The 144,179-nt window shown below is 30.2% G+C and overlaps 16 protein-coding genes across 24 annotated transcripts; 7 read left to right on the forward strand and 9 right to left on the reverse strand.

Moving 5' to 3' along the window:
• Window positions 1-1,109: 1,109 nt before the first annotated feature.
• LOC113851185 (probable amino acid permease 7) lies at window positions 1,110-3,954 on the forward strand. Its single transcript, XM_027481660.1, has 7 exons — window positions 1,110-1,194; window positions 1,270-1,503; window positions 1,620-1,713; window positions 2,084-2,298; window positions 2,666-2,799; window positions 2,910-3,137; window positions 3,553-3,954. Exons 1-7 carry the CDS (start codon window positions 1,110-1,112, stop codon window positions 3,952-3,954), a joined length of 1,392 nt encoding a protein of 463 aa, XP_027337461.1.
• A 3,688-nt stretch (window positions 3,955-7,642) lies between these two features.
• Window positions 7,643-12,780, forward strand: LOC113849923 (probable amino acid permease 7). The gene is made up of 7 exons (XM_027480174.1): window positions 7,643-7,906; window positions 8,189-8,425; window positions 10,242-10,335; window positions 10,517-10,731; window positions 10,884-11,017; window positions 11,127-11,354; window positions 11,665-12,780. The coding sequence occupies exons 1-7, from the start codon at window positions 7,828-7,830 to the stop codon at window positions 12,064-12,066; spliced, it is 1,389 nt and encodes a 462-aa protein (XP_027335975.1). The 5' UTR covers window positions 7,643-7,827; the 3' UTR covers window positions 12,067-12,780.
• A 1,317-nt stretch (window positions 12,781-14,097) lies between these two features.
• Window positions 14,098-15,604, forward strand: LOC113851186 (transcription factor MYB80). The gene is made up of 3 exons (XM_027481661.1): window positions 14,098-14,521; window positions 14,616-14,745; window positions 14,868-15,604. Exons 1-3 carry the CDS (start codon window positions 14,389-14,391, stop codon window positions 15,577-15,579), a joined length of 975 nt encoding a protein of 324 aa, XP_027337462.1. The 5' UTR covers window positions 14,098-14,388; the 3' UTR covers window positions 15,580-15,604.
• LOC113849510 (proteasome activator subunit 4) lies at window positions 14,600-55,839 on the reverse strand. The gene is made up of 36 exons (XM_027479461.1): window positions 55,806-55,839; window positions 32,108-32,306; window positions 31,142-31,244; window positions 30,936-31,048; window positions 30,307-30,429; window positions 30,017-30,118; window positions 29,764-29,929; window positions 29,034-29,150; window positions 28,862-28,929; window positions 28,658-28,756; window positions 28,361-28,577; window positions 27,935-28,171; window positions 27,722-27,849; window positions 27,480-27,597; window positions 27,175-27,393; window positions 26,938-27,093; window positions 26,719-26,795; window positions 26,401-26,606; window positions 25,872-26,085; window positions 25,688-25,767; window positions 25,472-25,589; window positions 25,206-25,376; window positions 22,561-22,729; window positions 22,434-22,477; window positions 22,305-22,347; window positions 22,085-22,227; window positions 21,783-21,877; window positions 20,752-21,650; window positions 19,260-19,541; window positions 19,078-19,173; window positions 18,148-18,326; window positions 17,781-17,862; window positions 17,219-17,343; window positions 16,738-16,830; window positions 15,943-16,096; window positions 14,600-15,830 (listed from the first exon to the last, which is right to left on the reverse strand). The coding sequence occupies exons 1-36, from the start codon at window positions 55,837-55,839 to the stop codon at window positions 15,789-15,791; spliced, it is 5,511 nt and encodes a 1,836-aa protein (XP_027335262.1). The 3' UTR covers window positions 14,600-15,788.
• Window positions 45,171-46,256, forward strand: LOC113849513. Its single transcript, XM_027479465.1, has 2 exons — window positions 45,171-45,925; window positions 46,125-46,256. Exon 1 carries the CDS (start codon window positions 45,171-45,173, stop codon window positions 45,873-45,875), a length of 705 nt encoding a protein of 234 aa, XP_027335266.1. The 3' UTR covers window positions 45,876-45,925; window positions 46,125-46,256.
• On the reverse strand, window positions 48,042-51,642 carry LOC113849512 (THO complex subunit 3). Of its 2 annotated transcripts, none has more exons than XM_027479463.1 (11): window positions 51,456-51,642; window positions 51,197-51,292; window positions 50,828-50,957; window positions 50,565-50,656; window positions 50,282-50,350; window positions 49,338-49,395; window positions 49,123-49,222; window positions 48,902-48,988; window positions 48,722-48,800; window positions 48,437-48,569; window positions 48,042-48,354 (listed from the first exon to the last, which is right to left on the reverse strand). In XM_027479463.1, the coding sequence occupies exons 1-11, from the start codon at window positions 51,516-51,518 to the stop codon at window positions 48,320-48,322; spliced, it is 942 nt and encodes a 313-aa protein (XP_027335264.1). In that variant the 5' UTR covers window positions 51,519-51,642; the 3' UTR covers window positions 48,042-48,319. The 2 variants fall into 2 exon arrangements, with proteins under 2 accessions (XP_027335264.1, XP_027335265.1); XM_027479464.1 differs by having other exon boundaries at window positions 48,063-48,354; window positions 51,425-51,458.
• Window positions 53,308-54,379, reverse strand: LOC113849514. Its single transcript, XM_027479466.1, has 2 exons — window positions 54,025-54,379; window positions 53,308-53,489 (listed from the first exon to the last, which is right to left on the reverse strand). The coding sequence occupies exons 1-2, from the start codon at window positions 54,299-54,301 to the stop codon at window positions 53,326-53,328; spliced, it is 441 nt and encodes a 146-aa protein (XP_027335267.1). The 5' UTR covers window positions 54,302-54,379; the 3' UTR covers window positions 53,308-53,325.
• On the forward strand, window positions 55,824-61,053 carry LOC113849511. Its single transcript, XM_027479462.1, has 5 exons — window positions 55,824-55,967; window positions 56,535-56,849; window positions 57,949-58,150; window positions 60,092-60,320; window positions 60,499-61,053. The coding sequence occupies exons 1-5, from the start codon at window positions 55,875-55,877 to the stop codon at window positions 60,758-60,760; spliced, it is 1,101 nt and encodes a 366-aa protein (XP_027335263.1). The 5' UTR covers window positions 55,824-55,874; the 3' UTR covers window positions 60,761-61,053.
• Window positions 61,054-62,974: 1,921 nt separating this feature from the next.
• LOC113848985 (nuclear transcription factor Y subunit A-1) lies at window positions 62,975-67,821 on the reverse strand. Of its 5 annotated transcripts, XR_003502049.1 has the most exons (8): window positions 67,557-67,742; window positions 66,484-66,767; window positions 66,239-66,348; window positions 65,959-66,030; window positions 65,535-65,699; window positions 63,620-63,870; window positions 63,415-63,533; window positions 62,991-63,186 (listed from the first exon to the last, which is right to left on the reverse strand). XR_003502049.1 is itself a non-coding variant. In XM_027478474.1 (7 exons), exons 2-7 carry the CDS (start codon window positions 66,755-66,757, stop codon window positions 63,530-63,532), a joined length of 876 nt encoding a protein of 291 aa, XP_027334275.1. In that variant the 5' UTR covers window positions 66,758-66,767; window positions 67,557-67,742; the 3' UTR covers window positions 62,977-63,529. The 5 variants fall into 5 exon arrangements, 4 of the variants coding, with proteins under 4 accessions (XP_027334273.1, XP_027334272.1, XP_027334275.1 ...); XM_027478474.1 differs by having other exon boundaries at window positions 62,977-63,533; XM_027478472.1 differs by having other exon boundaries at window positions 62,975-63,870; window positions 67,553-67,819.
• Window positions 67,822-70,628: 2,807 nt separating this feature from the next.
• Window positions 70,629-73,385, reverse strand: LOC113849956 (uncharacterized protein ycf20). 3 transcript variants are annotated; one of them, XM_027480235.1, is made up of 2 exons: window positions 73,287-73,385; window positions 70,629-71,410 (listed from the first exon to the last, which is right to left on the reverse strand). In XM_027480235.1, exon 2 carries the CDS (start codon window positions 71,356-71,358, stop codon window positions 70,903-70,905), a length of 456 nt encoding a protein of 151 aa, XP_027336036.1. In that variant the 5' UTR covers window positions 71,359-71,410; window positions 73,287-73,385; the 3' UTR covers window positions 70,629-70,902. The 3 variants fall into 3 exon arrangements, with proteins under 3 accessions (XP_027336036.1, XP_027336035.1, XP_027336038.1); XM_027480234.1 differs by having other exon boundaries at window positions 70,660-71,448; window positions 73,287-73,341; XM_027480237.1 differs by lacking the exon at window positions 73,287-73,385 and adding an exon at window positions 72,705-73,120 and having other exon boundaries at window positions 70,660-71,448.
• Window positions 73,386-90,506: 17,121 nt separating this feature from the next.
• On the reverse strand, window positions 90,507-90,926 carry LOC113851502 (cyclin-dependent protein kinase inhibitor SMR9-like). The gene has a single exon (XM_027482004.1). The coding sequence runs from the start codon at window positions 90,924-90,926 to the stop codon at window positions 90,507-90,509; it is 420 nt and encodes a 139-aa protein (XP_027337805.1).
• Window positions 90,927-99,269: 8,343 nt separating this feature from the next.
• Window positions 99,270-105,216, reverse strand: LOC113849972 (heterogeneous nuclear ribonucleoprotein F). The gene is made up of 2 exons (XM_027480256.1): window positions 105,079-105,216; window positions 99,270-100,263 (listed from the first exon to the last, which is right to left on the reverse strand). Exons 1-2 carry the CDS (start codon window positions 105,090-105,092, stop codon window positions 99,492-99,494), a joined length of 786 nt encoding a protein of 261 aa, XP_027336057.1. The 5' UTR covers window positions 105,093-105,216; the 3' UTR covers window positions 99,270-99,491.
• A 2,532-nt stretch (window positions 105,217-107,748) lies between these two features.
• On the forward strand, window positions 107,749-111,069 carry LOC113849564 (chaperonin-like RbcX protein 2, chloroplastic). The gene is made up of 5 exons (XM_027479560.1): window positions 107,749-108,375; window positions 109,174-109,265; window positions 109,951-110,008; window positions 110,511-110,576; window positions 110,690-111,069. Exons 1-5 carry the CDS (start codon window positions 108,052-108,054, stop codon window positions 110,810-110,812), a joined length of 663 nt encoding a protein of 220 aa, XP_027335361.1. The 5' UTR covers window positions 107,749-108,051; the 3' UTR covers window positions 110,813-111,069.
• Window positions 111,070-113,271: 2,202 nt separating this feature from the next.
• LOC113849674 (armadillo repeat-containing protein 8-like) lies at window positions 113,272-119,069 on the reverse strand. 2 transcript variants are annotated; one of them, XM_027479747.1, is made up of 9 exons: window positions 118,585-119,069; window positions 117,130-117,849; window positions 116,004-116,099; window positions 115,835-115,918; window positions 114,980-115,214; window positions 114,739-114,899; window positions 114,342-114,614; window positions 114,079-114,260; window positions 113,272-113,892 (listed from the first exon to the last, which is right to left on the reverse strand). In XM_027479747.1, exons 1-8 carry the CDS (start codon window positions 118,918-118,920, stop codon window positions 114,213-114,215), a joined length of 1,953 nt encoding a protein of 650 aa, XP_027335548.1. In that variant the 5' UTR covers window positions 118,921-119,069; the 3' UTR covers window positions 113,272-113,892; window positions 114,079-114,212. The 2 variants fall into 2 exon arrangements, with proteins under 2 accessions (XP_027335548.1, XP_027335549.1); XM_027479748.1 differs by having other exon boundaries at window positions 113,384-113,892; window positions 114,348-114,614; window positions 118,585-119,033.
• Window positions 119,070-120,774: 1,705 nt separating this feature from the next.
• On the reverse strand, window positions 120,775-123,707 carry LOC113850036 (ruvB-like 2). The gene is made up of 2 exons (XM_027480348.1): window positions 122,884-123,707; window positions 120,775-122,006 (listed from the first exon to the last, which is right to left on the reverse strand). The coding sequence occupies exons 1-2, from the start codon at window positions 123,630-123,632 to the stop codon at window positions 121,358-121,360; spliced, it is 1,398 nt and encodes a 465-aa protein (XP_027336149.1). The 5' UTR covers window positions 123,633-123,707; the 3' UTR covers window positions 120,775-121,357.
• Window positions 123,708-125,485: 1,778 nt separating this feature from the next.
• LOC113849095 (neutral ceramidase 1-like) lies at window positions 125,486-132,875 on the forward strand. The gene is made up of 10 exons (XM_027478712.1): window positions 125,486-125,707; window positions 125,925-126,335; window positions 126,713-126,921; window positions 127,525-127,869; window positions 128,796-129,060; window positions 129,161-129,428; window positions 129,533-129,658; window positions 130,378-130,441; window positions 131,349-131,515; window positions 131,796-132,875. The coding sequence occupies exons 2-10, from the start codon at window positions 125,989-125,991 to the stop codon at window positions 132,342-132,344; spliced, it is 2,340 nt and encodes a 779-aa protein (XP_027334513.1). The 5' UTR covers window positions 125,486-125,707; window positions 125,925-125,988; the 3' UTR covers window positions 132,345-132,875.
• The last annotated feature ends 11,304 nt before the right edge of the window (window positions 132,876-144,179 follow it).

Here is a 144,179-nt window from a genome sequence, read left to right on the forward strand (position 1 = left end):
CAACGATTCATAGAATTGTAAATGGTTTTTTCTCCGTTTGTTCTATCGATAAAATATCTGTTAACGCGCTACGAGGCACTGGAAAAGTTTTCAATTTTTGATGAGTCGTCAACAAGAATGACGATAGAAGTCAAATGAATAAATACAATTGTTTTATCGATATGAATTGCATGAATTTATTAATTAATTTTTATCTTATTTTTAACATTTTTTATAAAAAATTTTTAAAGTTTTATAAATTGAAATCCTTATATGAAAAAGGACACTTCTTTTTAACTATAGATGCTTTATTTTCATTGTTTCAGAACTGGAATCTAATACCGTTAATTTCTTACTCTGTGTTTGACTATTCAGTTGCTCGATTTTGGAGCTTCCATGGTTTATAATTTTGTTTCACGAAACTAACAGTCATTTTTCTAGTTTAAAATTATTACAGAATTCTATACATAATTTATATGAAATCTTTCAAGTTGTTTTTATTGTATATTTGAATCTTAATGTTCAATATAATTCATGATTCAAAAATTAACTTCACGGATTCAACATTTTATTTTCAATTCAATAAGGTTTGTTTTGTTTAGGTTATAACCATAGAGGAGTATTGAAAGTAATAAAAAATTTCAGGGTGAGAATGACAGCTGAAATCTCCACTGTTAGGAAGGTCTGTTAATATAATAATCGGTTCATAATCTCTCATCTCGTGCAGCTTCGCATAGTAAAATCATATAATAATCGGTTCATAATTAACATTAGATCTACACTACTTCTCCTTACTTTGATTAGCAAAGAGATTTCATTGGAACTTTCAATTATCTCTTTGAGATAAAATAAATCTATAAATATAAAAATTTTATTAAAGAAAAAGAAAAGGGGGCGTATATCCAAAAAATTGGAGTTGCTCGTATATATACCAGTCACATTTAACATCGTTAGCAAATTTCAGATAGGATTCTACGTTAGCAAAAACAAATAAAAGGGCAACAGAGTATCAAATCCTACGTGTAACAAATAACAGAACGTTTGTTTATCTCGGAAGCTAGAGAAAAAGGGCATATTTCATTCAATAAAAAGATTCATTATTTCAATGCAGTTTTTAATGCTGGGATAAAATGGTTATCAATAACTCTCTCCCAAAGACTATAACTGCAACTGATTCCGGTGACTATGATGACGATGGGAAAGCGAAAAGGACTGGTAATATTCTCTTAACATCACAAGCGCTTCAATTTTTATATACTTGAATTTTAACTGTGTAATCCACTCTACCAGGAACTTTATTGAGTGGCGTGGCTCATATCATTACTGCTGTTATTGGTTCTGGTGTTCTCTCTCTTGCATGGAGCACTTCTCAATTAGGATGGATTGGAGGGCCATTTGCCTTGTTTTGTTTTGCAATTATCACATATATTTCTTCATGCCTCCTTTCTGATTGTTATAGAACTACTGATCCTGTCACTGGAAAAAGAAACTACTCATACATTGCTGCTGTTACAACCAATCTTGGTAATAAACTCTACCATTCCAATGTACAATCATTCTAGCCTAGCTAGACACTGCTATGATCTTCATGAACTAGCATTATTGTTATAACTTGTAATTCCTTTTTAATGTTTGTTCAGGTGAGAAAAGGGCATGGATGGCTGGTTTAATTCAATATTTGTCCTTGTATGGGACTGGTTGTGCTTATGTACTTACCACTGCAAATAGTCTTAGGTACTTCTCTAGTTAAACGCATCATGGATTGTGTCTTATAACAGTACTATTACTACAATTATTTTAACGTGTGCCTAATAACACCCATTAAAATGAATTCACCACTAAATTTCTATTGGAAATTAGATGAAATCACTGAATACAACGCATTGATAACATTAAATAATTTAATTTTCAATAAGAGCTTACTATTTATTGATTTCTTATTGTGCGCTCGAGCACAGGTTAGAAAAACTGGTTTTACTATTTGAGTGAACGTGTGATTCATCACTTGCAACTGTTGCTTTTCATTTTCTTGGGATATTAGAGAGGTTGCTTACTGATTTTTAGCTTTTGACCATAAGTTCACTTGTTTATTCTATCTATACAGAGCTATTCTGAAAGCAAAATGCTACCACCAAGAAGGGCATCAAGCTCCTTGTATTTACGGGGGTAATATGTATATGGTGGTGTTTGGACTTGTTCAGATTGTAATGTCATGCATCCCGGATCTCCACAACATGGTGTGGGTTTCAGTTGTTGCAGCAATTATGTCCTTTGCATACTCATTCATTGGACTAGGACTTGGCATAGCAAAAGTCATAGGTATGAGAATTGATTCTCCAACTATAAAATAAACAAGACCTTTGTTATAGGAATATTATTTGCAATGCATAATAGTGTTATTACATGATACTCATACACATTGAAATCATAATGGTAGGGATAAAAGTTATATGAATATTATTTGCAATGCATACTGGTGTGATAAAATAAGATATCATACAAATTGTATTACATGCTCTTTAACCAGATTCCTTGTATTTGTTCGCAGCAAGTGTGCAATTACTTAACAATGAAGGCCAAAAAGTTGGAATGCTAAATTATGCCTGAAAAAAAAAATTTATTATATTTACTTAGAATCAGAGAATCAAAGAGATAATGATTCATTGGACTTTGGTTGCACTTGCAGAAAATGGAAGAATTATGGGGAGCATAACAGGAATACCAGCTTCTAACATTCCTAACAAGTTATGGTTAGTCTTCCAAGCACTTGCTGATATTGCCTTTGCCTATCCATACTCAATGGTCCTTCTTGAGATACAGGTACCTCAACATTTCATATTCTTACTAGATGGATGACATAGGGTAGAAAATATACAAATTTATCTCTAAAATAAAGTATTGAATTATTTTTATTTTTTTTTTGAGCAAAGGATACTCTAGAGTCCCCTCCACCAGAAAATCAAACCATGAAGAAGGCCTCTATGCTTGCAATCTTTATTACAACATTCTTCTACTTATGTTGTGGATGCTTTGGATATGCAGCTTTTGGAAATGATTCACCAGGAAACCTCTTGACAGGGTTTGGGTTTTATGAGCCTTTTTGGCTTGTTGCCTTTGCTAATGCTTGCATTATAATTCATTTGGTGGGAGGATATCAGGTACTGATTGCGCTACTAATCACAATTGATTTATAATTTCTCATAAGAAGTTTTTTTTATTTGTCTAATGTCAATTGATGAAACATCATTATTTATCAAATGAGTAAACCAATATATCATAAGGGATTTAGATGGAAAATAGTTCTATTGTTATATGATTTAAAAGTGTTACACTAACCGTCTTTGAAGAAGCAACACAATCATGCCACTTTTGCATAATTGCTGCAAGTTGTAAACACTAAACATTTTGTCTTCTTTACAAACAGGAAAAATCCAAAAGGGAAAACCATGCAATTAGCCTATAATAAAAGCAACTTCTCTTAGATATGTTGTGTACCACTAAAATTTTCACTTTCTTTTTGTTACCTAACAAGCTATTCATACTTTTGCTTCTTATGTATGATCTTCTAATCAGATTTACAGTCAACCAATATTTAATGCTGCTGATAGATGGTGTTCAAGAAAATTCCCAAATAGTGGTTTTGTGAATAACTTCCACAAAGTGAAGCTACCTCTATTGCCTACTATTCAGATAAATCTATTCAGGTTGTGTTTTAGAACAGCCTATGTGATTTCAACAACTGGAGTTGCAATCTTGTTTCCCTACTTCAACCAAATTCTCGGATTGTTAGGAGCCATAAATTTCTGGCCATTGGCTATATATTTCCCAGTAGAGATGTACTTTATACAGAAGAAAGTTGCACCTTGGAGTAGAAACTGGATTATTTTCAGAATATTCAGTTTTGTTTGCTTTCTTGTGACAGTAATGGGCCTAGTTGGGTCACTGCAAGGAATTATAGCTAAGAAAATTAGCTGAAAGAGTGATTCAGTTTAATTTTAATTAGATAAGTAGGGAGAAAATATAAATTTCATTTGATTGGAAGGTATATTGGAAAATTATTTTCACTCGTTATTTGATGTGTTAGTTTCAGACGTAAGTTTATCGTATCAAACATTTCGAGATTCATATTGAAACTAAATTTAAAACAGCAATCAAACACCAAGAACTTGTTTGTTTTTATTCTTGTTTTTAATTTTTAAAAATTATATTTTTAAAACAATTTTAAAAATCGCTTTAAAGAAAAAATAAAAATAAAATTTGTTTATTAGTATAATTTTTGAAACAATTAAGTTCATATAAAACTTATTATTTATATTAAATATAAAAAATTACTTTTAAAAATAGTTTTAAGAACTTACGTTGAGAAACAAGTTTTTTGTTTTAGCTTTTAACAAAAAAAAAACTGTTTTTACAAACAAAAAACAAACAACTCTGACATACTATATCCTTTGTAAAAAACCTGGCAAAGTTTAATTTAAAACATGTTATTTCATTTTAAGAGTTTTAAGATTTGAATAGACGGGACTTTCTTAACTAGAATTTTCAATTTTTATGTATTTCAGTTTAGTTTATTATTTTTTTTAGCTTTATGAACCATTTTAAAATTCCAAAATACCACTCAAACAATTACTAGACTCATGATATAAAAATTAATTTAATTAAAATATATATTTGCATCTAATAATAAATTATCATTTAATCACGAAGCAGTGAAAATTGTTGACTTGATATTTTATCTAACATATTTTTTTAACATGTGACTTTAATATATAATACGAAGTTGATAAATAATAAATTTTTAATTAAAAATTATATTATTTAATATTATTAATATATTAAATTTATAATTTTAATAAAAAACTATTATACATGGATGCATATTTAAAAATTTATTTATGTAAATATTATTTATCATACAAAACTTTACCTCAATGACATAAAAATTAAATTCTTAAGAAGTTCTCTATTATGATTATTATTACATTGATGCTTTAATATTATTTTTTTTACTAACACACAAGACTAATATATACAGCTTTTATATATAAGCTAACGGATTTATAAAATTATCACGTTTTATTATTTTATGATTAAATGACAAAGAATTTAAATTCATAACACATTAGTACCAGCTGAATTTCAAGTGTTGAATGGAGTTCCATTTTTTGGTGATGATGTTTAAATTAAAACTGAAACAAGTATTAACAAATTTAAATAACGATTTTAATACACATTAAAATGTAGAAAAAAAATCATTATGTCGACTACTGATCAGGTCTAATTATTGACAGGACTATTTTATTGTTACATTTTATTTTTGCATGATTCTCATAGCTCCAATAGATTCCAATGGCGTGTCACATTGAAATACTCTGTTTGATTTCGATTTTTTCTGTGGGTACTATGTATTTGGTACCATGAATTATATACACGTGTAGCTGTACATTTCAGAAGCTACTAAAAAATCTCCTTTCAAATTCCAAAACTTATGATGTTACAAATAATTAAATATATTCAAGGAAAAGCAACCCCCAAAATCCCTTTTTCAGTAAAAAGCAATTTTTATTTTAATATTTCACGAAAAAAAATGTAAAGAATTTAAATCTGTGTTTCTCTGCTGTAAACAAATATGTGGTATTTTTTTTTTTCGTCGATATAAAGTCAGTTTTTATATCTGCAATAAACATATTTTTCAATAAAAACGTGTAATTAAACTTAATCTTTATATATGTTACAATTATACTTGACAGTTTAAAACTAATTTTGCTAAAATCAATTATATTTAACTATCCATTTAATTTAAACATTAAATATATCTAAATATGTACATAATTAATATAAACTACATATTTTTATTAAAATGTTATTTTTCAGTAAAAGAATAAAAACTAATTTTTCATCTTTAAATCAAACAAACCAATCTAAATTTCAGGCTTCTCAAGGCCATTTAAACAAGAAAAGCAAGTGCTTCATGTGACAACACCCCATTATGGTAAACTGCATGTGTTCTGTATATACAATTTATAAATAAGTATATTTGAACTACAATTGACTTAATTTTATATGTATCAATTATTCATTTGAATGTCTAAATTGAAAAATATCAAAGAATGTTGATATTAAAATTCCTCTCTAATCATAATGATAGGAAAATTGACAAGTGCCACATGTTAAAGTATGAGCCTCTTAGCAGACAAAAACAAAATGAAAAGGACCTTCAAACCAATGGGTATGATCCAGATGATGGCAACAAAAGATGCTTCTACATATTTCTACAATCATACAGAAGAAAAGAGAGCTTTCCTCAGTTTAGCAACCCTAAATTTTGAAGTGTTGGCACATTAATTTAACTTAACCAAGTTTTGGGAATAAAGCCTCTTTAGGGGCTTGTTTTCTTTTTCTGTTTAAAATTTTAATTCTTATATTTTTTTAATGAATTATTTGATTTAAATTAATTTTTTTGAACTTTAAAACCAAATGGATGCTTAAGTTTCTCACATCCTTTTCGTGGCTTTATGAAATTTCTAAATTCTACTAGCACCATTTATAACATGCAGCCTAAATTGCTTTTCTTGTAAGTAGTTGATATGTGGAAAATTTTCAATTTTAAATGTTGAAATTAAAAAAATCAGTGAAAGCAAAAACTAATTGCAAATTTTATGCTTAGCTAAAAAAAGTTTACTAATTGAATTAGCAAACACTTTCATCATTGTTTTTTTTTTTCTTGAAAAGTAGTTTTTTTCCCCGAAAAAAAATGATTACTTTTGTTCTTGACAAGATTTACGGATCATGGAGTCTTGGAAGAATAAAATAATAATAAAGTATATGAAAAGCTTATATGTGTGTCAATCATGTCATCACTAATATTTTATTCAATAAATAAATTACGTTACATATTTTATTAAATATTTTCAATGAAAGAAATTTTTTATTCTATATTTACGGATACATAATGAGAAGTGAAAAAATATTAAAAAATATTTATCATATTAAAATATCTTAAATATTTAATAAAAACGTATATTTAAAAGGTAAATAGAGCCCCAAGGAATTAATTTTTAAAAAATAAATTATCAAAACTATAAAAAAAAGGACATATATTTGATGTATTAAAATGTTTGAAAATTGTTTTTTTCTACAAATTAAATGGAAAATGTAAATAATATTTTGTAATTCCCCGGTTTAAAATCATTAAAGGTGAAGATAATTGTTAGATAAATAAGTTTATTGATCACGATTCTTAACTATGCTTACAAAAAAGATGTTATCAGCTATATAATATGAATGATTTGATAAGGAAGACAAATTAGTCATAGTCTCACAGTGATAGCTCAAACTACTAATAAAATAATGGCTTTAATACTTAATAGTAAATTTCTTGTTTTATTTTTTTAAAAATGATTTTTTGTATTTTATTTTTTATTTTTTATTTTTATAAATTTTTAGTGTTGATTTAGTCTATTTAAGTACTATTAAGTGTCATTTAAGGAGAATAAAAATAATCGGTAAAAAAAAAGGGTTCAAAATTCAAAATAAAAAGAAGTCACACGAAGAACCCAAAAAATTGTTAAAATATAAGAAAAAGTATATTTAAGTAAAAAAAATTGCAAAAAAAAAAATGAAATGAAAAATACTATAAATATACAGATAACACGACAAAACATTGTATTTTGTATTAACGGGGCTGATCTTACACAAACGCAAGCCAATTGAAGGAAAATCAAAATCTGAACGGTTCTTCAGTGAAAGAATCTGAGTTCTTCTAAATGAGGTGAGTGAGAGGTGAGAGGTAGAAGCAGGGAATCAGTTTCAACCAGCGTTTGAATTTTGGTAATCTGATCGTAAACCATGAAACAAGAAGGTTCCACAACTGACAGCACCCCTTTATTGGAGGCCCAATATGCAGATTTTGGGGTCAAAAGAACTGGTTTGTGTTTTTCTCATCTTAAATTTTCATTTTCTTTTTCAGTGAATCTTTTCCTTGCAAGAAAGAGAGAACAGATAGAAAATATGAATCGTAGTTCTGTTTCATCTGCATTATTATTCCTAATATCTTGATCATGTTAAGAAATTAAGAAATAATTTTTTTATTAAAAATCGGAATGTATTAAAAATTATGAAATATATTTGATCTGTTATGTAGAAAATTTTTTGGGTGGAATTGAGGAATGATTATGTGGGTGTTGTTGGAATGTGAATGATAAAACAGGCACAGTATGGACTGCAGTAGCACACATAGTGACAGGAGTGATAGGGTCAGGAGTGTTGTCTTTGGCATGGAGCATTGCACAGCTTGGATGGATTGGAGGCCCTCTCACTATTCTTCTCTTTGCTTCCATCACTCTTCTTTCTGCTTTTCTTCTTAGCAACACATATCGTGCACCTGACCCTGAATATGGCCCCCAAAGAAGCTCCTCCTACCTTGATGCTGTTAATTTGCATAAGGGTAAGATTCTATTTTTCATTTCAATTTCAATATACATCAACCTCACCCCTTGTAATTAATCAATGTGTATTTGAAAAAACGTTAAAAAATGTAAGTCTAAAAGTTACAATTGTTAGAATAAATGCAGATCTTAGATAGTTTGAAAGTAAATCCAAACATGATTCCTTGTTCATGTTATCTTTTTAGTAAATGTTCTTTGATAATGTTTATTTCGTTTATTAATTATATTTCAATGTGCATATTACCCGTTTTGATCTATTCAAGTGGTCGTTGATCTGATAAGATAAAGTGGAGTAAATAATGGATGAAGGTTTCTTTTGTTATTACTTTATGATAATAAAAATGTAAAGCGAAAATGTAGCTTTGACTTATAGAAATAGAAATGTGAGTGAGGGCCACTTTGAATTGGAATATGTGTGAGGTGTCCCATATCTAACCAACTAGTTTGGTTGTGTCACGGCAACTATAAAATCGCCTTCTGTTGTGTGGTAATCACAATGGACCCTCTTAAATGCTTCCACATGGATCTTGCTCATTACATTTTCATCACTCTCTTTGTCCATAATCCATACAGAACTTGGAAAAATTGATTCTAATGAACTTGGAATGATTGATCAGTGACTGTTGTTGGTTAATACGTATTAATAATTCACTAATTGGATGGCCTGATTTATTTGTGTATTCAGTATCGTTAATTTGTGATTTCTGAAGAATTCTCTTCACAATTTTTTTGTCTTAAAATTATTGATCTTGAAATTTATATTCGTTTTGTTGATAAAATATATTGTGAAGTTTTATTTAGTTCTTTGTCTCTTTTATATTTTATACCGTAATGCTTCATCTAAGAATTTATTTGGTGCATGACGTATATGAAACCAGAAATTTGACGTATTTGTTCAATAATTAATAATACATGAACAACGGATAGGCACGAAGTCCACGTTACAAGGGTATTGCGACTTTCTAGGGGTTATACTAAATCATATTTATTTTTTTTACTCTTTGAATAAGTTATTCTAAGAAGAATTTTTATTGATGTTACTCTATTTACTAATTTTTATAAATATTAAATTTTATCAATTTAATTATTGAATAATGTAATATTAGCATGTTAATTATATTATACATTAAAATAAAGTTGCTTGATGAAGTGTTCATCAATTTTTTATTTGCATAAATTTTTATATAGTTAATATACTCAATAAGATCTTTTAATTCAACTGTTAAATTGATGAAATTTAATGTTCATAAAAAGTTATTAAGTAGACAACATTGATAACAATTACTATTGAAATAACTTAATCCGCTTCCATTTTTTTCTTGGGCAGGGACCAAGTTACTCCCAAGTGTAACTTTTCTCAATATTGCTCCATTGAATAACACTTTATAAATATTAAAATATTCCGATGCTAAGTTAAAGAACAACTATGAGAATTATACAACTTTGCTAATTTAATACTGAGAAATGTCATCACTTTTACTAGATAGTGTTAACATGGTGGTTATGATTAACGAGTGGTCTGATGAAAGACATCATGATGAAACGATTATTATGAAAGCAATGGTGGATGAGCCATGGTGATATTGATAATGGAGCTTTGGTAGGTTATATCAGTGAACTTTCTTCTTTTGGCTGCTTTACTTTCATAGCATTAAGCTTAACATATGTTAGTGTAAGTTTATCAAGTGTTAAATGTTTCATCTAGCTAGTTTGTATATAAATTTTGATCAAATATGCTAGCACATTTAGAATGGAATCTAAATATGTTTCTATATGCAAGAGTGTTTTTACATGATCTTAATTGGGTGGTTACAGGAGCAGGTAACAGTCGCTTCTGTGGTGTTTTTGTGAACATTAGCTTATATGGTTTTGGAATTGCTTATATCATTACCGCATCTATCAGCTTAAGGTTTGTTCAGCAACTTAGCACTTTATTTTCTCTCTTGTTTTGCTATTTCCTTTTCTTTGCTCTACTTTCCCTGCATTTATCCATGGGATGCTACTTGTTATGAACAATATTTCTCACTGTACCAATGTTGCTAAATAATGATTTCATTTATTTGTACTGTTATGTGTGTTTGTGGCTGCAGAGCAATCCAAAAATCAAACTGTTACCATAGTAAAGGAAATGCAACAGCATGTGAATTTGAGGATTCATATTTCATGCTTATTTTTGGGGCTGTCCAAGTTGTTCTCTCACAGATACCAAACTTTCATAACATTCAATGGCTGTCGATTCTTGCAGCAGTTATGTCTTTTGCTTATGCTTTCATAGGAATGGGACTTTCCATTGACAAAGTTGTAGGTATGCCCTTCAAGATCAGATTATTGGGGTGTTTCCTCAGGCATAGAATGATTGATATGTGTATGGACTCTTGTTTGATAGTATATGATGATGTCACACTATATATTTTGACCAAATACATGTATATTATTTTATTGTAATCATTTGCTCAGAAAATGGGCATGCTGATGGTAGCATTGAGGGAATCCCTACGTCAAGTGGAACTGAAAAATTATGGCTGGTTGCTCAAGCACTTGGTGACATCGCATTCTCCTACCCATTCTCAGTAATTCTTATAGAAATACAGGTATGTGTATCCAGTGATCTCAAGTATGCAGAATGTAACTTTACCACATCCTTGAGGAAAAGCTTTGAACAATTATGAAGGCTAACATAACTTGCTGCAATTCTTGAAGGATACATTGAAGTCCCCTCCACCAGAAAACCAAACCATGAGAAGGGCCTCAACAATATCAGTCATTGTCACAACATTTTTCTACCTTTGTTGTGGGTGTTTTGGATATGCAGCCTTTGGTAATGATACACCAGGAAACCTTTTAACAGGGTTTACATCCTTTAAGCAACCATGGCTTGTAGACTTTGCCAATGCCTGTATAGTGATTCACCTTGTTGGTGCATATCAGGTACATATAATATCAACAATTTTGTTAACCCCAGACCTTAAGATTAATTTAACCATCTAAAAGTAGTAGGTTTCTATTAAAAAGGAAAGGATTTAGTGCACTTGTATAACTCCAGTGTACTGACTGTTTTTTTTTAATAAAAGCTAACTAGTTTTAGATGCTTAAACTTAGCCTTAAGAACTGAAGTTAACCAATTCTTAATTTTAACAATATCTTCCTCAAATTTTATTATGGCGCTTCCATTTTGTGCCTCTTCTATAACTTGTCTAGCAAAGTAATGTGTCATGTCATCTATCTTGTTGTGATGCAGGTGTATAGCCAGCCACTTTTTGCCAATGTTGAGAATTGGCTTCGTTTCAGGTTCCCAGACAGTGAATTTGTGAATCACACATACTCCTTGAAACTCCCATTACTGCCAGCTATTCCACTGAATCTTCTCAGGCTCTCTTTTAGAACTGCATATGTTGTGTCAACAACTGTGATTGCAATGGTCTTTCCCTATTTCAATCAGATATTGGGAGTTTTGGCTGGCATAATCTATTATCCCTTAACCATATATTTTCCCGTGGAAATGTACTTGAGTCAAGCCAATATTGAAGCATGGACTGGTAAGTGGGTGATGCTTAGGACATTTAGCGTTGTAGGCTTTGTGGTGGGATTGTTCACTCTTGTTGGATCCATTGAAGGAATAGTTACTGCAAAACTAAATTGAGATTATGGTTGTAATTGCGGAATTAGATTACGGTTGCCTTTTTATTTTTATTTTTTGCACTTTCTTTGAAAGCCAGTATTAAACATAGGATAGTGGCCTATTAGTGACCCTCTCATTTTGATAGCAAGCATTAAGAATTAAGCATGGAACATTGATGAATTCAAGGTTTAGCTGTTTTTCCTGTTAAGGTGTAGGCACTAAAGATGCGTGATTGAGTTTGCAAAAGCTTAAAATTGCATTTGTTTCTTGAAATAAACTTGAGAAGCTAGCTAGTTTCATCTGTAATACTTTGTTGAGACACAAATTGTAGTCTTGGTCATGGAAGAACAAAGTTGAGAAGGCCCGGTTATTGATCGTTTAACCACACCTTCATTGTACTCCAGAATAAATGAACTTCATTCTACTTTCAGTGTTTCAATTTTTGAGTTCCCCCCTCGTTTTAGAAGTTTCATTGACACAAGATGTTAGCTAAACTAATGGGAGAGGAAACTACAAAACAGGATCATTAATTCTATGAGTAGAATGTTAGAGACCAGGAGCATGTTTGATTTTCCTTTTAAAAGCAGTTTTCTGTTTTTAAAAATAAATTGTAGTATAAATTTATACTACATTTTATTTTTAAAAACAGAATAGAAGGAAAATCAAACATATTAGGATTCTTAAGTTCAGTAAGAAAGGAATTTTATATGATTTGGCGAATCTTAACGTTATTTTAACTACCTACAATGTTCTTATGTTTTCAATTATTCTTACAACAAACAAAATAGGAGAATGAACTACCACTCAAAGTGGTCCCTCTTGTAATTTTCTAAATTAACAGAAAAGCTAAGTGATTGTATTTGCAAGTAATAAACTAAAAATTTTAAGAGAGTAGATAAATTAATCACATATTGCGCTAGTGTATGACACCAAGTAATGTATAATAAGACATAAATTTAACTCTTTAAAAAGAAAAGGAAAAAAAAAATTAAATCGAACCAATAATTTGTAACAGAAGATTATAAATTCCACTTCCTTGTCATCTTGCCAAAATTTTAAAAATATGAAACAATTGTAGAAATAACGATTTTGAAATAAGGTATAATTTATATTAAAAAAATTATACAAATAATATCTTTAATAATATATCAAGCTCTCTAACAAATATCAATAACAAAAATTAAAACTAAGACATTAAAAGAAAAATGTTTAACATATATAAAAATATATATACAAAAAACTCATTTATTTTATTTTAAAATTTAAATTGACAGATTCAATTAAAATTACTACTAATAATTTTTCTAAAAAGGTTGAATCTAAGAATTGTACATGGAAATGACACATGATAACACTTTCCAAAGATATAATTCTATATATATATATATATAAAAAAAAAACTTGGATATATTCTTAATCTCTATATTTTAGTAATTTTTTATTTTATTCCTTCTCAAAAAAAAATTGTTTTAATTTTTATATTTTAGCAAATTATTGTTTTTAGCTTCTTTCACTAACAAGATCCCACCAAAAACTATTTGACTGTCTCTTAATAGAAAAATATCAGCAACAAGGACAAAAATAATAAAAAAATAAGAGACAAATTTGAAAAAACAAAAAAAAAAAATCGCTGTTAAATTAGATGGATCTGGTACTGATGTGTTCCGCCTCAGTTCTCTCTTCCTAGGTTCCCTATTGCTATAGCTTCTCATAGTAACAAGTGAAATCCATACGTAAAGAATTTGCTCAAAGACTGAAACCCCGCACGTGGACCTTGACATCGGTAACGTTATAGATAGAATCTAACCCTGCCACCCTTCCTCTGATGCAAGGTGAGGAAGTTTTGTGTGATCAAAGCAGAAACCTACCCAACATATGCATTAAGCACACAACCTATGAGCAAAACAGTCAACAAAGAGAGAGAAAGAGAAAGAGAGATGTTGACCAAGCATCTTGTGGGTGAGCTACCTGCCTCTCTCACACGCTCAATTGCGTTGAATTCTTTAATAAAATCATGCGCCTTTGATGCCTTTTGGCCTTCACCATGTACCCCATGCAATTCCAATTGGCACCCCTTATATATTAAGAATAGCAAGCTACTACCAGAAAAACAGAGAAAAGTAAAAAAAATACAAAAACCAATCCAAAGAAATATTCCACGTCTTCCCTTTTTGCCTCAAAGAATTGAAAGACTGGTAGAGTAGAACTCACAAGTTGTGAAAAAGAGGAGACAATTCTTATACTCAGTAGTTCCCTCCATTATTATAGTCCTCACTGGCCTCAAAATTGGAATTTCTTTCGGATAGAAGAATTAACATATTGAAAATATAAAGAATACAAAGAATGGGGCGGATTCCATGCTGTGAGAAGGACAACGTGAAAAAAGGACAGTGGACACCCGAGGAAGATAACAAGCTCTCTTCCTACATTGCTCAACATGGCACTCGCAACTGGCGTCTCATTCCCAAGAATGCTGGTTAGTCCTCCACTTCCTTATGTCTATATTGATATCATTCATATCAATGTCAATAAAAGACAAGCATTTATAGTCGATTTTGCTTACCAAATAGGCCTCCAGAGATGTGGAAAGAGCTGCAGACTAAGGTGGACTAATTACCTTCGTCCTGATCTCAAACATGGCCAATTCTCTGATTCAGAAGAGCAAACCATTGTGAAGCTTCATTCAGTTTTCGGTAACAGGTATATTGAGTATTAGCCATACATTGAAATTATTGTTGTTTGTAGCGTAGGTGAGTCTTTATTATATTATTCCCTTTTTCTTTTGGTCTTTTATCTTAATGTTCTCTTAAATGGATGTTCAGATGGTCACTGATAGCAGCTCAGCTGCCAGGACGCACTGACAATGATGTCAAAAACCACTGGAACACCAAGCTGAAAAAGAAACTGTCAGGTATGGGTATAGACCCTGTTACACACAAGCCATTCTCCCATCTAATGGCTGAAATTGCCACAACATTGGCACCCCCACAGGCAGCTCACCTAGCTGAAGCGGCTCTTGGCTGCTTCAAAGATGAGGTTCTCCACCTTCTTACTAAGAAGCCAATTAACTTCCAGGGCCAACACTCCTCTGCAGCATTGGGGAATAACATCACCGATTACATTAACTACAAGCCAGAAAAGGATGAAACTGCTGAGAAGATTAAGTTTGACATATCAAAGGCCATACAACAAGAACCTGAAATGATACCCTCAAATAAACCTTGGGACTCCACTGCAGCTACATCTGCAAGTTTTGCAATGCCATACAGTGTTTTCCCTACAATGCCTGTGTTTCAATTCTCTCCAGCATCATTTGGCAACAAAGGGGATGCATCTCCATGGAGCCAAAGTGTATGTACTGGAAGCACATGCACAGCCACCATGGATCAGCAAAGCCAGTTACATGAAAAGGTTGCAGAGGAAAATGGTGATTCCGAGGCTACAAAGGAAATTAGAAATCTATCCAATATATTCAATACAGACTGTGTCGTGTGGGATTTACCAGCAGATGATTTAATTAACCCCATTGTATAAAAAAATTACAGAAGAGAGGAAAGCTAAGCTCAACTTCTGAAACTGGATTAAGGAATAAACTTCTTATGAAGATTATCAATGGTACAAAATGTAAATAAGAGCTATTTTTACAAATTATGAATACAGTCAATACACCAAAAATGAAAAGCATACTTTCCCTAACCAATATTTTCAGTACTCTCGCCCAACAATGTCTTTGGAATATTTGATCAAGCAAAATATGACGATGAAGAGGATGTATCTGCCAGAATCTGTGAATATGAGAGTTTAATTAGGGGAAAAATATAAAGAAAGGAAAACAGAAGTAATAACCAAAATTTCTAAATTACAGGGCATAATATGTTTGGATTTTTAGAGAGCTACCTCAAGTTGCTCTTCTGTAAACAACTCTTTTTGAACATTCCATGTATCAGCATGGGTACGCCGGAACTCTGCAACTGCTTTTGTAACGGTAGATTTCACAGGGGATGGCTCTCCACTGAATCGAGCTAGTAGAGTAACATGCTCAGGCAACCAACTAAAAGATAGATAATGCTGTCAGATAAGGATAAGAGAAAAATACAGTGGAAAAGGAATCAATTGATGCATAATCAATCCCTTCAAGTGTCTGAAAAATAAAAACAATATCGTGCATCCTTGTAAATCTGGTATAGAGTATAAGACACCGAAGCTTATAGTTCTTTCAAGAGTTCAGCTAGACTAAAAATTGTGCCTGTGATTTCAGGAAAATATTTTGGATTTCTCTCTGCATCACTGAACTTCAGTCAAATTCAATTACCATCAAATTGGAAAAACTATGTTTGTGTAATTAGATTATAGTCATAGCAATACCACTTAAATCATTTATACTCTACTGAGATAGGTACATCTCATACTTCTGACATTTCATATTTCTTCTTCTATACTGAGAGATGAACTCACATTTCCAAGTGATTCAAAAATTGAAGATGGCAGTACCAATATTGAATCAGGTAGGAATTTCACAATATGTCAACCAAAGATAAATTTAATGTCTTTAATTAAATCAACTAAATGGAATGACCCAACGTATAACATTTTGCAACATCTCATGTGTTCATTTTACTGAGTCATTACATGCATACCAAATTATCAGTTCATAATCATATTGCATAGCATGGATATTACTGCTAAACAAACCTGGGCATGTCATATGGGGCTGATAAAACTGAAGCTGCCAAAGCTAGTACAGCACCATGAACAGATGCTACAGATGAGCCAGAACTTGCATTTCTGCATTAGAAAATTTCCACCCTTCATCAAACTTGGCATGTTGTAGCTAATAAAAATGAGAATTTACTCAATAACCATAGTTGAAAGGTGGCCGCATCCCAGTCCTTTAATTATATGTGTTAAACTTGGCTTGGCTTAGTTATTTATATTTAAGTTGAACTTCATTTTGATTCAGACTTACATACTATAAACTAAAATTTTATATATTTTGCTATATAATTTTGGGGTTCCCACAGGAGCCTATAGCCTGTGGGAATGGATATGGCGTGCCATCCCGAATAATGTTATTTAATTCAAAAAAATGAGCCAGCATTTTGGCTTTTTTTGAGGCCCACTTCTGTGCAAAAGTAACAACTAAACCTCCAAGAAACATGAGGAAAAGAATAACCTCATCTTTCTTCTCTTTTGTACAACGTTTGCCTCCACATAAGCTCTATCACGGAAATCTTTAGCTAAATCTTCATCTCCACCCTTCATTAAGCCTGCTAAAACTGCTGCAGCATGTTCTCTTACCTAAAGCAAAGATTAAGTGTTCTGTAATGAGATTATTTAAAATAAAATAGTCATATGAGACTAAATGTAAATCGAAACCGTCAATAATGGATGCAAGCGCAAAAAAACATGGCATATTTCAGAATGTGGTTTCCCTAAAATATATGTTCATATCTGCACGAGGAACAACAGCCATATATAGATACAGGCAAATATTTTAAAGTATGACATGTTTTTTTCTACAGCTACATGACACAAGCTCCCATTAAGTATATGATCTTAGTCCAGTCCACAACCCAGTTCTTAAACAGGAAAGAGGTGCCATGCTACTAGACAAGTAGAGTCCTCTAAGGTGAAACTTTTTGACAAGGTTACTGTGTTTGTTAAGTACAAGCATTTCATCCTAACCCAAGAATATTTTTTATTTATATTCAAATAACTTAGAAGAAAGAGCTTACCTCAACTTGGTTGTCTACTAGTAACTTCTCAACAGTTCTCCAAATTTCTTGTTTCTTAGAACTCGAGAGAATGAACGTGTGCCTGTTAAAGAAGGAACAAAACTTAATTTACAGCTGCTTCGTAACAGACAAAAATGTAAAATTTTTGAGCTACAAGCTGTAACAGAAAACCTCTAATAAATGAGAAAATGATTATCGGTGAAAAAATTATCTGTAAATACAAATTACTGACATTTTAAAACATGGATGAAAATACACTGACTTTGCTAAAAATAATTACCACATGAAGCTAGATGCTATAATTACTAAGCATGCAAACATTTATGGTACGGTACACCAAAGCAAACCTGTCACAAGATCATCATACCTGTACATGAATGTACGCAGATATGTCAATGTAGCAGATCTAGTTCGCCAGTTGGAATCATTGGCAGCAGAAAGAATGACAGATACAGCTTTTTGAAGGTGAGGCTCCCAAACAATCATCCATTTTAGTAATTCAAATGCTACCTTGGCTAATGTTGACAAATCCTTATTTGATGTTTCCTTCAAAAGCATATAAAATAATTCAGAATTGTGATAACTGATAACTGATACCCTCCCTACTTGATGATTTAAGAATCAAATCTAACAGACAAGGCTAGTTTTTTTTTTTTTTTCCTTTCTTTCTGGTAGAGCTCCTCTAAATGTATAAGAATGTGAAAAGAATCATTATAGCCTTCACTAAGTCTTGCATTAATAAGCAATCACAAATTGACACCTCCGTTTGTGTAACCACAAAATTTACATCTCAATTGAAGTAAGTTAAAATACTTATCCATTGCAAGAAAACCACCTAATACCTATCAATATCAATAATTAATGCAAGCACACCAACAAAGTACTCTTCAACTTCAATAGCCTCACAATATTAAGAGATTCAGAGATTTCAAGGGCTTATATTCTAGATTTAATTATAAGCTATTTGGCAGCCATATTACTGTTTTTACAACTTCGGTGGAACCACAACCTTGGAAGAAAGCTAAGGTTGATAGAAGACCAACTAAACATATATCATCCTATACTCAACTCCTGGAAGATGATATGACTCTCAAAATTAGTTGTGTTTTCATGAAACTCAGGTTGGACAAAAGCCAATAGAATCAAGACAATTAAAAGCATGCACAACAAACCAAAGAAATTATCAAAATGAAACATACATCAACGAAAATCACATAAAAAATCATATCAGATAACATTAATACAGTCAAACAAGAAGTAAAAAATTCAAATTATTATATAGTTGGATAGCCCAAACCTGCAAGGAGATCACAGGATATAGAAGCACCACAATCACATCGATTAGATAAGATGATCTTCCAGACTTCAATGATGAGATGATGAAGTAGAGTAGCTACATATGTTTGGAATAGTAAACAATTAGCAAATAATTTGGTATGTGAATGCAAAACCTATTAAGTTCTATGCTTTCATTAGTACCGTTTCCATCCATTTCATGTCATCTTGTGAATCACCATCTACATGCCCGTTTTGAGAACTTGTATCTACGGGATTCACCACTTTATCTGATTGGGTAGCAATCTGAATGTTCACAACTGCTTCAGCTGCTCGCTCCGTAAGAAACTGAACCCAGCTTTCATCTTTCATCATACCATCAACATTGCCATTTCTCTCATCACATGCATTATCATGATGACTTGAATGATATAGCCGAATGTTTGAGCACAAAACAGAAAGGGTAACTCCTAGAGACTCCCTCACCTGTTGCATTGACAAAATGAAACGAGGACAAAATCACTAACAAATAATAGAACTTGTAACCTCATGTATATTCATATTACTTAACCAATAAAAAAGATACCAGCTTTAGAGTCTACCACTTATTTAAACCACTACGGCATCAGCATTATCTCCAATTTAAACATTCTCCAAATTAAAACATGCGAAAAAATAGAGATCATATATATATGTAGCAGTACACATACAACCTGACCAAGCACTAGTTAATAAATTGCTTGATTATTTTGATAAAATTTCTTGCTAAGATTTCCCCTTCTTTCTTGTGAACTTTTTTCTTTTCCTTTTTTTTGGTCTGAAAGGCCTCACATTAGGCAGCCTAATATATAAAGACTTAAAATTCAAAATAATATATGTATTACTTCTCATAATTTACACCAACCCTATATATACATATAAAGAGATAAAGCAGAGCACAGTTTTATGTACAAGAATTAAACTCTTAAGAATGTAATCCACCAAATCAATGTAATAAAATAAGCCTGCAAAATATCAACTGTCCTCCATCCCTTTCCTCAAACAAATGCTAGGAAGAGATCCAGCTTAAGAATGTAATCCATCAACTAATGAGGTGTGTATATTGCCACTTTTAAGTGTATTGCCACACCTATTTAAGTGGTTATTGTTCAAAATACCATTTTTTCTCTCTTATAACCACATTAATTATGCATAAAAATTTCTTAAATAGGAGTGACAATATATGCTCCTTAACTAACAACATAATAAGAAGTGAGAAAACAAAATTAGAAGTCAAAGGAAGCAAAGAAATGGTCATTAAAACCATACATTCAATCCGCTGAACCAAAAAAATTGCAAGGATAACCAAGATCATGTGCTTCATTAAAGTATATAAATTGATATAATGAATCTAGGAAAAAGTAAGATAGAATAACATAAATGATAATCAAACTAGGCCATTGACAATGCAGTAACAGCAGTAAAAGTCTAAATTTCCAAAAATAATAAATGTTAAAAACTGATGCTGTAAATACTAAATAAAACTACAAGATGTCATTAGGGATTTGAACTACATCCAACTCGGTTTTGTGGTGCTATTACCTGTCACTCAAATTGGCTGGCAATAGGTAGGGTTAAAATAACTATAAAGGAACATAGGGAGGGAAAATTCAAATACAAGACTGATTAAACATACGGGATCAGACCAAATGCTTACTTGGGCTGACGAGTGGCACATATTACCAAGAACTTCCTTCAGAAGTGTATTGTGAAGCTGGATTTCAGCTACGGGCATTTTTTGTGGGGAAATTTCTATAAGTGCAGCAGCCAGAAAAGCATATCGCTTTGCTGTTACAGTGGTAGCAACTGTTGGAGGTAAAGGCATCATCAAAGAATCAAGAATTTTCTGTCTCAAAAGAGGAACTCTTGTTCCATACTTTCCTTTACCAGTAACTGCATATCGTATGCAAGATGCCCACTCTGATACTGATTCAACAGACTGAGCTAAAATAATATTCTTCAGCTGGGGCATCAGCCAACTTTCCCATGCTCCTGATATGCCATCAATGTCAGAATGTAACACACCCGCCAATGCTTCAGCAGCAACACATTGTTTAGACCTCTCCTTAGCAATTGTAAACTCATCTACTGCACCTTTAAGTGCTAATACTACAGGCATGCCACATTCTTGTGCTAGCCGCTTGAAAATACGTGCAAAACTAGAGTAGAATGTATCACTTCCTAAAAAGGAGATCCAACTTGGCGTACGTGGCCATGAAGCTGAAAATTCAAAATAAAAACGAGTAATGGATTTGTCTGCTAAGCTTTGGAAACTGGAATCTCCTTGATTTCCTCTTGAAGCAGTTTCAGTATCAGTTATTATATGAACATGAGAAAGACTAGTCAGTGTGTCATTGAAGAAACCCTCTTCCTGAAAAGTTTGAGTCAAAGTTCCTTCAAGGGATGACTTGACATGACCTTGCAAATCCTCAATTACAGCAGATTTCTCACCATGAGACAATTTATATGGTGATTCCTTTAACAGTGTATTCAGAGCTGAAATTGCAAGTATCCTTGTCTGAGGAAGTTGGCTTTTCAAATTCTTCAGAAAGTGTCCTAAATAAGCAACAGCACGAATAACATAAAGACATTGTATAGAATAAGTGCAGTAACACTGAATTTAATTTAAATATGCAAATGGCTAAAAACAGAAAGAGACAGGTCTAAAAGCAAACAAGCTATACAAACCAGCAGTTTCACTCAGGATTTTAGATGATGAATTTGGATGGTTCCGAGATGCCAAAGCCAGCAGAAGCAGCACCCTGTTAGCCATCAAATTATACCTGAAAAACAGAAACTATTAAATCATGTTTTATATGTGCAAGAATCATCAGACAGAAAGTTTAAATTAGTAAACAAATTGTGAGGAAGCATGTAAACTAAAACAAATAAACAAGCAAAAAGAAGTAGCAAAGAGACAGAATCCAAATATGCTTGAGCAACCATCATGAGTGTCAAACAACTTTCAAACCAAATGAAATGCCATTTACCTCCAATGCAAGCCAGTGGAATCAAAACTCATAGAACCAATCTGAGAGACCAAATCTGAAAAACCTAGTCCACTGTCTTTGTCTGATATCCTGAAAAAGCTTCTAGATACTCCAGAAAATTGAATGTTGTACTTTACAAAAAGCTGTTGAAAGTAAAGGAAAGTTAAACAGTATAAAGCATATAATAAAAGTGTAATAATGTGATGTGGCATATGCTTACCTCATTAATTGCTTTCTGAGCTTTCAAGGATTCATGATGAGAACTTCAAGAAGAAATCAGGAAAGTATTATTCTCCAATGTTACACATAATGCAAAAATTTTCATCTAATACAGAGAAAATGTAATTACCTTGAAAGTACTGCCAAGATAAATGAAGAGAATGATTTTGGATCCTAGAATCAAAGAAAATAATGTGAGACAAAAAAGTATAACCATCCAGAAAGACAATTATAAGAACATGATCCTCAACAATCACCGTTGTCAAATGCTTGAGAACTGTTTGTGAGGCAAGGACTGAACAAGAACCCAATACTGCATATTCCTCGGCACGTGAGTCCTGCAAGTTACTAGTAAGAGTGATAACACATTTTGAAATCATAGATGGCCATCTCTTAATCAGCTTCACTAGAGCTTTCCCTGCAAGCCTGAGTCATATAAAAAATCAATCAGGTATGAAAAGCACTGCAGCACTATTAAGTACAGCATATTAGATTATTGGATAAGATATCAAATCTTCCAGCTAACATCCGAAAGGAAAGAGAATCGAGATGAACATTTGTAAACTAATTTAAAGAAATAAGAGCATATGAACTTCTATTACATGTGACACCTGAATTTACACATGATGGCCGCTATTTTCAATATTATAATGCAAACTCAATGATTTTTACAACACATAAAAATAGTCCCAAAATTAAAGAAATCCATGGTAAATAATAAATCACGGTTTACACTTTAGACACAGTCACCATCGATCTAGGAGCAATAAGAACACAAGGAATGAAGTAAAAAAATTGAAATATGAAGGTGAAATTAATACGGGAAAAAAAGAACATATTAGATTAAAAAAATTAGATGAATGTGAACTCTGAAGTATGAAGGAAGAAAAATAAAACAGAACTGCAAATAGTGGCATGTAAAGAGAGACTGAACTCTAATGCACAAACAAAGAACTGAGACTGATGTGCAGTGGGTCTGTGACTGGACACATTGGGGGGCTGGCAAGAAAGAGATGCCAGCAAGCAGTGGGTCACTAGGTTAGACAACAGAACACAAAACAGAGGTAACTTTTTCTGTGAATGACCACAAAGGGTTTTAAAACAATGTTTTTCAAGCAAAAAAGGCACTGGAAAAAGGGGAATGCAATTTTACCCCCAAAAGAACCCCTAAATGACATAGATTCAGGGACAACAGAGTTTTTGAAGCCCATTAAGCACCATTTTGGCCACAATTGTGGCTGCATCAGCCACTACTGAACAGTGGTATCAAATAGCGGTTATTGCCCCATTATAACGTTTTTGAGGAGCGGAATTTGGACTTGCCGCTATGAAAAAAGCTATTGCTTTGCGGTTTCGCCATTTCCAAAACCGCAGAAGCTATTCATGTAGCGGAAAGCGGAAACAGCGGATTAACAATTTTAAAGAAGGTTTTGTTTTTGTTTTTTTGTTTAATAAGAGGTCTGAATAGTCACATCTTACCCCACGTGACTACTGTTAAATTTTTTTTTTTTACCCATCACTACTCACCTGCTTCTGAAGATGAACAGTGTTTTGTCTGTTCTTTTACCTATTCTATTTTCTGAACAAAAAACAAAGCAATATCCCAGTCCATTTCGTTCAACCCATTTAGTTCTTCTTGTCCGTCTCTTATCTCCAGCAACTATTGTTGCCTCTAGCAAGTTTCCTGTAAGTATTTTTTATTCTTGCTCTTCTCTCTTCCCTCAGATCAACACCTCTATTTTTTAATACAAAAACAGAGTATAACAGTGTCATCTATTTCACACCCCTTGTGCAGTGCTCTTACTCCAGCCATTATCTGTGACAACCAATATTGTCCCTGACGAGTCCCCAACGTGCATTGTTGTCTCTGCAAAGTTTCTGGCGAGTACTGTAGACAACAATTACTGCTGCAATTTTCTCTTTTTTTATTTTTCGTAGTATGGCAAGTGAAAAATCTTCAAATCCTTCAAGAGTTGGTGCTAGGATTGACTTCGGATGAAAATATTGTCATCCAGCACAAGGAAATGGTTTTGAAGATTTAAAAGAAGTTGAAGGATATGCCTCACTATCTAACAATGAGAATGATGATTATATAGGAACACAAGGGAATGAGAATGACTGAATGAATAAATTTGTTTTGTCTTTGTTCAATGTTTTCAGTACTTTATTTTGAAATTTGAACAATTGAACTTTTGACTTGAATCAATTCTACATCACCCTTTTTCTTTACCATCTTTTAAATTTTATGTAGCTTATTTATTCATATACTACGTTACTACTTAATTTTTTATATTTTAACCGCCGTGACTTCCGCTATTTGTCCGCATCGCTATCCACTATATGTCATTGCAGTTTTTTGTTTTTTCACAATTTTCCGCAATTCGCTATTGATAACACTGCTACTGAAAACCACTCGGCTATTTGAATTCTGTAGTTGCCAAGGGCCACTCTACTACTCCACTATAGCATGCTATTGACTATGGAATGAAATTTGACATAAGCAACTGTACCAATACCATATCTTGAAGATTAAAACTTTAGCTGTGACAGACATCACTTTTTTTTTTGTGACAGACATCACTTTTTTTTTTTCCTATTCAGTTTCTCTTTTCCATTCTGTTCCCTATAAACAATAGTCCATTTATTGTACACAGTTTCAAAGTCTTTGCCATGTTCTTAAACCATTAATGACATAACTTTCTAAATGCTAAATAAAGGCTAAGTCATTGAATTGATTTTATTCTGCAATTTTGCTCCTAAAGAAGTCTGAATTATTTGTTTGTTCATTGAATATAGCTAAACTACCTAGCTGAGATTCAACATGGAAAAGATAAATATGCTAAAAATAAATAAAATCATATAAAACATTTATGTTTCAATTAGCCAAGGATGTCTCACTTACAGGCGGACCGTTTCATAGCTATGCAAAGAGAGACTCAACAAATCATCCATCAAAATGTTCACATGCTCAGATGGACTGAAATTCCCACTCGTACGGTAAAGATGATAGGATGCTTGTGAAGACCTCCATGTATTGTGCATAAATGCCTTATCGATAAGAGCCCACCTGGGTCTGGAATGACCACAAACATCAGAGTTTTATGAAAAGGTCTTGACATACTGTTCCCGTGATCAAGAAAAATGAGTGAGTTCTCAAAGTATGTTAACCTTTTCTTTCCTTTAGAATGAGATGAAACAATGAAATTAACAGGGGGTTCTATTATGGCAGCAGATTCTAATTTCCAAGCCTGCCTGTGACTAGACCACTCATCATATTCCAAACTTCCTGCATAGAGAAAAGGGAATTGAATAAATTAGGCAGTGCATAAACTAACAGAATATGGAGTAATATGAGAAAACTAATTCAGATGGAGAATTCAATACCGTAGTTTCCTAAAGCATCAATAATGCGAATAATGAGTATCAACAGGATGCTGTCATCCGATTTTTTCTCCAGGACATATCTATTAAAGAGAGATTAACAGATTTATGAATGCCATACGAAAATAAGTTGAAGGAATGATGTACAGAGTTCAGACTACAGAGTAGCATTAAGTGTGATCCTTACTTGCAAGCTGTATGTACAATCTCAGCAGCTTTTTCTCGCAGAGCAGTGCTACCAACGGTATAACCTGTTTCCCCAGCAATTAGAAACAATTTGTTTGAATCTTCAACCATTCCATTCCTAGAGTCTGGGACAAAATCAGGCAAACAAGAAAAAAGTCCTTGCAATGATGATTCAATGCGCAGAAGAGTCACTTTTAAGTGCTCTTTCTCGTCTCCTGCATGGCAAATTACATTCACGCGTAACAGTTAAAAAAACATACATTTACATTAGCCTAGTAGAAACTTCCTCCATGGAACACTAGCATCCAAATATGTCCTCATGATCAACAAATCATTGTATCAGAAAAATTGAAGACAAAATTAATTCCAAGTTCCAACAAATCAGAATAATCAGTATTAACATAATTTCAAGAAATAAAAATCCATATTCAATACTATTCTTATAACATTGTCAAAAAGGAACTAAAATAAGAAAAATCTTGCTAATGATGACAGGCTAACTAATTGGGACAAATGCTTATTTGTTATACCTTGGTCTGCATGGATTTTAGTTTGGCATATTTTCAGCAGATCATCCAAAGCTGACTTAAAATGAATGTCTACAAGTTCATTCGCAAAATGAACTTCTTCATCAGTAGGAATGTGCCATTTTGGGATCAAACTTTCATCGGTTGAAATATCTTTTGTGCTAATCCATTCTTCTAGAGCAACAGCATTAGGGTGACTAAGAACACACCTAAAAAACCAAAATTTTAATGTTTGAACTACCAGACAAATATAAAACCACAGAATGAGGGGGAAAACAGGGTAAACATAGTCAAATGTATGCAACCATTCTATATACATACTTGTACTGATCTATTGGATAATAATGAATCTGACTCGCAAGAAGGGACCGGAGAAAATGATCAGCAGCTCCATTCACCTGTATTGAAAGTAACCCAAAAAAAAAAAAACAGATTTAGAACCTACAGACCACAGACCACTACTAACCAATTTGTGTATTTTGCAAGAGAACATAATCAACTTATTTGAAGAAACAAATCAAGCAAGTGAAGAATAAAAACCTTCCAAGAAGGTGAGTCAAAAGCCAAGAAGATAGCTTCTTTAAATTGATCCTTGTATTGGAGGAGTGCTGGACCTCCATATGTGATGCCAACTGATAATATCTTAAGTTGATAGTCAATTGCAGCCTCAAGAGCCGGAGAAATTGTGGACCTAACCTGAAAAATGTCTCAGCTTTCAAGAAAATCCAGAAGCAACAATGCAGTGAAAGGTAACCACAACTGACCAAAAAAAGTTACCTTTGTTGAAGCAGAAGCATCAAAAGTTCCTCTTCCTCCAAATCCAGTGCATGGTGTTCCTTTCAAAGAAGATATTACAGAAACTAATATTGGCTCAACAAGTTGACTAACTGCTTCTTCTGGGTTTGAGTGAACACATGCACAACAAAGCAGTCCAACCTCTGCAATAGCACCAGGAAGAATATTTGTCCTCACAAACTTGGAAATTTTCTTCAAAGCCTATTGACATGTCAGTGAAGTGTAAGACAATATCAGAGACAGAAATTGTAGAATCTATTAAGTATTTTTAAGTCATAAAATAATACCTGACTATACAATGATTTTGAAAGCCTGCCAAGCAGAATTTCAAGTACACAGAAATAGTATGGACCATCATCAACGAGGAAAGTTCCTGATGCTGCCGATGAGTGCAGACCTTCATTTCTAATATACCAGAAACCAGTTATCAAATTATGAAAGCATAATAAGAAACATATGAAATCCAGTTAAACAATATTGTTTCCAAATAAAGCAACATGCAAGCAGGGACCTTAGCACCATTACTTACATAACACTGCTGGGTTCCAAGTGTAGAAGTAAGGAAAACAGACGACATAAGAACTCATCCAGCCACTCAGAAAAGCGGATCATCGGCATAAATGATAGGTCATCAATTTTGTCATCTAATATAGCCAACTACATTTAAAGGGTATATCAGTTAAGATTTCTCTGCAGAAGAAAGAAGCTGTTTATTCAAAATATCAAAAAGTTGAAAGCTCACATTTGAAAAAATGGAACCAATCAATTGCATGGTAGCCAAGGTTTTTGGAGGGTCATTAGCATCCATGCCAAGTAATGCATTGGATAACGAAACCCCCACAAGATCAATGAATGTTTCATCACAACCACCAAGATCAACTTGTTTCATGGAGGAACCTGATACAGATGTATAAAATAACGAACGCCCAACAAACGCCACTGACATAACTGCAATTTTCAACTGGTGGGTGGCAGTCATCTGGCTAGGCAAAATGAATTTGGTCAGAAAGACAAACTAATCAATAAAATATACTATTTAATAGATTGACAAGAATATATCATATCCTTCAGTAGGCATTCTATCAACAAGAAAAACTACACTTTGGACATGCCATTGAATGCATAAACCACTGAAATTCTACCATAAAATTCATGCAGCACCACTAACCGTCTCAAGGGCCATACGAAACCGAGATGCCACAAATGGCAGAACCAATGAGGGTTCTACATAGGATAAAACAGAAGTTGCTGCAGCAACTGTTTCAGAGAGATGCTCATTCTTGCTGTATTGACCACGGTCAATTAACTTTAGCACTGAATTAACAAAGAAAACCCTCTCTGATCCCCCAAGATGCTGCTCAGCGGGTCTGCTATTATTTGTGCCCCTGTAATAAAAATTTCTTCAGTTGCATAAAACAGACAGAATAAACCCAAAAGATAACAAATTATAATCAATTCTTACAACTGTTCATTCTGTAGACGCTTCTGAAATTGGATCACCAAATGAAACAAAAACCGCTCCAATGAGTAGGTCCATCGACCCCCATTTGAGGGATGATAATATCTACAAGAACAAATGCCAGTAAAAAAAATTAAGGAAATAACTGAATTGAAGAGAAGGCAATCTTAGTTAAGTTAAATAATGAGAACAATAAATGAGTAAACTTACTGTTCCAAAATGTTGATCAACTTCTCAAAGTGCTGTTGTGATGAACTACTAGGTTTTAGTAAATATACCTGCAGTTGCAATTGCAAAAAATCACTCAATTAAAATTAAGAAACCATAACATGATTCCAATCTTAGAATCTCATAAAAGTAAGAAAATAGCATATCTGCTTACAATTGATTTGGCAATAGCCTTTGCAGGGGTGGAAGTTTTATTGGAAAACAAGAACCTTGTGTTTCTAGGGACATCCAGTGAAAAGGGATATGATCCACTTCCATTTGCAACAGGAACCTGTGATTCACAAGTACAAGCAAGGAACGAAGGATTGATCCAAACAATTAACCAAAATTGTGCATTTCTAAAGGTGTAAAATATGAAAATAAAGATCAATTAGCTTGTATGAATACGTAATAAAATTTATACAAAACATGGGTGTATTGGTTGATCAACTAATCATAAAATTCATAATAGTATAGCCAAAGGATGTATTATTTACTTCACACAAGAATTTGAAAATGCATTTGCTGGTTTTGCTAGCATGTTAATTGTTAAGGACTTTACGGCCAAAGCTAAAAGTTACACTTCATGCAGCTAAAATTTATAGCTCAGAGCTCTGAACTGTAGGTACTCATGCTGAAAGTGGCATTTAAACAACTCAGCAATCAGTGTGAAAATACTGTCATGCAATATGAGATTGAATCAGCAATCAGTATATGTTTCACATAAAAAAAATGTGGTACAAGTAGCAATTAAGAAAAAAGAATTAAGTTTCAGAATAAGATTTCTTTAGAGATATAACATGTACCTACTTTCTAATGATTTTGAAATAATCTGCTTCCAATGCCAAAATATATAATGAAAATGTGAATAAAACCAACATTGCTAGAAGATTTTACATGCTCACCTCAAACATATTCAAGTATCTAGCAAAAAGCAAAGGCAAGACGGATTCCCAGTCAACGTTGTGGTAATTTTTTACAACACGAGCTATAACATCTGCCCATTGATTGTTCCAGAATTGGCAATTTGGTATCGATTCCCACAAGTCTATGCACTCTGCTATCCAATCACTGCCAATCCAATTATAAAGCTTAATTCCACAGGAAGTCATGTCAGATACCACACAATAAAAATCCTTCAAAATTTATGCTTCATACTGTGTAAAAAAGGCCTGATTGTCCAGATTTGTTGGGAGAAACAGCCTTGCAAAGCCAGAACCTTCAAAGGATGAATTATGCCACGGGTTTTGCAATAAAGATCTACAAATTATCCAATGACCCAAGAAAAGGAATTATGCCACAGCTTCAGCATGATTCCACTAAATGGAACCGTAGACAATTCACTTCAATTTAGTTCAGCATCAATATCAATATAAAGCACACAATAAATGAAAGACAAACTCTCATAATAATTAGACATTATGGAGAAACAATGCCAGAGCACTCACTTAAACTCAGACCATATCTCAGAGGCAGAACCTGATGGAAAGAATCTTCGGCAGGACTGAACAAGGGAAGTTATGGTCTCAAAATGTCTTTGTCTTATTCTCCAACCTTCTGGACCTGTACTTCTGCAAAAATTATATAATTCAAAATCCCCAACCGAGAATTTTATTATCTCATGTACACCAAGGAAATAAATTGTTCGATATTTGTTCAATTCTGTATTTTGATTTTGAAATAGATTATTAAAGTTCAAAGGTAAATTAAAAAAGACCCCAAATTCAAAGAAAAATTAAAGTTTATATAACAAAGATAACTTGCACGTTTAGTGCCATATCAAGGATTAAATCTTTTTTTTCCTTTGTTTTTATTGAGCAAAAATAAATTAAGTACAGCAACAACAACAAAAGCATTATTTCACAGCATGAAGTTAGCTGTATGAATCAAGTGACACCATTGGATTCAATCAAAAACCAAATTAGCACAAAACTGTTGTGCTTAATCCTTGCATAGATTCAACAAGGTTTTATGCTGGCTAATGAGATCCTATCCAAATTAAGTACAGCACATCATAATTATAAATCAATTAAGGCTGGAGCAGGCAGCAAAAGCAACCTTACTGATACACACTTACCTAGTAAAATGTGTGCTAATCAATGTATCATACAGGGGCCTCCATTCAATAGTCAGTGCAATCTTTTTCCTATACTTGTTGAGTAGTCTGACTAATAAATTTCCCCACCTAACCTAATAAAAAAAATGACATAATAATTTAAGAGCATGCAGAGAGATAAAAAAACCAAGAAAACTTCATATCTCATCCGAGACAAAATACAGCACCTGTGCATAAAGCTTATTACGAGACATGTGAAATAATTCAAGGCCCATCTGAACAAGGGTGCGGACATCCTCCAAAGATACGTCACTCTTCGCCTTTATAAAACTGCACGACACACATAAAGGTTAGATTTCAACCCAGCAACAATCTTCATCCAGATACAAGCCACATAAGTGGAAGGAAAGCTCATGTCCACTATTATAATGCAGCTTTGGAAGCAATAAGGAGTCACTACTTATATCAAAAGCCTTCCAGTGGATAAAATACACCGAAACAACTACAAATAATAATAACAGTATTACATAATTACTGAACAAAAGTAACAGTTTATATATAACACAAAGTCAAAGTTAAGTAAGCATACCACTTTTGAACATACAGTGGAAGAGACTACTTAATCCTGTTTGGACTATCGATTAACTTACTTCGGAAAAAACAATTGTATTTTATTCATAAGTTTTCTGAACAACTTTCGTGGACAAAAAATTCATCATTTCCTCGTAATTAAGCAGAAAATCAAACACGTTAAACCAGTTAGTTATATACAAAGCCAATCCATCACTCTCTCGAGCTATTTTCCATCTACGTAATCTGCAAAAATGCTTACAAAACCATGAATCTCGCACTCCTAAACCTTTTTCTCTAACTTCCATCTCAAAACATTTCACAACCTTCGATCACAAGTACAACATTTATTTTTCGGTGCAACCACAAAAATCTCACACCACTAGCACAAAAACAGCAGCGTTAACTTAAGTTCTGAAAAAAAAAAAAAAAAGACGAAAAACCAATTGAAACGAAACTCGCTAATTATCCAAATTAAGCCGTACGGCAGAGACAAAAACCAAAAAAATAAGAAATAAAAAAGAGAGAGAGAGAGAGAGAGAATAGAACGAGAAAACTAGGAATGATCTAGGGAAAAGGCAAAGACAACGATTGAAAAACGAGAATAGGAAAACGGAACTGACAGGTCGAGAACGGAGACGAATTTGAGAGTGGAGAAGACGGATTCGGGATCGTCAGGGCGGAAGGATGACTTGACGGCGGCGACGATGCGAGCGAAGGAGTCTCTCTCGCCGGCGGTCTTAGCGGCCACCGGCGGCGGAAGCCATGCATTATGGAGATGCATTTTTTGTTTGTTTTTGTGTTTGAAGAAATGCGAAGCAGCAGTATTTGTTGTTTGTGTGCGTGTGAGAGAGTGAGTGAGTGTTATAGCGGTGAGGATTGGATATTGAGAGCAACTTTGCGAACAAGAAAGGAAAATTGAGTCGGAGAAAGAGGACAGAGAGAGAGTGTGTGGAAGTTAATATTATTGGTGCAAGGGAAGACTTGCTTAAGGGGCTTGCATTGCAATGACTTTCAGGGCCGCCTTCAGATTCAAGGTGCTTAAATACTTAATTACTTTTTAACTTTTTAGGAGTATATCCTTGCTACGACACTCCCAACACAAACCAATAAATACCATAGTGGTTTTTATAAGATTCCGTGAGGATTAATTCTCAACATTTCATTACTCGGCTATTTAAGTACGATAAATGTTCATCATTACATCACTAATTAAAGAATTACAAGTAAAAAAATTAATTATTAAACTTTTATTGGCTCTTGTTTTAGACTCACTAATTAAAGAATTGAAAATAAAAAATTTGCGTTACACTGTATTAAATTTTACAGGATGAGATACATACATTTGTTATTTTTTATATAAATTATATTTTAATTTTTTTAACAAGACACGTATTAGCATTTCTCAACTTTATTTGATTTAATGAAAATAAATGAAAATATAAAAGAACCTAATTGTGTAACTCTTGTAATATATTAATATTTTATTTTAATATATATATATATAAGTTAATAATTTAAAAATAAACTTTTATATTTTATCAAAAAAAAATTTAAATGATACTTTTAAAAAAATTTCTTTTAATTTCACTTTATAACTACTAATTAATAATATGCATCAAAATAATATAATTTTAATAAAATTAATTTAATTGAGTCACACGTTTAGATGTAATAGATAAATTCAATCTGAATCATGCAATTAAATATGATAGGTGAATTTATTATTAAAAAAAAATTATATACATAAAAATTTCAATTCAAAATTTTGTTTATATGTAACTGTTTATTACTTAAATCAACCTTCTTCCTGGGTATGTTTGTTTGCTTTTAACCCGATGGATGTCAGCATCTAACTTTTTTTTATTAAGTATCACGAGACATCCAATGTTATGTACAGTAATATAGTCTTTTTTGTTATATATCATTTTACTATTCAGTGAGATATAAAAAGTAACCAAAAAAGAAATTGACGCTGATACCTTAATGTCTTTACTTTTCTTAAAAAAAGTTGATACCTTAGCGTCGTTTCACGTTCTAAACTTGTGTACCTGATTTTGACGCTTGAAAATTTCTCCCTTAAAATTCAACGTGATAAAAGGCATCTTACTTAAGGGGAAAGATACGCCTAACTTGAGAAAGAAGATATTATTGTCATGTTTTTAAATTATAAATTCTTTTATTTATTTACAGATGACGAAAGAAACAGTTTAAAAATTAAATAAACAATTTGATAAAATATAAATTTAAAATTAAATATTTCTCAAAACAATTTAACGTCATTTTTTACGGACAATGCAAAGAATAGTGAACTACTTTTAGGACTTTCTAAATATGACCATCTCTTAAAAAAAAGTATTAATCCAGATGAAGACTTAATTTTTATTTTTAATTAATAAAATAAAAAATAGATAAAATATGATAATATAATATACCTATTTGTTATTTTAATGCATGTTAAATATAAAATAAGATAATACTTTATCTAACTCTTATTGTATCTTATTTTTATCGAATTTTAATTCATATTCTTTCACTTTTTTTCCCTATTCTGTATCCTTTCACTTATTATTCTCTTATATTGTTCACGTATTAATATCTTGTTGGCAAGCTTCAAATGAAAATTCTTGTAGAAAAGTTACTATAATTTTCAGCATACTTATTTTTTTATTTTATATTAAATAAATTTGATTACATTAAAAACAATTTAATTTGAATTAAAATTTGCCCATCTCTGAGTTAAACGGTTATTATTTGTATTATTGTTAGCGGATTAATGTAATTCAGTTTTTTATTAAGAGTTTACAATATTTTACTAAAGTTAACGTTATTAGTATTAATTTGTTAGTTCAAATGTCAAACTTTAAGTCAATGAATCTTTTAAGCATAACAGACTGATTCATTTAAGTAAATAATAATAATATAAATACTTGTAGTAATATAATTATTATTGCATTAAATATTATAATATTTTTATATTATATTATATTATATATTTTTGAAATTTTTACTATTAAATAACTTTTAGTGTAAGTCAAACTTTGAAAAATGTTATATTAGACTTTAAAAAAAATCTATATCTAATAAATAAATTAAATTTAAACTTTAAGAATCATTTGAAAGAGATTATAAATAATTTGTGATTTTTATTAATTTTTAAATTTATTTCAATAATTTTTTAAATATTATTGAAGTTAATTAAAATATATTTTAAAGTGAATTTCACATAACTCAATATTATAAAGAAAAAAAATATGAAATCTTACTGTATATTAACTTAAATCCTTTGTTCTAAATTGTATCAGTTAAACATTTTAAATTTGTATACAATTTTTTTTATACTCCTGTTCCATTGAGAATTATCAGTTCAATTTAAACAAAAAATATATATAAATTTAATATAAAAATAGTATATGATTCAATTTAAATATAATGTGGCATTCAATCAAACCAAACTCATCTTTTGCAGTTTGATTTAGATTGAAATTTTGTTATAATTTTTTATTTATCATATTAATTTTATTTATTTTTACATTAATTTAAATTTAAATAAAATAAATAATTTATTAAGGCTAAGAATAAAAATGAATCTGTTAAAAAATAAAGAGAAAAAAATTGAATTATTAGTAACAAAAGTATACTTAATTTAATAAGAGAATATTATAATATTTAATAAATTTAAATTGTCATATATATATAACTAACATATTAAGATTATTTAAATAACATGTCAACAAATTATTAAAAAGTAAAACTGAAAATTCATAGGGATGATACATTAAAATCAAATTCAGTATGCTATTTATTATCAATCAAAAAATAATTTTGCCAACAACCTTCTTAAAAATACTAAATAAGAAAATATCAAACATATTAAATTAAATAATTTTAATCGATTACCAATGTTAAATCATTCTGTCTTGGAATATAATAGCTATTTTATACCTTTATGTCTTTACCTGATATTCTTCTCAGTAGAGCATCCATTAATATATTAGAGAGAAAAGAAAGGAGATGGTGCTAAGTAACGGATGATAAAAAGTGACAAGGCAAGAAGAGAGAGGCATGCGTGGAGGGAGGTTGTGGCCATTAAAAGCTGGGGCAGTGGAGTCCCCACTTTACATTTTGATTTGAATAATAAAGAGGTCCATTAGGACCATAGTGTTTATTTCTCCAACTTTTTTCACTTTGAACGTCACATTGCATTGATACAGCTCAAGATCTTATATATTTTTCATACCTGCGACTGCAATGTGATATCTGATACTTTATACATGACGACTTACTTCCTGTCCACCAAACATGTACAGAGAAGATAACAATATTCCCATGCTTTTTACTATTAATATATGGTTATATAAATTCGAATATACTCTTTTATGCCCACTATAAACTTTTCCCTTCACTCTACTTTTTCAAGTTTCCATCAAATTCGGCAAGCTAAACTTAAATATAATTAAATTAAATGTATGTTTAAATATTCTTTAATTATTATCGAGCACATAAATAATCTGATATGAATTTATATGTTAGTTATTTTATAAATAAATATTTTTTATTGATATGATAATAATTTACAATTAGATAACAATGTAAAAAATATTTTTACTTTTAGTGTATTCAAATTAATTTTTTAAAAATTAATTTCATAAAACAATGAGATTTGAATGACGTGTTAATATTGCAGTATAAAAAAAATTGAAATTGAATGGAGGCACGTGCTGTGCAATGATGATCAATGTAGGTTTCAATGTAAAATCAAATGGACCTGATTGTTTTCGTCTGGGAAAAGGTAAGAGTACCACTTTCATGTTTGATAGTCATTTCTACAGACGATGATTTTGGAATAAAATATCAATTTAATTATTGAAATCGACACTATTAATTAATTAATTTTTGAATTTAATATCTATTATTAATGTAGTCCCTAAATTTTGTTTCATTACTCAATTTTGTTGTAACGTCAAAAGTTAAATTGAGTGATGCATACCCATTATTAAGAACCAGAATAATTAATATATATGTCGGTAAAGTTAGGACCATATTGACAAGTAATGATCTAAGATTTTAAAGACTTTTTTTTATAACTTCATGAACTGAAATATTTAACAATTATAATTTTAAGGACTAGTTTGATAATTTTTATTTTTCAAAATACTTTTCTAAGAAGGGAAAAATACCTATATTCTAAAACAAATGCACATGAAAATAATATATTGGTAAGGATTGTTATTTTTTGTTTTAGAGATTAAAATAATTGTTAATTATAATTTTAAAAATTATTTTAATGTTTTGTTTTGAAAACACTGTTATAGGAGGAAAGAGAGGGTGAAAGTATACCATAAGACCAACATATGTGAAAACAAAAGTCTCTTTCATACGTATGCCAAAAAAAAACAGATAGAATTTTGCATAAATATAAAATTAAAAAAAAAAAGATTAAGACACCTCTTTGCAAATAGAGATAAATATAAAAATCAATTTAAAAAATTGAAATTTAAATGTATATTTTAAAAAGAATAATACCCAAAATTTGATTAAAATATAATTTGTTCAAAATATTATTCATAGATAAGTATTATGTTCATAGTTTAAAGAAATTCTCTAACACATATTCTTTATTTTATTTTTTCATCATATCTTTAAACTCGAACCATGTCAGGAATGTCTGCAGTTGTATTTCAATTGTAAAAGACATTAATCACGAAAAATATCAATTTCATGAGTAAAAATAAATTATAGGCTTATTTAACTTTTTAATCTTTAAAAATTGCATTTTTTTTAAAATCCTTCATGATATATATATTTTTATCCATTTTTTATTTTTTTTATTTTGTCTCTCTAAATGTTGTAACATTTTTATTTAACTCTTTTAAATATCGTGAATTTTTTGTTTAATCCTAAAAAAAATTGAGAGACTAAATGAAAAGTTTGAAATAATTAGAAAGACCAAAATAATAAATAAATAATAATTTCAACTTTTAGAATTAAATTTAAATAATTAATTAAACTATTATTTTTTTGTATTTTTTATAATTTTAATATAATAAATATTTTTTTAATAAAAATGTACTATTTATAGATAGTTAAATTTAACCGTAAAAATTGAAGTTAACAAAATTTTTAAAATGAATTGAATAAATTATTAAAAATATTTTATATGACACTTATTTAAAAAAAAATAAAAGGAGGAAAAAATTATTTTTCACCATATATATATATATATATATATATATAAAATAGTTTTTTTATAGAAAAATAAAACTTAATCAAGCCTAAATTATAAATACATAAAAAAACAACCTTGGATTTCACTACATCCTCACACAATTCTTTAGTGGAAAACAGAGACGATGCATTTCCAAAATCTCCAAATAGATTCCCACTCTTTACTAAAAATTTCAAGCACCACATTAATTGGTTTCCAGCACAATAAAATAAAGTTAAGCTCATTCCTTCACCTTTTAGAATCATGTTCAATTCAATTATTTAACTCGTGGTAAATTACCAAAATTAGTAAAATGCTTATGACAGAATAAAAAACGTTATAAAACTAATGTTTGGTTCTTTTTTTTGTTAGATCTGAATCTGATCCTGTAAAGTTGTGGATTGAAAATCACTTGCAATGTCACTGCGCCGGGTTTTTCTGTCCCAAGAACAACTCTTTATTCGGTCAAAACAATGGATACAGCTATTATTGCTATTTTAATATAATATTAAGGCAACTATGTATGACATCTTATATGTAGTGAAAATGGCTCTAAATGTTTAAAAAACTATCATTACATGTGATATTTTACACAATTATCTTTATTTTATATTTTATAAACACACATCTAAAATATATTCTATAAAATAAAAAAATTATAGAAAATATCTCACTTTAGATATATAAAAGTATTATCCTAATTTAATTAATGTGCCGAGTAATTTGGATACAAGTGAACACACTTTGCATACTTGCATAAGTTTTTGTTGTAGTTTAAGGGATTTTTGATAGAATTTTTTTAACAGCAAATAATTTATTAAAAAAATATATAAAGGATACTCCAACCTAATATACAAACTTTTAAGAGAAACTTCTATAAATTTAACTACCTAAAATAATAAAACGTGTAAATTTAAAAAGTGAGAGTTGATTTACTATTGCTTTAAAGTTAGTTATTGTTATAAGATATTTTAATTTAAATTAATAGTAGATAAGTTTTCACTTTCTCGATATATATATATATATATATATATATATATATATATAGAAAAATTAAATTCCTACTTATTTATGTGAGTTATTGTTAAAAGCATTCTTAAGAAATTATCTTCAATGAAGTATTTTTACACATTACTTTTTTTTTTATTATATTATGTGACTTTTTATACATTCTACATTTATTTTTTAATTCAATTTTAGTTTTAATTTTTTTTATATAATTTATCTTTAGTTCAAAAAATATATTTAAAAATACTGATATAATATATCTCTATTTTAAAAAACTATATCTAAATTTAATAATACAACTAAATAAGCATAATCTTTCAAACAAAGAAAAGAATAAATACACCACTGAAAATGAAGAAGTCTCAATCTTTGAAGGCCAAAATGTCACATTGATTACTTTCACTACTTTATTGTGTTTATTTAAATCCAGCTGTTAGCCCTTAAAGATTAGATCCTTCATATGAAGTAAAATTGACCAAATAGCATATAATAATCGAGCAAGATAACATCCAAACCTTCTTTAATTCTCTACCCTTACTTAGGTCCAAATGATATATGCAAAGTGGGATTTACCATTTGAGAAGCTGCATACCTCAAAATCAAGTCAAGAGTAAATATAGATCATACATGTAATGAAAATTTGAAAAAGAAAAGTAATAAATGGGAGGATATTTTTACTGTTCATTACAAAACAGGCATAACGAAGAATAAATGTTATTATCTTCAATGAAAGTTATTAACATTGTTTACTAATTAAATTTAGATTTTTATTTTAATTAGTAAACTAACAACTAAATTGTCTTTCCTATAACTTTTAAATTGAATATGTGTACAGCCAATACATTTTGTGAGAAGAAGGACAAAACTTTAAGTGTAATACCTTAAGGAGTGTTAGTGTTAAATTAAAGTTTTATTTTAATTAATTACATACTAAATGTCGATATTAAAAGTCAGTATATTAACATTAAAAGTTGACAAAAGATCTTGATTTTTACTAATATTATATTTTATAATTGGATAATAGTGTAAAAATTAATAACTTCTACATTGTTAGCGTATTTTAATTAAATACATGTTAAAAAGAATAAATTATAAAAAAAATAATATTCTCTAAGTACAAATATAATTTTCTGTTATTATAGATAAATTTGTTTTTATTTTTTTCTTAAAAAATAAAGTTGTTTTAGATTACTTCTAAATTATACCACTAAGTTTGCACGCTAATGCTAAAATGACACATGATTTCACTTTAATTTAATTTTTCAATATTCTCTCTTTCAAATTTCAATAAGATGCGATAAATTAGAATAAAGATATTTCATTAAAGTTGTTTTAATCATTGAGTCAAACATATTATATAAAGTCATTAATTTAATTAATAAACTATTGGCTGATTTGATGTTATTTGGAGACATTTTATTAATAACTAAGTACTTTTATTTTAAAATATTATGAATTAGTTAAAATATTTTATATAAAGTTTGAAAAAAATTTAGTTAATTTATGTAAGTGACTTAGATATAATTTTTAATATAGTATGATAGTTTTTACTTTTAACGTTGAGTAAACCAATAAATATTCAATCTTAAAAATTTCACGTAACTTGTGTTTAACTAGAGATACTAGTTCATTAGCTTGGTATATTGGTTCACATGGTTGAATCCGATCTTAAAATAGTTCAAATCGCTTGCTTCATATCTGTTCAATTATATAACTAATCTAATCATCTATTCAAACAAAGATAATTTTTATAATATTTTTTTAAATTATAAAATTATTATGTACCTTATCACGTATTGAATAATTATTATCGTTAATTTTATATTAAGAGAGAAAAAAGTTGGTAATTTATTTAAAAAAAATATAATTTGATAATTAAAATATTAAAAAAAGTATTTAATATTTTCTCAAATTTATAGATATCACATTATAAAAAAAAATACACTATTTTCAAGATTTTGTTTAGTACTTTTTTTCTTTTTTGCAAAAAATACTCCGGTGCATTACTGATATAAGGAGAACCTCTGAATTTTGTAATTATGGAATAAAGTTATAAAAGTAAACGAATCAAATCAAACGAAAACAAAGGCAATATATGCCTCTATACAATTATGTACAAATAATCTTTAGAAACGTTTGTTTAATTATAATGACGAGCCTGTAACATTTTGGCATCCATCTTCTCCAAAGGCTGAGAAATCATGACATTTTCGTTGTTCAAAGAGGCTATCATGCACCTATTTGACTAATGTTAAAAATAATTCAATTTTGTTTTCTAATGCTTCTCTCCCTCTACACTTTTGATCAATCGAATTTTTTAAAATGTGCAATTGTATAATACATATAAACACCTATATATTACAAGTTAAGTTAATACAGAAATATGAAAAAAGATCTTCTTATAACTGTGTATACTTTGTAAAAATTTGTATACTTTTATTTAATTTATATTTAACAGGTTATAATTTATTATTTTATTAAATACTAATTATTTATATATAGTGTAGGTGACTCATTATTGGGATGTCCTCCGTTAACAAATGTGCTTAATTTAGTCGGAAAAGTAAAGGGTGATCCTGCTCCCTTCATTAATATAAATTAATGTGTGATAGAGATTTAAAGAAGAAGTTTCAATCAGCACCCAAACAATTATGAAAGAAAAAGAAGGCATGCAATAACATGTATTTTCTTTCCTTTTATTGTCATGGAACAAAATAAAGCAGCATGAATAGGCATATAGGGGGGCATACGTTCTCTCATTTATGGCACTTGTTCTGTCCTTTCATAAGGGTTACAAGATAAGCTTGGTTTTGTGCTTTACATGGACTCTAGAAGCATCCATCATCATAGTTGATGGCCAAGTTTTTGTTTAATAAAACTTTTGGATGGATCAATGATAATTAATCCAAATGCTTTGCTTCAAAAAACATATACCCATCACCCACAAGATTAGCTTTCTTTGACAAACTATGAAGATGTTCCAAACATTTCACTAGGATCTTATTAAAAAATATAGTTTATAAATCTCATAGTTTTTTTTTTTAATTATAAAATGTGTAATGGTAAATAATATGACATGATAAAAAGTAAAAAAGATAAAAATGAATTATAAAGTTTATTTATAAATGAGAATAATTTAAGAACATTTTGTTTATGTTATCATTACTGTTTACTAATTAGGGGAATAAAAGTAGGTTGAATCAATGGACTCACTCGCATAACTCATTAAAAATGAAAAGTTGGGATGAAGATTCTACATCCATTAGTCACTTAACGTGTCTCGTTTTAATCTACTGAAATGCAACTTAACGACAAGTTAAACATAATTTTTAATTAAAAATAAAATATAAATATTTATTAATCTACTTACCTATCAAACTATTTTTTATTTTCTTATTTTTAATTATTTAGTGAGTTTTAAGTGGGTTTTATTTGACAAAAATCAGAGTCTTTTAGAAAATGAATACACAATTTATCAAAGTTTTTATGATATAAAATTGAATAACTAAGAGTGATGAGAGACAGAGGAAGAAGATAGTTTGTAGCTGAAGAATTGAGTGGAGAAGAATAATTTGGATAATAATAATTGAGGAAAGGAGAGGGGATATTCGTTTAAGAAAGATTGAAAAACGACGTGAAAATTAGTGTCAATTCTGAAGATTGGGCAAAAAGGTGGGAGCATCTTCATCTCATTGATTCTGTACCATTTATACTTTTCAAACATTTTCATGTCATTCTTGTCTGTTGTTTCAGCTATTTCATGTTGCTTCCATTTTATGCTTAAATATATTCTTCATTATATTACATTTTCCTGTCATTTTTTTTCTTTATTATTTTTTATTTTAGTTCTTTTTTTTAAATTAACATTTTAACATGACTTAGTGACATACGACAATTTCTTAATTAGTCACATTAAAAATATTTTGAGAGATTAAAATTAAAATTTTACAAAAATAGAAAAATTATTCATATCTTAATTTTATTATTGTTATTTTAAAAAAAAAGTCACCTAACCGAGTACGAGTCTTCACTAGAAATATAAATTGAATTCAAACGTAATAAATATTCATAGAACTATTTATGATGAAAGTAAAATTGCTCATTAAATAAATTTAAATATGGATATATATAGTTACTTAAAAAATTTAAATAATTTGTAAAAATTTCAGAGTATCTTTCAATAGTCTAAAATTGCAACAAATTTACTTATGTGAAAAAAAACAAGGGCAAGTCATACTTATGAATATAATTTAGGGTTATTCGATAAATTATGAAAAAATAATTAAAATACCTTATAAATTGTAAAAGAAATTTTTTGCTTATTTTAAATTATTTCTAAAAAATATATAATTAAATTTTTAGTACAAGTCTTCATGCAACAAAAGTTTATTAAATAAGCATTTAATTAAACTGTATTTTAAACATACCCTATATAATATATATATATATATATATATATATATATATATATAAAGTTATACTAATTTAATAAATTTTGAAAGAAATTTCCTTCATTTAAGTGAAAAAGTACAAGTATGAGTCTAAGGCTGAGTCTATTTTAAAAATATAAATACTCAAACCTTAGCCCTTTTTTTTGTCATATCAAATACACAGTCCATAAACAAATAAAAATATCATAAAATCACAACCCAACCCAAAACAGAGCTAGCTTTCTGCAAAGCCTCCTTACCTTCGTGCTTTGGAGCCACAATTTTAACCAATCACACAACTTTTTCAAAAAAATAAATTTGCAAAAATAATCACTTCCAAATTGTTTTGTCACCCAAAAATTGATTTCTCAAAAACTAGTGTAAAAAGAAAAAGGCCCAACTAAATAGTCCATGCTTTCAAAGAGGGTAGAATCCTCTATTTTGTTGACCAAAAATAAAAAAAAACCACTGTTTTAGTTGGGTTTAAGTTGTTCTTTCTGCTTCTTCAAGTTTAGTGGGCGACGTCAAAATGGACTAAGGATTGGGTCTTTTTTAGTTAAAAATATATGAATACTTGAAGTGACAAAAATAGAATTAAGGAAATAATAAAAAAATGGGACTAGACAAGTAAGCAAGAATGAAATATAACAATAATAATGGTAAATAAAAAGTTGGAATTTTCGTTGGCTTAATTGAAGTAGTTTTCTTCTCATGTTTAAAAAGCTAACCAAAGATAAAAATAAAATAAAATTAGTAGTTTTATTTTTATAATTGCGTGATTTTGATTTAGTGACATGCATTTTTGCTATTATCTTTATTTAATCATTTTTATCAATTTTTAAATAAACTCTTTTTGTAAGGTTCAATAGAGGCTTTCATAGTTTTTTTTTATCTCTATAAAAATAATCTATCTATCTATTATTTTATATACTTATATAAAATTGAGTTAAATCAACATTTAATATTTTATATACTTATAATTAATTATATTAAAATAATCTTATTGTTTATAAATCTAATTTATAATTATTAAAATTTATAAAAAAAGCAACTTAAAAATAATAAGAATTGATTACCATCTTTAATTCTTGGAAACTATCCATAACCAGAAGTTAGTGATCATGGAATGTTACCTTGAATTTTAAATAAAATAATATATTAAAATAAAATAATTTAATAAAAAAGTAAGCAAATTGTATAAACTAAAATTTAATTGTATATTTCAGCGTTACCTTGAATTTAGTTTAAATTATAAGTGTTTATTATCTTGATGTTTATCTTGGATTTCATGTAAGCGTTTTTTTAAATTATTAAAATATTTTTTATTTATTAAATATATACATTAACAAGAAAATCAAATCTTTCATTTTGTAATTTTTTGCTTTTGTGAATTTTTGCATTAGTTAACTTTAAAAGAAAAAAAAATTATTATTAAATTGTTCAGGATTATCCTTATCAAGATTATTCTCCAAACTAATTTTATTTTCAAGTTTCTAATTTCCTTAGATTTTTTATCATGTGTATACGAATATAAGATAAGAAAAGAAATTAATAAAAAATGTTTATGAAAAAAAATGTTATTCTTAAATCCACATCTAAGGCAGAAGTCATTAAATACTTACAGTATCTAATAATTCAAAATATTTAATTGTGTTTAATGTTAATGTTATATATAAAAAATTCCCTTTCGGTAAATTGAAAATTATTATTGGCAACTCCTAATTTTCCATGACATGATGTGAAAATGAATCTAAAGAAGTGTCCGTTAAGATTAGGAGAGAGAGAGAGTACAGAGCAATGTTACCGTTGGAACCTTAAATGTATCCGTTGAGAATCAGAATGGTATATAACGTTACAAATGTCTTTCTCTCTCTCTCATTGACGTTCCTCTTTCTCTCTCTGCTATCTGTAACAACAAATTCTCAATCTTCTCTCACTGTGCAATCACACATTCTTCTTTGTTCAATTCATTTTTCAACAATCATTGTTCATTGTTTTAGTACTATTCGTTCTTAGTTATAGTGAACAAAGACAACAACAATGGGAGCATCAAAAGACACCCACATAGTAGAAATCCCTGTAGATCAAGAGCATCATCATCAAAATCACCACAAGAATCTCTTGTGTTCAATGACCAACAACATGATTGAGGCCATAGAGGACCACCCTTTAACTGAGATCTCAGAAAGCCCTGGTCACCTTTTGCTCCTCAAGCTATGGCAAAGAGAAGAAGATCTCTTTGCAAAACGCATTGCCCACAAAGAGACCAGAATGGATTCAATCAAAGCTGAACTCTTTCAATTGTCCTCATTCTTCTTCATCTTTCATGGGTTCTTCTTTATTCTCTTGTTCACTTCATGGGATAATACTAATAGTGACCAACACCACGACCAAAGTGTTTGTAAGAAGTGGTGGGTTCCTTCCATGGTGTCCCTTTGCACTTCCTTTGTGTTTGTGTTCTTGGTTCAAATGAAGGTGCATAGGTATTGGAAGGTGTGGGGGCAGTTGCAAAGGGAGAGGAATGATGGAAGGGCTTTGGCTAGGTGCATACAGGAGTTGAGGATGAAAGGGGCAAGCTTTGATTTGTCTAAGGAGCCTCAGAGTGGAAAGAGGATGAAGAGTTCAAGTGTTGAGATCAAGTGGAAGCCACTCACTTGGTGTTCTAAGAACTTACTCACCATTTGTCTTGTTTGCTTTACAGGTTTGGCCTTTCCTGCTTCCAAGTTTGTTCTTTGTGGCTTGTGATGATGGATGATGGAGCATGCATTTGGATGGATGTTGCTGAGGGACGTGTGGTAAAGTTTCTCAACTTTTTTTATTTATGTTATGTTACTGGTGTCAAGAAATACTCACAGCACACTCTAATATACTTTTTATTTTGATTAAAATTTATTGAAAATTATAAAAGTGTTTCTCTTGTAATTTGGAAATTCTCACTCATAATTTGTTGCCTGAATGAGTTTTGTTTTTATGGTTTCTCTTGCAATTTTTTAGCCTCTGCTGGGGAATGAAGCATTTTTGGTCCGATAGATTATGCAACCCTTTTGAATCATAACGTTAATAAGAGATGTGCTACCAAAAAAGCCCTCAGATTTCAATGCAAGCTTCAAGTTTTACAAGGAGGGGCTGGAGCATATATGCTATACTACTGGACCATATATGAGAGACAGGAGACACATGATGATGATTTTTGATACAAGGTTTCAGGTCCCAATTGAGAAGGTTTCCTTTGATGATTGTGTTGCTGATTTGCTGAGTTAGTTGATGGGGAGGGTCTCAAAGTACGTTATTGTGACTGGAGAGATCCTTCAAGAGCGTAATTCTATTTTGAAGTGAAGCAACACCTCTTGTGTGCTGTTTTGATATTATCTACAATTTTGGGAACTCTATCTAGAATGCAAACAACGTGCTGCTCCAATTTTGATTCTTTGTATGATGCTATTTGTTGGAATATCTTGCGGAATAAAAGGATACAATTCATTTTTGGAACTTGTATCACAAAGCAGCAGAACGATCTACTTGGTTATAGAAGTGTCATTAAGATATTTATTCTCTTACCAAGAAAATATAGCCAATGTTAAACCAATCAATGATATTTCTAATTCATATTCTCGTCACTAAAACATTTTTGGGGAAAATTATATTTCCTAACTGGATAAAAAATTTAGGAATAATTTGTTAGAATAGTATGCCATGTTATGGTTTTTTTTACATAAATTAAGAAAAGTTTTTAATCAAGAATGTAATATTATTAAAACATTCTTGGATCGTGAATGTAATATACCCTCTTTAATATAACTGAATAAAAAATAAGGAGTAATTTATGTAATCAAGAATAGAATGCCATGATATGCACACATATTATTAAAACATCCATGGATCGTGAATGTAATATACCCTCTTTAATATAACTGAATAAAAAATAAGGAGTAATTTATGTAATCAAGAATAGAATGCCATGATATGCACACATATTATTAAAACATCCATGGATCGTGAATGTAATATACCCTCTTTAATATAACTGAATAGAAAGTAAGGAGTAATTTATGTAATCAAGAAGGATATGCACACATATTATTACATGCAAATTATTAGATAAACTTAAATTTTTATAAATTTTTTAAAAAAATTCTGAGATAAAATTTTATTAAACTTTAGAATGTGTGAATTTCTTGTCCTTTTTTCATATCTAAGAGAAATGGTATTCTCACTGGATATTACTTTACTACAAATAACAATTAAGGGTGAAGCAGAATAAAAAATAATGAATCCCTTTTTGCGAGATTATACAGTACTTGAATTCTGCATCATATCTTAAGAGTCCCCTAAACAAAGAAATATCTGTATGAGAAAATTTTTTTATTAAACTTTAGAATGTGTGAATATAATTTGTCCTTTTTCATATCTCATATAGAAGTCGTTGCATAAATGTGACGCATAAATCCATTTTCCATGGAATTGTTTAAGAAAAATACGAATCCTTTATTCATTCCTTTAAGTAACCGATTTTCCATAGAATTGTTTAAATAAAAAACAAGACTCCTTAGGATTGATATAATCAATGCGAACTACGAAAGAAGACTAAAGAGTAAAAATGAATGGCAATCAAGTGCCACTCTACAATACTCGATGTCCTTACACATATAATAAAATATGTAAATTCTACAGGAATTTTTTACATTGCGATCAACCTAATCACTAATCACTACACCAATTCCATATAATAAGATATATGAAAGCATAATTTGGAAATCCAAACAATAAAGCTTCTTCCCTCTCACTACAGAATTTTATATAGTTTACATGGTTTGGAAATAAAACGAATGCCAGTTTGTGGGCCCTTAATAATTAATTTAGCTTCAGCCCTGTAAAAGAAGGAGCAGAAATATTGCTAAAAACCAAAGCATTGCAATAAGCAGCAACTGTTGAATGATTTTCATTTTTCCATAAAATTACTATTAAAAAAATCCTTTTCATCCTATTCATATCTGTGAATGTCTCGTTCTAAGGGCAAACAAAAAGTAGCAAGATTAATCTAAATCATCTAATTCAAATTACAAATCAACCTCCATTAGGCTCTCAGTCCGGCATTACAACCAGTACTAATTCTGTCAACAAACAAGAAGTATCCTCTTTTCCCTTTGTTTGCATTCTCAAATGCTAGTAAATGATGCCTCTGCCAAATACTAAGCACTTTCAAAACCAAATATTCGAAAAACACCTGCAAACAAAATGCACACAAGTTAACTGCAGCCTCATATGATATTTGTGTATCCATATGCAGGTACCCAAAAAGTTATTACCTTCATCAGCCTGATACTTATTTTTGTCATCACCAGCATATGCAAGCAAATTGTACTTGGGATTCCACTCAACACTGTTCATAGCAGCCCTACAAGGAATTTGATGCACTGTTCTTCCAGATTGAACATTTGACTGTTTCATAAAGTAGCAAACTTTTAATGCAAATTAGATTGATAGATGAATGAAACCAAGTTTTTCAAAATGACATTACCAAGTTTGCCAAAGAATGTGCTATAAAATGAAAAAAAATAAAGGAATTATTGAAAATGTCGTGAATAACTTACAATATCAATGAACAAGTCTTCACTTGCAGAAGCAATAAGATCGCCAGTATAATTGAAGCTAATTGTCCGGACAGGCCATCTGAGAAACATAGCATTGCACATTTGTCACAAGAAACACAATCGATTGAACCTGAACAACAAAAGCTGAATACACAAACATGAAAGCCAAGGAAAACTCACTCCAGCTTTGTGAAGGTACGCACACAGAGCATCTCTGAGATATCCCAAAGGCTGACAAGGGAATCAGCACTTCCAACAGCAAAATATCTGCCTCAACATGACAATATCTATTTGTTATGTTCAAATACATTAATAGATTCTATTTAGACCAAATATATGGTTGTGCATTTGCATCAAGTCCAATTATCAATACCAAAAATAACGAAAAATTGGAAAAATACCTTCCTATTGGGTCAATTGCAATACAATAACAACCAGCGGTATGAGCCATGAGAGTATCGTGAGGTTGAAGAGATGGGTAAGACAGTACTTCCACAGTCCCTAAGTGTGTAAGCGTGCAACAAAATATAGGATACTTTATGCGAGCCCAGCAAAACAAAATGTATTTATATGATATTCATATTATAGAAAGTACCCAGTCAAACAATGACCTCACCATTTCCTGTTGTTAGAAAGAACTTTTCACCCGTCATATTCCAAGCAATCTCATTGACCTAGTTAGAAAAAGGAGTTATTAGTATATAACAATTAATTCTTCTCAATAGAGCTAAACCAATGCCTCCGATTGTGCTAAACTGCAAGGCTTTACAGTTTTAAGTATTGAAACTATGTAATACATGGACAAGTATGAAACCCCAAAAATCAGGCATAAGTTTAGTGCAGTTGTGCAAAACAGTGAACTCCAGAACAATATAATAATTAATGATGCTGAAGGAATTGTAACTTCAGGTGAGATGAATGCCAAAAGAGAAGAAAACAAAAACTACGAACCAGAAAACACAGGCAGTTCAGGAAGTGAGAGTGAGTGTTAGGAAGCAAAAGCATTATGGTGACAATGTCAAAGAACTCGTGCAACCAAATGAGACAATACTTTAAGTCTTTGACAATTGGGGTATTATGCAGTAGTCCATAGTAATACTCTTCTCCATTTTAGGTGAATCCTTAAAACTTGCAATGGCATGGTGGTAAGTATAATAAACAACAGTTTTTTATATTTTTAACAAACACATTGGGTTTGAAGACATGGCAGTTACAACTTACAAGTCACTCAAATTTGACCAATATGGAAGTCAAACAAAGCAAAAGTAGGCAAAGTCATGGTTAATTCTGATGGTTTGATACTAGGGAATTTAGTTCTGTCGACTCCAATCCTGAACATAGCTGAGTTGTTTAAAAGAGAAGAAAAACAGACATATGTATTTTACCAATTAATTTGGCAAAGGCACTGCACATTCACAATTTATATCAAATGAGAATATGGAATAAAGACAAATCACTGAAAATTTTCAAGGTTCAGTATTATTTCTTAATCTCAAAATAAGCTTCAACAAACCGTCAAACAGACTAGACAGCAAGAATGAAGTATAAACTGGGTAATACCTCATAATTGAACTTGCGCCTATGAATTGGCTTAAACTTCCGAACATCCAGTATTGTTAATTCATCATCCTATGAAAAACAAAAACAACAAGGTATAATTTCATGTGCTGAAAAACAGTAAGAAAACATCAAGATTAATCTATTTATTAACTAGAAAGCTAATGATTCCATTCCAGAACAAGAAACAATACAAACATAAATAGATATAGTTGATATTGACATATCCAGTCACCATATCCTCACTTCAGAGCTTAAACAAAATGAAAGGGATTGCGACACATACCCTATTACCTACAGCTACATGAGTCCCATCAGGTTTGTAGGTGATGTTGATATTCTCCCCACTAAGTTCTGCCTGTTGAGAGCATTTTCCACCTGCACAAATCAAATATGGGCAACTCTTTTTTCAAACCCCCTATGGCCCAAAAAAAAATTATCTTATAGCTATAAAATGCATTACAAGTCTCCCAAAATACAGAAGTCCATAGTAATTCTATTTGCTTCTGATATAAAAAACTAAAATTCTACAACTGAATGATCACTTACTACGAGCATCCCACAATCGAACAGTCTTGTCGCCGGATGCAGTTGCAATCAGATCAGCATGTTTGGGGTCCCAGCATAGCTGATCAACACTATCAGTATGACCCTTCAATTCAATATCTTTGACCTTACCCTATAATAAGAACACCCCCCGCCAACACACACAAAACAGAATAATTAAATTTCAAACCACAAAATAATTAAATTTGAAAACAGAATGAAAATAAAGTGCCAACTTTGTAATTAAAAGTAAAAATGAAAACAATTTTTTTAAAACCAAACAGTCCCTAAGCTATTATTCTGAGATTTATCACGAGATACATCATTAATAGAAAATTTAGACAAAGTGAAACCAATTAGAAGTAAGCTTACATGCCCGTGTGGCTCAATATGCCAGATTCGAGCGGTTTGATCCACAGAACCAGAAGCAAGTTTTGTGCCAATGCAATTCCAGGCCACAGAATGCACCTTCAGGAAAGGAAACAAAAATAACCATTTCAAAATTCATACAGAAACATTGAGAAATGACTTGTTTTTCCCATAAACTGAACCATTCAAGCACAACAAGCACGAAAAGTTTCAAACTTTAAACGTGTTTACCATGAATGAGAAAGAGAGAGGAATAGGGTACCTTCTTCTTGTGACCCGAATACTCTCTGCTATGGAGATTCTTAAATGGGATTTGTTCGTCCATGTTGGAAGCAAAGAATCTGACCTCAGGCTTGAGTTGAAAGATTCACGAACTGTGATTGTTGTTAACAGTAGTAACCGAGGATGGCGGAATTGGAATAGAGAGATGACTATGATTTTACCTACTAAATTTTAGAGCAATCTTCTTACTGAGACTCAAAACCAAAACTTATATTCCAGAGGAAAACGTTTATTTTTAAGTGCTTCGTTTTACCAAGAGAAATTGAATTAACAGATACGGTAAGTAATATTATTAAAGATAAAAAAAAAAGTACTAAATGAGTATCGATATTACTAGAATAAGGATTTAGTGACTAAAAATATTATAATTGTTAATTTCAAATTTTATGAAAAATTTATTCATTTTATCACGTATTTTTTAAATATAAAAATTAAAATTGAATAAATTTTTATAAAAACTAAAATAATATATTTTTTAAAATTAATTACTTAATTAAGTCTTAAAATAATCATAATTCATATTTTCGTTACCCTCCCAGTGTACATTCTCCATTTTTTTTCCTTTTGGGTCCTTCACTGCCGTGCGATTGGAGCGAAATTTCTATTTTCTGTAATATTTAATCCTTTTGTTGTTAGTATTTTTAATTTTACAATTTTTATCCAAAAATTAAAATAGGAAAAAATCATACATATTAATGTGTCATGATTTAAATAAAAGTATAGTCTGTTTCAAAAATAAAAATATATATATTTTTTAGTGTTATATATATATACACTTTAATAAAAAAATATCATTGCAATTAATTTTAATAATTTGATTAATTATTGAACAAATAAAAAATTAGAATGGAGATTATTTAACCGATTTTCAGTTCAACCAGTCAATTTCTAAATTAATTAGCTTTTAAAGATTGAGTTGAAAAAACTTTATATTATTTTCTTAAAAAATGGTCGTATAAGCTCACTTATATGACAATAATTAGATGGGAAAGTTCAATTTGAGGCTTCGCTTCGAACGTGGGGTGTAACAATGTTGTAGCGTAGGGAATTTATAAGATTAGTGTTCGTTTGCAGAGTACATTAAATCGATGTTGAGAAAAGGCAAAAATAAATTGCTACCATCTAACGTGGTAGTCTATTAAGATTTTTTTTATTTAAAATTAGAAAATTAATTCATGTACTTTCAAATAAAAATTAATCTATACACACATTTTAATCATATTTAAAGATTTAAAATTAATTTTATATAACTTTAGACTAAAGATATATTTAAATTTTATTTAAAATTTTAAAAGAATATTTAAAAAAAATATTTAAGAGGTGAGATAATAAATGAAAAAAATTAAAAAAATGAGTTTAATTATTTCTTTTTAACTACTGAAAATTATTATGAATAACAAAATTATCTTTAAATACTAAACATAATTACACTAAATGAGATTAAAATTTAAGATACATATTGAATTGAAATAACTTTTTGCTAATTGATTCAAGTGTTTGGTAATTTTTTTATTGTTTGAATGTTAAAAAAATTTAAAATTTTAAGAAAGTCAATATATATATATATAAAAGAAATAAAAGATATCTACAAATTTTAAATCCTTTTTCATTATTTTAAAAAACTTCCACGCAGAAAAATTAATCTCCCACAAGTCTTTGTTCCTTCCTCCTTCACTCCAAAATTAAATTTACAAATGAAGGTAGTTTCTTTCAAAGTGACATCAAATTCAGAATATGAGAGTAAGTAGTGAGAAAACTGATAATATAGTCCAAATATTTTCTATTACATGTATATAGCATAGTTCTTATGCTATGAAGTTTATGCTTTCCCCATGTAGTTCTATGTAAAGTCATGCACCATCAATGGATGGCTTAATTACAGTATAAAATAGTATATTATAAAATATAGTAAAGAGGACGAGACCAGTAGTTAGACTTAGAAGAAACGAATCTGAAATTTCTAGCTTCCCATCAGTACCACTTACTTGTTCTTCAGTAAGCTTCACGTCCGAATCTGCAAAGGGTTCCATGAAAACATGCATCTCAGTAATCAATGAAATATTTATTATTAAATATGTTATTAATCAAATAAAACTAAACAATTTCTGTTAGATAACCATGTGTTTGATGATATTTATCATGACATTTATTAAATCAACCATATTTTATTTATGGTCAAGAAATTTAGAAAAAATACATATTAATGAGTCGTTTATAGTATTTTTCAAACGAACTATCAACATACACTGAAAATATGTAAGCCCAGGAGTAAATAATAGACAAAGGTTAAAAAAATGTAACCTAAATGTTAAGAATGGAAACAAATTATATTAGTAATTATAATTATGAGTTGAGAATGAAAAGAAAAATGCAACTAGTATAGCAGTACTAACTGGTTAAATTTTTCGAAAAAATGATATTAAAATAATACAGAAAACGCATTTCAATGTGTGTATATATATATATATATATAATTGGTATTCATTGGTGTCCTTAAAATATTGATTAATACTGATCTAGAAGAAAAAGTGATGAAAGAAAGAGAGTACCCCTGACTTTTGGAGAAGAGATTTGTTTGGTGGATTGAGACTGAATTTGCTCATCAAGTTTTTTGAGTGCTTCTCTGGCCTTTTCTGGGTCTATCTCATATTGCTGTGATTGTGAATCTTCCTTCACTGCATGAACTGTGCCAAAAGATGAAGGATTTGTGATCAACCTCTTGTCCTTGAAAATGCCTTCATTAATGGGTATTAATTGAGTAGAAAGTGGTGCAAACAGTGTTGGTGGCTGCTTGTAGAAGCAAAGAAGGTTCATAGAGAAGAACATTTGAATATGGGAATGAACTCTCTCTTCACTGTTCACACACCCAAATGCCCAAAACACAGCTCAAGCAAAGGAATTGAAGATAATGTTATGTCTTTAGTGCCATCATGATAATGACCTTTGATATTTTTCAATATTAGTGTTTGGTAGCATGGGCTTATACATAGGAATATCAAGGGCATTTTCGTCACAATATAAAATACATTTTAATTTTAGTCTTTATAAAATATTTCTTCATTTTTGTGTTTTAAAAAATAATAATTTTAATCATTGTTCACATTTTTGTATTACATGTCACATTTTTTAAAAAATATATCAATAAAAGAGACTAAAATTAAATATTTTTAAAATTTAAAAATAAAATAAAAAAACAAATATACAAAGAAGAAAATAAAAATACAATATATTTTTACTTTGGTATTAGATATATCTAAGAATTTAGAACTAGGATATTCACACGAATATTCTTTTACAACGTTATATGTAAATTTATGGAGCCTTACATTTTTAATTTTTTTCATTGCATCTACTTATTAACAATGAAAGCTTACATTCCTTCTAACAAGGAAAGGCAACAAGTTTATGACAAATTTACAAAATTTGAAGTAAGAATATATATATATATATAAAATAAAATTATCAAAAGTATTTTTTTAGTCGACAGTTAAAAATTATTTTCTTTTTTAAGCATAAAGATTATTTAGTGAATTTTGTCGTTTTTAATAAATTCATTTATATATATATAACTAATAATTAAAGTTCTATTAACTTGAAAAAAGAAAAGTAAGTATTATTATGTAAAATATGTAAAAATATAACAAATAATTTTATTTTTGTAATAAAAATTAGTTATTTTATACGCTTAAAATTTAACGTTGACAAGACTATAAAAAAAATTTGTTAGGTTAAATATTGATAATAACAAATTTGTTTTTTTTTTTGGTAAAAATTAAACAAGGTTAAATGCTAATGCAAGTATATTGGTTAAAAAATTTAAACTATTTTTATTAATAAATATCTTTTATTTTTCTGTGACTTTTGCTATATTTTATCATGGTTTCTAATTATTTTTTTATTTGAATTTTGTATCCATTACTTAACACATATAAATAAATAATTTTATTTATGTATATGTAAGGTTACATAAAAACATTAAAAATGTTTTTATTAAAAATTATAAAATATTAAATAATTTAAATATTAATAGCATTAAATATTATATTTAATAAAAAATATTTTTATAATATATTTTTAGACATATTAAATAAATAAACAAAATAAGTTTTTTAATATAGACTAAGTGTTATATTTTAACCTAATTTTGATTGTCTTTAATAAAAAATTATAAAATTGAATATATTAATGATATTCAATAAAATAATGTTAATATTTTTTAATTTGTTAATACATATCTATAAATACACGTTAAAAAAACAATAAATAAATTGTAACATTGGTTTTTTGAACTTGAATCTTAAGATTCAGTTGAGTTGTTATTAAAATGTTAGAGAAAGAGAAGAAGGAGAGAGAACATAGGCCATAGGGTAACAGAGAGAGACACAGAGAGATAGAGAGAATGAAGAAGACTTCAGGAGCCGCAGCTGACAAGAAGAGGGTGCGACGCTCCTCCGCACCCGATCCCTCCTCTGATGCCCCTCCCAGGTCTAAGGTTAGGGTTAGGTTTAGGGTTAGGGTTTTCCATTTCCCATTTCTTCATTCTCTCTACACTTTTCTCCTCATTCTCATTCTCTACTCAACGCGTTTTCTACTCCATTTTCTATATATCTCTTCAATTTTTCTATTTCAATTATCATTTCGGGCTTGGGTTTCAGTAATGTACTGATTGGAACTTCGCTACCTCGCAGCTATAAGCATATCTTAAATGAATTATGCCAAAACCTATTTTATCTGATTTTTTTCAGCTCAATTTTTGCATGGCATTTTGCCTTTCAAGATAAGATTCTTGATGTGATTGTAATTGTTCAAGGTAGGGTAACTCGAAACAGTAGTGTGGTCTTTATTGTTGGCATATGATCTCGTCTGTGTTTGTTTTTAGATTTGTTGATCAAGAGTTCATGTCAATCCGTGATTTTCTATGTTGTTTTGCTGGTCATGTTGATTTATGCTGTGTTTTTTTAATTTTGGTTTTGTTTTTTTTTTTGCACCATTTTAATTTGACGAGAAAGTGTTGTTTGTGTTATTTTGTGACTGTTTTTTGGGATTGATTTGTTCTCAGAAACAAGCTGCCAAGAAAGATGTGTTCCAGGTATTTGCTGAGAAGGTGAGAGACCATAAGGATTTGGTTTCCAGGTGGGCTGTGCTGCAGGAGACGCGTGTCGAGTATTTTCGAGGGAAGGATTTCGGGAACTTCTTGAAAAACCATCCAGAGCTCAAGGATGTCCTAGAATCAGATAGGAGTTTAGAAACAGAGGAGATTGCCAACATTCTACTTGCAAAAAGTCTTTTAGTGCGGTGTGATCGTGTTGTAAAAACAGTTCGTCCCGGGAAGAAAAAGTTGTCTACCTGGCCTGCACATTTGGAAATTTTCCCTGTGAGTGCTTTTTATTTTTTGGTTTGAGTCTTTCAATTATTGAGTTGCAATGGTTATATCCAAGGGTTTAACATGATGTGCTTGCATGGGGATTTGTCAATATTTCATAATTATTCTGGCATTACCATGCTGACCTGTTTGATGTTTATCTCCTTATCCTCACAAACTGTTAATCAAATCCTTATTTTCTTTTCTTGCTAATGGGTGGGGGATTCCCGCCTTATTTCTGCAGTTATGCTGTCAGGGATGAGAATTGGAACTGAGATAAATTGATTGAAGGATTTTAAGAGAAAATTACAATTGGCTAAAAATGATATTTTATCCCCTTTTCAGATCTTAAGTAAAAGTTAAGCTTTTACTAGTTTCCTACCCTCTGTTTGGAAACACCCACTCTTTTTGAATTCAGAAAGACTCCCACCCACTGTCATCGTAGATCTTCTCTGACAGATTTCCAGAGATTCCAATCCTTTTCCAGCAACTGCAACCTTTTCTTCTGGTGTTGGATGCATTTTGTTTCTGGCCACATTCCAGTGTTCATTTGACTTTTAATTGTTGATTATGAAGATATCATGAATTTTTAATAGTTTTTAAATAAAATTTTGCGCATTATAAATTATATAAATTGTATAACAAATATAACAATAGTGGCCTTCCCATTATACACTACACCGCTGTTGCAGTTTTGGGGTAAGCTGCTACGTGGTATTATCTGAGATTGATAAATAACGATGCTGATGATTCAATCAACCAATTTGTTGGCCATTTGTTTTTTTTCATTTTTTGGGGTGTGGTCATCTATTCTTTTCAGTTATATCTAGTATAGGTATGTTTAATGGGTGTCTGTTTTTTGAATTCTAATTAATCCTACGATGAATTATTTGGTATACTGAAACAATTATATTTTACCTTGTGTATTTTTGCAATCAAGGATGTTTTTAATCTTGAAAAAGAGTAAAGATAATAGCTTTTTAAAACTTTAGGAAAGATACATATGAGCATTGTAAGCTATTCATGTAGTTTAAATGCATATTCCATGCTTCAGGTTAAATGATTAGATTTCTTTCTTTTGAATCTAACAAAATTTGATTGTCTTTGGCAGGAACAAGTATTTTCTGAAAATGATGCCTTTTTTGCATGGACGTTTGTCAAACGTCATCCACTGTGGCAGACACTCCTCTCATTTTTCTGGCCTGTGTTAACGTTGGCTATTTGCTTATTTCCTGTGTACCCTCATCGCTGCAAGCTGTTAATACTTTACTCATGTGCCGGGATCCTTTTTCTCATTCTCTCTTTGCTTTTGAGTGAGTTTTTCTTTTCTGTAATATTTGATTGCTTTTGACTATTTTCTTCTCATATTTCAAATTACCTGTTTGGACTATTTCTAATTATCATGAATTCATGATGCAAGCCATTCCATTATATGTTGTTAGCGTTAGATCATGTGCACAATCACATTCTTGATTCATGTACTGATAACTATGTAATTATGAACAGAGGAGAATAAAAGCTTTCAATTAGGAGATTGGAAGTCAATCTCTGTTGACCATAATTTCAGATGTTTTGCCTTTGGATGAGGAAGAAAAATCTGAAGGCTTAGTTTGAACCATAGAATGGTTAAATTATTCATGTGTGTGAAAGAATATAATAGCATTATAATAAAAGATTCCTTAATCTTCATAACTTCCCTAGAGTATTCCGGTATGTCCCAAGTCTTCCCTGAACTGGAGAGGTTTGTGAAAAATCATGAAAACCCATGGGATGTTTGTGTAAACTGTAAGTTTTTGTGGTAGGTAGCTGTAGCTTTCAAGGGTTTTATGCTAGTTTTCAAAATTGTTGGGGTGTAAAAATAATGGCAAATGTAAGTGAGGTTGGATTTTTCTCCTAAATATAAATAGTCATGAAGGAAGAAAGAGAAAAATTAATTTTTTGTTTCTGAATGCTAGACTAATAGAAGATGTTATGAGTCCCGCATTGAGTAGAATAAAATGTTCAATGCAGTACTTAAACCTTGGGTTTTTGTAACCCGATGGACTAGTCTTTTGGATTTGCTCTTCTCATTTGCTTAAGTCATAACAGTTGGTGCTCTCGTTGAGTACAAAAAGGACTGTATATAGGTTGGATTAAAGTACAACATGCCGAATATTAGTGAGTGGAGTTGCCAAAAGAGCAAGGACAATCATCGAGTCAGTGCCACTAGAGTGAAAGTCAACCTGGATGTTGACTCTTAAAGGGATGATAATATTGACTCTCACATATAGAGAATAAGCTGCTCAATGTATTTTAAACTTTGAGAACCTCTTCACCCAATGAATTAGCTTGGGTTTGACTTTCCTCATGTGCTTTAGTCATAACACTTATACCAACTCATATAAACCTTGGGAGAATCACAACACAAAAGGTAGCCACTATACTAGGAAAACTCAAGGCCTTTTAAATCCTGTATTAGAATCTCATATTTTCAAATGGATCCTAACAGAGGATGAGTCAGTCAATTTTCAATAATAATGGAGATGTGTATGGAAATAGATACCACTGCTGTATTGAATTTTTTATTATCAAATAACTCTCACCCTATACGGAAAAATATATGCCTTCATGAACTATATTGCTTGAAAGCTGGTGGTTGAGATCTGTGAATTACAATATGGAATCTGCTAGCATGTGTTTATTATGTTTGCTTTTGGGTACATTCAAACCTGATACAAGTATACTGCTTGCAATCCCACTTGAATTGTTTAGTTATCGACAATATCTTTGCTGATCTCCTATAGTCCTATTAGCTATTCCTCTATCAAAAAGGAAAAGGCCCTTTCAAATTTTTTACTTGTATTTCCTTTGTTCTAACTTTTAAAAATTTTCACCTATTAACTTCCATATATATATATTAGCAGGAAGTTAGCCCAATTTACAACTATTTTGGATTATTATACCTTGTAGCATGTTTGGGAGTGATAATCTTTTTCTTTTCTTCTTCAAAAGCTCTCTCAAAAAGTTGCAAAAATAAACAATTATTTCTTTAAAATAAGCTGAACCAAGCTTGCACATTGTAACTCGTTGACTTCTAGAATGTATATTTTGTAATAGTTTTAAAATGCTCAAGGAATCAGATAGTTTTTAACATTTTGGGCATCTGGCAGAACTTTGTGATAAGAGTGATTGATCGTGTGAAATATGCTTGCTAGTTGCATCACATTCTACTTCAGTGGTTCCTTGCGCCTCATGAATTTTTTTTAATATTGTAGTAAGAGGTGCAATATTTGGCGCTTTATATATTATCCTTGGAAAGCGAATCTGGTTTTTCCCTAACATCCTTGCTGAGGAAGCAACCCTGCGAGAGCTATTCAGATTTTGGCCTAAGAAAGATGAAGAGGAAAAGCCTAAGTGGACAACAAGGCTTTTCTATGCTGTGGTAGCTGTGCTGGTGATATTATTGCTGAGGCATCATGCACCCGATGAAGCTGCCAGAGCTAGGTAAGTCCTAAACATTATGGATGAATTTGATCCTTTCACACTTTTGCAGAGAATAACCATGTTCCATCTCAGCTTAAATTCATTTCTGGTTGGCGATCTATGAACCCATGAGGGGAAAACTACTTGCAGCAGTTGTTCTTTCTAGCCATTATGGTGTGTTACTTTCGTTTTTCTGCAGGTACCAGAAGAGGGTATCTAACATCATTGATGATGTTCTTGAATGGTCTCCCAGTTTAGCCTTGTCTGGGATGATGGATAAGCAACAAAATGTGGCTAATGCCACAGGGTCGGCTGATGCGCCGTCACAAGCTAGCAAAACCGAACAGGAGCATGCAGCTCCAGCTGATGGTGATGAGGAAAAATCTTTCATGGAACAGTATAATAATACTGAAGAAGTAATTGATAACATAGAGGACGCAGGTGAAGATAAAACAGCATGAGTAAAGTTAAGTCTCATACACCTAAATGACATATATCTAGTGACTAGATCACAATTTTCCTTTTATTTGAGTGTAAAAGTACCGTGTATGAATAATAACAGTAAAGAGGTGCGCGTTCAATCGATGCTCTTAAAATTATACTTTTCTTCCTTAGTGTGCTTCTCCATGCGGTTGACGGGGCGCATCTCTCGCATTATATTGCTTTATACATAAGACGATTCTTACATATATGTATATATACACATCATATGCCTCTTGATACGCAGGGTGATGTCAAAATGACTTGAATTAGGTTAAAGAAGCATTTCAAGTTGACTGGTCCTTCGATTTTACAGCCGGAATTTGTTGAGCCTCGAGTGTTTAGGGGGGGAAAAAATAAAAATATAATAGTGTCTTAATAACCAGTACTCTTAAGATACTCCTTAAGGAGTCAATACATATATTTTTTTAATTGAAAATTATGTTAAAATGCATTTAAAAGTGTTGGTTAACATTTTTCATAAAAAAAAAAGAATTGAACACAAGCACTTTTATAAGCAACCCTATTAGAATAATTTCATTTAAGATTTGTTTTGCGCGCAGACACAATTAGAATATGAAGGGGGTGCTTATGGTCGTATTCGCAATCAACAATCCAACATGATGTGTCGAAACGCTTATGTAAACTAACGTGAAAATATATTTGTATAATAATTTAATTGGCTGATATTCGTGTGAGAACAAATCCGTATCAAATGAAGAAGAGATATTTCAAATAGACAGAGTAAGTTTGGTCAAGTTAAATAATTGTTTTCTTAATTCTTTTAGGAAGTTATGAAAAAGGAAGATATGCTCGCCAGTCCCAAAAGCGCTCAACTTGTGAGAGGAAAACAAATACTGGAGTGAGATAAAGATGAACACCATAACTCACATGCCTTAGTATGCTTGCCACAGATGTAGGAACCTTAGTGCTCCATTTTTTTTACTATAAAAATATAGTTACCTTTCTTTCTAATTAAAATAGTTGCTTGAAGAGAAAATGGGATTTTCCCGTGTCTTGTATATCAATAACCGATATAAACAATAGAAAAAATACATTATTAAACTTGCTCTAAACAAATTTATTACATGTTGTTTAACTTTGATGATGACCTAAGACCTGCATTTAACATTGTAATAGTTGCTTAACTCAATCAGTTGAAGTATGCCTAAAAATAATAAAAAAGTACATTTTTTTAAGGACTAACCCGCTCTCCACTATAACCACCTGGTTCCCACCTGGTTCTCCACGTAGGCACAACTTTTTAGAAAAAAATGAGTTAAACAATCCCTTTATTTATACATTACAAATAAGATATGGCTGCTTCACCAAGTAACGTTTTCTAAGTGAAAAAGTGGGGTTGGACAAAGGACAAATACTTCAGGACAAGAGAGAAGATTATTTCTCTTTTAGTGGGTCATGAAAGCCAGTAGTTGAAGTCGTGTTGACGCACTAACTACTTTTATATCTACACCAGTAATGAATTTTATTCTTAGTGCTTAATTTCATGAGTACTATAGGAATTTTAATTTAAATTCAAACTAAAAAGATGTAATATAATGTTGAATCCGTTTATACATTTTAAATGTTCTTTTCACAATTCTTGGTCTTATATTTATACGTTTTATCTACACTAATGCTTACAGAAAAACATATCAGAAATTACCAAAATATAAAAAGGAAAAAAAATGACACCGTGTGCATGTATGTATCCGATCATACCAAATAAAGAATGATAGACCCAACCATTAAACCAACCAGTAGAAATTTTAAACTCAGACGTGCGTATTACTTTAACACTTGAATGAAAAAACTAGAATATATTTGTGTTAAAAGGATACTTTATGGGCACAAAGTATCACTTTCTAAGCTGCAAGCATAAAAATCTTTCAAAAGAACTCAGGAAGGAATAAAATGAATTATTATATGTTCTGAAACTAGCACCTTTATTCCCCTTTTATACATACTCCCACTCATTATAATACAGAAAATATTCGAATATGTCCCTAGCCCACTTTTACAAGGCCATTCATTTTTTTTCCATTTTTAATTAAAAAATTATTACCATAATTTCATTGTTTCCTTTTTTTTTTCCCTTAAATTTTGTAAAAAACCTGTAAAAAAATACAAAAATGAACAAACGAGTAGTTGCGTAAGCAAAACTAAAAACAAGAAATAAAAAGAAAACATTTTCTAAGACCAGAATCTAGGAAATGCTAACAATTGAAATCATGAAGGCCAACAAATTACGTGGCTAAATGCACGTTCTTTCTCCTATGATGTCTAATGTTAACATTAACAACCGGTTGAATTACACAAGATAAACCAGTCAAGCGAGTGTTGGTACATCAAGAGTTTGATTCTCCATAGTCTTCTGATTGGTTGGAGTTGACTAACCGCTAAAACTCTGTACAAAATGCAAAAATGAGAAAAGAATGAACGATTGATTGACTTCAAGAGAAATCACATATACCACAATCATCAATCATTCTTTTCCCCCCATAAAATCCATCATTCACACCACAAACACAAGAACAAAGCCAAGAATGATTTGCCGCTTGGCACATATATTGCCAAGAATGGTTTACAGATAACCAAGGTATTCACCAAATATGTCACTAGGATACAAACCAACCTCGGCCTCTCACACCAATGCAGGGGTCTACTGAATAGCAAGGCGCCTCTGTGACGCATGGCTTGAAGCGAGGCTTCCCCGTTGCTGACCTGAACAGTCCCCCTCCTCCAATCTTTCACCTGAGGAAGAATGATACGTTGAAGATTGCAAACCATTATGATTATGGTAGGAGCCACTGCCATTTTCATAGTTGGGTGCTTCAAACCTGTCGTGAGCTTTTGATGTTCTTGCATCTTGTTGCACGTGAGGAGAATTCCAGGTTTCGGTGGAGTCAGAATGTAAAGGTTCAGAACCAGATGAACTAATTGACTGTGATGATAGGACAGGACCAGAACCATTATCCCTTTCCTTGCCTGAGTTGTTCGAGGCTTCAGCATCAGATTTCTTTGCAAAACGTCCACCGCTACCCCTTGCCCTCCTCATAGCATGCTGATGCCGAGATTCATGAAGATATGGCTGTGTAGAATAGATGTTAGTAAGCCCAGTTAAGGATCCCAAAAACCATAAACAAGACAGTAGTACTAGTAATCTAGCAGAACCAAATCCTTTTACGTTCAAAACATTATTTTCAACATGTATAAGTAAAATTTTATGGAAAATAAGCTACTTAATTCCTTATTTGCTTTTCTCATTTTCATTCATATTGTTTCTACAGAGGTAACTGCATATACGGGCAAAATTAGAGTGGAATCCACAGAAATCAATACATCAAAATCATTGTGGGAGACAATAGGTCATGACTAGTTTCTTGAAAATTGAGCACTGACACATTTTCCACTGCCTGCACCTTCATATTTATGTTTGACAACCTAATTTTTACAGATAGGGATACAGTACTGACTTCCTTGAGCCTGTAACATCAGATCCTTGTAAACACTATATTCAAAGCTGTTCCTTGTTCACATTTTATGATTTTCAGGATTGGATAATATATGTTCATGAAGGTTTTCCAAAGTTCCAACTTCCAATGGAATGAAGGAGAACCAAAATTTCCCATCATTAGTTCAGCATACTGACAGATTCAATAGACATTACTGCAAAGGTGGCAAAGGCTCAAAGATCAAAGGCTTTATTGTTGAGTCTTACATCTAAGGACCAGATTCCTTGTTTTCTCTTTGTAGAAAATAGGGAATAATTTGCAATGGTATTACACAGACTTCTCCAATTACATGCACACTGATATATTTTTAAAATAGTTTCTAGAATGAAGACAGAGCAACTATCAGACAACATCATATGGGTGAGAGAAGACTTTCAGAATATAAAAAAGGCTAAATCTCCCAAAAGAAGGGAAACAGTCAACTTCAAAATTCTAAGATGACAAAGCACTAATGAGACAGGATGCATTGCTAGAAAGCCAATACTCAAACATGTAAAAATCCTTCTGAGGATGATATTGATGTGCAAGCATCTTGGCCTACACACTAGCAAAATGCTTATGTTTGGTACATGGGTATGTATTACCAGGGGAATCTCTTTTTATCTAAAGATGTCCAATGTTTGTGGGTATGATATGCACTTTCAAACATAGAATAAATTTGTACTCATGATAAGTGAGAACAAAAATATAGTGATAACCAAATGACATATCAAGTGTATAACAGATCCCTGGCTTATTCATTGCTAAACAGACAACTACAAAACTGAGGATTTCGACAATTATCATTTTTTGAAGCAAGCAGAATATTGCCCAAAAATAGATTCATGGGGAGGGGACAGACTGGGGTATGAGGTGGAAGCCCGTCAGACTAACTCTTGCTCTTGTAGGGATTTTACTATCTTTTAATATCCAAAAAAGTTTTATGATGAGTTGAGGTTGAGGAGCATTTCTTGTTAAAAGATTCAGGAGATTACTAGGCTTCTTTGTTACTTGCATTGTATCCTTGGTAGAAAATCTTCACAGATAAGTTAATATTTACTCATGTACTTCCAAATATTTTTTTAAGCACAGCCAAGAGCAACGAGGTTTAGTACAGTAAAAGGAAACATAGCAGACAAATGGTTCACACGTGAAATGTGGCTAGATATCACTTGTCCAAATAATAAAGCAGCACCCAACTACAGTAGTTAAAAAAATAACAAATATGCATAAACACAAGTTAGCTCTGGTGCACTTTTACCTTTCTAGATTTTATTAGCTTCTTTTCAAGCTCTGCTTTAGCACGGGCCTGTCTTCGCCTCAGAATTCCTTGGTACTGTTTGGCATTCACATACACAGGCTCTTGAGCCATCTCAAGCGGCAAAGGCATTCTGGCATGAGGCATTCCTATAAAAGGAGCATATCCCTAATAGTAAAAATATCATATGGTTATTTATCTCACTGTTATCCAAATATCACTGTTGCTTTAATTGAGACAATAGAGAATAAATAAAGAATGAAATAAATTTACCATTATGACAAGAATATATCCTCCAGAATTAAGTTAACCACATTTCTTATCAGACTAATTTGGGAAATTGAGGAAATCAGCAATTCTGCTATGACTATGACTAATACACGCAATACACTTTAATCATATATTAACACAGATTAACGTCACATACCAACTGCTGGTGACCATAAGCTGCCATCATGCCCCCATAATACGGATCCTGATAAGGATTTGTAGCACATGCCTGCATCAAAAGAATGAAGAATGCTAGGATTCCCATCTATTACAAATGCATGCCACTAAAAGTTCTATTATAACATATTTTTCATCAAAATGATATGCATGTATCAGAAAGGATTTATGTTATTTGCAAAGCCATTGATATTTGGATTTTGGACCAAGTCATAAGTTAGGAAAATAACAAAAATATAGGCAAAGAGCCAAAAACTAACAATTGAATGACCAACAAGTTCCAGCTGTGGCGTCTGAGTAAGGCATTCATCATGCATGGGCGGCGCAGATGATGCAGTATGCTGCATTTGCTGTTCTTGCCCATAATTCCCTGCCAAAAAAGGAATATTATATTAATACTTGAGAGAACGAAAAAATACATAAAATAACATTTGAAGTGCCAATTCATCTGCTTATGCTCTCTTATTTAATCGTTTGTAAATAGTAACATGATACTCTAAAGCACCTGATTGATTCAGAGCAGCAGGCTGGGAATCTTTAGTGGCATCATCATCTTCCTCATTCATCCCACTATTGGACAAAGACTGGCCTTCTTCATTGGATTCAGAATCACCATTAGGGCATTCAAGAGACGAATTTGATGGATTTGTCCCAGCCATTGTTTGGGCAATGGGATTGTAACCAATACCGCGCCACCAAGGCTCAGAATAAACGCTGCTGGGTTGAACAGAATGAGGATCTGACCTCAGTCGGTTTGCAGTTTCAGACTTGGACTGCATCTTTAGATCCCTACAAAAGAAGTATACATAGTAATATACAAATCTTTTTCCTTATGCTAAGAACAAAGCCTGCTGATACTAAAAGAACACTGACAAGCTTCCTAAGGTTAAATCTAATCTTACCATAATAAATACATGATTAAAGAACCCAACAACCCCCAGTGTAACTGATCATCATTAATCATGAAAACAAACAATAAATATTCTTCACCAGCAATAAGTTACAAAACTGGTATTCATTCTGTGTCCACTTAACCATACTAGAGTTGTAACTCTTGAAAGACAACATCTTTCAAATGATAGCTACAGCTGTAGATATAAATCAGGGGAATAGAATTCAAACACTATGCTACAATTTTAGTCAAACAGACAACCAAACAAAATCACAGGACAGACCATCATATGCAGTCTAATTGTCGGCCAGACAACCAAACACAACCTACTAAGGTCAGTTTCACAAATTTTCACCAAAATTGTCAGTCAACACACCCTTAAAACCCCCAATTCTCCCCCCTCATCCCCCACATTCACAATCAACCCTAGCTCAGCTAAAATCCCCTTCCCTCTAAAAGAAAAGGTTTTTCATGATTCCATACAATAATTCCCACGGCACAAGCCATGCAGCCACCGAATTCTTCGACACATATTAAAAAAATTCAAAAACAAGAAACCCAAAATTCAGCCTTGAAGAATGAACCCAAAAACCCTAATCCCAACGTAGACTCAGAAAGAAAAGAATCACGCAATCAAACGAAATTCCCCCAAATCAATCAAGAGAAAAATCGAAGCACTCACTTACCCGGTGAAGAACAGAAAACCCTAGATTTTGGGTCCTCAGATTCTGATAGAAATTCAAAGGAACTAATCTGATTCCTCTCTCTCTCTCTCTCTCTCTCTCTCTGAGAGTTCTCTCAATTTAGCACCAGAAATTAATAGCAACAGCACCAATAATAACAGAGAAAATTAAAATAAAAAAATAGAAAAATATTTAAAAAAAAAAAAAGAAAAAGAGAGAGAGAAGAATAGTAACAGTGTGAAGAAAGTCTTGGTCTTTTTAAGTCTCGAGTCCTCAAAGTGCACTTTGCCTTATTTAATTTTATTTTTCCACTTCGAGAGAAAAGGGTAATGATGACGTCACCTACCTGTGGGTCCACGGGGACACGTGGAGGGGGAAACCGGGTGTTCCGGTGGCGGAAGCGGGTGTGGTGTGGGGCGAGAGGGTGTGAGAGCAACCGGGAACAGCGGGTTTCGGAGTGAAGGTTTGGGGGTGACAGGTGAGGTTATCATAGCCTCCGAGGGAACCAACCAAAGAAAAATGTGGCCCACGTGACACGCACTTGAGCAGCACAAATCCGCGAAACGCGTGGCCTCTTTGTGGGGACCACGTCGTTCCAGCGCTGACAGCAACCTTAGCCACGTGTCCCCCTTCTTGCTTTGCAAATACATCATCCTTTTTACTTTTCTTTTTTAGTTTACTTCCTTACAATCCCATCCCTACTTCAAAATACTTTTTAATATATTTTTATTATTAATTTAAATTTATTAAAAATAATTACAGATTTCACTTTTTATTTTCATATTAATTTTTTATTTTTTATTTTTTAATAAATTTTTAACTAATAATAAAAATATATATTAAAAAAATAGGTTGCTAACATTTTTCATGCTCAATGCAAAAAACTTTTATTGCACAGCGAGTAAATGAATTAACTTAACCATAATTGATTCAGTTTAAACTTTTGTATTAAATATTTAAAAATAAAGTTTTATAGTAAATAATAATTCTAATAAATTCAAAAAATATTTATAATTTAGACAATCTTTTTTTATTTTATGCCATCTAAAGTTGACTTATATATTTTGCGTTGGATACGGGGTTACCTTTTTCATTTTTAACGGAGTATTTTTGCAGGATAATTCTGAATTTTATTTTTTTAATATATTATAAAATTTAGTGTTTATTTTAAACAAAATATTAACTTTTATATATAACTTATAAATATTAATTTAATTTAATAATACTTGTGTAGTATGCAAATACATTATTAATTTTAATTTTATTTTGAATAAAAATTTAATATATTATATTAAATTAAAGAGATGTGTTTTAATTTTTACACTCACTCAGGCTCATTTAAAAGATTATTAACTAATTTTACAAAAAATATTACATCAGCACATTTTTTTATATTTTTAGAAATACGAATAAGGTAAGAGGCGATTTGACCAATATTAAAGCTCAATACAAAATGCTTTTATGTACATTTCATCTTTTCCTTGTGACGTAGTGCAGCTATTATGTTAGAAGATATTATTTTTTATAGTTTTTTATTGTTATTTTATTTTTAACTAAAATTTATAAAAAATCACAATGTTCAATAATTTAAATTTTAAAATTTAACATACTATGCAAACACAATTTAATATAAATATTTTAAATATATAATTATTTTTACACTTTCACATAATCATAAATTATCATATCAATAATAATTATTGACTTTTACAACAATTAATATAAAATTATATCTAATATACATTTCAATTAATTAATAACGTAAAATTTTTAAAGTAAATCAAAGTTAAACTTATATTAATAAATATATATATTTTTTTTATTCTAAAAAATTATCTCTTTAATTTACTATTATTTAATATGAAATAATTGTCATTACAAATTTAATAAAAAAAAAAGAGAAGAAATTGGTGGTTTTATTGGGTGAGGAAACGCGAGTGTGATTGCTGTTGCTGGTGAGGATAGCATCCTGACAGCGGATTAGCAGCCATTTTATTTTAATTTTGTTTGGACACCTCAATCACCAGTTAACGTGCTTCACTCCTTTCTAAATTAAATTAATCTTCATTGAAAACACACTGTTTCAAATTTACTAAAATTCATTTTTAAATATCAAATCTATTTTAAATACATTTAAATTAATTATACTTAAAAATTTGTATTGCAGTATGTGTATCAGTATATGGTATAAGAAACTAATTTCAAAATGTAAAATAAATAAGCCTTCAAATAAATTTTCTTCATATTTATTTATTTATTCACCATAAAGCAAACTTTGATTTAGGATTGCAAAATGCTAAACGTGGTAGAGGTATTACGATATTGTAATTTATATCTCTAATATTTTATAATTTATTGAACTATGGAAGAGAAGTTGAAGAAATCAGATTCTTTAATAAATATTACATCAACGAAGCACGCCCCTAATATTTATATTTTAGTTATTTTGTCATCACATCCAACCTTTTCTCCCGAGCCACCTAGATAATCAAATCAAACTTGTGTTTTCTTTTTTCCTTTTTTTTTTTTTTTTTTGGATCCTGATTCATGTTTAGAAGAATCTTTACATGACATTGATAAGGACCAAATATCCAGAGATTTAATACCATCACCTAACATTCATAAAGATGATATCAACAATGCAAGAAACATCATGCCCATTAAATCAAATATATATCTTTGCCGTAATCTGAGGTTGAGGTGTTTGATGACCAAACATTATCTGTCATGAGTTAATGCTGACAAACAATGTTGAATCCTAATGCTGGTCTCTACTCTATGCTTATTCACTAAAACTAATACATCTTTTTTTCTTAAACTTCTAAAATGTTTCAATAACTATTCAATTTGCAACTATTTGAGCAACAAAGTAGAGCCAGACATGCACCTTTTTGATAGATTGGTAGCAAGTAAATTCAGTTTTGATCCATCATATGAGAAAATCGTTTCTTCAGAGTTATCCTCCCTATGTAACCATTTACCCCTCCAGGTCCATATAAATAAAAAAATGTAATCAGATTATGGTCATAGGATCATACAAGGATGAAAAATTACCAAGAAAAAGAAATAGATGAAAAAAATGGAAAAATAATTGATATGTGTTATGGATTACATGAATTACGGTTGATATACAAGTCATACAAGGATGGTTCTAGAACATGTACAAGCTTGGTGATTAAACGCAACCAAACCAATTTCGGAGAGTGATCAGGTAAGGATGTATCTTGAAAAGTTGCATTTAGATGTTAACCAGTTTTGACATGTACAAGCATGGTGGTTAAACAAACCAAACCAATTTTGGAGTGACCACCTAAGAAGGAATCTTGAGAAGTTGCATTGATGTTAAAGATCAACTGGCAAGCTTAAAGGCATCAATGAAGAGTCCATAGGTAAAACCCATTTTAAAGTTGTTGAGAAGAGCAACTGGGAAAGTAACTTTCGGTCGGCTGTAATAGAACTTAGTCACATATTCTGTAAGAAGAACACATAACACTGCAGCAATAACATCATTTACTCCTAGAGCTCCAAAAGACAGAGAAATTGTTTGTGCAACATAAAATCCACCTAACAAGGAGATTCCACCAAACAAAGTCCTGCGAGAAGGACTTTTAAAGTAATTCCTTGAAAGCTCGGGCACAAGTCTAATAATGTCTACCAGTCTACGTGGTCCACCATTCTCTTGCACAGCCCGGATGCGAAGCCCTGGTGGAGATCTGGATATAAACCTTCCACACACACTGACTCTGGTTTTAGGAAGTGGACCAAATCTGAGGCCTACAGTGATCAAGCTTGTTGACTGTGCCATTAGCCTTTCTTCTATCAAGAATTATGAAGTTCACACGATAAAGAACGTCTCCCTAGGAAAGTTGGTAAATGTAAAATATTACATATCAGGCTATGAATAATTCATACCATCAAGAACAACAGATATACATGAAATATACAAAAGAAGAATTATTGAATTGTAGAATAATAATAGTAGTATCAAGAATTTAATATGGATTACATTGTTCATGTTCATGTTATAATTTCAATGAAAACTAGAAAAGTGGTATGTTTAAAAGAGAAAATAGAGTTAGTTCCATGATCAACCAACATAAAAACATATTTCCAAAGAAGCATAGAAAATGAAATACTTGGACGATGTTCTGAATAGTGTGCTTGAAAACTAGATCCGGAAGAAATAACTTTTGTTTTCAAGCTTGTAAAGCCAATGAAGGAGAGAAGTAGCATTAAACCAAGTGTGTATAAAAGCTGACTAATCTCAATATATATTTTATAATAAATCTGCCCAAGTTTCTACACATGCCAACTTCATATTAACATTTTTCCTTAACATGTGGCATCTTGGTTATTACTAGCAAATGTTGGACAATTTTTAACTAGTTGTACTAAAACCAGACTAGAATGTTTCTATTTTCTAATATCATATCTAAAATCATACAAGTTGTATAAATTGGAAATATCATAAACAAAAACAAGTAGTGAAACATAAGCAACGCGTAGCATCTCAAATGCATGAATGACAAATCAAATGAAGAAAAGAAGTAATAAACTTCAATTAACAAAATATGAACTGCTCCATAGATTCTCCGCAGAAGAACCTACAATCTGGAAAGCACATGTCTAAGACAGGTATAATAAAGGTTCCCAGTAATTTCTAGCATGCTGAGAACACTATCAGTAAGGATTTTCTTTAAAAGCGCAGTTCTATTTCGGCGAACACAATTGAATCAACAGTTCTATTTCTTTCCTAGAACTAGAAATGCCAAATACAGAGCAAAAGTTATGTTTTAGTAGAATCAATCTAGGGGAAATAACTGAATTATCTCCTCAATAGTAAGTCTCAAATGTGTTTTCACTATTAATCACAGAACATATGGTTGACCACTGGATTGCTTGAGTCAAGAATCACCAGAAAAGTATCTTATGTCAATCTAGCCCTCACATTTTAACTAAAGAAAAAAAGCAAACTAGATGCAAGGTAAATTGGTTGCATGAATAGGGTGGTAACATGATAAACAATCAAGCATTCAAACACTCATTTTTCTCACAGCAATACTGACATGAATAACATTATTTTACAAGCTAAGGTGAAACAACGGTAAATAATTTAAAAGGCAAGAATGCCTACTCTCAGATGAATTCTACCTCAGTCTCACATACAGATCATTCAAGAAAACAGGTACACATTTGTTGTAAATCTTTCAGACATTATATCAAACAACTTGCTGGCTTCCTCAATCACATTGCTCTTAAGATAACCAACAAGGTTTCTTTGGACCAATATATGAAGTAACAATTCTTGAGCACTACTTATTCTACCATTTTATCAATCACAAATATCATGGAGTTGTTTTTTCAGAAGCTTTTTATGTGGATTACATCAGAGGAAACTGCAATGCCTCCTTCAACTTCATCTTCATCTTCCCCAAATGAATAATATTTATATTTTGGTTGAAAAATACCTTCTTTTCTTGTTCACAAATATTCGATTACGCTTCTTCCATAAATTGAGCAAAGAAAAATATTTGCAAAGGAAAAATTATATATTTTTTAAGCTAAATAATATATTATCCTATTACCAAAAATAAAATCCAATATATTATATGCTGACAAAATTGCAATTAGAAGCAAAAATATTTAATTGGATAATAAAGCAACATAAAGATTACAAATATTTTAAATCATATGCAGAATACTAAAATGGTTGAAACTAGTTTGTGAGTTCACCTAATTGCCCGGAAGCTTGAGCCTCTTGTCAATAGCGAGAGATAGTGAACCACAATACAGAGGAAGTGGAGAAGCTTCAACTCGTGACGTGGGCCTTTTCCTACTATTTTTTAGCTCTATACTGTGTTGGGCTTCAAGTACCCATTTCAAGGTTTAAAAAATGTGAGTCCCTTTGGTTTCTTTAACAAAAAAAAAAAAAGAAGAAGCAAAATGCAAGGGATAGAGGATATAAGATACCTAATTTTGTTCACCAAAAAATTAAATAATCTGATTTTTGATAAAAATTTATTACATTTGGATTTTCTTATTTTTTATCCTAATATACACATTAAAAAATTGTTACATGTATTTAGCATTAGTTACAAAATTTAAAGTAGATTTTTATTTAAAAAAAATTCATAAATGTATACTCATTTTTGCAAATTTTATTGTATTTAATATAAATTTTGAATAGAATTTATCATTTATTATATTTTTAACCAATATCTCAAAGATACTAATTAATATAACCCATTGTTTAATTATATATAGATCTTGTGACCCATCTAATGGTTTCATTAACTTTGCTTCTAATTCCATTAATACACTGTGAAAACGATGGCTGGGTTGGATCACTCAATTACATTGTACCCTCCAAAAAATTTTAACAAATTGTTCTTCAATTATTCCCATTTTTCTCATATGCCACTCTGTTTCCATTAGAACTCAAATAATATTTTGAATACCTTATTTCACTACACTCAATTACCAATCACTCCAATCTATCAATTCAATTATTAATTAAATTGAAAGAGTTGCTCTGTGAGTTTGTGACATATCTCACAAATGGCAGAAGTATCCACTAACTATTTCAGATGACCCAATTTGTCTCAATAATTTGTGGAGTGAGTAGCATTTCTCTCACCACTAACCAGTAATCACTGTCCATATCCACTTTAGTAATTTGAGCCCCTAGTAGGATAGGACTGCTAAATCCAGTAAAAACTTAGACACAACGTTGCTATATATGCATCATATGCCTAAAGGAAGCCATAGAGTTTGACCAATAAAAAAGTGGGTCTCATAAGACTCTCTTTATTGAACAAACAAAACATATGCTTTGTTAGGGGGAATGGTTCTTTATCTTTATTTTCATCAGTTCATTAGAAAATCTTTAAAATAAAATAATCTAAAATAAATATACTATTTTTATAATAGTTTTTTAATGTGTGTCAAACAATATACAATAAAAGTTAAAAAGTGACAATTTTATTAAAAATTACAATATTTAATGTTATTAATGCATTTAATTTTGTAGTTTTTAATAAAAAAATGTTATATATAAATTTTTATTGTATATTCTTATAAACATGTTTAAAAAATATTTTTATAATTGTTAATAAAAATATGTTAAAAAAAAACTACAAAACGCTTAGTAATTTAAGATGGCTTGAGACTGAAATAATTTATCTGCATTTCTTGTCTTATTTGAGAAAACAATTTGCTTGGTGCTTTGGGTATAATGCTATTAATAGGGGAGATATTATGTAATTTAATGATGGGTGTATTTGCAAATTTAGTGGTGATTCCTTGAGAATTTGATTGTCGTTATGTGTTGATTTTGCTGATAGATTCTTAAAAAATTTCATGACTGTTATATTTAATGTGTGGATTAATTGCAAAATGAGTAGTGGCCGTACATGTAGATTGATGGTTTAAATTTGATTAATTTCGACTCATGTTCATTAAAATTATGTGATATTTGATGTGGTAATTAAACTAGTATCATCCATATAAATAAAAAATCATGTATTTTGCAGTATAAAATGTGATTAATTTTGTTGTATTCGGTATGATATAATTAAATTTCAAACTACAGTTAAATTCGCTATGATAAAATATATGGTTATTTACTTATATGAACTAATAAATGATTTATCACTTCAAATACTGTATGATTTTACTGTTGAGGGTATGAAACCTCTACTTTTCATCTGATTCAAAGCTAATTATTCAAAGGCAATAAGTTTTATATTGAAATTTACCCTTCCAATATAGAAGTTCCAACTTCCAATGTGGATTGTCATAGTATAATTAAAAGGAGACTTAGGTTGATTGAATTTTGGTCCAATACAAATATATATATACGAAGTACGTGCACTATAAGTTGAAAAATGTATAATACTCAGAAAAGATGGAACCCCTTCATTGAATATAAATGTGTGTGAGCGAATCTTCATACAATGGCTGAGTATGATGTTGTTGTCTAAAGTGCTAAAGCCTTCTTTTCTAAATAAGTAGGGAACGGGAATCTACTGACCAACTTGCTTTGCTTTAGAAATACACATACACCTGTCTTAAACATGGTTTAATATTGAAAGCAGCTATATGGCACTTATTTCTACAATTGATCTTTCTTTTGATTCATGTGAGTTCGTGCATGTTCTTTTTATTTTGCAATCATAAAAGCAGAAAAGATAATTGTTGGCATCTACATATATACATTGTAACCTGATGATTGGATCGATGCTTCCATTCATCAAAAGAAGTTGTGACTCGATCGGTACTAAGTTACTAACTAGTTTATTCAACTATAAGACAGCCTTGTAAAGTTCTTCCATTAATCAGATCATAATATAAACAATGACCCATTAATTTATGGCTAAAAATTTTCAATAAGGGATTAAAAATGATTATAACTTCAATTCCATGTGTTTTTATCGAGGTGAATTAAATTTAGTTTAAGCTGGCATAAAACCATGGATTTAGTTGGGAAATAAATAAAAACTTCAATAATTGCAATGCATTTAAGATTAAGTGTCTGAACGCTTTAAAGCATGGCCTTATCTAAAGAGGAAGCATTTGGCTATGGGGTAGGGTTTATTCATGCAACATATTTTGAAGAGATTCTTACAATTTGAGGGTTGCTGTTAGAGTCAACTAAAGTTAAGCTCTAAATTTAATGCTGCTCCAGTCTAAAGTTCCATGGTTAGCAGTACTTTCTTGATAGATCAGTGGTGTTCCTATGCACAAAAACTTTGCCTTTATATAGCATTATACATGAAGAAAAGTTAGGATAAAAGTTGGCACAATCTTTCGAGTAATTCTTTAGCTTGGTCTAAAATAAATGATATATGTACACGATGGATTCTTCTTGTCTATTTTGCTCCCTTTTTATTCTCCTTTTCTTTTTATTAAAATGCAAAGACATCTAGATACTATAGCCTTACCAGTGTAATTAACTAAGGAGAACGAACCCTAAGAATATACAGACAAATCCTATTCTTCAATCTTCATCCACGTGCAACGGTGAAATTGTATCATCATGACATTGATTGTGATTTTTTTAAAATATTTGTTTAAAGAAATATAATAATAAAATAAAAAATTATAACATTTAATGTTATTCATGGATTAAGTTTTTAATATCATTTAATTTTTAATAAAATCTTATTAATACACAGATTTTTATTGTTTATTCTTAAATTCACATTATAAAAATTGTTGAATATTTTTTAAATTTTGATCTGGAAAACACAATAAGAATTTATTAGTTCTTTAATTTAATTGGTTAAGTATCACAAATTAAATTTAAAAGTAAAACTATTTTTTAATTATTTTTGTTTCAATGACAAGTATATACATTGAAGAACAACATATATTAATGATCTAATTAGAGTAGTTTTTATTTATATAATTTTTATCTAATAAAAGTTAAATAATTTTTTGGTTTGTATTATTAGATATCTTTTGTTTGAAGCAGTTTTATTTGAGCTAAAATAGGATCTGTTTAAAGAAAAATAATTAAAAATATGCACCACTTAAACCAACACTCGTTAATTATTAAATGTCATCATATATTAATATATACTTACATATAAAAAGTATAGCTTGTTAGACAATTTCTTGTATCAATACAGATAGTTTTAACACTTAATTTTTCTGTTTGTCAATAAATAACATTTACTTTTATAATGATAATTTGGGAACAAATTTAGAAAGAAATATAAGAGCACACCAAAACTGAACATGAATTTTATTAAATACAATTTGCTTGTTTTTTGTCGACGAAGATACTGAAGACATACATGTAATTAAATCATTATAATTTTTGTGAAAAACATGGAAGTGAAAATGAAAAACAATGTGATTGATGTCATTAACATAAATTAATTTCCATTGAATTATTCAAATCTCATGATTGTGTTCCGGTCTTCTATTATGTTTTTGCTTTCTTCCATTTACACAGAAGGCAAGCTCTCCTTTTCTTAACTCCATTAGTTAGTCCTTTAATAAAAAACAAGATTCGATATTGGTCTTTACACATCATAAAAATTAAGCTTTATCAGGCCATGAAGACACAGATACTTTCTGCTATAATATGCCATTCAATTAGGAGAATATATACGTTAGGATATACCTTTGAATGTATCTTCTATTCTACATCCATCACATTACAGGATATACCTTTCAATTGTAAACCTTTTGGCTAAGATAGAGCCATAATATATGTTCTCACAACAAAAAATGTAAAGTCTAATTGCTTAGCCATGCATAAAGGATGTATGATTCTACCCATTTTAAAACGATTACGACTTTTGTATATTTTTCCTTTTCTGTCCATATAAACGCATCTTATCTATAACTTAAAGTAGAAGAACATGTATATTATTATAACCAACACGTTTAAAAATTATAAATTCTTAATGAGCAAGTGGATTTAACTAATAAGAGTTTATTTATCATCAATTTAAAAATTATTTTAATCCAAATTAAAATAGTAGATAATTTTTTTCTTTTTTATTTTGTACTTCTCATCATTTTAGAGAAATTAAATCTGAACAAGTGTATTGAATAAGAGTACTATAAGGAAAATCAACTTCACTATTTATGAATAATTGTATGATCAAGGTTTAACTCTAACTCTTGTCTCAGTTATTCTTTTAAATATAAACTAAATTTTAATCAAAGGTAAGGAAACTCATACATTACTCATAATTAAAATATCTATAACTGAACTTGAGCAAAAACCAATAATAATCAGAACATTACATTTACTCAAACTTCTATTTACAATAGAGATAGAGAAAAAATAAATCTCACAACTTTCTTACTCTACATAACGAAACATTAATAGATCACAGGTAAAAACAAGTGTAAACGAATGAAATTACTTTTGTTGGTTATGTAAAAAAAATAAAAATAAAATTTTATTTATATTGTGTTTGATGATTTTAGAAATATAACATAATTTTTTGTATTAAGCTTAAGATAAAGAAAATGATTATTTTAATGATTAATTATATATAATAATTTTATATTTAGATGTGTTTTAATTGAATTTTTTTAAAAATAATATATTATGTTTAAATTGTATAAAATAATCACATTCTTTTGGATAAAATTATAAAAAAAAGATATAAAGCTATTTACAATAGTTAATTTTATATGCAAAAAAATTAATAAAAATAAAAAATAATAATAAATTTTAATCAAAAACTTAAAAATTTTGCTTATGTGAAACAATCTTTAAAAGCTAATAAAAGATTATGAACTGGTTTTTTTAAATAAAATTAAATAACACTTTTTCATTATTTTTTCAAATAATCATCCAAAATAGTATAATTCAAACTAATCATATCAACTTATTTTTTATTAATCTTAATTTTATTTTTTTCCTCAATAATTAATTTTTATAATACATAACTAATTACTACATAACTTTATATCTTTTCTTAAAACTAAAGTTAAAAAAAGTAAGTATTTTATAAATTCACTCACGATAAAAAATTTTAAACAAGTTTTTATCTATCATATATTTAAACATAAAATTTAATTATTTTATATAATCAATTGTCACAGTAATTAATTAATCCAAACACACACTAGCTATAGCGAACGAATAAAGTGCACAATCGAGAATGCAAGAGTTTATACATGACTCAGTTCATCAAAGTCAAACTAAACGAAGACACATCAATATTCCATTTGCAAGTTTACACATGAACAAACCTTCGTGCCCAATTAATTTCGAAGTTTTAATCTTTAACCAGAAGATAAGGATGTGTGAAAAGAGCATTGTTTTCTTTTGAAAATGTGAGTCTCAACATATTCTTAATTATGACCTATAATTGTCGCCAAAGCACCCACAGCCATGCACATTAACTAGTGGAAAATAATGGAAAGGAGGAGGAAAAAAAGCACTATATATTCATGCCCTATTCTGGATTTAGTGATTCAACATACGAAAACCTTTTCTCTCTAACCCTTTGCATGTGTGAGTACGAAGAAAAGCAAAGGGTTAACACAAAATGCTAATAACCAAAACCATACTTTTTTGTCTCACTGATTTTAAACACAGCTCAGTTATATGTCGTTTCACACTAAATCAATTAGAACAACATCCAACATAGGATTCGCCTTTGATTCCGTTTTCTATGCCTTCCACGGCACAATCTGCTTATGTCAATTTCGATTCGTTTTTCCTCACTATTAATTCTTTAATTATTCACCACATGACTTCTTAAGACACTCGTTGAAATGTTTACTAATAGTATGCTTGGATCAAATGGAAATTGAGTAAAAAAGAAAATAATGAATACAATTTAAAAAAGAAAGTGAATTTTTTTATTTGGATAAATGAAAAGAGAGTAAATAAAAGGTAAATTATACTTTAAAAATAATTTTATAACAACATTAAAAAATTTATTTAACAAAAAATTTAAAATTATAATGTTGTATTTTCTTAATTATATAATCTTTTGATATTTTTATATTATTTTCACAAAAATAAAAAATCTCACATCCTTCTCCATCTAAAATCGTTTAATTTTGTGTAAAAAAATGATAGACTCTATATAGAATAATTTATTTTTACTCGTATAAGATCAAGCATCTAACATATAAAAAAATTATTTTTGTTTTTCCTTTTAATCTTTCTAAATATTTTCAATAAAAAAAAAAATCACATCCTTTTCCACCCAAAATTTTATCGTTTTGTGTTAAAAAAATTAAATAATGGACTATATAATTTCTTTTACTCGTATAAGATAAAGCATCTAACATGTACAAATATTTTTACTATTTTTTTATTTTCTTAAGCTTCTTCATCAAAACAATCGAAACGAAAACAAAAACACGTGTTTGAAAGCATGATAAAAAAAACTATATAAATATCAATTTAATATAAAATATAATAAATAATATTAAAATAAACATAAATATGAGACTGTTTAAATATAAATCTAAATATACACTAAATATTTCTCAATGAAAAAATGTGTTAATTACCATTAAGAGAATTAATTGGAACTTAGCTGGTTGCATGTCCCGAATGAGAAAATTATTTAGATTAAGATCACTACATGTTTTTGGTTCTACGTGTTTACAGTTCTGACTAATTCTGACTAATAATAAACAAAAAAACTCTTACATATTACAGAATAATAAATAAAATTTATAAATACACAGTGATTATAAATAATCTAATACTTAATTTATCTCCAAATTAATTATATTGATGACGTGATAAATCCAGTAATGATTGTTATATAAATGAAACTTAAAGTAAAATCGGTAATTACGCAATGTTAGTTAGTTGTGACTGTTAGGTCAGTTGGTTGTTTGACTCCAAAGATGATTTATCAAACGAGTTATGAATTTTCTTTGGTAAAAAGTTAGGATGATCGATCAACCTCGGATTCTAAAAAGGTTTTTTGGCATTTAATCAAATATAATAAGATCAAATCTCGTGTCTCTTAAGATAATTGCATCATTGTAATTGGAAAATCTTCACTCTCACCACTTTAAAACGTCAATGACACTGCAATCACTCAATTTTTAATTCATGTAAAAGTCTGAAACACACACACATGCACAGCCTTCACTTCGGTTTTTACCTTTCCCTCATTCCAAGGTGTCTCTGTTCATGTACACATCATTCATACGCACGTAGGGGCATGGCACTGCTATTTATGATGATCATAAACAATAGTTATATTTTTTTTATTGTTTTAGAAATATATATATATATATATATATATATATATATATTAAGTGAGAAAAGTTTGATATTATGAGAAGAATTAATAATAATTATTAAATTAAAATAAATAACTTACATTTGATGTTGTTACTCTATTATTCACTTTTTTATGTTTCTCATATTTTTTTTAAATATTTTTTTACTATTTTATATTAATATTTTTATAAGATAATTTAAAAACTTATAAACATAAAAGTAATTTTATGACTGTACTCTTCCTAGGTAGCTTAGATACCTACTCTTTTTCTCCCAAAAGATATGTTAGTTCTTTGTTTTTAAATATCATTTTTATTTATTAATTTTAAAACAAATATTTTTTCATTTATCTTTATAAAAATTTTGAATCATATTAATTACTATTTTTATTAATATTTTTCTGTAAAAAATATGAATACTTTTCCTATCTAAATAATTTGGAAAGTACGCAAGTCAATCTTTTAAGCAGAGTCCTCAGATTGAAAGGCATCCTTGAACCAAGGAATAATTAAGTATTATGGAGTCATAATTTCATTCTTCGATGCTTTTAGTCTTTAGACAATATTCTAAGGACTTCTTTAAATCTATATTAGGTGCACTTAAACATTTTACACACTTACTAAATTATCAAAATAATTAGCTCATATATATGGCATTATATTGATTTCAAATATGTTTGGATTTATTATAAATTTCTAAATTATTTAAAACTTAATAGAGATTAAAGGAATTGTATACTTTAAATATTCATTAAGAGAAAAATATTATTTATCTTAAATTAAAATGCAGATTAAAGTCTTAAGTACCTTTCTTTATCATATATACTAAAACATAAAGGAGATTTTGAGAGCTATATATAATTTCTTTATCATACTTACTGTGCTAACTTCTAGTTTAAAAAGTATATCAAGAGTTTACTCTTTTTTAATAATATATCAATACATTAAGTTAACATTTCTTGAAAAAATTGTTTATGATAATATTACAACACCAGTATGAGTTTGCATAGATGATTAAAAGATTATAAAAGAAAAACAAAATTCTCCCTTTTATGGGCATGAATACGAGTTATTTGAAGTCATTCGAAATCTCATTTAGTGATTATTCAATTTCCTGGAAAAATTTCCTGATATTTGGGGTTATATGGTTGAAAAGCTATTGGATAAAATTGTTTATTATATTTTCTTACAATTTATAAGGCTTGTACAGTGATTTCCTAAAATCGGGTTTTTATTAGTCATCTCCTAAACATACCATTTATGCCATGTTAAATAAGATTGAAGGTATCATTTCTTTTTTATAATATTTATTTACCAAAAAATGAATAACAACAATACATCAAACTCAAACTCAAACTCAAATAATAATAATAATAATATCAAAATAATAATAATAATAATCTATATGATGATTTATCATTCATGCACGTTCAGAATAGAATATCCTTCCATTTTAGCATCACAACCACGTGGTCTTGATGTTTGAACAAAGCTCAATATACGAAAGGATCATAAATGACGATGATGGTCCTTCGCGTTGCCCCAAACACCTACCACCGACGAAAAAGGGTCCCTTTAAAGCCAAACGTACCCAAGTAAAACCATCAAAATAATACTTGGAAGATTAAGCACATTAATTGATTAATTAAGGAAAGAAAAAACAAGTTTAACAGCATAAACATTCTTTATACTGTTATTTAATTATAAATTATTATATTAATAAAAACTATCATTTTTATAACTTAAAGTCACATCTACCTGTATTTTAATTAATTCACAGTATTAAACTTTGTATATTAATAATATACTAAAATTAAATTCTTATTTTTCAATCTTTTTATACTTTAATATTTTATAACGACGTATGTAATTAATATATTTTAACCTATGTACGTAATTTGATAATAATAATAATTAAAAAATCGACCGCCTGGGTATCTATTTCTGCAAATATGATCTTTATATTCATTTTATACATTGATGTTCTAGCTAACTGTATAAAAGTGTTATCGTAAAATAAAGTATACTTATTCAAAGTAATTAAAACAAGCATTCCCAACGAGCTTGGATCAATTCCAACTGATGGAATCAATCTTTTTGATAAGAAGGTTTTAAGTAATGTTTTACTAAATTTATTTTATTTTTTTTCTTGTAAGAAAATTATCTCGTACACAATTTTATAAAATTTGTAAAAATATAAAGGAGTTTCAACAAGAAAATGAAAAATAGTTAGCTAGCATTTTTTCTTCTTTACTCTTCCTTTTATCTTTCACTGTTCTAAAATCTAAGTCTAAAGAACATATCAAAATTAATTTAAAAAAATTAAATGAAAAATATTAATTATTAATTGTGTTTATTTTAAAAAATTGAAAAAAGAAAAAGTCAAATCCAGCTTTAAAGTTTGTATTTAAATAGAAGGGTGAAATAGAAATCAATAAAATAGAAAAAGAATATTAGTAAAATAATGTGATATTGAGATGAAATGAAATAAATATAAAAGAAATATAATTTTTTATTTTATTTTTGTGTTTAAATATGTTGGAATATAAGTAAAAATACATACATTTAATATCTGTTTAATTGGGCCGTTTTACCCCTGTAAGAGCAGATATATCATGCTCAGGAGGAAACAAATATCTTCATAGCTATTGTTTAATTTTAGTACATCTAATTAAATGAACCAAGTGGACTTAATTTTATTCCTTATCCCCACCATCTCAACGGAAACAAACAAAGTGCAAATGTTAGTAGTGGTCTTTTATTAAATTTTTATTTATAAATACATTAATTATAAGTCTATATAAACTTGATCTTAGACTAGGGCAGCATCCCTTAAAATTAGGGGCAAATGCTAGCATTATCTGAGGCCCAATCTGTACCCGAATTTTCTTTCGGAATGTGTTCTCTTTATACAAAAATAATAAAAAATTCATTGAACCGAAACATAGCTATAATTAAAATATTATGGTATTATTGCTAATAATAGTTTCCTTACACTTCAGTGCAAACATATGTATAACAAGAAAAAAGTACTATTATGAAAATAATATGAGAGGACAATAATTAGGCATATATATAACTTATGGAGTTGATTAAAGATAATATTATTTTCAATTATTCGCTTCATCCTTCATTAATTAAAGATATAATATTTCCACTTCAACTTATCTCCAAAAAATTTCATCCCCTCCCCAGAAAGAAAATTCATCTTGCTTTGCCCCACTTAAACTTTTCTTTACCAAAAACAATCAATCTTAACGAGTAATATAGCATGCACCTATGTCTCTAAAGTATTACTGAAAATTCAGAGAACTTACAGCATAAAGCAAATTAAATGATGAATGCAGAGTTTGTGTTTTCTTTGTATAGGTATATATGCATGTGTGTTGCAGTTAAATAGTTTGCATGGTGATGTACACATATGTATGAACAATTGAACATTATGTTCATGCATGCCCAACAAGCAAGGGACCACAGCCGTGTGAAGAAAAGAAAAGGTGGCCAAGGAAAAAAAGGAACAACACACCAAAATCCAACAATGGCTTCTAATGAGTGCAAAATGTCCTTCTCATATTCCCTTCTCAATTATATATATTATTAATTAGATGGCAAAAGATTGCAATATTCAAAGGTAGATGCTTTAGCCACTGATTTATCCTTTCCTTTATGTCATCGACCTCTCATCATCATATGTATAAGTTCTGTGATTCCTGCACCCTCTATGAGACAAATGGGGCACCTTGAACTGCTCTGATAACTTTATCACAAAAAGCTTTTATTTGGCAGTGGCCTTGATACTTAGTTTCTTATATCATCACAATTGATTGCAAATTTGCATCTAAGTGATACTATTTCACATATTTTTCCCCTCAAATTCACAAATGATTGATCAAATTATGATTTTGGTTATACTATGTTCGATTAAGCTTAATAAAACAAAACTGTGAATTTAACTTAGCAAGAAATAGTGTCATATATAGGAACCGTGCATGTAAGTTGAGAACATAAATTACGGCAACGTTTCTCATTTGCTTGAGAAGTTTGAAAGAAGTGATTGAATTCCAAAACCCCATTTTCTTTCCTCCCCCTTACTAGAATTTTAAGGCTTGAATTTTTGTAATATTCATTTTCGGGATTCTCTTTTGGAATACATAGATAAAGGGCATATTTTGATCATAACTCCTTCTTAAGGTTGTAATAAAAGACGTTGTTTGGTGTAAACATAGAAGAAAACTAAAGGTTCATTTGTTTCTTTATATCACAGCAAGATACGTTGAATACTCTATTTATTTTTAATGAATTGGAAGAATTTACTCTAAATTCTTTTATTACCCTAGCTATATATATATATATATATATATATATATATATATATATATATATATTCATTTTTAGCCCAACCAACAATTACCAGTTGTCTGCATTTAATTACATCCCTCAAGCAAATTTTTTTTCATCCAGATAAATAAGGATTTACTTTTAATCTATTATTTAAAATAATATTAGATAATAATATAAACATTTTTTTTACCTAAAAAAAATATCTCTTTTAATGGTTTTACCATATTCAAACAAAATAAAGTAAGTTAAACCTAATAAAAGAAAGAAAGAAAAGTCATTTGTTGAATAGAGTTCAACTGGTTGTTTCTTATCCTCCCATGTTCTTTTCTCATTGACTGGGTTCAATAAAGCCTTGCCAAAAAAGAAAGAAAAAGAAAGATTTAAACTCAATAAAAATATATTATATGATTGTAGCATACCATGCAAATCGTAAGTTTAATCCCCACAATTTTTGCATCATATACTACAAGATTCTATTTGAATTTTGGAAGGATGACATTGAACCTTAACATGTGTGAAGTCAACAATGGAGATGTTTGAAAGCGATTCAAACTTTGTTTTTAATCTAATTAGTATTGGATAAAGGAAATGAAGAATGAAATATTCCAAACTTTTAAATAAGAATTTATTCTCCAAGAACTTTTTCATTTTGCTATCTTTCTCCTAAACAAATTTTAAGATTCAAATGGAACATTCAATTTTGAACTGTCTTTTGGGATAAAGACAAAAGTGTATATTTTCATAGTTAATCCTTGATGGCACTAATAATATGAAAAAATAATTTTGATAGATGTATAATTACACGAAAGAGATTCTTGTTGTTATACTATAATTTTATATCATAAAATGAGTTATATAATTGCTAAATTTAGTTTTAATGGGTGATCAACTTGATTTAAGAACAACAAATGAATTTACACAAACCCTAGACATGATTCTATTCGAATATTACAAAAGTGGTGTCGCTTGAGTTCAATATATATGGATCATGGGTGTATATGATTATATACCATTGTATAGAGCACATCATTCAACAAGAGTTCAAATTACTAAGACACAAATTAGTATATATAACAACTATTTTTTAATAAAAATAATCTTGTTATAAAAAATTCTTTCGTTATATAAAATCATAAAAAAATAATACTGTATTGAACCGGTTAGAACTATTATGAATGATATTTTTTTAAAATATTTAATGTAATTACATTCATTTATATTTAAATTTAAAATTACAGTTCAAGTTAGAACACTAAATTTTATTTTATTTAATAATAATATGTTTTTCTTATTTATTTTTAAATTCTAAACTCTTTAAGATTAATTATGATTATTTCCTTTTTAATTTTAAATGTCTTCTTTATTTCAAAATATAATATGTTAGTTAATAATTCACATGTCACGAGACAATAACTAGTTAATTATAACTATACATAATTGCAGATAACATTGTTAAAGTAAACTCAAGTAAACTTTCGGGAACAGTTATTTCGATAATTATTTTAAAAAATTTAAGTTGAGATTGTAAAATTCATGCGTTTGATTTAGATATTTTTAAAAAATCCATTTTTTTATATTTTTTTGTAAAGTTTAATAATAATAATAAAATAATTATATAATGATTGTGAATCTAAATTTTCATATCGGCATTTTTTTATAATGTAAATTTATAATTTACTATTTCGTGTTCTAAAACTTAAACTATCTTTTTATTTTATAATTATCAATATAAAATTATATATACTTATTTCTTGTATTATAAATATTTTATTAATTTTTAAATAAGTATAAATTTAAATAATAATATAAATAAAATTTATCAATTAATATAAAGAATAAAAATATATATTAAAAATTATTGATGTTTTTATAAATAATTGAAGTTATATATAACATAAAAAATATGCTTAGCAATATTATTAATATTTTAAAAATATTTTAAATATAAATATATTTTTAACATTTTAAAAAAAAATGATATGTTTTTATCGATAATGAACAATGTAATTTCAACTATGCACAATTTATTCAGTGTGATTTGATCAGATTTTGCAATTGGAGCAAGTATTCATTCTGATCCTTTAAATTAAAAATATCAATTATTTTAATTTTATGAAATAATATTTATTTTAATCCTTTTTACAAAATAATAATAAAGATAAATAAATTTAAAAAATTTCAAATATTTTTATTATAAAATTAAGACTAAAATAACTAATAATTATAATTTAAAAATCAAAATAAATATTTATTTTCTTCAATTATGAAAGCGTAATACATTAAAAAAAAAAAATAGTTGTCGACAAATCAGCAGACATGACAGTGCCAGAATTGAGAGGATGATGATTATACCACAAAGGGTTACACATAAAGAAAAATAAAATAAATAACTAAAAATTTCATTAAAATCTATAAATTATATATTTTATTTATGAATTTAATTTTAATACAAAATTAATGAAAAAAATTGATACTATAAATTAATTAAAATAATAAGATAATACTTAATAGAATAATAATTATAAACAATTTAATTCATTTGTTCAGTCAACTCAATTAAACTCTTGCGCTTCATTTCTTTCACATTTATTCATTCTATTTTCCGCTTAATATGAATATTTTTCTAAAATTAAGAAAAAAAAGTTACGGTAATGTTAAAATTAAAAATAAAAACAAAAATCTTGAGAGTTCATTAGATTTCAAATTTATTTCATTTGTCAAGATGCGTTAACCTTTATTCATAATGAAAGACTATTGCTTCAAATTACTCTATCCCCTACATAAAAAAGAGGAACTCAGAAAATCAGCAGAGTTAAAGATTTATTTCTATTTTATTTTACATTTAAATATCTTCATTCATTCTTATGAAGCAGTTGAAAATTAAAAGATTCTTTGTAAAAATCAGTGTCTTATAATTTATTTATTAAATAAATATCTTTTTATTTCATTATTAAAGCATGCATATTTATTGGACATATATTTCATATAAAATATACTAGAGTTACATATTTGAATAATAAAATATGTATTAATATAAAAAAAGCGTGTACAGGTAGAGCCGTATAGCATTATTGGTCTAAAAATGAATACGGGTGATGATGAAGAAGGGAAAGTCTCAAAAGTAAGTGAAAAAAAATGATGAGAAATTTCTTGAGATTCTCTAATGTGACAGTGACAGACCCGCACGAGAGTCCCTTCATTGGATTCTCTTGCAATTGCTGGCCTCTGATCAGACACACAAAGAACCACCAATCTGACAAAATCATTTCATCTCCTTAATCCTACTTAGTTTTATGTTTAAGAAACTAATTTTAATATTAATTTTTTTTTACATCTTTATGTGTTTGTTTTTTTTTTTATTTCAAATATTTCATCATTAATATAATTACAAAAAATAATATTATTTAAACATTATTTAAATATAAATAATAATAAACTATCAGAGCTATTTTAGTTAGAATTCAAATAAATACAGATATGTTATAATAGTAGTAGTACACCACTCAAATATATTTAAAAAAAAAACAATTAAAAACACACCCACTTGACACAAAAAGTTAAATTGTCCACACCTTCACTACTTCCACTTGAATTAATCCCTATAATCAAATATCCCTTGTGGAATTAAATTTTATAGCCTCGTGTGATCAAATTAGGGGCAACATAGTTACAAGGGCCTTCCCACCAAAATGAGAGTATGCTTGTTTCTATAGCTTAAATAAGTTTTTTCTTTTCACTATATTTGATTTCAATTTTTTCATTACTGTTTTATTCTTAATAATAATGTGATTATGTAAAAATAGACACATAACAAATTTTTAATTAATTACATCATTATTAGAGAAAAAATGAAGTCAGATGAAACAGGGACTAAAATCAATTTTAAAAAAACTAAAATTAGAATCTCAAAAAAATACATAAATATTTAAATATTATTTTATTTTAAAACTTAACACTGTGTCATTTAATGTATACTTACATATGGTGGACCCTAAATTTGACCATAGTAGACACTATTTTAGCCTAAATTAATCAAATGTTGAAGACAAACAATAGTGCCACAGTATTATGATTAGTGGGGTTTAGGCAATTAGGCCTACCAACTACTACATAAAAATCAAAATCTTAATTACAGCCGTGTCTAATCATGCTAGATTTAAGATGATAATTTGAATTTGTTATACTAATTTGCGAGTATGGAACTGAGAGTACCAAGTACAGAGTACAGCTTCTGAAACAATTGATGCAGGGTATGGATTGTTCACCATTACGTAACAAGTTGTCGCCATGAAAATATCATCAAGACAAAAGTTTTTCCAAGTAGAAGTATAGAAACAGAAGTACCTAACTGTTAAAACTGAAATTATCACCATTCACTACCATCAAGTGTAGAAGTAGAAGAAGAGAACATAAAGAGAGATTTGAATACAAAAGGAAAGTGTATGACTCAACTTTTTTTCTCTAATTGACAACTGAAGCTTTGTAGAGTTGCAAGCTTGAACACTCACAAACCTTAAATCAAACCCATTACATTGCACTCAGCACACATAAAGGTCAGAGAACATATCTTCTTCTATATGAGGTAACAAAGAAAAGAAGAAAATAAAATGAAGTAAGCTTAAAATCTAAATTTAGTTGGAGAACCGCCCCAACTAAATTTAGTGACTAACAAACCCTACAAGTTGTTAAAATTAGAAGAAATTAAAGAAAGGGGCAAGTAACTATTTCCTAAGATGATGAACACACCAAAATCTAAAGTATACCCCTCTCATTTGCTAGAGGTATATTTTTAGAGAAAATATACTAAAACCACTTCAAAAGTCCATCTTCTAAAGTGTCATGATCTTATTATATGTATCTTTCTTCTATGAACACACAAAATCAAACTGAAACATCTCTAAGGGCCATGAAGAAGAAGAGCTCCAAGTCAGGGGGTGCAAAGAATGAAAGTGGTGACCTACGCAAAGTACAATTTGAGAGTACCCTTTGCTTCTTTGGTGCTGGAGGGCATGTTGAAATCTCTGGTATCCTAAATTTCTGACCTTTTGGCGTGGAACATGCACTGTTAGACACATCAATCACTTCAGAACCATCCATGTTCACTTCCTTTGAAGAGTCTTGTGAGGTTATTGAAGAACAGCTAGAGGGCAAAACAGTGGATATCTCTTGTTTTTTGCTCTTTGTATGTTGCTGCTGCTTCTTGAAGTGTGTTGTTTTTCTCTTCTGTCTTGTTCTTGTTGTTGTAGTCCTAGTCTTTGAGGTTGTCCTTGTTGTTGTTGTTGTCCTTCCAGAAGGGGCCATTTTCTTGAGACAATGAGTGAAAAGCTTATTCTGGTGGGTTTTGTTTTAAAAGAACTGGTAAAGGTTGCTATAAACTGGCATGTACAAAAGCTGGCAACAAGAAGATTGAACCTTTACCAGGGCCAGATAGCAGTGTTATATAACCAACCACTGGGATGACACAAACTTATCCTTATTGGAGAGTGCTTTGAAATGATAAATTTTGACTCAAAAGTTAAGGGGGGTGTTGCGTTTTTGTTTTGCAGAGAAGTTTGGTAATGATGATTCCACTGAGAACTATCCTCTTCACACCCTTGTATATATATAACTGACACCACCCCACAAGGCACAAAGTAACTCTCTCACCACTAACACACTAGAATGGCTAAACTCAAGAGAGTGGTGCAAGGAATCCCCAAGACAAGGTTTCTGAAAAGGGACATCAAGTGCTTTTTAAACACCCATTTTGGAATTGTGAAGAGGTGTGCTACAACTTTGAAACAAACCTAAGTACCTAACCAAATCATAATTACTGCCCTGCCATGATAATTACACTTAGGAGAAAGAATTATTAATGATATATGAGGAACCCCAAAATCACATTAACACTAGAAGACAAAGTTATGAAAGGAAAGGTACAAACTTAGCAACCCATGAGAAGAGATTAATTAACTCAGTGATGTGTTGGGATTTATAGTCCCAATTTTTAACCCTAGGGAGAGGAAAAATATAGTTCGAATTTGAGGAGGATGGTGATTTTTACAGTTGTGAACATCTTCTTTTGGGGTTATAATAAGGTTAGAATTATCACGGGCTGCCCCTTGCAGTCAAAGAGAGGGAGAGGGGCTCATTCAAATATTGGGGACCCTATTGAACTTTATTGATGGCTGTCTGATGACTTGAATTTCTGGGATTTCATCAATTACCAAAAGCGTTAAAGGGTTAGTAATTAAACCATTCAGAATCTTCTTTTCTTTCGAGTTTTAATCACACAGAATATTTTGAGTTATCTAACATTCAAAAGCACTATTCATGGGTTACCTTACATTCAAATTTCGGTGCTAGAAAATTAGGATCTATATTCACTATCGATGAAAACTTTATTGCTTTATTTATATAATAATAATGCCACCAAAAAGTAAACTTTTAATGATAATGTCATGTACCCAATTATACACAATTCATATACAACTTATACATTTTCATTTTATATTCTTTCTATTCAAATCACGAAAAAATACGTACTAATTGTGATTAATAAATAATATATTTTACTTCTTTCAATCAGCGGGTAGGATGATGATGACCAAGTACTTTAAAATGGCAAATTGCATTTCTAATTCTTGTTAATTGATCATAGTACATTGTTTTCTGTAGATGATGGAGAAGGTGCCCGCTGCCCGAGGAACAGTTAATAGTTAAGATTCTCATTTGCTTGTATTGATCCATCAAAAATATTTTAAGTGTGTACCCACTAATTGATATGTTTGTTTGGTGATATTTATATAATTTAGGGAGTTGAAATATAGGAGGGTACAGAGTTTTGTCTTCTTGCACCACTATTTTGTCTTTTAGCCCTAAATCATAGCTTCACCTTATCAGAATCAGACTCTTAAAATTGTTTTTCTATTGTTTCATCATAGGATCCTAGGAGGGGGGTTTGCTACACCTGTATGATTCTTTTGCTCCGTTTTTCACCCAGGTTCATTCATATAATGCAATAGACAAATTTCATGACACATTTACCACCAAAGAATTTTTTGAAGTTGGAATTGCATTATTTGGATAAACACAAGTCAAAAGAGTTTAATAAGAGTTTTAATTAATGACGATTATTTAGGTTAGAGAGGGGAAGAACAAGAATTTTGATTGAGGAGAATAAGCACACACATCTACTATAGGCTGCTACCTAGCCATGGTCACGAGCCACCATATTTTGACTTATAAAATGTTTGTGTATAAAGAGGAAGAATTTGAAGATAAGGACGTAGTATTAATTGATAAATATAGATAGTAATGGATTATACACAAAGTTCTAGGAAATTTTATTCGACTCTGAGGATAATAGCTAACAACATTGGAATGAAGAGTGGTTTAGGTGTTCTAAAAATACCAAATTGGTGAGCTCAAGGTTTATCCATCTATATTTAAATTTGGATGAGAGGAAACAAAATAAAATAAATATTTTTTATTTTTCTTTTCTTAATATTTTTTTAATCCTCTTTTTCTTTCCCGTGAAACAAATAGGGGTAAATGTCAAATGGGATATGAAAATATGTCCAAGAAAGATAACTTAATGTTAAAAATTGGTTTAAAACTTCGTGGGTAGGCAAAATCGATTTCATAAGTTGTCTAAAATTGTATATAACCCTTTTAGACATTGAGGGTAAATAGAAGAATTTAATTAGCTATTGTGAGAGTTGTTTATAATTTTTATGAAGTAGTTTTCATGTTATTATAATATTTTAGAAAATATTAAAATAATTATTTTGAACTAATTCATATGCGTCTTAATTATTAAGTCTATTAATTGAATAGATTAAATTAAATTAAATTTTAAAAAGTTAAGTTCTGCGAATCTCTATTAGACAATCTGATTTATTCCTATTTTTACGTAAGAAGCAATGGAAAGAAAAAGGTTATAAAAAGTATTGGATAGTTAGAGATTAAATATATTCTTGGTAGTTTCCTTAATTAATATTCTCAATGCACATAATAAACCTTCTAAGTTATGCTGATAGATCTTAGATATAGATCTCTTGTAAAATGAATGATAGAATCATATGAAATTTTTTATTTGATAATTGAAATCATGGATTGAAACTTACAGCAATTTGACATGAACTTTACGTTCACTGGACCAAAAGTTTATCATATTGATATCCAACATAATTGTGGGCATATTCAACTTTTAAGGTGATGGGAAAGTGTTACCTTATGAATCTTTTGAACTTAACAGTATGTTCCAATATTCATACTATGAAGGACACAGTTAGATTACACATTATGCGGCGTGTAAATTACATGATAAGAAATGTAGAGCTTATAAAATAAATTTTTTATTCTTTATTTATAAGTTTTACATAAATTTATTATAACTAATATTCCCAAGATATTTGACATTATAATGAACTTTACTTTTTTATCAATTTCTCTTTTATTTATATATATATACACACAATTTTTCTGGCCTATATAACATTACATAAAATAAAAATTTGTATATAATAATTTTTATTTAAAAATTACAGATTTTAGATGCATACACTCATCAGAATTTAGGATATGTTTGTTTCAAATTGTCTTAAAGCTTTTCATAAAGCTGTCAAGTTTGATTTCAAATTAAATTTATTCATCACAAATTTGAAAAAGAAAATGAAAGGTTGTTAGTACGTAAAATAAGATTGAAACATATTTTAAATTTTTATGAATTTTATTATTTACTCTTTTCAAATTTTTTTATGATTTTGATTCTTATATTATTCAATTTAAGTGTTTGGCCTTTTTATTTTCCTTCCAATGCAATTATACAAATAATCAATACATGAAAAATCATTATTTAATAATGATTATTAAAAATTAAAACAAATAAGTATAAAAATTATAAACTAAAAATAAATTTAAGTTGCAAAATATTATAGAACTTAAGATTTAAAATTCATCAAAGACATTACGTGTTTTTTTATTTGAACCTCGGGAGAATCCGATGTGCCAGTCCCACTAAATTGTTCGTACTCCTCTTAAAAGAATAGTTCTATTTTTTTTTTAATTCTTTCAATTATTGAATAAAAAAGTATCGAATTATATATATATATAATATTAAAATTTTGGTATACATAAAAAAATCGTATTTTTTATTAGTAAAGTAATTTTGCTTATTAAAAATATATTTAAATAAAAATTTAAATTTATTGACACTAATTATTAAATTTCAACACAAACTATTGAATTATTTTATTTTATCTTATATCAAATTTCAAGTAATTTAAACATTTGTACGTATATTATCTAAAATTTGATATTTATTATAATTTTAAAAATATAATATTATCCTTCAAAGATTAATAACCATGCTTATCCCCAAAACTCTAATGTGAAATTAGTGCATCATTTATTATAATCAGCATAAAGAAAAATGTTCTGCTGCAATAGTTTCACCATTCATCTATTCTTTGGGAATCGAAAGTATAATTCTCAATTCTTCTTATACTCTTTTCGTTTTTTTTTTTTTTTTAAATGAAGTTTAGATAGAGACCATAGGTTTTCCGTATTTTGTAAATTAAAATTAGAGTTTTATTTTAGTAATATTAATAAATTTTTATTGTATAAATTATTTAAATAAAATTTTAATTTCTGTTAAAAAATAATATAAAAATCATTTATCATATTGTATTAATTATTTCCCTTTTTTCTATGCTTTATTAACTTTGTTTTGTTCATTTGTTCATTTGTTCATTTTTATTTTATAAAATTAATGAATAACAACTATTTTTTTTATAATTTTTATTATGTATCTTTCAGTACGAACGTATTAAAAAAACCATCATTAATAAGTGCTCTTAAATTACTAGATTTAAATGATTGTGTTAACTTTTATCTTTTGGAGTTAATTTTAAATATTTAAAAATAATAAATTTTGTTAATAACATAAATTATTTATCACGTTAAAGATACACTTTACTAATACATATTTACTATTATTAATTGTTTAAATTAAATCTTATAAATTAAAGCTAATATTTTTACTAAAAAAAAGTTAAGATGCACAATACAAATTTATTAAAAATAAACATATATAAAATTATATTAAAATTACATTAATAATATTTTTAAAAAAATGTTTTTTTTCCTTATCCATTGTCTTAAGGACATCATTGGTTAACGTTCATCTATCTTCTTAAAGGGTATTCTTAAAGAATGTCTTAAAGAGTTAAAATATTAGTAAATAAAAAATAAAAAATTATTTTAAAAAATATTGAAAATTCAAGTGACCGTATACTAATAATATATTTTAATTTTTTTAATGGTTATACCTTATAACTACTATCTTATGGTCATTGGTTAACATTTATTTTTCAAAAGCTCTTTTATTCATCAAATAAAAAAAATAAATGTATTTTATAACACTAAAATATTAAATAGGTTAATTTTTACAATTAATACTTACTTTATAGAATAAAAAAAATACTAACAATGTGTTTGATAAAAATTAATAGATAAACTTTTTAAAAGTAAAGAAATCACTAAAAATAAATAAATAAATTATTTGAATTAAATTTATTTAATAAAAATATTTATTAAATATATAATGATATAAAATAATGTAAAAGAAAAAACTATGAAGCGTAAAAATAGAAAAAATTACGAGTTTATTAGTTCAAACATTTTATGAAGTAATATCTCAAAAAGTATTACTAAAATGCTACATGCTATCAAAATAAACTACTTAACCAATAAAGTTTAATTTAGTCAGATAACCTTTTAAGTTAGTTAAATACGTAGAAACTAGTTTAAAAGCCTTGTCAAAAATAAATCAAGTATCTTTGAGTACTAATTAATAAATCAAAAATAAAAATGATTTTCATTATCTTAACTTTTAATGCAAATTTTATTTATTAAATTTTGAACAAACATCCTTAATTAATAAGACCTCACAAAATATTAGAAAGATATAAGTAATTTCAAAGCAAACAATAGGTCATCGTATGCGAAGTTTTTACATGAAGATTGTGTGTAGAAATAAATAAACTTCAAGATATTAATTTAATTTAATTTAATTTACATTTTGGCTTATCTTTATTCTTTTATATTTTGATATCAGTTTATTTTTGCAAAATACTTAAATTATCAGTAATTAAATGTTTAAAATAAAATTATTTACTATTTTTTAATTATATCCTTATTTTATTTTTAATATTTTACATACTTATTATATACGATAGGAAGACAATAATAGAGGTCATATTAAGAAATTAATAATAATTTTAATATAGAAATATATTAATTATATTTTTGTAATTTTTGAAATATTTCCTTATGCCGGCAAAAAAAATGGAGTGTGATATTGTCATGTAAAAATTTATTTTATTTTTTGTCTTTTTTAATAAAAAATTTTAAAGTATAAAACTTTTTACAAAATTTTAAAGTATAAAACTTTTTACAAAATTTTAGATTTTTTTTACATATTTATCTTTTATTATTAAATCTTTCTAACCATTTAATAGTTAATATAATGATAAAATTAAAAAAAAAAAAAGCACCACCAAAGCCTATAAAAAAAAAAAAAAAAAAAACACCACCAAAGAAGTACAAGAAAAATTAAATCTTCTAGGAGAACAAAGAGTAATAGGTAGGTGAAATATGTTGAAATATGTGTGCAATTGGATGAAACAGTGGTGTTGGGATTCTGAAAATGTAATTATGGACATTTCATCAGTAATTAAATGCTTTTAACAGAACATTGATGAGGTTGCAAAGTTGACCCAGCAAGACATTCTTAGCTAATAGATTATGTTCACACTTCATAGTCCACTCCTGCAGATTGCATTTGGACCACAGGCCATGAACTGCATAATCCGTCCAAAAAATTTCCAATCCTGTCATGTCCCTTCTTCGGATACATATCATAAATTTCACACTTTTCTCAGAAGATTACTAGATTAGCATGATGACTGTGTACAGTGGGGAATCTTGAACTGAATTTTTAGGACCTATATATTCAATGTTTGGAGGGGTTATATGTAATTTGTGGCAATTTCTAGATGGTGGAAATGCTATTATTATTATTATTACATCGTCATTTACTTTTGCAATTCTTAAGATGAGACAATTAATAGCATCAGAGCTCAAGATGTTGGTTATTGAATTTTTCAGTGTGCTAGAATACAAAGAAACATATTTTTAGTTAAGTTAAGACTTTTTTATAAAAAATAAAAAATTAAATTATTAGGATAAAAAAAATAATCAAGTCACTTATATTTTTCATAAATATAAATTTTATTTCAAAAATACTCAAATTATTAAATAATATAGTTAATAATTTATATATTTAATATTATTAATAAAAGGAAGGTATAAAATAAATTTAACAATTAATACATCTTAAGTCTATCATTTATTTTTTATAATAAAGACTAAGAAAATATTCTATTTTATTTTTTATAAAAAAGACTGGAAGTAGTATTTATGATTACTTGCACTTGCACTTGAATTAAAAAATATAAAAAGATTTATTGTAAATTTAATTCCCTTAATTATTCAACTCGATTTTGCTTGGAAGTTTTAATATATATAGAGTTATTGTCATGCATTGAAGCATTTTTACAAAAGTTTGATATATATAATTATTCAACTCAATTTTACTAAAATTAAAAAAAGATAAACGTGCACTTAAATCACTGGGCAACGCCTCAAATGTGAAAATGAGGCAGAGCAACCAATAAACATCACATTACAACGTATCGTGCTTACTTCTCACCAACGTATTCTGCAAGCAATATGACGAAGAAAAGGGCACAAGATTATTAAAAGGGGTAAAAACATTTAAAGAACCTCTTTAAAATATAATAAAATCACGAAAAACTAAATTTCAACGTAAAAGTTATACATTAATATAATACTCACTTAATACATTTAATGTCAATACAAACACGTCACTTGAATTTCATTTCTTATTTTTTTATTTTTGGTCAACCCTAGATTTTAATTTTGTTCAGATCAATTTAGAATGACCAGCACAATTTGACATAATTATACCTAGAATTTTTTTCTTCTTCGGAAGACCAAGCTAGAATGACATTGCAACTTTTTTTGTAATGTACAGGTCAATCTCCAAGATCTTAACTATAATTAATTAACTCCACCCTTTTGACATTGTTATATCATCTTATCTTTAGAACTAACAATAATTTGAAAATAAAAGCATTCACTATCAGATTTAATAGCAAGGACAGTAGGGGTTAGAGACGGTGCTGCCTGTTATCAATTAATTGCTTTTTAATTTATTTCAGATTAAGCCTCATGAATCAGATTTGGAGGTACTTTTTGACCTTGTTCTACAGTTTCAAAAGGCATAACAAATTTGCAAATGTATAGAGAAACAAATTTTGACTCAAACTCAATAGAAATGACTAGTTTCTGCTGACCACATTCCGCAGCTAGAATAGAATACATAAAATGTGTTTCACAAAGAACAAAGTAAGCATTTGCTTAATCAACAAATATTCACCTACCCATTCTTAGATATTAGAACCGTGCTAACTGCTAAGTAAACCAAAGCTAGATCCACACTGCCACAGCTCATTGTACACAAGGCACCATAACATGATGGGGAAGGGGGAGGGGGGTGGATTACTCTCATCCTGAACAAAACCGGTCATAGAAGAAAATTTGATGCTGGATAATAAAAATAAATAAATCCACATAATTCAATCTTAACAACTGCTCATATTTCTTATCTGGGTATTAAAAAGCATACTGATCCTAAAACAAATACAGTAACAAAATATCTCCTTAAGCAAAATCTTAGTTATAATGTAAAGCTAACAATTATAACTACAGAAGAGTAAATGAGAGCCCAACAAGGAATCACCGTCCTCTTGAAATTGCTTCTTCCATCTCACTGTGAGATGAAGGAAATAACTCTATGTAGCGGCTGCCAAGCGTCATCCTATCCTTTGCCATTGCAGCTTTTGAATCTTCAGCATTTGCAAATTCCACGTAAGCCTCACCGGAAGGTCTTCCCTCTGAATTCATTATAATATGAATAGAATCCTCTGACAGAACAAAATCCTTGAAAAAATCCATTATGTCATCTTTGCTCGCAGAAAATGGCAATCCCCTTAATCGCAACACCCCTGTGTGCTCAGCTGAATCTTTTCCTTCATCATATGATTTAGCCCGGGGAGCGCTTCGCCGAGGTGAACCGCCTCGGGCATCAGAGACCTCATTTGCAATTGCCTTGTAGTATTCCTGCCTCTTACTTCTGAATACCTCAACGTATCTTCTACCCATGTTCTGCCTGTTTCTTTGAAGAGCAAAGTCAACTTGAAGAGGATACCCCAGAACACAGAAGCCTTCCCCAGTGAACTTGCCACCTTTGTGAACAAAGAGAACATCAACTATGTCCAAACCATGGAAGAATTCAGCCACATCAGTTTCAGTACAATCAAAGGGAAGGCCTCGGAGTCGAACAACAGGGAAAGGTGGAGGTGGAGGAGGTTGGCTGACATATCCATATGGAGATGGATTGTACATAAAACTGGAACCAGGGGAAGAACCATAGAATGAAGATCCTGGATCAACAGTTCGCTGCCGTTTTGCAGCCATTTCCCGCCCATCACCACCATCAGCAAATTTACTGTAATTGTCACCCATAATAAAGCAGAAATCAAGAATCTCCTTTTTTTAGTAAAAAAATATGTAAGTTTTACCTTTCTAAGTCTACTCCACACTTCAGAAATATGAAAGCTCAAGTCACAAGACAAACAATTAAGTACCCATAAAATAGTAGCAATGTGGGTGATATTAAATTAATTATATTATCCTCCATTCTGTAATTTTATGATAGAAACTTGGTATATTTATTAGAAAAAAAGCGAGCAAAGAACTCAGTAATTCACAGAACAGAAAACACACACTACAGAACTTTGAGGATCTGAACCTCCCAATGCCATAAAGGCCCTAATTTCCTCTAAAGAATCACATGATATTCCTCTCTAATTTATAGGCAACATGCCTTATTCAAACTAACTCACTTAACTGACTAACTTGCTAATGTAACAACTAATAGGTAACAAAGTAACTTACGTCAACTAACTACTAATGCAGGTTAAATAACATTTTATCTAACAAGTGACAACCATATAAAGAGGCAATGTCCAATTGAACTTGATGCAAAGAGGGGAATCAATAACAAGCCCAACCACTCGCCATTACAAAGAAGCTACGAAACCCACAGTCTCAAACAGAATGATGGAGCCAACATGACATGTGCTCCCTTGATACATCTCGTTGAATATTAACTAACCAATGGAAACTATACAGGTTCAAGAGGCATATGGCTATAAAATAAGTTACACACCTAAAGAAGTGTCAGAGTAAATCAGCAAGAATAAAAATTTGTAACAACAGCATACAACTTTTTCAGGTAAAGAAAGAATATAATGAAGATGAAGAAAGGATCCTTCTAAAGAAGAAGAAGATATCAAAAGAAGACAGATAATGCATTAAAAATAATAACAAAAAAAAGGGAATGAAAAAGGTGGCATAAATCATTACTTCATACAAATAAATAGCACAAGACAGAGCAGAGGACACAAATAATCTCCCATATAATTCAACAGTGACCTTGAGATTTGTCATCCGCTCAAATGTGGGTCTAATTTTATTCTAATTTATCAGGGATAGGAGACAGAAGGATGACTGCTATACCAAACATTTATGGACATCATATGAACAAGTTATACTACATAGATAAATGTTCAAAAACAGAAAAAATAACCCAAAATTAAAGACATCGCATTATTAAAAATCAAAGTCAAAGTTTAGACCTACAATCCATATCAATTTAAGGCATAATTAACAAGTAATCAAACAGAACAAAAAAAAAAAAGTAGGGAGGTGAGCATGACTGGAAATAGAACAGTGGAGGGAACTTGCTGAAACTCAACTAATAGAAGATAACAGAAAAATGAAATTGTCTCGCATGTTTTGAAAAATTTGTGCCCAAATAATAATTTAAAAAAGTACTGACCAATCTGCATGCCCAAATAATTTTAAAAAATATGTATATTAAAGAAAAATAATCAAGAGTTATGCAAAAGAGAGGCAATGAAACAGATCTCGGGCTGCCAGAAAAAAGGACAGATATGCCAGATAACATATGGCCAGATCATTAATAGCAAAGGGGAGCAGGGGAGATGATGAGAATCACCAGAATGTCCTAAAACACTAGACAGGGCACAAAAAGTGGCTGAGATGCCACAATAGGTACTGCAATTCAACATCATTTCAAGCAGCGATGGCCATTCTGATTATGTGCAATGTGATAATTATTCAACTATGCTACTTATTACTTAACTTGTTAGGACAGAAGGGTAGGAAATTAATTAGCAATAGTTAGAGTAGTATGTTAGTTAGAGAGAATTAGTTAAATAAATAGGGGAGAATAGGAAAATGGGGATTCAAAGAATTAGAATACTTTCTCGTTCCATTCAATTTCATTAAAATAATAAGAATCCTCTTTTTCTTTCATCCAACTCCAGAGGTTCCTATCAATTGGTCCATCTGGGGATCAAGTGGCCAAAATGGGATCCAGGAATTGATGCCTTGGAGAATTCAAAAGAATTTTTGAAGCAGATAACTGCAAAAGTGCATATACAGTTGTCAGTTTTTGAAGATCAAGAAAAGTGTGGAGGAAATCAACAGCATCAAATGGAAACGAGGAAAGTGTATTGCAGAAGCAATTGATTGTTGGGAGGATGAGGACCACCAAGATTAACCCACTCAAGAGGAGGTACGTCAGGAGGCAGAGAGGCAGTGTAAATGTGGAGGTCCAGAGGAGTGGTCTTGGACAAAACAAGTGAGCAGCCCACCTTTGCTGGTGAAGATCCTCTGGGATAGACAGCCCTCCACTCTGTTTTTTCAAAGTGCAACAAGTCTGTAAGGTCAGACCATCAGACCATCAGAAACATCCAGATGGCTTTCATCAGTATGAGGATGGTCATGTGGTCACATCCCATTCTTACACAAGAAAACACCAGAATTGACATTGGAAGGGCTTACTTAAGCCCTCATGGGAAATGTGTACGAATGACTTACAACTTTAAAAGGTAAACAGGCTCAGTGGGGGAACATTCAAGAATTTGAGGCATTGTTTGTGCAGGTTTTGACCTCATCAGAGGAACAGTTACTAGGGTATTCCTTGGGTATCTTGAGGCTAGAGATTAAGTGTAGAATCACACCCCGGTGCCCCAAGGACATATTCGAGGATATGGTTCTAAGGAGGCAGTTGAATAGGAGCTGCACAGTATATGGGAGGGAAAAATCAGTTATGACAGTTAGAGAACTTTGTTAATTAGAGGGGATTAGTTAACTAAATATGGGAGAATAAGGATGGAAGGGACATTCAGATTTCAGAGCATTAGAAGATTCGTGTGAAAAGGGAAACCCTTGGACGAAGATTCTTTCTCCTTGTTGTGCTTAGTTTTGTTCAATCAATAAGAACCCACTTGATATAGTCATTGAGGGTCTATTTGGTTCAACAGTTCTCTATTTTCACTAATAATTACAAAAAAGCCACATTGTTTTCACTTTTGTTACTGTTTTAAAAAAATTGTCTGAAAACAAGAGAGAGTGAAAACATGGTGGAAGTTTGTAATTATTAGTGAAAATAGAAAATGTAAACAAAGAAGATTTACCTAAACCAAACAGGCTGAAACATTAATATTGAAGTATTGACAAACACAAAGATTAACACCAAAGCTACACAAGAGTTTTACCTATAATACTTGTTTTCATTCAATATGCAGCATACAAACACAAGGATTAGCACCAAATTCAGACAGGTCCTTTACCCAACTGCCCTTAATTTCATTAATTATTCAGATAATGAAACAATTTAAATATAAAATAAATGCATGAATAAAATGTCTCCAGAAACATCACCTACTAAAACTCTGTCATAGATGACTAATTAACATGTAGCACCACTAGCAAGAAACCAACTGGTTCTATCCTCTCAACTTTGTTATATGAATCTGTCCTGACATACTCTTATTTATTCTAAATATTATGCAAGTGGGAGAGTAAACAACATAACACTTCGATCTGCTAAAGCAAGATATCACACAGCAGCAAAAGGCAACAGACCATAGTAGTTCTCATACTCTCACCTTAGGGCAAATCATCCCAAACAATCACAATAGATATCATATATCTTCGGCCTATCTCAATCCCACTAAAAAAGTTAAGAAGAAAACACCATTTGGTTAGCATGTTATTGATTGTATAAATCTCAAACTATGCTATACACTTATACAGGCTGTCCAAGTATAACATAATTTACATTTGAATGTAGCTAAAACTTCAATTATTGAACCCTTTTTATCCTCAATTATTTTGTTAAGTAATTTATGGTGATAAAGTTGCAGCAATTTGAAGAAACCTACCTTAATCCTAAATTGCCAACAGTGTCAAATATAATTGTGTATTTATGAAAATGGGAAATGGACATAATGACACTAATGTCACATACATTCATTTTCCCAAGCCTTGGAAGTTATTTTTACCAATCAAATATAATCTATGAACAAGTCAATATTATGGATTTGGTAGGAGGATGCATGCAAGCTGGGACATGCCTCTTTCCTAGAGAAACTAAAATTGTCCCTTTCCTAGATATATAATCATTGTAATAATAACACCAGTGATTCCGTTCACTCAATGACAGAAAGGGAAGACTTACACAATTAATTAGATCAAATAAATATAAGTACAAAAGAAAACCAAATGGGATAACAGAGAAACTACTAGGTTGCAAATAACTCTTAAAACATGTCTTGCCAACAATAACTTGTACCGCCAACATCACAACAAGACAACTATAAGGCTTGGGAAATAACAACAAAAAATTGAACAAAGATTCACTCTAAGGGAAAGAGATTAGTAACAATGAAGTGTGTACCCCTTTCCAGCTCTGAGTTATACACAGCAACTGATTTATCATCAAAACAAGGAACACATTACAGATATAGTTACTAACATACCATTTCTCTAAAAAACTATAACATCAACACTCCCTCTCATATTTAACTCTATTGACAGTACTTCTTACTGAATCATCACCCATCACTGGGCTTTTGAATTGCCCCCAATTTTTTTTTTCTTTTTCACTTTCTATGTATTTATTTTTTTCTGGGTTCTACTTCTAAAAATTTCAATCCAATTTTTTTAAAAAAGGGAAATATAGTTCAGATTTCGTAGAAGAAAAAATGGAAAGGGTCATGGGTCTCAATTTTGACAATTTAAAGGAAAAAAATCGCACATCATGCAAAGAATTAACGAGAACGGAAAACAAAAGAGAGATTATGAATTAAACCTAAGTTTTGAAATAAATAGAAAAGCCCCAAATTGGATTAGGCAAAAAAAAAGGTAAGAGAAAAGGAGAAGGTACCCTCTATAGAACATTGTAGAAGATTGAGCGAAGATTATAGCAATGATTTGTACCAAGTGCTAACACCAAGGAACTATGTCTTCTCTTCTCTATCGTTGCTTCTCTTTCCCTCTCCTTCGCCTTGCGCATATATATATATATATATATATAATGTTTTTTTTTTAAAAAAAAAAACACTTGTCCTTGTACTAAACATATTTTTAAACGGTACGAAAAATTTTGTGTGTACTCGAACCCTTTTATCTACTGAAAACATAATAATCCATAAACAGTATAAATTATTATAAATCATATTACATTTACATTAATCGTCTTACTTGTTAAATAGAAGATATATTAATTTTTTTTATGTTTTAATATGTAAAATACATTTTGATATCATTCTTTAACCATTCAAAATCCTCCCTTAATTAATAAGTAAATATAAGTTTTATCATTAGGTTTGGCACTAGGTGTTTTTTTTAAAAAAAAGCATAGCATACTCTTGCGTATATGTTTTTAATTCACTGTGTTTTATTCGCAATTTATACTATATTATCAAGATATTTCACAATTAAATTTTTTAATAAATATTAAAGTTCAAATTTAAAGAAATAAATTTTGAAAAATAAAGTATGTGTCATAAATTATAAATGTATGTTTATTCGACTAAATTAACTATTTTAAACGAATATTTTACAAAATTATTAAAAAACTAATTATTTCTTTAAGATAATTTAATAAAAACGAATAATTCATCTCATAGCAAAATAATTTACTTCTAAAATAATAAAGTAAAACACTAGATACGTGAATTAATTGGTAATGTTTTATCTTATAGTTTTAATATATCTGATAAAAGATACACATAATTTAAAAATAAATATATTATTTTTGTCCTTTGTAAAACAAAATTAATTTTTTCTGACAATAGAAAAAACAAGCAAATTTTTTTTTTTCAGGTCAAGAGAAAACATGTTTTTGGTCATCTAATATTTTTGTCAACATTTGGACATTAAGAGTTATGGACTAATATTTGGGCTAGTTTTATTGGGCCAAAACTTTTCATCAAAACAGGCCTGGGAAAGTTTAGCCTCAACTGAAACATGTTTTGGACAACCCGAAAATGTTTATGGGTTATTACTTTCGTATTACCTGTTTTTACTAATCAGGTCACATATTTTTTTTTCAAAATTGTTAGAAATTTAATTTTAGAATGTATTACAAAATTTTAAAAATAATTTAAAATACCTTCCTAAGATAATATTTAATATACTGTACAATTAATATTTAAAAAAATGTTAAACAAAGGTAATGCGACTAAAAAATGTACTTATATTTCCAATGTTTTGGGTAAAATAGATTGGGCTATCAAACCAGATCGAACTGCAACAGTAGATCTATAGTACCAAATCATCAACATATGAACTCGTTGTTTTATGCTGCCAATTACTAATTTTTTTAATCAATTTTATTTCACAAAACACAGTTCATCAATTCTTATATGATAACACTTGGCATAAAGTTGATAAAGTAAGTTAAATCTTGTAACTTAGCTTATTTAGATTAAGTTGATTATTTAAATGTATTTAACGTCTTTAACCTGTCGTACATTATCTGTGAGTTGAGGGGAGATGGGTTACCCTGTTAGATCTTTTTTTGCCAATCTTTTATTTTAAAATTTTAAGTTCTTAAATATTCTAACATTATTTATTTTTTTTTATTTTTAATTCCTACTCCCATTCACACTGTTCATTTCATTTTTCTCATTTTCTCTCTCTTTTTTTTAAATTTGTATTTTTTGTATTTTTTATTATTTAAATAAGTTAGCCTATCAACCTATTGTATAATATGATGGGTTGACATTCTCAGCTTACTTTAAAAATTGGTTTAACTCATCGTACTCTTCTTTTTAGGGTTGGCATTGAGATGAATGGACTCACTTTGTCACCTCTAACTTAAGAGACACTTCATAAGAAAAATATCTGTTTAAAAAAGTTATAATAATAATAATAATAATAAAAGCCAAGTCAGAATTGCACTTATCTTTTACAGTCAAGCTATATACATATGTCTGTTAACTATTTATTTATTTATTGGTAATCTGTTTAATATTTATTTTTTATACACATAAATTTTGGCCAAATGATAAATAATGATATATATTCATTTTTAACTCCGTTTTTAAAACGCATTTGCCGCACCTTACTAGCACCAGTAAAAAAATTTTAATAGTGAAAGAATATATTTATATCCTACGACTGAAGCTTATGTATATTATTTGTGGTTTAAATTTCGAAATGTAAGAAGTTCATATTTTCATTAAATAATAACGAAGAATGTGAATATGGTCCAACATTTGTGGTACGTTCAAATGGAATCCTCAACGCACAAGCACAGATGGATGCGTGTGGAGAGTGCGTTGAGTTTGGTTGGTAATGGAACAGTACTATTCATTTATGATACATGTAACATGTAACATGTGTTACGTAGTACAAGCCAAAGGCGTTGAAAAGCGACAAAGATTCACAACCACGTGGCTATACATTCACCAAACTCATAAAATCAATGCCTCCGCAGTTAACTTTTTGTTGACGAATTTAATCTAAAATACATGCCAATGTCAATTTGAATTCTTCACTTTTTTCTTTTTTTTGTTGGACAATTTTGGACCTCAAAAATTTGTCTGGTTAAGGTTCATTCACACCTTCAAAAATCTCACCCTTTCTATAGTTTTGGTTTACTTTTCCTTGCACCCAAAAGCCTTCTCCTTCTCTTGTTCAACCTTCACACAACCACTACATGCGTCTTTGACTACAATTGCTTCATCAAGTTCCAATTTTCTTGGATACCCACTATTGCTATAACTCCCTTGGTGTTGTTTGTTTTGGTGGGTATCTCTATTTATTTGGTTTCATTGTCTTTTGAGGCAATTTTCCATCTGGGGTGTGTTTTGTAGAATTGTTGTTGTTGAGTTTGGTTTTGTGAGAGAGAATGGTTGGTGCTTTATCTGTTGTGGGTTCATCAGTGATGGACTCTCACACTGGTCCATGTTTGTGTGTTGATGCGCTTCCCACAACAAGTCTCAATCTCAAGAGTGGTGGAGATGTTGTGTTGTGGAAGAACTTGATGGGAAGGAAGCACTTGACGAGGCATGGTGGTGGAACTATGAAGTTGAGTAGTTCATTCACTGATCCTGGAAGAGAGTGGAGGCTCGTTGTTAGCAAAAGTTGCAAGAAGCAGCGTAAGGATAGGAGAGTGACCATTGTCAATGAACTTGGAGGCCAGTATGAGGATACTTTTGATGATGTTAAGACGGTAACATAATCAATATTATGGTTTTTGTTTTGTTATGCTCACTTTCTCCTTTAGCAATTAGCATTGCTTTGTTTTACCCTTTGGACATGCGATAATTTGCTTTGTTCCTTAAGGAGTCTCTGCTTTATAAGATATTCTAGTCATAGGTAGAGCTTTTGAACATTGTATCATTATGGCAAAATGTCATTTAATAGATAATTATAGGTTGTAGCTTGCAATAGTTATCCTTAGAAGCTTTAAAATTATTGCCGCTTCAGTGAATATTTATCCCTCTACTTCAAATCTTCTGTTAATTAGTTTTCTTACTTACATCAGATGGAAAGATGCAAAATTATTTATCTCAACATTAAATATGTTAAGAAGGAATTATAGGTGTCTGAAAGAGTGCTAGATATATAACAATATTAAGGTTTCAAAATATGTGTCATAAGTATGACAGTTTCCTTTCGTAATTTCTCAAATTCAATCTTTACAGGTATGAACTTATTTTCTCAAAATGCTGCTTTGAAATTCTCTCTGTTATAAAGACAAGATCTGCTTCCTCTTAAGTATTCTTAGTAATGTTGACATTAGCTAAAATAATTTCTGAGCAATATCAAATGAACAACTCATGCAAGAAGTGCTACAAAACCAGCTTGCATTCTTAAATAAGAGGAGGATCACTTTCACAGATTATACGTGTTTTATTTTAAATGAGAATATGGATTTTTAACATATCTGTCACTATTCATCATCAATCCATCTGCTATTATATGAATACAAGTGTTGTATACTAACTAATCTCATATTTGGAAACAGCAAATGCTCAACTATTTCACGTACAAGGCTGTGAGGACTGTTCTTCAGCAGTTGTATGAGATGAATCCTCCACAATATACGTGGTTCTACAAGTACGTGAAGTCTTTATTAATTGTAGGAACAAAAACTTATATGTCCTTGTAATTATTTTAGTTTAAAAATGATATTTTCTATTTAGTCACATGTTTAGAGTGCATTTGGTTTTGTTTTCATTTTTATTTAGTATATTTTAATTTATAATTACCATAAGTCACCTTATTTTTTCTTTGTATTTTGTTTTTAAGATGTTGTGCACAAAGTGGTAAAAACAATGTTTTGTTAGCTTCGTTATTTCCTTACAAATTATTGAAAACATGAAATAAATAAAAACAATTTAACCTTTTGATAATTATTAGTAAAACCAAATCAACTGAAAATAAAATTAAAGAGTAAACCAAATGGACCATCAATCTGTTGTGCATATAACTTGAATTCACTGAATACTTTTCTTGCTAAAATAGCTAGTAACTAATGATTGTTGAAGAGATTTGAGCAATTACGTAGTTTCAGTATGATTATAAAACTAGAGCTTGATGATTCAATAGTTATCTCATAATTAGATTCTTGAACCTGAAGAGATTTAATGTTGTTTAAGATATACCAATCGACGGGTAAGCACACATGCATGGAAACCTTTTGTAATGTCGACAATATATATTTGCTTATTCCTGAAGTTTTACAATTTCACAGTAAAGCTACTGATTTAGATAATTGTTTATTACGTTTTCTTTTTGGCAGCTTTGTTGCATCAAACAAACCAGGAGATGGGAAACGTTTTATTCGATCACTTGGAAAGGTAGTCTTTTGTACGATAGTTGGTTGTTTCATTTGTTGAAAATTTTAATTAAAGATGTAAGGGTGTTATTGTGGCTTTTGTAAACGAATCACTATACTCAAAATTTCAAGTGCCTTTTCTCTTTAATCTATTTATACATGCCGCATTCATTTCCCAATACTGATTAGAAAATAAGTTAATCCTTGTAAGCATGTTGGTCTTTTCAATCAACATCTTTTACTTGATTTTATTTACTCTCTAATCCTTTTTATAAAACACCTTCAACTAGATTTAGGTTGTTAAATTTAGCCTTGTTAAATTTAATTTAGGTTCCTACCAATTTTATTTTTTATGCACCGATGAGAGAAACATAATAAATGCTGTATAGAAAATATAAAGTGTCTTATAAAAACGACCACTAAAACCATTGAGAAAGTGACTTATAAAAGGACCAGGAGAAGTATTTTACAATGTGTTACATGATGACAATGCGTATGATGTCATATTTTCAACCAATTGATAGGAGCAACAAGAGCTTGCTGAAAGAGTGATGGTAACACGGCTTCACCTTTATGGTAAATGGGTGAAGGTAAATTCAATAACTCTTTCTCTCTCTCTGATATCCAAGTCATGTAAAATCTTTTGGGAAGGGGTGATGTACATCACTTTATAACCTTTATCTATCTTTATCATTTTATGCAGAAATGTAACCATGCTGAGATATACAAAGAAATCTCTGATGAAAACTTGGAGTTAATGAGGGAACGGCTCATGGAAACAGTAATATGGCCCTCAGATGACACAAACACAGAAAAGATTGGCTGATAATTCAGGGGCCATTCATCTTACTTTTTCCTTTTCTGTTTTCAACCTCTTCCTAGTCTAGGTATAATTTTTGTTTCAATTCAATCTGTTTTGTTTCAAAATGTGTCATTTTCCCTTAATAGAATTCTCAGTTTTATGTAAATTATGTATATATCTGTACCTTGTTAAATACAAAATCCGTTATATATCTGTTAAAAAGTTTGGGCATTTGTTAAAAATGTTTAAACCGGGATCTAGATCATAAGCCATGTCAGCTTCCAAATTCTTTGCAAGTAGCATATATATAGTTTAGAACTAATTCCTTTACCTATGAATCCTGTTTAAAACTAGTTCAGAACCAGTTTTTGTCTGTGAACTTATATTTTTCAACCATTTTTTGAAATATGAACTGGTTTTACATAGGTTTTAAACAGGTTCTGCTAATAAGAGCAGCTTCAGAACTCCATTTACTATCTAATTCAAAAGATCATTAGATGGTTCATCATCATGGATGTAAACATAGCGCTTAATTGTTGAATTCTGAGCATATACTTGGGTATAGATATCTTCTACACCTTCATTGCAATTCTCAAATAGAAGAATTCTGAAAAAAAAAAAAATTAACACAAACAGTCATATTCTACAAGTAATAAGGAGGGGAAAAAAGATTTTCAAATAAAACTTGTTATCAATTAAAACAAACCAGGGAATGATATCACTGAGCAAAAGATGATAAGATTGAAGATCGAACCCAATATCAAAAAATAAATTCTATAATTCTCAAAAATAAAACGAGCATCTCAATGTGAGGAGCACATCAACATATTAAATATTATGCTATTCTTTAAAGTGCAAAATGCTATCGAAGTCTTTGGCATTCAAGTAATAGTAGTTAGTTTAGAAAGTATATGTTTATTTGTCTGTAGTAAAGTCTCAAGTTCAAGTCTTATATATAGAGGGAAAAATTCTTACTGTGAAAATAATCTCATCATATTATAGATATTGCTGATTCAAAAATTTTCTCTCATTGACCAAAATTCTCTCTCACAAATAATGCTGCTGCATAAATCTGTAAGCTAATTAGGCCGGAGCCCAACCAAATGATGGTTAGATTCATTGAAGACAGTCGGGCAATTTAGCCCACAAAAATAGTCTTAGTTAAAATCGCATACAAAAACCAATTTGGCCCACATTATAACCAGCAAAAACTAAATACTAGTTAAAAAATTAAAATGCCGTGGTGATTTGTATAAATATAAAAACTAGTAAAATTTTTGTACAATGTATGATTATTATTAATTTAAAATATATTTATAATCATTTCTAAATTTAATAAATTTTTAAAATATTTTATTATATTAAATGAGACTAAATTATAGAGATAAAATATTTTAAATTGAAAAATAAATTGTAAAAAATAAAAATTAAATTTAAATTGAATTGAAAAAATGAATTCTCAATGTATGACACTCATGTTATACAGAAAAACACCTAAAAATTTAATTTAAAATGATTCCTAAAAATACTCTCATTTAAGAAAAAAAACTAAAAATTATATATAGAGAGAGGAATATAATTAAAAACATAAAATTTATATTAAAAATAATTTTTATTATTAATTTATAATTTGTTATAACTTATTTATTGAAGATTATCGATGTCAACCCAATTTAAACTAGCATCATCATAAGCGTTAAACATTCTATCTGAGTAAATATTTGTATCTTCTCTGGAAACTGAGAGAATATATATATATATATATATATATAAAATAAACGTCAGTGATTTTTTAATATGATAATTTATAATTGTTTAAGATAAAAAATAAATAAATCTACTGTCAATACATTCTAATTAATTTTTTTTTATTTCCCCAATTCGGCCCGAGTCAATAATTGATCACAAACATCGTTCATGAAAAGAAACTCAATATTTAAAAGCAAAGAAAGAAAAACTCAACATACTACCCATTTTAGACATCTCTTTTTATAGCAGAAAGCTAAACTTGAGTATTTTACAGGCCTATCAATATTTGATATGAAATAAAAGTCATATCAATATGTATGCTATTGGGACAACATCAATATGATAAGAGAAAATGACGAATGAACAGAGTTGCTTCTTTTGCATTTTTGGCAGTGGTTGAAATGAGGCTTCATCCTCAATGTCAACGGCCAATTTGTTATCTACTCGTGTAAATGTCACGTACTTCCAGCTGAAGATATGTTAAACAGAACATAATGTACGAAAATTGCTTCTTATTCTTCTTTTTCGAGAAGGAAAAACGTTCTTATAGTGATCTTAGAGGGTGGGTGCCGGTTTTTTTATTCCAATTTCAAACAAAAACAGACTGTAAAAATAAAATAAATACTCGCCGTTCGTATCTAAAATGACATATTTTGAAAATAAAACTAAACTTTTGGAAAAAATTGTTTCTCCGTAAAATATTGGCCTACAATATTATTGAGAAACATTGTTGAAACTAAGTAGGTGAGCTTTACTCACCAGAGATCAATTAATTCATGCATCAGACTGAAAAAGAAATTACAAGGCATGCATCAATGCCAGAAGCATCCTCAATCACTACCCTTCAAATGTTTCTTAAATAGACAATTCTGACCAACATTAAATTGAAACTCGGTTCTAAAATTGACATTTACAAGTTACAACTCATATCTTACAAAACTAAAGCCTGTAATTCTACCGAGTCTATAATCATCTGATTTACAAAAAGTAATACATATATGGTACACAGTAAGAAAATGAGATTTTGATGGCCAAGAGTGCTTACAGAATCGAAAAGCTCTCACACTGCTCTGATTGGTTAAAAGGAGTAAAGCCCTAAATAGGCTCTCAAAAAGATTAGCTTGGCACCACATTAATCTTCCAAAGATTTTGGTCATCAAATTAGTCCATTCAAAAATACAAAACAGTTACCCAATTCATTCTCTTGTATCACCATTTTAGTCATGTTACATTTTAGAACTTTCGAGACTATTTTGTTGACAAATATCTTTGGAGGGCTTATGTGTTTACACCATAATCTTTGGAAGACCAACTTAGGAGTTTACTCAAAGAAACACTAAAGCAATTTGACCCACCTGCAAAGGAAACCAAAAAATAAAGGAAACAAATTGATACATTAGAACAAAATGCCACCTAGTCAAGAAAGTTCAGGGGAAACAAAATACTGGTAAACTAGTACCAGGAATAAGAAGACAATGCTAGGTGAAAGGAGAGAGAGAGAGAGAAAGAAAATACATTGAAGAACATGTGTTCAAACATACCATATTGAAAGCTGATGCAAAAGGCAGGAGACCACATTGTATGCATGAAGAGTGAACACGAGGAAATAAACTCTATCAATATCCCTTATCTTTTTCTGTAGCCAAAGGGCTTGGAACAGAGGAATTTATTGCATTTAACTATCACCAGAAGTAATCTGTTCAATTGCATGTTTGGCACGAAGCTGCATCAACAAAAGAACATTTACAAAACTAACCGTTTAACAGTACAAAATGGAAAAGATTCAGGATGAAGATTAAAGGACCTTCACATCCATGCAAGAATCATTGACCATCCTCTTTATTTGAGAAACAATGCCAAAACTACGCAGATTTACAATCCGACCAAATACACCAGGACCAGTAATGAGGTTTACTATGACCCAAACAGCAGCCGTGCGTAAGCGACTGTCATTGCTTTGCAAAAACTGGTTCAAGAAAGAGTGAGATTCATTCTCGTCTTGGGGGAATAGTACTTGCATTACTGCTTCCTTATGAAATTCATTTCCACTTGCAATATTGCAGAGAACATACATCCCCTGCATGGAAAATAAAACCCAAAGACATAATAAATAATCAGTTCAGAAAATGATATTTGTACAATGTAGAAATCTACATCATCGTTCTATACAAAAATAATTAATTCCAGAAGTTAATTCCAACCTGAATCGAAATTTCAATTTTTGAAGATTTTCGTAGTTGCCTTCCTACAGCATCTATTATGATACCATCTTCAGTAAAAGCATATTCAACAGAGTACACACATCCATCAACAAAATTGCGAACAAGGGCCAGAGCTTGTTCTTGAACAGAAGGTTCAGGATCTGCAGAGGTATACACAATCAAGACGACTTATTTGGTAATAGAGACCAATAAAACCAAAAAAATATGAAGTGTCAAATACCACAGATAAGGCTAGCCATTGAAGGCGCCGTTAACTCCAAGAAAATTCCTTCCTTGCTCATCTTATCTGCAAGGAATACCATGTTCCTCAACGCCCATACAGCATTTAACCTTAAAGACAAATCCATACACTTCGTCAATTGCACAAGCTCTTTAATGCCCCCACATTGTATGAATGTTGATTTATGCGGCATAAAGTCAACCACTATATTGCTGATGGCACCAAGAGCTGCAACCTGGAAGATAAAACAGAAAAAGGTCTGCCTTACTAAACTTCAACAAGATCTGTTTATCTATATAAAATTTTCTCAACACAAAATGTTGTAGGGAGAAGAGGACACTATGACGAGTCTAATCAACAGTAAGCTTCTCATTATGATTAATAATATGATAACGTGTCCTAACCTAGTTTCATCACTTGTGCAAGTTGATGACATAATATGGGTGAAATAACAGGTAAGTTTGTAATAGTGATCAACATTAGGTTAACATATAATCCCTTTGAGATAACCTTATTTCATGTGAAATATAACCCTTTAAGTGCTGAATAGTTTGATTTTGTTCATTAATATGCCAGCACTTTTTGTAACACAGCATTTTTATGTATGGGACAACACAAATGTTTCAAATTTAGCTCAATGGAGAATGTCAGAATTATCATTGCAAGTTTGCAACAGCTTACATAGTCACATATAAATTTATATGAGTAACATATACATGGAATTAATTTTGCTCTGTACCCCAGCAAACTCTAAAGTTTAGAAGCCCATCCTTTAGTATGATAGGAACAAATCTCAAAACTACTCAATGTAGCATAAATATCAGAAATTGAAATTTACAGATACAACCAAAATACCTGTACAGAAGTAGAAAGATCAGAGAGAAGATGAACCAAAGGAAAAACAACCCTTTCATTCATAAAACGACCTGCACTCAAATTCTGAATGTAGTTTTATGAGAATTAAGCTGTACATAGCAATAACACCAAAACACTTTAAGCGTCAATTTTGTATCATGTTACAGACCTTGATTGAACGTGACACACTTCTTAAGCAAATGCAAGCTGCAGTGCGTACACTGGCATCCTCATGTATTAAGGCATCAACTACTAGATTTAGGACCTGTATTCACAAAAGTGCATTAGAAGTTGAATGCAGACTTGGGATTTGAACACCTAGTTTACTGGGGTGAACCTTATTTTAACCTCATCCATTGTGAGAATAAGAAACACTAGAATTGGATCTAGTCATCTATCAGGACTGATTCAAACATGTTCATTAATGGGAACTTGGGATGGTATAAAACATTATGTCAACAATCAAATGTCCAAATTCACTAACAGCTATAAATGATTAAAGTCAGTACCACAACACTTTGTCAACAATCCATTTATAGGGGTGCAAATAATTCAATCATTATGGCAGACTTTGGGTACAATGTAACAATTAGTTGCACCTTGCAAGGTAATCAGTCAACTTAATGGTAATTGGTAGGTAAAAATGATACCCCATATAAGTTGTTTCTGCTGAAATACTTTTGCATCTGAAAATATCAGCAGAAGTTTACATGCAAAGTCCCATACACATAGCTTGAGCAAGTGTTTTTGCTAGTAAGAAAATAACATGACTAAATAAATTTAAAACTATTTTAGTTAAACTACATTGTTCTAGAAAACAAATGCAGCACATAAAGAGAAGCAAGAAACTGCATAAAACATATGGGTACCTAGACAACAAAAGAGAAATAGAGATGCTACTAACATGTGCTACAAAATAAAGAGAAATCACATTCACATATTCCTAAATGAAAAGATGCCACAAGGACAGGAGAGCAGAAAAAAAAAATCAGGAAAAGGTTACTGGCAGTCTGGCAAGCCTATTAGTTTCAGGATTCTTAATTTGCACCCTCCTCATTATCTATTACTATTACATTTTTTCCAATCATACACCTATTACCCTTCATCCTTGCAGCACCCTCACCTATGTTGCTATAAAAATGGTAAGAATGCCACAACTCTAAACAAACATAATGAATGACTACAGAAAAGACTGAGTAAAGATTTCATTTATAACTTTCATGTCTCAATTTGCACCAATGAAGATAATCATGCATGTATTCATAAAAATAAAAACACAGTTAAAAGCAACAGACCTGCAATGAAAGAAAACTAGACCTGCAGCACTCCAATTTTGAGCAAAGATCAGCCAATGCCAGAAATACCCCTTCAAGCCGTTTAGGATTTAAAGGACGTTTTTGCAAGACACAGTTGAACTTATTTATAGCATTTGCCTCAAACGCTAGCTTGTGTAAATCTTCTTTCTCAGCAATTAAACTCGAGAAAGCAAAAGAAGCTTCATCTCCAACTTGACCAGAATCATCAAGGAGCTCAAGCAAAATGTATACCAATTTGGTTTTGATTCTTATGTCCTGGAGATAACAAGAAGAAGAATTCTTCACAGAAATCAAGCACAAGCAGGCCAGTAACCTTGTGCGAGGATATCTGTCCTTAGTTAATTCAGTTACAGAACTTAAAGCTCTTCCACTATGAAGTTCCACAAATTTAGAGACAGCTTTTGAGTTGTTTTTAATAATTGCAACTAAGGACTCTAGACTAGCATCTCGCTGACTTAGAGAACCATCAAGAAGGCTAGTAAGCTTCTCTAAAACACCAGCATAGCATAATATATTTTGTTCTGCATTCGTCTCGCAAGAATGATTAATAATGCCTGCACCTAGCCCAGTAAGATTTTCATTCTCACTTATCAATAATGAAAGAAGAAATTGCATGTTTTCCTGTTGAAAAAAATCATACTTTGGAGCTAGTTTAGATTGATAAATCATTCGTAAAGAACGTGCAGCAGCATCCACAACCTGAAAAGGAGAGAAAGAGCAATTAAAGGAAGCCAGAATGAATAAAGCATTAAGCAAAGGGAAAAAATAAGAAACAATAACTCCGCTTTTCCTATGTATATCTTCCAACAATGTACTTTCGTCACTCCACGGCTTCAATTTTCACTTTGCCATTTCCACTCAAATTTTCCCTAATCCTCAGTCTCATAGTCACTGACCGAGAAATATAAAAATTCTTGAGAAGACCACACAAGTAACAAGTAGTACACCCAAACCCAATAAGCAATTCACCCACAAACACGATAGAATACATAAATATCAATAATTCATCACTAAACAAAAACAATCAATAATTCAAAGACTACATCCCTGCTTACAATTCATTAGGAAAAATAAAAAATAAATTTATAGCAGTGAACAAGAATTAGGAAGCATAAATCCTTACACCCCAGCCATAATTAAACTCTAGAAAGGAAATTGAATTTCAAAGAAGCACTTGGCAGAGAGATTGACTATCTTGAAATGAAACAAAAGAGTAAAATTACAGTTTCCAGTTTCATTGGATTATCACGAAGAACACCAAACCAATTGTGGATCAACCAATCAACATTTCATTTTTCTTCAAAATCTTAAACCAATAGCACCGATCGCAACTCAATTATTATTCTAATATTCTACTAGTTCAGAGCACGCATCAATTTTTCTGATAATAAATGAAAAGAAAACGGTTGCAAACAATTGGGCATTTGAATTCACCTTCTCGTCGGCAGCGGAGAGGAGTCTGATGAAATGGGGAAAAGCTCCGGCATCGAGGACGGCGCGGACACCGGAGTCGACGCCGCAGGCGAAGCTGCCAAGGGTGGCGGCGGACTGGACAATGAGGTTGGGGTCGGAATCGACGAGTGCGGCGGCGACGGCGGGGACGGCGCCGAGCTTGATGTAGGAGAGCTTCTTAGTCCGGTTACCGATGATGCGGTTCTTCACCTCTCGGATGGCTTTGAGCTTCACCTCGCAATCGGAGGAGGCGAGGCGGTCCAGGATTGGATCGGAGGAAGAGAGGCACACAGCGGAGGATGCGGACGTAGTTGGCATGGAGGCGGTGGTCTGCGGCGGCGATGACGGCGGCGGAAGCTCATGCAAGGCGGAGGAAGAGATGCTAACTGTGTATTTCACGAACTCACGATGGAATAGAGAGAAGAGAAAGGAGCAAATGCGAAAAGCCTTTTGATTTTGCCTTTTTTTTGTTTCTACTTATGCTTTTATTATTTGCTAATATATTAGTATTATTATATATATGGTGACTGTGAAAATGTGATTTTTCTTTTTTAATATTAGTATTGCTAAGCATGTTTAGGTAGATTTTTGACAAATCAACAATTTATTCCCAAATTAAAAACGATGCTGACACAAATTCTGATAAGTAACTTTTGAAAATATCCTTAAAACTTACATTGAGACTTATAATACCTAAATACATTTCTTATAAATAATTCATCCACTGTATTTTGTTTATAACATAAACAAGATTCATAAATTTTGTTAAACATCATTCCATCTGATGAGTTTGGGATTTAAATTTCGATTTTCAAGTAAAAAAATCGAATGGAGGTTTTTTCAAGTGAAAAAATTACTTTCAACCAATGGAGGTTTGAGAATGTAGGAAAAATAAACCATTATAAGATGCTCCTTGAACTTGATATTTTAGTTTTTTATAAACACAACTCTGCATTAAAGAAATAATACAATTGTAATTTAAGATAAACTAAATAACTTGATATTTCATATTTTTAACAATGATATAGCAATTTAGGAAAATTAAGTAAAATATCTTTTCTTCAATAGAAGTTCACGGTAATAATATGGTAAAGAAAATTGAGAACGTAGAAATTTTCAGCATAAATTTTTTGGTACAAAGGACCTAACACTTTAATATTCATAGAAAAGTAGGAAGAGAATAAGAACTCACCAGTTTCTTTTTTTATTGATTGCACTTTCAATTTTCCATACAATGTTTATGCTTCCCATTTCACTAACTACTTGAACATATCTGATAAGTAGGTTTATTCACATTTTGGGCTTTGTAAAGAGAAACACAGTGTCTAACAAAAAACTTGACCCTAAATGAAATAAAGGAGAAAAATCCAATACTTACATTTGTTGACCAAAAAACAAAATTTTACATATAATACTAAAAGAATCTTGAAGGAGGGGTAGCCATGGTCCATGCCCCCACTGCAAGATGGCCTTATGTTACATGAATTTGCTAATTTACAAATCATTTTTTAAAAAGTGGCCTAAAATTAGTTACAGTGCCAATAATGCGGATAACACTGTAATTTAATTAAGAAAAGAATAATTTTAGTTATAGATCAAATGCTTCTCAAACCCACTCTTGATATTAGGCAATGACTTGGCTTTCAATCAAATCAAATGATAACAACAAATTGGGGAAAAAGCATACCACGTGCCTCGCTTGCCGTATACTTCATCATTTTCGTAATTCCTCAGTTTCTTTGCAGTTCAGGTTCTTGTTTTTCATTCCATGATTCCGTTCAGTGACCGAAGCGTAATGAACAGCCTAACTCGAAGGTAGTTTGATAAATATAGAAATTACTTTTTACTAGACTTACTGTACAATTCAATTCACAAGTCACAACTTTTTTTTAATATTAACCAGTGTATTAAAAATTAAAACTTTTTATTGAAATATATAACTATGTTTATTCTTAAAATTTTAACCAATGTTCGAATTCTTTTTATATGAAAATATACAACTTGCCTCATTTTAATCTTTGAAAATGTGTCTATACCTCAAGTGTTGCAATGCTAACCAGTGCCCTCGAAAGTTTCTTCCAACTTGTCTAAGTCGTAAACAATTTCATCCCTCAAGTCCTAATCCACTTAATCCTAAAAATGTGAACAAAAACACAAGTACTGACTTTTGTGACCAAATTATACGCTCTCTCTATTATCTCAGTAAAGCACAAAGCTACGTTTCACTTGCTACATATCACAGACACATCCAACTACCATACACTTAGAAGGATCCTTCCCAAAAATTTCAGGGTACGGGGAAGAGGGGAAAAGCGGAGTTTTCTATAGCTAAATAAGTTATCATTTAAGACATGTAAAGACATCTTAAGGAATATTTCTAATATAAATCATACAACCTTGAACCTTCCACTAGGGTTTTCTAGGCAAATAATTTGACAGCCTATATATAACAAGCCATGTCTGACAATCTGTTTAAACTGCTATCCAATTACTAGGTGCAGGGACAAGAGCTTGATATGGTAGTGCATGCTTGATACAGCAAAAACAAAGGGGAAAGGTTCAGTAGTAACAGAAATACACTGCAGCCTCTTGCATAGCATTGATATTGCAGTTCAACCACGGAAAATTTCTGTTGATTTATATCAAACACAATTGAAGACCATTGACCCACCAGAACATGAAATAAATTGCTGCTACTTACACAAACTAAGACTAACCAGACAATTACAAACTCTCGTACTGAAGTTTCCAAATTTCAGGAGGCCATAGCATTGGCATCATCTTCATCAACTTCTCCTGTTTCATTGAACATGTACTGACTTTGATACTCCATCAAGTACTGTGTGGATCTTTTGACATCCAAAAATAGATTGTAAACCCGATTAATATCATCCAACTCAACTGTCTTTCCCTTTCGCTTTTGGCATGCCAATGCAGCTGCTGTGATCAGATGAATAGCATATCTTAAGGATGTTTCTACACCTATTTTGGTTAACAAATGCTTTCCACCTTCGCTCATTTCTACATCTTCCTCTTGGCATCTGATATCCAGAATTTGGCAAATTTCATCTTCTGCATAAGGTTGAGTAGATATGATGAGTAGGCGATCAAGCAGATCAATGGGAATCCCATGTGGTGATTTGTAATTTGTGCCTCTAATAGTTGTGATGCCTCTATTGGTAGCAACGACTAATATGGGAGCCATCTCATTCTCCAGAGCCCGATTAAGGAACGAAAAGCACTCTATGTCAAGCATGTGCACCTCGTCAATGAAAAGGACACCAGGCACAATCTCTGCCTTTCCTTCTTCTCTCCACTCTGCTACTTTTGTGTCTATTTGTTCCCTAACTTCTGCACGAATTTCACCTGTATCACCAGTGAAAAGAGCAAGAAATCCCTGTGTCCTGAAAATTAACATAACAGAATTAGATTGACACAAAGAACAGAGAACCAACCCATAAGTGATAAGGCAATTTATAAACTCAATCAACAAGTTAATAATGGATCATCTTCATTAAAAAAAGAACTCAATGGCCAAATAATGTCAAACAGATAGGTCATAAATCTTAATAGAAAACCTCATTTGTTTAAAAGTTAAAACCATTGAATTAATCAAAATTGGGGGGAGAAAAAAAGTCACGTCATCAAATCAATAGCCGCAAAGGACACAACAATCATATACCAAAGCTTTTATAATAAATTTTGTTAAACAGGAATCCCAGGTAAGACAATAGCACACATGCTACTCCCCCTCCGGACTTCAATGATATTAATGTTACCCATATCTTCCCTCAGTAACTCTAAATTCCACTTCCACACAATGCACATCAGAAGCATCAATTTAAACGTAAATCCTCATACAATTTCAAGAACATTCCAATCCTACTCAAGGACCATATTATAGGAATAATAATAATAAAAAGAACAACCCAATTTTTTTCTCCACCGTGTCAAGTTTAGTGGCAGATAGCAATAATGTGAAATTGGATCAGCTTATTCTATATCCAAAAGAGCTACTTCTAATAATAAAACTAATTCAAAACATGTCATTAGTTCCCCAGCTCCATGATAATGTCACGTGCTAGATTATTCGTATTTACTCAAAACTATAACTTCCACTACGAAATATTAGACAGAGAACATGAAAATCCCTTCCTCTAAAACCAGTATTACCTGATAACAAATTAATTAACAGGTTAACCAAATAACGATAATCCAAGTCACTGAAATAATCACTAAATTCTGAAAAAAGAGAACAAAAAATTAAAAAAAGTTAACAACCTGCTATTAATAACATCAATCTCATGAAGAGTAACGCAATGCACAACCTCCTTCCTTTTCTGCAACTCTCCGTCGGGGCACTGCACGAACTTCACCTGCGGTCCCATGGCGTCGAAATCCCTAGACCGCGAAAACGACCTTCCGAGCTTCGTGATCTTCCCGGAGGCCTTATCGATAGCGATAACGTCGCCGCTACTCACCTTCTCTTTCCCTAATGCTTCGATCATCTTCGCGCCGAGGTCGTACACCGTCTCCATTTCCGTCGTCTTCAGCGTCAGTTTTCCGGTCTTCGCGGCGGCGCCGGTAACCGCCGGACGGTCGATCTGGACTTCGACGACCTCGCCTTCGATGACCTCCGTCTCTTCCTTGATGCGAACGCCGATGGCCTTGCGAAAGGCCTGAGTGAGTGCTTCGGTCTTTGACATCTCTAGGGAAAAGAGTTCGCTGCCGGCGATCATGGCGAACGGCGTTTCGAGGCCGAGGGACTTCGCCATCCCCATGGCGATGGCGGTTTTGCCGGTACCAGGCTGACCGGCAATGAGGACGGCTCGGCCGGCGATTTTTCCATCTTTGATCATCTGGAGGATGACACCGGCAGCCTTCCGGGCGGCGACTTGGCCAACCATGCCCTCAGAAACAGCGCGTGGCTCTAACGAGGAGTCAAGGCCGAGGCCGCGAATGTGGGAGTGCGCGCCCACGCGCTCAATGCGCGTAAGGTCGCGGCTCTCGGACAGTTTGAGCTCCGCCATCGTTCCGGCGGTGACGGAGGGTTTCGGAAAATTGAGGGGGCTTTAGGGTTTTGAGGGTTTGGACTTTGGTGTGGGGTTTCTGCTTCCGTGGTTGAGAACATATAAACTTAACCTATTGACAAGTTGCGGCTTCAAGCCACTTTCGAAATATTCAGCATTTATGAGTTATTTAGTTTTAACAAAACTTTTTCAATTCATTTTCAATTTAAATTATACAAATTATATTTCACTTTTTTTAATTTTTAAAGATTTATAAAAATATATATATACACATAGAAACATATAAAAAATAGTAAAAATAATAAAAGATATTTATGTTATTTTTATATAAATTTTTAAAATAAAAATTTAAAATACAATTTTGTTAATCTAAACGAGAAGAGTATCCGGTTATCAAGTTATATAACATTTAAAAAATTTAAATTTATGAGAAAATATTCCTAAAAAGTTAACACTGATTAAAAATATAGTATCATTATATATTTAAACATAAAATTTATTTTAAAAAATTTAAATACTTATTTTAATACAACTTATTTAAAAATATTAAATAAATTAAAAATAATAATTTTTTTATATGTTGAAATGAATTTCATATGACTTTTTAAAAAATTCTCTTAAGTCTACAAAAAAAAAAAAATACTAATGTAAACATTAGAAATATTCTTAACTATTAGTGTACAGTATTTGATATAATTAATTAGTTATTATATTTGTGCAGGTTAATTATTAATAAAAAAATTATTTTTTTTATGAATTTTAATTTAAGATTCTTAACATTTATTGGTTGCTCACAACTTATTATCAAAACTAGGCCTAAAGGCTAAAAGGTAGCATGTAGCTGCACATTCAACAACACTTTTATATACTCCTAGCATGAGATCACAGTAAGAGTGATGTCTATCATCACAATACATCCAAAATTTTTTCCAATTAGATCACATTAATTTTCTATCATTGGTATTCAAGTCTTATATACTCAGAAAAAATATCTCATCATACACAGATAAAATATGTGATTTATTCTTTATTATAGAGTGTTGAAGTATATAGAGATTATATTTTATTAAAAAAAATTATATACAAGAAATAGCAAATCAAAGTAAAAAATTAAATAACAATTAAGTAACCATAACTATTAACTAACTAGCATTAAGATTAAAAGATTTAAACCCGATATCCAATTACATACATAAACATAATAGAGTCAGTCCAAATAACTCATCGTAGTTTCCACCATTTTTTACTATCCACACGCACCTTAAAGCTCTTTTTTTTCAGTTCCATTGCCCAAAATATTAAAATGCTCAACACACACAACTTTATTGTGTCATCTACTTATAATTACAAATCTGTCAAACATTCAAATATAATTACATCTACTTTTACTCAAACACGGCATTCCCTTTAACTCAAGCATAAGTGCATAATCATCTTTTAATTAAAATATTTGATACATAGTTAACTACACAATTACTAGGTCAGTAGCATCTGGTTTATCGTAAACACTATGCAAGTAACCTTGTTCCTTAAAAAAAATAAATTCATCGTAGTTAGTCCAAATTTTACCAAAGATAAAATTTAAATGTAATTTTTAAATACTTTTAATGTTATTATTCAATTAATATTATTGTAAGTTATGTTATTAAAATTTAATATTAAAAACATTTTTAAAAACTGGAACCTAAAATTTCTCCGACAAAGCTGCTGTGTTATCATACGTTGGATTGCAGCGAATCCTAGGCTGAATGAAATCGCAAAATATTCATATTTAGGACAGAGAAAAATAATGTTTTATTTGATTTTGCAAGTTGCTTATTTTGTTTATTTATTGGTTTGACGATAATAATAATAAGCCAAATTGGGAAGCTTCAAATATCAGAGGGAAATTGCCCTTCCTGTCTTCCTAAGGTAGTTGGCACTTGACAGTTGGTTCATACAAGAGTCGCTCTCTCTCTCTGATTTTCTGGGTCGTTCTCTCTGTAACTGATAGATTCAAGAGTGGACTGAATACAGCTTATACTACTTCCCCTTCTTTATCTTCATGTAAAGTCCGCAGCTTTTTTATCTGGGTGGTAAGAAAATTTTGATCTTTTTTTTTTTTTAAGAAATTAACATATATAAAATTGAGATATTATTTTTCTGGTTGATTGTGAAACTGTAACCGATTGCTGAATTCTGATCATGCACGCAGCATAGTCAGTAATTCCGGAATTCTAATTGTGGTTCATTTTTTTTATTATTATTGTTAAAATGACTGAAAACTTCGTTTGTGGGTGTGTTTTGGTGAAGGGAAATGAGAAGAACTTGCTAAGCTTGAAAAATTGGCTTTTTGTGCTGTGAACTTGGGTGTGTGATGGAGATTCCTTCCTTTCATCATTTGAATGTGTGGAGGGTATGTGCAAATATGCGAGTCTGGACCTTTTACTTGCTTCTGTTGCTGCTGAAGAGTGATGTTGTGTATTCTGGTTCTGAATACTTGATTGGTCTTGGAAGCTATGATATTACGGGTCCTGCTGCTGATGTTAACATGATGGGGTATGCTAACACAGGACAAATTGCATCTGGAATTCACTTCAGGCTGCGTGCTCGTGCTTTCATCGTTGCAGAGCCAAAGGGTAAACGGGTAGTGTTTGTGAACCTTGATGCTTGTATGGCTTCACAGATTGTGACCATCAAAGTAATTGAGAGGCTTAAGGCAAGGTACTAGCAGTGACTAGTCTCAGTTATCCGTGGTTACTGTGATAAAGAAATTGTGGTAGCTTGACCATTACCAAAAGACAAATGTTAGCCTTAGCAATACCCTCTTTTGATCATGCTCTATAATTCGGTTCCTGTGATAAGTTCATTTTTTAAAAGTCAAAACTTTTGCCTAGTATATTGATCACTTTTTAAAATTTTCTTTGACTTTTTTAATAAAAAGAACCAATGTTGGAGAGTATTCAAAAGAGTGTATTGCTAGCTTAGGAAAAATTAACTTTGATTTCCTGTAGTAGTAACTGTGGTTTCCCCTTAAATATTTTGGTTTCAATAATTGCATGTTTGAAGTCATAGTGTCATACTTCCAATGTGTTTGACAGATATGGTGACCTATATACTGAAAAGAATGTAGCCATCAGTGGGATTCACACTCATGCTGGTCCTGGGGGTTATCTTCAATATGTTGTGTATATTGTAACATCTTTTGGATTTGTGCGCCAGTCCTTTGATGTCATTGTTGATGGCATTGAGAAATGCATTATTCAGGCCCATGAAAATCTCCGCCCAGGATCAATATTTGTCAATAAGGGTAAGAAAAAAAAAAGTTACTTACTTTGCTTCCTTTCTTCCTTGGGTTCTTATACACAGGTGCAAGCATGCAATACAACATACATATCAATTTATGTCAGAAATGATAAAAAAACTACAAGAATCAATTCTTTTTGTTATGTTTTGGAAAGTTTGAAGACCCATGACCCTAAGTTGGAAGGGGTAAATTGGAGTTTTCCCTAACTTTTATTTTGAAATTAGTAAAGCGTTTCTATTATATTGTCAACTTGTCTTTCAGACCTCTTCAAAGCTTTTAATTCTTATTTATGAACTTTAGATAGTGTTTCTTTCTACATAGTGCCATGTATGTATGTTTGGCTTGGTTCATAAAATACCCAACTTGGAAAAATATCATATAAGAAATAGAAAATAAATGAAAAATGCATCAGGGATCAATTAGCACCATATAAAGTTTTTTCCCTCTAAATAGTAGGGATTTGTTAAAGTTTAATAATATCTGCGCTGGGTTTTTTAGTATGAAATCACTGGATAAAATGATTGCTACTGATTTTCCTCCCTCCCTTGAGGTGAAATTGGATGGTAATAACTTATGACTAATTAGAAGGTTATCTTCAACTTGCAGGACAGCTCTTAGATGCTGGTGTAAATCGCAGTCCCAGTGCTTATCTCAATAACCCTGCTAAAGAGAGAAGCAAATACAAGTATAATGTTGATAAAGAAATGACGCTTTTAAAATTTGTTGATGATGAATGGGGACCTGTTGGAAGCTTCAGTTGGTTTGCTACTCATGGGACTTCAATGAGTCGTACAAACTCGTTAATTAGTGGGGATAACAAAGGTGCTGCTGCACGATTTATGGAAGACTGGTTTGAGCTAAAGGGTTCAGGAAGAATGGATTCTGATGTATTTGAAAACAATGGTTTGCCCCAAGGAATCTCAAATATAATTCCTACCCTTCGTGATAATCGTAAGTTGCTTATCCTTTACTTTTGGATGCAATGCATCCATTGATGAAATTATTAGCTTCTTTTTCAATACAGATTTTAGAGACGAGATAAATATCCTAATTAAATAGAATCTATATTTTTAGTTCTATATGCCTGGTGGATCCTTCATTTGGAATGCATCACGCTTTGTAACTCTTGATGGTGTGTAGCTAGTACAGACTGTCCGAAAATAGTTTGCATAAACATATATATATATATATATATTATAGCATCAGTTTTTGAAGAACAAAAGGAAATTTTGCAATTTAAGTAACCAAGTGTATTTTATTTTTTTTATTTGACTTTCTGATTGACAAGATTTATGAAAATTTAGTTTTTTACTCAATGGTGATTCATATAGTTAACCCTCACTTACTTAATGGGAAAAAGGTTCAGTGTTGTCATTGTATTTGACTTTAATCTGTTCCTATTTGATAGTTGGGAAGTAGCAAGTAGTCAGTGCTGGAGCATATGCATATATGGACCAGCATTTGTGTGTATGTCTTTAACCATAGCTCAAATTATGTAATTGCTCCATTGACGTTTTTGATCTAGTTCTCTTGGCTGCTTCTGGTATGTGTAATTGCTTGTACTGCCAATTTTCTTTGTACTTTTGTAATATGGGTTCAATTGCATCGTCAAGCTATACAAATTTGAGGAAGATCTGTTGCGTTTAATGTTGCCTGTCTTTTCTGCTTGAAAGTCCTGACATTGGTTCGGTATTGTCCGCATACAAGAAAGAGAAGGATGTAAATGTACAAGCTACGGCTGAGAGAATTCTACTGAATGAATGACACCTTTGCTTGTGTAATTGATGTAACTAGGTTAGAAGTAGGAAAATATCTGACAAAAGAAAAAAAAAACAAATGATTGTATTTATATTATCATTTAAAATTCATTGGTGCAGATCATGAATTACTGGAACTTGCTGCCTCCTTCCAATCGCCTCCTGGTAGACCAGCAACCAGAATTTCAAGTGTTGCTAGACGCGTGAGAGGAGCTCTTAGGCAAGTTGACAAGCCTAGGTTTGTGTCTGCATTTTGTCAATCAAATTGTGGAGATGTTAGTCCAAATGTGCTTGGAGCTTTTTGTATAGACACTGGATTACCTTGTGACTTCAATCATAGTACATGTGAAGGGAAGAATGAATTATGCTATAGCCGAGGACCTGGGTAATTATTTTTTGCACACTATTGTTTGTTTTCCCAATTGATGGAAATGTCACCTAAGCCTTTGGAATTACTAAATTGCATCCCATAACTTACATGGCAGTTACCCAGATGAATTTGAAAGTACTTGCATTATTGGGGAAAGACAATTTAGAAAAGCAGTGGATCTTTTCAATGCAGCAGATGAAGAGATTGAAGGGGAGGTTGATTTTCGACACGCCTATATAGATTTCTCCCAACTTGAGGTAACAATTTCGAATCAGGGAGCTTCTGAAGTTGTAAAGACATGCCCTGCTGCAATGGGATTTGCATTTGCCGCTGGAACAACAGATGGACCTGGAGCTTTTGATTTTAAGCAAGGTGATGACAAGGTAATTGTTTTTTTATACCTTATGCTTGTCCATTATACTAGGCTTGTAGTCTTAAATATATCTGTCATGGTGTATGCTTAATATTTGTTTTGATTGTATGTCAGGGTAATCCTTTCTGGAAGCTGGTTCGCAACTTACTCAAGACACCAAGCAAGGAACAAATAGATTGTCAGCACCCAAAGCCCATTTTGCTAGACACTGGTGAAATGAAGAAACCATATGATTGGGCTGTAAGTTACCGCGTGTCCTGTATATAATGATTTTGTAGTCCTTTGGTTCAATTCAATTATCTTCTGTGTGTTGATCAATTAGGTGATTCTCTTTAGCACTCAGCAGATATTACACTATCACATCTTGCTTCTTCTGTTTCTTTATTTTCTATTTTTGAGCCATTTTGGTTCCAACAAATGTGTCAACTTTGACATAAAAGTTGAAATTGTATGGAGTATGGACGTATATGTCCAACTATGATCACTCGATATCAACAATTGTTGTTCTCTCATTCATTAACCCAATGTAAACTGTTTTCAACCCCGAGGGGGGTCTTCCATTTCCAGTGTGGGTCTCATTGTGCTAGTAACTTCATTTTGTCCTAAATTCAATTATCTGAAAATGGTCTGTTTAAAATATAAATTTCATAGAAGCACAATATATTGATGTTGGAAATATAACAAGATATATTTCACAAACCAACCAAAAGAAGGGTGTTGTCCAGTTAGTAGATTCAATAGAGTTTTCAAGTTGTTTCAGATAAGATTTTATATTAATGGGGATCTATTATTAATCATATATTGATCTAATTTTAAATTTTTTCCTAATCACGTCCTTTGCCAACAGAAGTTCTGCATACATTATTGTATCCCTTTTTCAGTCATGCAGATATAGTATGTGCTAATAAATAGATAAATTCTACTTGTATAAAGCTTTCCTATTCCTTTTAATTTTGCAGCCTTCAATACTTCCAATTCAGATCCTTCAAATCGGGCAGTTTTTCATTCTTAGCGTACCAGGAGGTACCAGTTTGTCTCCTGCTCTTATTTTGCTGTAATATGTTATTGTTGGAATCTCCACCCTACACATCCTGAATTGTTGTTTCAATTATGAGAGAAACCATTATATATTTGTACATCTTAATGAAAAATAAACATGGCTAGATCTAGTTATTGGATGTATTTTAGCTTTAAAAACTAATTTTATGGAATAACTATTGTTGATATCATGATGTTATGATGAATTGGATTCTGCTACTACTGGGCACAGCTCAAAGTCTAACTGAACCTTAATTAGTTTTCTCTTTCCCTTTCATATTATATGTATAAATATTTTGAGACAAGATGAGATCCTAATATGTTTCTTAATATGTTATTGTTTTATTATATTAAGTAAATTACACTTCCCTCCCTTTAGAGATTAATATCTTCTACAATTTGAACGCATACTATTGACTTTGAACTTCAAAAGATGAAATGAAAATTATAAATGATGTTCCAAAGGTGATTACAAGATTATTTAAAACATTATTTCATTTTCTAAATTACTAATATTTATAATATGATATTTAAAATTACTTGCCACTTGTCAGTGATCGTAAAAGGTACCAAGAAAATAAAAAGACGCATGGGAAGCTCATTCATAATTACTGATTACATCAGCAGACTCGTTCACGTTAAAAATGGATTAGAGTGTAGCACTTACTGTCTCTCACGGAAAGGGGATTGTTAAAATAATAGGGTAGAGCAGTGTAATTTAACTTTATCTCAAGGGAGGAGAGAGTAATTTATTGTGTTAATTTTCTGGTTATTTTTTTTTATCTGGAAATTGATGGTTATTTATGCAATTATTCAAGTGTTTGTGAAACAACTTATTCTGGCCCACTCTTTGGTGCTTCATGCTAGTTTGTAATTGTTGTAATTTTGACAGAATTCACAACAATGGCTGGGAGGCGTCTTCGTGATGCAGTGAAGATGGTGCTAAGTAATGATGAAGATTTTGAATATGAAGACATTCATGTTGTTATAGCAGGGTTGACTAATACATATTCACAGTACGTCACTACATATGAAGAGTATCAAGTGCAAAGATACGAGGTAAGTTTAAGAGACATGAAGCTCAGACAAACATTTCACATGTCTTAGATTGCCATAGCAAGAACAAATACAACATCCATGAAAGCTTATTTTTAGTGATTTAAATTCTTAATCCGATCATATTACTTTGTATCAACTGTTTTGACTGTCATATGCTAGAGTAATCATGTTGCACACTTGTGCTCATAGATGCCAACATGCACAGGCATATGAAGAATGATACAATAGCATTTCCTGTGTAGCTGTCATAAGTAGCTGACTTCAATTTTCATGTTGTCAGGGTGCTTCCACACTATACGGTCCGCACACACTGAGTGCATACATTCAAGAGTTTAAGAAACTGGCAGAGGGACTGATGAACAACGAACCGGTTGAAGCTGGTCCTCAACCCCCTGATCTCCTAGATATGCAAATAAGCTTGCTTCCACCAGTTGTGGTGGATGGAACTCCCCTTGGTGTAAATTTTGGGGATGTTTGCTCTGATGTGTCTCAGAACTCAACCTTCAAGAGTGGTGACACGGTGACAGTTACATTCTGGTCAGCGTGCCCTCGTAATGACCTTATGACTGAAGGCACCTTTGCACTGGTGGAGTTTCTCCAACAAAAGGATACTTGGATTCCTGCTTACGATGATGATGATTTCTGTCTGCGCTTTAAGTGGTCACGGCCTTCAAAACTCAGTTCTAGAAGTAAAGCAACCTTGGAGTGGAGGATACCACAGGGCGTGACTCCTGGTGTGTATAGAATAAAACATTTTGGTGCTGCTAAGGGCTTATTTGGATCAATTAATCACTTTACAGGTTCATCCAGTGCTTTTGTAGTAGCATAAAGGGTGTCATATTTTGTGCTGTATTTGTGATTTGTTGTGCTCAACTTGAGCAGAATCCATTCAATCCTGATGAAGGATGGTTCCCATGTGGATCATCTTTCATCATCTCTTTTCTTTTTTATCTATATATAAAAACTAATCTAAAACACTAAAAATAAATATTGATTTTTTCTGATTCGGTATTCCGCACTTACAATTGACGATAAAAGAAAAATAAATTGTACATGATAAGCATACAAGAAAAGAAAAAGGAGGAGGAATACCTTGGGGGCTGGGAAGGGTAAGGGGAAAATTTCGTTCGGAACTGGAACTGGTGATCTTGAGTAAGGGCGTTGAATCGTTTTATGTATCTGTATTTCGTATTTTGTCAATTTGTGGTGGTGGTTGGGTTGAAGCATTTTTTCAAAATTTTGTTAATTAATTTTGAAAGCAGACTTTCATTCATTGTTTCTTTTGATGTAACCTAAAGTGATTGTTTATATACTTCTTGATAAGTTGCATATTGAAAAACGTGAGAGTTTATTCTTACTTTAACACTTTTCTTTATTTTCGTCTTCAAATGATGTTGTTCAATTAAGTTCTGTTTTCCTTGTTGCATTATCTGCAATTGATTGACACCTTTGCATGTATAGAGAATTTTGTGTAATCATCAAGCATAAAACAGAGTCAATCACCCATCAAAATATACAATATATATAACAGATAATTAAATTACTTGGTTTAATATATTTTACTAACTCAAGTAAAGTTCAACAATGACGAAATATGGCAGTGAAGAATATCAAGGTGGTTCGGCTTAATTGTTTATGGGCCTTGTACTTATCAACAGAAGCTAACGCCAAGGCCCATAAATATTGTGACATAAAATTCAATTATTTTTAATTTTTTATAATCTTTATAAAACAACCAACTATTAAAAAAAATTTATAAAATATTTTTATTATGAAATATTATAAAATAATTCCAAACCAACTAGTTTTTTTTATTTTTTTATTAAAAAAAGTGAAATTTTCTGTTACCCATAAGTTCTTATTACTCAGCAGACATAGATTCAGCCCTAATTATTTTAGCAACAAAATAGAATTATATCTTTTAATATAAAAAAAACACATGTTCTAAAAATACATATTGAAAGATGGTCCTTTTGAAAGAAAAAAAAGTTTGTTTTGGTCTTTGATAGCTTTCTGGTATGCTACTGTTCCTTTTTATTTTTCTTATAATTTATGTTCTTAAACCCTGAATTTTTATTTTCTTTATAATCCTATGAAGATTATTATTTTTAATAATAAAAAATATACCTACTACTATTTTTTTTTTTTACATTTCTCTTTTTAATTTTTAATTTATTTTCCTTAATAATATAAATAAATAAATAAAATGTCTTATCTCCTACTCCATTTGTCTGTTTCTTTTACCATATCTTAATTATTATTTTTATCTCTTTACTTTAAAAAATATATCAGTAAGAGAGAAAAAAAACGATAAGAAATAAAAAGTAAGTATAATAAATATATATATATATATATATATAATATTTGATTAAATTAAAGTAAAAAATAATTTAAAAAAAAGTTATATATATATATATATATATATTAAAATAATATAAGTTAAATATCTACAACTCTTTAACCTTACTTTATTTTACTAGTTATATCATAGAACTGTATAAACTAACTTTTTTATTGTTGAAGATGAAGAAAACAAAATGACAAATACTAACAAAAATAGGAAAAAAACATCAAAAAATTATTAATGTATCCTTTAATAAATTTAACTTGAATATATGATATTCTATAATTTATTTTAAATTATTTGATTAAAATAAACGGTCTATAGTATTTAATTATTTTTACAAAAAAAAAAATTTCTCTTAACTTTTTTTTTTTTTTTTAAAAAAAAGAGGATATTAGATCTGCCCTTGGCATTCGCTTGATAATCCACTTTTGGTCAATGACAATGAACTACTTTTTGGTCCCACTTCTTTTCGAGCATTTTGTTGAATTTTTCGCCGTGATACTCTTGACATCGATGGATAACAGACTCTAATTTTTGTTGTGCAAAAAAGAGTAATCTTATTTATACACTTCTTCATAAATTGCTTATTTAAAGATGTGAGACTTTATTTATATTACTAAAAATAATTTTTAATTTTTTTTATTATTAAAAATAAGTGAAGTTTTCTATTACATACGAGTTCTTGTTATAATTAACGTAAGACATAAATATTTTAGCAACAAAATAGAATTATAAATTTTATTTTTATTATTAAAAATAAGTAAATTTTTAATTTTGTTAATTAAATTTGAAAGCAGGCTTTGATTAAAAATATGTGTTGTAGAGCGTGTGCGGTTGGAAACTATCCTGGAAACATTTTGGCCCACAATATTATTTACTTATTCTATCACATCATTGATTAAAATTTTTTAATTTATTGACACTTGTTAAATGGATATAAAATGAATAGTGAAAGAGAAAGATAAAAATAAAAATCATGATATATAAAAAGATAAATAAAAATAATAAGAGAATAAATAATAGATGAAAAAAAAATTAGCATCACTGCTAGGCACGTTTAATTCAGTTTTTTTTAAAATAATTTTAAGAATATATAAAGATTAATATTTTATTATAGGTTTGTTATATAAACTTGAGCGTTAAAGGATATGTCCCATGGGGATCATCTTTCATCAGCTCTTTTCTATTTTATCTATATATATAGAAACTAAATCTAAAACCCAAAAAATAAATATTTATGTTTTCTGATTCGGTATTCTTGGTAGCAATTACAAGTGATCATAAAAGAAAAATAAATTGTACATGATGAGCATACAAGAAAAGAAAAAGGAGGGGGAATACTACATAATAAACTAGCAACATTGAAAAGTGGAACAAGAAAAGAAAGGAATCGAAAGTAAGAGCATATTTGAGTTCTGTCGTGTACTGAATGTTCTCGCTCTATTTTTGGTTGAGGGAAAATCAGGGAGAGGATGGGGGCGGGGGAAGGAGGAGTTGGGGGAGCGTGGAGGAGGCCCTGGGGCGGAGCGGCGGATCCGCATTCTTGGGCATCCGGAGAGGAGGAAACAATATAATCTTTGAAGCACAGGGACGCTACTAGTAAAACCAGGAAATTGACAAGGCCATAGCACCAAACCTTAGAGAAGAACATGAACAGGAGTGCCTCGGATCCAATTATCCCACTAACGTGATATATCATTGTTGTTGTGGAGGAGGTTTCAGCTATTGTTGCAATAAGGTGACAACCCATAGCTGTGGCAAAAATTAATTTCCATACGATAAATTCATTGAGAGGATCAATGAATTGTAGCAGTATGGAATAGAAATGAAGGTAGGGCATGTCCATGGTTGATGGATGTGCTCTTGTAATATAGTTGAGGGGTGCTATCTTGTACGAGGTTTATACAGTTGAGAGGGTGCTACTCTTATAATCTTGTTTGCAAGGAATCTTCATGTGGTGAGACATTATGTAAGTAAAGCCCGCTATCGAGACTTACGTTTCAAAGTGGTGAGACATTCTGTAAGTAAAGCCCGCTATAACATTATGTAAGTCGTGGATTTCTACATGGATTTCTACATGACTTCTACTTTTGCGTGCTATTTGGAGACACTTCTGTTCATGTTGACATTCATGTTGGGTGCTACTCTTTCGCAGTTGGGCTACTCTTGTAATCAAAGGGGGTGCTACTCTTGTAATCAAGAGGGTGCTACTCTTGTAATCTACCTATTCTAGTTTTTTTTAACGTGAAAAAAGAGTAATCTTATTTATATATTTCTTAATAAGTTACTTATTCAATGAGTAACTTTAAATATTTTACTTTTATTATTAAAAACAAGTGAAATCTTCTGTTACACATGAGTTCTCGTTACAATCAACACAAAATGTAGACATTTTAACAAAATAAAATTATAAATTTTATTTTTATTAATAAGAATAATGAAATCTTATGTTAAACATGAGTTTTTGTCACTTTATAAGAATTCCAAATTGAAAGGTTAAATGTCTTTCATGTCCTAACAGCAAGAAGAAATGTCATGCATCCAACAAATTGGTTCTGCCAGTTGGCATGGAGCTGAAGTTTATTAACATATGTAATATCTATTCCTATTAACTGTAATGCATTTTAAAAATTATTAGTTTTAATTCATAATTACTATTAAATAATAACTAATTAATTTAGACATTATTATATATTAAATTTAGGATCACATGATATATTTTTTAAAATAATGTTAATAAAAAATTAAAATCAATAGCTTTTAAAAATATAAAATAAAATAATTATAAAAATAAAAATAAAGTTTTGTTATATTTTGTGAGAAAAAAATATATTTAAATTGTTTTTTATTATCTAGAAACGTGTAAAATCGTTTGTTTTTGACATTTTTCAACGTACAAGTGCCTAATTCTTATTCTCAATTGTGGAATTAACTATTAGATATTTTTCAACTTTACAATCCTTCCATTGCTTTTCTTCATTTTAGAAGAAGTGTAATTTTCATTGTCATGTCATTCTCATTCTCCGTGTAGCAAGCTCTAATAGTAAAATAATATTGTATACCTCTTCATATAAATTGTTTATTCATTGTTGTGGGACTTTATTTATACCTTAATATTTTTCATATTATATGGTATAATTTTAAATTTTATCATATTTTTGCTAAATTTTTTACGTTTAAATTTATTTAACTTTCAATTTTATTATGAATCCTCTAAAAATCTGGATAAAAATAAAATTGGGAGTTGATCGTAATTATTATCCTAAGAATAAATTTATTAAAAAAATATAATGATTACATATATAATGTTATAGTTAAGACATGTAAGTATTATTGTTGCTGAATAAAGTTTTCCACAATTAGATATTGTTTAAATTTTATTCGAGATTGATTTTGTTGTAAGATAAATTAAATGAATGAGTCATAAGAGTAAAGTTTTAGAACTAATTAATTTAAAAAAATTGATGGATAACTATGCAACTTAAAAAGGTTTAAAGATGATTGATATTTAAGTACACTACATTATTTAGATAATACTTATAATTTCATTATTATCTAAATTTTTAGAGGATTCATAATAAAACTAGAATATAAATAAATTTAAACATAAAAAATTTAGCAAAAATATGATAAAATTTAAAATTACACTATATAATTAGAAAATACTAAGGTATAAATAAAGTCTCACATCAATCAATAAGCTGCTTATAAAGAGGTATATAAACAAGATTATTTTAGCCTTAAATTATACTAAAATTCAACCAGAACTTACTACACGAAGAATAAAAATTGAATTCACTTTTTTAATAATAATAATAAAACTTACAGCTAGTCTTGCTCATAAATTCTTTTGTTTGGAATTATTTCATAAAAAAAGTATTTTGTAAAATTAAAATTTAATAGTTATTTGTTTGATAAAGATTATAAAAATAAAAAATAATTTAATTTATCATTTTTAAAAAATTATAAATAATTTATGAAAAATATAATTATTTTTCAAAAAAATAATTTTATAATTATAATTGAAAATTAAACTTTATATTTTATAAGATATATATATATATATATATATATATATATATATATATATATTTTTTATACATTCGTAAAATTATTTTTAAAAAATGAAATAAACGTATCTAGTAGTGATGCTAAATATTTTTATATTTTTACATCTATTTTTATAATAACATCGTAAATAATTTTGTTTATTAAAAAGTATAAAACGGTAGAGAGTATGGCATGTGAAGTGTTGTCTTCAGCTTTGAGTGTGAACTGGAAATAAGTCCAAAGGTATCTTTAGGATGGGGAAAATCCAAAGAGGAAAAAAAGAATAAATGAATGAATATTCACCTTTATTCTCTTTGATGAATATTTTTTGGCCGTCAAAACGACGACAAGTTTGGCTCGATTGTGATTGCACTAAATAGTGGTTTTATGTAGCTTGTTTGTTAATGGAAATAGATAATCTTTTCAAACACCATGTTTTGGGTTGTTGTGAATGGAAAATATAAAATTTATTAATTTCAGCTTTTAAATTTGAGTTTAAACATCAAAATATATATTTTTTATTAAAAAATATTTTTTACATTAGATACACAAAAAATATAATAAATGCTTTTCAATAAAATATTGTTATTATTAAATGTTTAGATACAATTCTCAAAATATAGCAAAAAATAATAAATTAAAATAATAGAAAAATATTAATATCATACAATATAAAATACTCATATTTTTTTACGAACATAATTATCTATTAAATAAAAGTTACTTTCTTTCTCTTCACAATTATTTTTTTTTTATATTTCTTCACAATTATTTTTTATATTTCTTCACTATTTTCTTTCTATTTAAATTTTTTCTCCTTTTTTTGTTTTTTCTCTTAAACCATACAGAATATTACATATTAAATTAACCCTTTTGTTATAGTAGTAGTTTATTTCTTTTTTTGGATACTCTCTTACTATTATTTGTCTCTAAAAATCTATTGATGGTTTTGCCTAGTTCTTTTATTGGTTTCCACTGCTTTCAATGATATAATCACTTGTCATTTGGTATACTCTTTATCAAGTCTTTTATACATTTTCTTTCCACATATTCAAACTATCTAAAATGCAATTCTATACCATATTTTTCAATAATAAAGTATTATTCAAACTTTCTCTCCGATGCATCTATTCTAAATATTGTCTTGGAATGTCAAATCATCTAAGACAATGTAACACCTCCCTTGCTACTGTCATTGCCTTGATCGTAGCATCCCTATATAAAAAATCTTTTAGTTTTTTAAAAAAGTTATCTTAAGTGTCTCTCTCTCTATATATATATATATTGCATTTTAATTTTTTATTTTTTATTATAAATAGAGAAACAACTAATTTGTTACCCTGAGATTACGTCGTATTTGAAAGTTTATAAGTGATTTGAGCATTCATATATCTTGGAAAATATGAGATGCATCAATGTGCATCTTCATGAAATTTGAAACTGTGAAAAACAATGAATGATACTATGAAATGCGTTAGTGGAGGCCACTATGCGTTAGAAATTCCTCTTCACAGGTTTGTAATTAGTATATGTTCATTCTTTTTTATATTCTAATGTATGAGTTTGATGCTTTATATACTTATAGGAATAGCACAAAGTGAATTTTGAATTTCTTTTTCACACTACAGATATCTTAATTGATGTAAGACATGAATTTTTCAAGACTAGATTTATCCCATTCTTTACACGTTGGAAGTGATTTATATGTTAACTTACCGTTTGAAACTAAAGAAGCAGCCCATATGGCACTTCAGCATTTGAAAGGACAAGTTTGTCGAGATAAAGCCCAGGTGGCAAATATGGCTGTGGGTATTCCTTGCACTCAAGCATTCTTTTATGTATTTCAAAGACATTTAAGTTAAGATGAAAAGCAGTTGGTGCTTCTTGATCAAGGTAACTTAAGCATTACTCCTTAAATATTATTAGTTTCTATCAAATTACTGAAAATGACAACCAATTCATTGATTGCACTAGAAAAGTCAACACAAATGTTATGCCACCCTCCAAAAGAAAAAAGAAAGAAAGGAAAACAACATTAACAAAATTCAGAATTGTTATGGTGCTTATATATCTTGATCTAGCTCTAGTACTTCAAGAATGCCTTAATTAAACCACAGCCTGCTTACTTTACTTTGCTATAATGAAAAAGAACTTCCCAACCCCATGTCTTGGATTAGGTTTTTCAGCTTATATTAGATTGAACATGTTTAATGGTGACCCAGAACCAGTAGTTTAGGAATGAATTTGGAGGCTAGTTAAAAAAGGTTGACTGCATGAAGCATAAAAATCCTCTTTGGAAGACTTAAGAGAACTTTTATCAGCTTTTAGAACGATAATAAAATCCTACAAGCTCAGGAACAGAGAAGTGCAATAAGGATTGATTAGTCAATTGAAACAGCTTTTTGTTGAAAGCTACAAGTGAAGAGAACAAGCAGCAAAGGTGAAGAAAGGAGGTCTGCAAAAACAAAGGAAGCCATCAAGCACAACATGTTCAATAAACTTAATATCAAGATCATGATAAAAATAAAGTTTTTGTTGCCAATTGAGATGCAGCAGTAAGCAATGGATGCATGTGGCTGATAAACAGAGACAAAATCAATGGTGAATCTGAAGTTTAGGACTGGGTTTTGTGGTTAGAATATTGCTGAAGTTGGTGTCCGTGTGTACATTTAAGCTAATGAAATTCCAATGTGGAAGAAAACTGCTAGATAAAATCCTTGCTTTTTATAGTTTTGGAAAAACAATAAAAATGATAATAAAAAACATACAAGCTCAGGAACAGAGAAGTGCAATAAGGATTGATTAGTGAATTGAAGGAGCTTTTTGTTGACAGCTACAATACAAGTGACGAGAACAAGCAGCAAAGATGGAAGAAAGGAGAAGGTCTGCAAAAGCAAAGGAGGCCAGCAACTACAACAAGTGCAATAAACTGAATATCAAAATCATGATAAAAATAAAGTTTGCTACTTCATGAAATTCCTGTGGTAGAAAACTGCTACATAAAATCCTTGCTCTCTTAGTTTTGGGCAACATAAGCTGAAGCTCTGTTCAATTCAATTCTTTTCAGTGTTCCATATAGCAGCCTTGTATATTCCTAGTTGTCACAATGAAATTGCTACCAGAACAAAACCAATATCATTTTTAGTTTATTATATAAAATAAACTAAACTGTAACAAGAAGAATAAAATCAAATAAACTGTTAACAAGAAGAACAAAAAATTCCTATAAACTATATTTTTTTTATTCTATTTGATTTGATTTTTGGTTCTTATATTTAAAACTGAATTGAATTAAATCGAATCTTAAAAATAATAAATTTATATTAATTTGTTTTATTCGATACTTCTGACAGCAATTATTTGACAATGATAACAACAATATGTATAAATCATTGATTTGAATTAAAAACATTTGACACAATTATAACCGAAAATAAAGGAAAATATATAATAAATCCAACAGGAAAATTATGACACAAAAGAAAGGGGATACCGGGATACTACATAATAAACACCACAACACTGAAAATTACGACAAAAAAAGATGAGACACAGTAAAATAATCCAACAAAACAGGCAACACGGTATCAAGTTTTGGGCTTATAATGTTAGGTTTGGGCATCCTTTGATTCCAAATTTAGAAGAAGACGTAGACGGGGTGGGAGGAAGTGAATAACAATATCCTTGAAACGAATAACATTATCCTTGAAGCACAGGGATGCTACTAGTAAAGCAGCTAATTGACGACGCACCACCAAAACATGAAGAGGAGTGCTTCGGATGCAAGTATCCCAGAAACGTGGTGTATGATTGTTGTTGTGAAGGAGGTTTCAGCTATGGATGCAACAACATGGGAACACGTAGCTGTGACAAAAACTAGTTTGGTTATGATTGATTGTTTGAAAGGGTTGGTGTCTGAGCCTAGCTACCATCAAGGCAAGGCATTAAGAGTAGCACATGTCCATGGTTATGAGAGATAACTTGGTTTCGGTGTTTATATTGACCTTATGGGTTTTTCCTTTGAGAGCGACAGATTGATTAATTTTGTGCTATTGGATTGAGATGAAAGTGTAACCAATCGACACGACTCCCTCAAATTCGTCAAAGAAAGAATCTTTGTTGAATTTTCAATCATCATAGTATTTTTTATAATTTTTTCTATTTGTATAAAAAAATGAATAGATAACTTTTTTTTTTATGTTTTAAATATTATTCTTTTAAACGAATTTTGCATAAAAATATTTTTATTATTTTTTTATTTTTGTTCAAGTGAAGTCATTTTTACTTAAATTAAAATAGTGCTAGAGGTCCCGTTCCAATTTTGTCCATACTAGCATGTTATAATCTGAAGAAAGAGAACTTTAGAATCTTGTTCATACTAACATGTTGTAATTAGTAATTTATATAATTAATAATATTAATAAAAGAAAAATATAAAAAAATTAAACAATTAATGCTTCTTAAATTTATCATTTGTTTCTTATAAAAAGGATAAAAAAAAAATCTATTTTATTTCTTATAAAAAAGATCGAAAGAAATATATAAGACAAACTAAATTACTTCGTTTAATATTTTTTATTTAAATTTTATCATATTTTTGCTAAATTTTTTACGTTTAAATTTATTTATGTTCTAAAATTATCATCATACTCTAAAAATCTGAATAAAAATGATACTTTAAAATTTTAAAATAAAGCATCTATATACGATTAAAAGAAAAAAAAATCAACTAAAAAAATTTAAAAACTAAAATTACACACATAGAATTAAACTTATTTTACGTCTTAAACATTATGCGTAGTCCAAGAGTAAAAGATAAAGGGTCAAAATGAGTGGGCATTATTTAGTTTTGCCTTTATCTTATCCTTTTTATTAGATAGATTTCATTTGGCTTTTAAACGAAATCTACTTCATATTGTTCACTCTTAACCCTCAAAAATGACCTAAAAAATTAATGGTGGCATGTACCCACACTTCTGGCTCTATATAAACGTTAAGCACCAGTTGAAATATCTCTCGTAACAACTTTAAGCCATGGACATGCGTTATTCTCAATTCCTTGGCATGATGGTAGCATCCATTGGCATTGAGTACCAAGCCTCAAACACGAACCCTTTCCAACAATCAATCATAACCAAACTAGTTTTTGTCACAGCTACGTGTTCCCATGTTGTTGCATCCATAGCTGAAACCTCCTTCACAACAACAATCATATACCACGTTTCTGGGTAATTGCATCTGAAGCACTCCTCTTCATGTTCTTCTCTAAGTTTTGGTGGTGCGTCGTCAATTTGCTGCTTTTGCTAGTAGCATCCCTGTGCTTCAAGAATAATGTTATTTGTTTCAAGGATAACGTTATTCACTTCCTCCCACCCCATCTACGTCTTGTGCTAAATTTGGAACCACATGATGCCCAAACCTAACATTATAAGCCCAAAACTTGGATACTGTGTTGCCTGCTTTGTTGTATTATTTTACTGTGTCTCATCTTTTCTTGTCGTAATTTTCAGTGCTGTGGGGTTTATTATGTAGTATCCCTTTCTTTTGGGTAATAATTTTCCTTGTTAGATTTATAATGTATTTTCCTTTATTTTTAGTTATAATTAATGATGTGGACTTTATTTATACCTTAACATTTTTTATATTATCTAGTGTAATTTTAAATTTTATCATATTTTAATAAATTTCTGCCGTTTAAATTTATTAAGGTTTCAATTTTACCATGAATCCTCTAAAAATTTGGATAAAAATAATACTTTAAAATTTTAAAATAAAGCATTTATATAATATTAAAATTTAAAAAATTAATCAACTAAAAAAGAATTAAAAACTAAAATTACACACATAGAATTAAACTTGCTTTACGCCTTAAACACTATGCGTAGTCCAAGAGTAAAAAATAAAGGAGCGTTATTCAGTTTTGGCTTTATCTTATGCTTTTTATTAGATAGATTTGATTTGGCATTTAAAAGAAATCCACTCCAATGCTTTATCACCGTTAATTGCTTTCAGTTTTTTATTTTCCTTTTTTTTTAAATTTTATTTATAAAAAAAACGCTTTTTAAAAGAGAAATTAAAAATGCTCTTAGTACTATTTTTTTAAAAGAACTTCTTTAGACTGGCGTCATTTACTTTTCCTTAATATTAAGTAACGTTCCTTTTTTTAATAACTTACAAAGAGAAAATATTTTCAGTTATATAATAGTTGATTAATTGGGCACTTAAAGTCTTACTAGATTTGACTGACTAAAGCTCGTCAGAATGAAT

The sequence above is a fragment of the Abrus precatorius genome, unplaced genomic scaffold, assembly GCF_003935025.1.
Source record: "Abrus precatorius isolate BTA unplaced genomic scaffold, Abrus_2018 Scaffold9, whole genome shotgun sequence".
NCBI lineage: Eukaryota > Viridiplantae > Streptophyta > Magnoliopsida > Fabales > Fabaceae > Abrus > Abrus precatorius.

Bases quoted from the DNA above. Each gene is read 5' to 3' on its own strand.
- LOC113851185 (XM_027481660.1), top strand. From the start codon at position 1,110: ATGGTTATCAATAACTCTCTCCCAAAGACTATAACTGCAACTGATTCC. The intron at 1,195-1,269 runs GTAATATTCTCT...CCACTCTACCAG, and splicing joins TGGGAAAGCGAAAAGGACTG to GAACTTTATTGAGTGGCGTG. The intron at 3,138-3,552 runs GTACTGATTGCG...TCTTCTAATCAG, and splicing joins ATTTGGTGGGAGGATATCAG to ATTTACAGTCAACCAATATT.
- LOC113849923 (XM_027480174.1), top strand. From the start codon at position 7,828: ATGAAACAAGAAGGTTCCACAACTGACAGCACCCCTTTATTGGAGGCC. The intron at 8,426-10,241 runs GTAAGATTCTAT...GGGTGGTTACAG, and splicing joins TGCTGTTAATTTGCATAAGG to GAGCAGGTAACAGTCGCTTC. The intron at 10,732-10,883 runs GTATGCCCTTCA...TCATTTGCTCAG, and splicing joins TTCCATTGACAAAGTTGTAG to AAAATGGGCATGCTGATGGT.
- LOC113851186 (XM_027481661.1), top strand. From the start codon at position 14,389: ATGGGGCGGATTCCATGCTGTGAGAAGGACAACGTGAAAAAAGGACAG. The intron at 14,522-14,615 runs GTTAGTCCTCCA...CTTACCAAATAG, and splicing joins TCTCATTCCCAAGAATGCTG to GCCTCCAGAGATGTGGAAAG. The intron at 14,746-14,867 runs GTATATTGAGTA...ATGGATGTTCAG, and splicing joins CATTCAGTTTTCGGTAACAG to ATGGTCACTGATAGCAGCTC.
- LOC113849513 (XM_027479465.1), top strand. From the start codon at position 45,171: ATGGGAGCATCAAAAGACACCCACATAGTAGAAATCCCTGTAGATCAA.
- LOC113849512 (XM_027479463.1), bottom strand. From the start codon at position 51,518: ATGGACGAACAAATCCCATTTAAGAATCTCCATAGCAGAGAGTATTCG. The intron at 50,958-51,196 runs GTAAGCTTACTT...TTCTTATTATAG, and splicing joins ATATTGAGCCACACGGGCAT to GGTAAGGTCAAAGATATTGA. The intron at 48,570-48,721 runs GTAAGTTATTCA...TTTATGAAACAG, and splicing joins AAGACTTGTTCATTGATATT to TCAAATGTTCAATCTGGAAG.
- LOC113849514 (XM_027479466.1), bottom strand. From the start codon at position 54,301: ATGTTCTTCTCTATGAACCTTCTTTGCTTCTACAAGCAGCCACCAACA. The intron at 53,490-54,024 runs GTACTCTCTTTC...AACCCTTTGCAG, and splicing joins CTCTTCTCCAAAAGTCAGGG to ATTCGGACGTGAAGCTTACT.
- LOC113849510 (XM_027479461.1), bottom strand. From the start codon at position 55,839: ATGGCCTATGTTCTCTCTCCTTCTTCTCTTTCTC. The intron at 22,478-22,560 runs GTGATTGTTGAG...CTTTGATTCTAG, and splicing joins TTCTCAAGCATTTGACAACG to GATCCAAAATCATTCTCTTC. The intron at 15,831-15,942 runs GTAGCTCTCTAA...TCATATTCACAG, and splicing joins TTACAGAAGAGCAACTTGAG to ATTCTGGCAGATACATCCTC.
- LOC113849511 (XM_027479462.1), top strand. From the start codon at position 55,875: ATGAAGAAGACTTCAGGAGCCGCAGCTGACAAGAAGAGGGTGCGACGC. The intron at 55,968-56,534 runs GTTAGGGTTAGG...ATTTGTTCTCAG, and splicing joins ATGCCCCTCCCAGGTCTAAG to AAACAAGCTGCCAAGAAAGA. The intron at 58,151-60,091 runs GTGAGTTTTTCT...TTAATATTGTAG, and splicing joins CATTCTCTCTTTGCTTTTGA to TAAGAGGTGCAATATTTGGC.
- LOC113848985 (XM_027478472.1), bottom strand. From the start codon at position 66,757: ATGCAGTCCAAGTCTGAAACTGCAAACCGACTGAGGTCAGATCCTCAT. The intron at 66,031-66,238 runs GTTAGTTTTTGG...CTTTTGATGCAG, and splicing joins AACTTGTTGGTCATTCAATT to GCATGTGCTACAAATCCTTA. The intron at 63,871-65,534 runs GTAAAAGTGCAC...TATTCTACACAG, and splicing joins AGCTAATAAAATCTAGAAAG to CCATATCTTCATGAATCTCG.
- LOC113849956 (XM_027480235.1), bottom strand. From the start codon at position 71,358: ATGGCACAGTCAACAAGCTTGATCACTGTAGGCCTCAGATTTGGTCCA.
- LOC113851502 (XM_027482004.1), bottom strand. From the start codon at position 90,926: ATGGCCCCTTCTGGAAGGACAACAACAACAACAAGGACAACCTCAAAG.
- LOC113849564 (XM_027479560.1), top strand. From the start codon at position 108,052: ATGGTTGGTGCTTTATCTGTTGTGGGTTCATCAGTGATGGACTCTCAC. The intron at 108,376-109,173 runs GTAACATAATCA...ATTTGGAAACAG, and splicing joins CTTTTGATGATGTTAAGACG to CAAATGCTCAACTATTTCAC. The intron at 110,009-110,510 runs GTAGTCTTTTGT...ACCAATTGATAG, and splicing joins TTATTCGATCACTTGGAAAG to GAGCAACAAGAGCTTGCTGA.
- LOC113849674 (XM_027479747.1), bottom strand. From the start codon at position 118,920: ATGCCAACTACGTCCGCATCCTCCGCTGTGTGCCTCTCTTCCTCCGAT. The intron at 116,100-117,129 runs GTCTGTTGCTTT...TTGTGAATACAG, and splicing joins CTAGTTTTCTTTCATTGCAG to GTCCTAAATCTAGTAGTTGA. The intron at 114,261-114,341 runs GTCCTTTAATCT...TTGTTGATGCAG, and splicing joins ATTCTTGCATGGATGTGAAG to CTTCGTGCCAAACATGCAAT.
- LOC113850036 (XM_027480348.1), bottom strand. From the start codon at position 123,632: ATGGCGGAGCTCAAACTGTCCGAGAGCCGCGACCTTACGCGCATTGAG. The intron at 122,007-122,883 runs GTTGTTAACTTT...GTTAATTTTCAG, and splicing joins ATTGATGTTATTAATAGCAG to GACACAGGGATTTCTTGCTC.
- LOC113849095 (XM_027478712.1), top strand. From the start codon at position 125,989: ATGGAGATTCCTTCCTTTCATCATTTGAATGTGTGGAGGGTATGTGCA. The intron at 126,922-127,524 runs GTAAGAAAAAAA...TTCAACTTGCAG, and splicing joins ATCAATATTTGTCAATAAGG to GACAGCTCTTAGATGCTGGT. The intron at 131,516-131,795 runs GTAAGTTTAAGA...TCATGTTGTCAG, and splicing joins ATCAAGTGCAAAGATACGAG to GGTGCTTCCACACTATACGG.